Source organism: Cannabis sativa, chromosome 6, assembly GCF_029168945.1.
Source record: "Cannabis sativa cultivar Pink pepper isolate KNU-18-1 chromosome 6, ASM2916894v1, whole genome shotgun sequence".
NCBI lineage: Eukaryota > Viridiplantae > Streptophyta > Magnoliopsida > Rosales > Cannabaceae > Cannabis > Cannabis sativa.
The window spans coordinates 1,086,246-1,218,520 of NC_083606.1; the positions used below are offsets into that span (position 1 = coordinate 1,086,246).

The window sequence follows — 132,275 nt, forward strand, 5'->3', positions numbered from 1 at the left end:
AGAAAAAGTACTTTCACTTAAAATACCATAACTCTCTCAATTCTTATCTATCTTTAATGATCTATATATGGTTTCAAAGCTTATTCAATTTGCCATAAGTTTCATGAAGAAACATTTCGTGAATTCGGAGTTATACTATGTCGAAAAGTTAGTTTCCTTCTGTATCATGTAATTCGTTTCTTGAATCTTGTTCTTCCAAAACTGTTTCGGTAAAATTGTAATATCTCTTTGAATATAATTCCAATTTCAGAGATTTTGGTATCATTGGAAAGGGAATTTAATTTCCTAAAACTTTCATGAAGATGTTATCTTCTAGTTCTGAACCTTTGAATACAAAAAGTTTGTATTTTTGCTAAGTCGTATAATTCGTTACTCCATATTCTTTCTCAGAAATAGTTTCAGTAAAACAATCATAACTCTCTCAATTTTAATCCATTTTTAATGATCTTTATATCGTTGGAAAGATAATGGAATTTCCTATAATTTTTATGAAGACAACTTTTACTGAATTAGTGTAGTTGTTGGTCAAAAATAGTAATCTTTCTGCTGTACTGTAAGAGTACGAATTTTAATATTAGGGCCTTGACCCATGTCTTATTATAGGTAATAGTGACGAGATAACAACTCTTAAGCAGCGGGATTTGAGGTAAGGAAATTAGATAGTTTTGTATGTGTTTATCTGCATAAATTTAAATTCTTTATGTATTGAAATATGACTTGTGATTTGTTATTATGAATATGTATATGGTACTGAGAATGTGTGGTATGGACACAATATGAGTTTGTGAATTGATACATAGATTATGGTTGTATGAATTGTATATGTTGTATGTTGTATTTGTATGTTTTAGGTTGTATGTTGTATGATGTATTTGTATGTTGCATGTTGTATGTTGTATGCTAACGTCTCAGGTAAAGTGGGGGGACCATGGTGGGGTATGATACGGGATAAGGCCGTTGAATGTAGAGATACCCTACCCTGCATTTTACTGAGTCGTTTATGAGATTGTTATGGTGGGTATGATACAGTGATGTTACTGTTGAATATAGAGATACCCTATCCTATAACAATGGTAGGGCTGCATAGGCCCATGTTATTATATGGGCGTATTAGGCCCAGGATATTGTAGGGTCAGGCTAGGCCCAAGTTATGTAAGTAATGGCTATGATATGCCAATGTTGTGATAATGACATTATTATTTATAGTATTGATATGATTATGTTATGAGTATGATATTGGAGTTATGATCTCTGTATATGTGTACGGTGTGAACAAATAGTATAGACTTGTATGATAAAGGTTTCCATATGTACAGTTATTTGGTTATAGTTATAAAAGAGCATGTATGATATTGCTAAAACTTAATAAATACATTAATGGTAAGTGTGATATTATATGGTATTGTTTGATAAGCATTTCCTTACTGAGCTTTTAGCTCACCCCCCTTACTTTCCCCCTACAGGTATTAGACAGGGAAGTATGTATAGTGAGCAGGGTCAGTTCTGGTATGTATACTGTGAGCGGCTACGGGCGGACAAACGATCTTGAACGCCGGTGGTGCCTTAGTTTTATTTTAAGCAGTTGATAATCTAACACAGTGGAAATGCATTATTTAAAATTATTTACTTACTGTATCTTGTTTTACAAATGAAGGATCCTTCTCTTTTGCATTTTGATTTTTTTTAAAATCCACTGTTGTATTTAAATTATTTTTTTTTTATCTTTTCAAATTATGCATGAAAATAGTATTTTTGTAAAATAAGGCAAAATATCGGGGCGTTACAGTTGGTATCAGAGCCGATCGTCCGTTAGCCCGAAGGATACTCACGGTATACATACAGAAGACTGAAAAAGATCCCTCTCACTATTATGTAAGTGTTAGTTTTAATTTTCTTGGTATTGCCATTAATAGTCTTATATGTGATACATATAATTAGAGCCTCATCTTAGGTGGTGCTTAGAGACATCAATAGTACCCTCTATCTCTTATGATTGATTACACTTTTTAGGAAGAAGATGTATAGGTTTATATTTCTTTATTGTCTTGAATTGAACTAGGAAGGACCATGTTCCTTTCTTGAAAATTTAGAATAAATTATATTAGGAGTTCATAAGACTTTATTTGATAAATAGAATATTACTAGTTAAGCTTGACAACATTAAGTTTAGATATGTACATAGAATCTTCTCTTCCAATAATTGAACTCTTTTGTTTCTTTTAAATCAACCTTTCTTGTAAGAGCTCACACATGAAACTAGAAGATCAGTTAGAATCAATGTGAAAGGAACGACCAATAGAGGTGGGGGCTAAGGATGTGTGTTCCGTCGACCCACGTATGGTTGATGTTCCAGAGAACCCAATAATAGTTAAGGCTAACGATCTAATAGAGGTATTGGAAGGACTACGAGCATGACTAAGACAATTTGTTGAAGAGTTTTCACAGGCTCAGCAAAATATCACCAACACTAGTAGTGGAACTTGAAGCACATAATGAAATGTACCAATAGCCAACTAAGTACCGACGCATATATTTTCACCTATCTATGAATGGTTGAAGAAGCGGTCTCTACACCTAGCCATGAATGGAAGCCCAACATATAGGAAGTAGGGATGACTTAGAATAGTAGACGTTATACCAGACTGGGACAGTATAATTTACGAAAACCTACTTATTAAGAAGGATGAAATAATAGATCCTTAAGGAGAAGGTACTATCTTGTTGGATATTCTATAAGTTACACACTCCTAAGTTAGATGGTAAGAAGTATTAGTACTGTTTGCAAAGACATTGGAGATAAGTATGTTATAGAAATGAGTCAGGAGAGGACGATGCCATCATATAGAAAGGAGTGTAGTGTGCTGAATAGAATCCAAAATGAGAAGTTAGAAGGAGACATGATAAAATTACTAGAGGTAATAACTTATGAAGGTATCTTAAACACTAAGAGATAAGCAGAGCATCAACAAATATTAGATTACCGAAGGAAAGTTGTAAACTTTAAACTCAAGGTCATCTACTTGGTGGAGGAGATAATAGAGAAAAATGTGTATGGTTTCGACAGAGACATTTTCAAAGGAGAAAGACAAAAAAGGTCCAGGCACGGCTAACAATTTGGGTACAACATGAATGAGAGACAACTAAGAGGGTGACTACTCGGAATTGATCACAACTACACAACTAAGAGATTGTGGATGCAGCTTTGTGGCGGGTGTACAACAAACAACTATAGAGAGTAGATCGCAAATTCAAAACTTGAGAAAGATGAGGAATTAGCATTCAAGGGTGACATCCCTAGATTCCAAATACTCACTGATACAACAACAATGGTGGAGTATAGCTCAATGAGAAAATGTTAGGAAAGCCTCACTTAGAGACAGGAGAAAAGTGAGACACAATTAGGACCAAAGTAACATATATTGAAGAATGTCATGGCATGTCAAGGACTATACAAGTTTTTGATAAGTGTTGGGATTAGAAAATACACTCATGCAACATAGAGGAATTCAAGGCACAACGTAAGCAAAGGATACTACAATCCAATTACGACTTATATTATGGGCAATAGTATAAGTATGTTGGAGTGTCATCTAATGAGAAACTAAGAGGAAAAACTCACAAAGTCCAGCCCTGCTGAAAAGAGATGGTGTTTCTAGGCCCTATAGTGCCCGAGAAGAAAATGACTATGGATTTGTCAAAAGCTAAAATTGTTAAGAGCAAAAAAAAAAAAAGGAAAAATATTAGATATTTTTCTCAATCTAAAAAGGCAGTAATAGAGATCTTTGGAAGGACTCTCTCAAGCTGACAATAACTAACTTATTGCACACTACTAAGTCTTGTCCAATTGAAAGTGCAAAAGTTAGAAGAAGAAAAAAAAAACAAGATAGGTATTGATAATTTGGTGGCATTTGGATGTAAAATGAGACGCTTGAACGAATTATTGACTTGTGCTTAAAGGTAGTATGGGAAGTAAGAATAAAAAATTCCTGACTAAGGAATTATAAATAGTGAGTCTCTAGTAATAAATTAAATACAAGTAGGGGTATAGGAGGTATAATAGTGATGGACAGAGTAAGGTCTGTTCGGCATAGTTTGCAAATTATATCTATAGTATCCTTACCCTGATAACTTGGCTGATCAATACATTGTGAGATTGGTATGGTTGACTTATTGTTAAAAGTCAACATATAATAAATAGTTAGGCTACGATAAGCTATGGTAGGGTTGAACTTATTTTAAAAGGGTTATTAGTGTGCTTTCTATGTTTTAATACATATATGGTATAGTCTTAAGTAAATAATCAGTATTGGAATGTATGTTTAAGAGATTTAAAAGTTTTAGAAGTACAATTAAGAAGTTGAGATATTTTTTGGTGAATTAAAGAAGGCTACAATATACAGGGCATGAATATGGCTGGAATAATCAATGCTATGATAAGTATGAAATTATGTGATACCTTAGATGGCTAGTATATTAGAAGAAGCAATCATTGAACATAACTATCAGAATCTATCGGCATTACAGATTCAAAGTTCACCACTATAGCAAGATAATACCAAAGTAGATAAAAGTTAGTATAGAAAACTAGCTAATCTCATAATCAAGTCAACTTGATTGAAGGGCGTAATGGAGGACCAAGCACCATAGGAGAGATTAGCAAAGAAAATACAATATAGTGATACAAGAAAGAGACTACAAAAGGAACCGACAGTGGTTACCTAGGAAAATGGGAAGGCGTGACAAGTGCAATGAATACATGGATAAAGGATATCAAGAGGTGAATGTTAGACAAAAAGGTGGTCGAAATGGATCATTAAATATTTATATATAGAAGACCTTTTAAAGAGCTTAAATGTTTATTTCCAAGTGTCATGGAACAAGTGTCTATCGATGAGTGGGTAACACCTATGAAATTGAAAGAATGACATTGTAGCCTTATAGTAGAAAATCAAGTAGAGAAGTAAGATTTTTATAGGTAATAACATTCAACTAAAGAATGGGAATGATTAAAGACAAGTTTGCATAAGGTCTTCTACCCTACTCTTTGTGTTTGTTATTTTGTATTGTATAATGTGTTCTCAAGTGACATGTAAGGATGTTCATTTAGAGAATAATTAGTGTTACTTTAAATGGCATGTAAGGATGCTCATAGAAGAATAAATAGTTTCACTCTTAATGGCATGTAAGGATGGTCATAAGAGAAAGAAAAACTTTTCATATATTACGAGCATGTGATTGCAAAGCTTAGTATTCAAAGCATGTATATGTAAGTTATTATGATGGAGTACATTTTGGTATTTAAGTAATGTATAGAGAAATAATAATACTTAATTAAGTTGTGTATATTTTATGTGTTATGGATTGACTGATAAGACATAGGTTAAATGCATGTTTATTGGGTCCATATATATTGTAGATAAGGAGGTAATGCAGTAAATGGTGAAAGACATAAGACTCAACACCCCGAGTGTTGGGTAGTTAAATTTCGAGGACGAAATTTCTTTTAAGGAGGGTAGAATGTAATATCCAGATTAAAATAGTATTTAATTTTTTTTTCTCTCCTTGGGATATTAATTGTGTGAGGATAATTATCTTATATATTTGTGTTGTTAGTGAGTTGAGATTGTTGCTTAGATTATTGTACCAATTTTCTAGAGAGAGTTAAAGTTATATTAACTACGAAAGTAAAATATTATGGTATTTTTACAAGGTAGGTAATCATTTAATTAAAGCCCACTATGAAAGTTTATTAGGGTTTTATAAATTATTTAGTGAATTTTAATTAATGGTATAAGTGATATCAAATAACATTATTATAGAATTAATGTTAAAAATTCGTAGGTTTGGATAAATTCGCAGGATTAAAAACTGTTTTACTAAAACGATCATATCTGGAGTTCTAGAGCTCGGATTGAGGTGATTTCAGTGGCGTTGGAAAGATAATTCAAAGATCTATCAGTTATGTAGAAATAGATTTATCGTAATTTTAACTTTATTGGGGTCAAAATTAGGTTACAAAGTGACGACCTGTTAAGTTTAGTATAGAAACCCTAAGTTTTAAAATTTAAATTTAAAACTTATATCTAACAAATAAGATTTTTATTTAATTATTCTATTTAGAGTTAAATTAGCATCAGATTATAGGGGTTATTTTATTATTTTCTTTTATAGATTTAATTAGATTATAAAACCTAAATCTATCACATTCTTGATACGTAATATGCAGAGTCTCTAACCCTAAGAAAAATAAAACTCAATCTCAATCTCTTTCTTTCAGCCTGAACACAATTCTTAGAGAAGACACTCATAAAATCCTATATCCTACAAGTTATCCATCTCGCTACCTATCAAAGATTTATAATTTTCCTTCTTGTTTCATTCTCTTCGCCAAACAACACTCATGATTTTCATCAACATAACATTGAGATCATCATCACCATTCTAATAATTTGAGATTTCAAGATCTAGCACTGATTAAGAAGAGTCATCAAGAGGTAAGAGAGTTCTTCCACTTATTGTTGTGAACTTTTAGGTTAAACTATGAAACCTCGTTTTTATTTTTTTTTCTGAAAATTATTGTCTTAGTAAAATAGTCATATCTCTCTCAATATTAATCCGTTTCCAGCGATTTTTGTATCGTTAGAAAGCTTATTCGATGATCTAAAATTTTTATGAAGAAACTATTCACTAGTTCGGTGATATTCTATGTCGAAAATTATTATCTTTCTGATGTTATTGTAAATCGTTTTTTTCATATTCCCAGAAAAAGTACTTTCACTTAAAATACCATAACTCTCTCAATTCTTATCTATCTTTAATGATCTATATATGGTTTCAAAGCTTATTCAATTTGCCATAAGTTTCATGAAGAAACATTTCGTGAATTCGGAGTTATACTATGTCGAAAAGTTAGTTTCCTTCTGTATCATGTAATTCGTTTCTTGAATCTTGTTCTTCCAAAACTGTTTCGGTAAAATTGTAATATCTCTTTGAATATAATTCCAATTTCAGAGATTTTGGTATCATTGGAAAGGGAATTTAATTTCCTAAAACTTTCATGAAGATGTTATCTTCTAGTTCTGAACCTTTGAATACAAAAAGTTTGTATTTTTGCTAAGTCGTATAATTCGTTACTCCATATTCTTTCTCAGAAATAGTTTCAGTAAAACAATCATAACTCTCTCAATTTTAATCCATTTTTAATGATCTTTATATCGTTGGAAAGATAATGGAATTTCCTATAATTTTTATGAAGACAACTTTTACTGAATTAGTGTAGTTGTTGGTCAAAAATAGTAATCTTTCTGCTATACTGTAAGAGTACGAATTTTAATATTAGGGCCTTGACCCATGTCTTATTATAGGTAATAGTGACGAGATAACAACTCTTAAGCAGCGGGATTTGAGGTAAGGAAATTAGATAGTTTTGTATGTGTTTATCTGCATAAATTTAAATTCTTTATGTATTGAAATATGACTTGTGATTTGTTATTATGAATATGTATATGGTACTGAGAATGTGTGGTATGGACACAATATGAGTTTGTGAATTGATACATAGATTATGGTTGTATGAATTGTATATGTTGTATGTTGTATTTGTATGTTTTAGGTTGTATGTTGTATGATGTATTTGTATGTTGCATGTTGTATGTTGTATGCTAACGTCTCAGGTAAAGTGGGGGGACCATGGTGGGGTATGATACGGGATAAGGCCGTTGAATGTAGAGATACCCTACCCTGCATTTTACTGAGTCGTTTATGAGATTGTTATGGTGGGTATGATACAGTGATGTTACTGTTGAATATAGAGATACCCTATCCTATAACAATGGTAGGGCTGCATAGGCCCATGTTATTATATGGGCAGATTAGGCCCAGGATATTGTAGGGTCAGGCTAGGCCCAAGTTATGTAAGTAATGGCTATGATATGCCAATGTTGTGATAATGACATTATTATTTATAGTATTGATATGATTATGTTATGAGTATGATATTGGAGTTATGATCTCTGTATATGTGTACGGTGTGAACAAATAGTATAGACTTGTATGATAAAGGTTTCCATATGTACAGTTATTTGGTTATAGTTATAAAAGAGCATGTATGATATTGCTAAAACTTAATAAATACATTAATGGTAAGTGTGATATTATATGGTATTGTTTGATAAGCATTTCCTTACTGAGCTTTTAGCTCACCCCCCTTACTTTCCCCCTACAGGTATTAGACAGGGAAGTATGTATAGTGAGCGAGTCGGTTACGGTATGTATACTGTGAGCGGCTACGGGCGGACAAACGATCTTGAACGCCGGTGGTGCCTTAGTTTTATTTTAAGCAGTTGATAAATCTAACACAGTGGAAATGCATTATTTAAAATTATTTACTTACTGTATCTTGTTTTACAAATGAAGGATCCTTCTCTTTTGCATTTTGATTTTTTTTAAAATCCACTGTTGTATTTAAATTATTTTTTTTTTATCTTTTCAAATTATGCATGAAAATAGTATTTTTGTAAAATAAGGCAAAATATCGGGGCGTTACAAAATCCTGAAGTACTTCATATGTATCAAGAAGTATAGATATATGATCATTTGATATGGAAATTAAGATCATACAACAAGATGGAACAAATATATGGTCTTGGAATACCATCATTGTCACAAATGAAAATTTATATTATCATTAATGTGTTATGTTCATATCTACTTGAAATGTTATATTTTAGTATGAACAAGATTGTATACACACATGAATGATACAGTTAGTTGGATAAAGATTAATGTTCCACGAACCCCTCATCTATAATTTAAAAGTCCATACATACTCTGGAAGAGTTATAGAAAATATATGATCAAAGATTGTATATGGTGATATTTTAAAAGTGATAACAATAATCTTATGAGATATATTATCACCAATAGAATTATGGATCATATGTGTATGAGGGGGAGACATATTCATGTTGCACGCTTTTTCCCTTAGCTCAGGTTTTGTCCCACTGGGTTTTCCTGGCAAGATTTTTAACGAGGCAACTTGCAAATAATTATGAATATGAAATATGTATTGTACTCTTTTTTCCCTAGCTCAGATTTTGTCCTACTGGGTTTTTCTGGCAAGGTTTTTAAAGAGGCAACTATAAATCATGTTAACATACTTGCATTTTATGAAGCAAGTAGAGAATTTGTGGGAGTGAGATCATTGACATAGCATATTCGGGAAATGTATGGATTGCACTCAATAAAGAAGTATCAACACAAGCAATTCTCTTGAAGATAACACTGCTTGCATCGTTCAACTAAAAGGAGAGTGCATTGAAGGATATAGAATTAGAACACATTTCACCAAATTCTTCTTTATACATTTCAAGAAAATGAATATTGGTGTTCAACAAATTCAATCAAGTGTCAATCTTGCAAACTTATTCACAAAGTTATAACCAACATCAACATTTGAGAAGACGGCAGACAAGATCAAAATTTATCGATTAGAAGATCTCTCTACGAATGCCTAAATGAGGGGGAGTTAGTTTACACTATACTCTTTTTCTTTTGATCAAGTTTTTCAGCAAGATTTTTAATGAGACAGTTATTATGGACATCCAAGGGGGAGTGTTATAAATATTAATAATTATGTGGATGTCCAAATCTTTTATTTATTACCATTAATTGTAATCAACATTCCTCTTTTCTTAGTTTTCATTTTTCTTAGTTTCTTAATATTTGACTTTTGTATTTGTATAAATAGGGGTTCACCCCATTGGAATAAACAACTGAAAAATTCTCATTCACTTTCTCTTTCTCTCTTCATCTTCTTCTTCTTTCTTCTCATCTACTTTATATTATTTTATAACACTTTTAACATTATTAATTATCAAAAAAGTAATCTTGTGTGGCATAACTACCATGTGTACGTTATCAATTTTTCTATTTAAAATTACCAATAATATTTTTTTTAATGGAAAATTATAAATAATAAATTTAGGCTAATTAGAATTTTTGTCCCCTGAATTTTGACATGTACTAAATTATGCCCCCTGAACTTTGAAGACCGTCAAAAATTCTCCCTAAACTATTGAGATTATTGGATTTAAGGACTTTTGTCTAATTTTAGTAAGAAAAGTTTAACAGGATGAAAGTTCAGGGGGCATGATTTTGCACATGTAAAAATTCGAGAGGCATAATTTAGTAGATATCAAAGTTCGAGGTGCATAATTTAGTTCATGGACAATCACCAAATTAGTTAAATTAAATGAAACTGAACAAAAGTCTTTAAATCCAACAATCTCAATAGTTCATGAGGGATTTTTTACTGCCAGAAAAGTTCAGGGACATAATTTAGTACATGTCAAAGTTCAGGGGACAAAAATCATAATTAGCCATAAATTTAACACTAATTATCTCATCATTTGTCATCACAAAATTTTCTCATCCATACAATAAAATTTACAAAGAGTTTAGAATGGTTGGCCTTAAAACATGTGATAAATTGTGATGATTATTGTATATAATTAAATAAAGCACGAAAATGACTGAACATACAAAAATAAAAACATGTGATAAATTACCAAAAAGACAAAAACAAAAACAAAAGGAAAAGGAAAAAATAATGAAGAACTAATAAATGAAGAAAAAGGAAAATTCTTAACTTGATTTTAAAGAAAGAAAAAGAGATACATATAGGAATAAAGGGGTGGACTTTTACTTTGCCAAGTGTCTCTTTTAATTCTTAAAAAAAAAAACCAATATAATTCGTATATGTTATTTAATTAAATTAGAAGAAAAAATTTCTCCTCCGAAAATAACTAATGAGGCCTAAATTATATATTTTATTGGGGTAAGTTGAACAAAGATCTTTTATTAATCAATTAACCAAATTTGCCTCTAATTTTATATTTATTTGAAACATACCTCTTTTTATATGTATTGTACCCAAAATACCCTGACATAAGAGAGTCACATGGAGAGTATCTTGAAGTGACAGGGGCAAAATTGGTACAATGTTTAAAAAAAGAGGTAAAAATGATAGACTTTAAAAAAGAGGGTAAAAATGAAAGAGGACAATATAAAAAGGGTATAGAGTGTAATTTCCTCTATTTTATTCTCAAATTGCAAATAACAATATAATGCGTAAAAATGAATTATATTGTGCCATTTTTTTTAGAAGTGTTACTTTTATAATATTTTTTTTAACTTTTTTTTTTAAATTGACGGTTTGAGTTACTCCGGTATTTTTTATGTGGATTATTATATAAATTTTAGTTGCGATTTAAGTTGCTCTGTTAGTTGCTATGTGAGTTTTTATGTAAATTTTCGTAAAAATATATAAAAAACCGCTTTTAAATGTAAAAAAAAAAAAAAAAAAAAAAAAAAACTCCAATTTATTTTATCTTCAAGATTTTGGTTTTTCGCAACACAAAATTTTGCTTCAACAAACTTTTTGAGATTTTTAATACTTTATTTTGTATACATTATTTTATGTAACATGTTTCATTTCTTTTCTTTTCTTTTCTTTACTTTTTTTTTCTAAAGAAAAATTATAATCTAATAATTATTTGGTTCTTAGAGTAAGCATCTTAAAAGCTTTCATGGTTAGTAACACACTTTTTTAATAGTGAAGTTTTCTTCTTTCATCTTTTTCCAAATGAATATCATTTACATGTTTCAAAAAGAAATAAAATATGCTATATAATGTAGATAATTTTTTTCTCACAATTTGTGTAGAAAGATTGGTCGTTATTAAACTAAAAAAGTAGAGTTCATTCTAACATATATTACAATTAATAATATGTACTTTACAATACATAATAAAAACAAATAAATCATATAATTATATTTCACTACAAAAAAATTTATTTTTACTCACAACAAAATTTGTGACTAAAAGTAAAAAAATTTGTGACTAATTTTAAATCATCATTCTCATGTTCTGACTAAAAGATCCGTGACTAAAGGTATTAATCACAAAAATTACAATTTAGTAGAATAATATTTTTTTGATGTTTTTAGCACCCATATTAAATAATAAATAATAATAATTGTTTGCTACCAATTTTTTTGTAGTAAAAACTTAATAATTACTACTTTTAATATACACTTTTCTTTTTCTTTTAAACTAACATACACATAAGAAAGATTTACAAAATAAAAAGTATAATTATACCCATGCATACCATACAATAATTAAAATATATACAATATTCTTGTTTACAAATAGCAAATATTCCAATTAGAAGAATTTCCAAACCTTAAATTCACACAACAATACAAATTACACAAATATAACCAAGAACAACAAGGTTATGCCCTAAAGCAATCCTTCACATGAACTACTCCACTTCTTTTGACAAGCAAAGGCCAAACACTCTTTCATGAACTCCGATTTTGGAGGAAAATCCTTACATATCTCTAATTGAGACTTTAGCTTTATCATCTCATGTTGTAGCTTTTCCATCCGTTTATTTATCATTGCGGGAATTTCATGTTCAAGTCTTTTTGCTTGAGTACCAAAGAAAGCCGGTACAATTCTACTGAGTAGATAGAAAACTACAAAATCAACTTCGAAGCCGACATCTTTTACTATTTCTATGTTGTAAAACCACTCCGTCATAAGATCTATGGTGATGTCAGCAATTTTGGTGGTGCCCATTTTTTTCAAAATCCGACACAAGATGAAATAGAGGACACTTTTCCCTTCTTTTGATAACATCTTATCACAATTCAAACTAATGTCGCCATGCACACTTAGTAATCTTTTGAAAACCGATGCCACAATATGAGGTATTTTATAACCTTCCACGGTCACAAGCTTTAAACCCAAATCTTCGGCTTTCAATTCTCTTGTTTCTTTAGAAAACCGGGGCACAACAATTGTTTTTACAAAATGATCTAAATTGTATTCTAAAGAAGAAAGTTCCAAAATCCAATTAACATCTTCATCTTCAAGATTAGACTGAATAGTATTGTGACTGTGCTTATGTTTTTCGGGTTGTCCTTTGATTTTCGACCACGAATCATCCCATACATAAAATTTCTTTAAATAATCTTTGTCTGATTGAGGAAGAGCATTCATGATATCAATCAATATTGAGGGAGACTTGGCTTCATCTTCTTCCATTGATGTAGGTGTATCCCATTCCAAAGACCAAAGATCTTCTCCCATAATTCTGAAAAGCTTTCGACCTCCTTTAAATATATTTATAACCTATTTGCATTCATCAAAACAAAAAGTTTGGGTTATTAAAAAAAGATGTATTGTCCAAGCCAAAATAAATAAATAAATGAATTTTTATACTACATATTGAAAATTTTAATTTTTTTTACTGTGGGACAGAATTTTTTTAATAAATGCTGTGTAAATTTTATACTATGTACTGTGTTAAGTTTTTATAGTTATTCCACGGTTATTTTTTAGTTATTTCACTGTTGTTTTAATTATTCTGTCTTGTTGTTTTATGATTGTTTTCTAAAAAGACAGCATTTTTGTAAAATATTTCGTGTGACGGTAAAATTATAAATTTTTGTCTAAAATTCAATATTTTTGTAAAAACTCATAAAAAAATGATTCTATATAACTCTTGTTAAAAAAGTTTTAATTTAAAATAAATTTAACATATTTTTGAAAACCTCTCCTAATGAATTTAAACTAAAAAAATTTAAAAATAATACTATCATCTATTATACATAAGCAAATCTTAAGCATATATTTTCAATAATAAATAAATTAATGTATTTTAATAATAAGAATTATTATCGTACCTCTTGAATAAGACAATGTACATGTGCAGCATATTTACATGATGCACAATAGTACACACGTATTCGTGGATCTCTTTCCATTTCACAGACATCACAATAATAATCTTCTACACCTTCTTCAGTGGTTAAACACTCTAGAAGAAACAGAGAATGAATGTGATACTCATACTTAATTATAAACGGTAGTGGCCCGCACAACAAGTGTGATTTGAAGTTGCATTCCAAACAATAAAATGCATAAGGAGAGGTTTTACAAAATTCTTTAGTGTCAAGTATAGCAGTTGATTGCTTGCAATAAGAATCATAACTACTACACTGATCATCAACAAGAATGTCACCTTCTGAAGCAAAACAAAGAAGGTGTTCATGATATCTATACTTGATAGACCCTTTCGCATCTATTTTAGTTGCAACGCATTTCAAACATAACTGAAAGCTACACTCATTACATTTGAAAATGAAGATTGTTGTGTAGCTTTTGTTACATAAGTTGCATTTATCATTGAGCCAGTTGAAATATTGTACGTGAAGAGTAAGAAGACCATGGTTCAAATGGAAAGGATATTGAATTTTTGTTGGAAATTCTGCACATGACTCGTGAAGGAAATACCAACAAGTTTCGTTGCAAGTATAAACTGGACTACCATCACTAATTAGTGACTGACAACCAAAACAAAAAATAATTTCATCAACAATGTCTAGTGGGATACGAACCAATGGATGTAGATGAGTAGAATGTTGAATAATCGTAGTAGTAGTTTGATCGTCAAGGTCAAGTACTACTTTTTCGATTGTTATGGGGGCTATGATAGCACATTTTACGTCTAAGTGAAAATCACATTGGAAACATGTGAAAGTGGGAGAATTAGTATAGTAACTTTCACATGAGTTGCACTTATAATAATTTTGACCGAAAGACACCATAAGAGTGTGGAAAGGGTGTTTAGGGTGATGAAACAAATATTGCGGCAACTCTGCACACGATTTGTGAACGTAATGTTGGCACAAATCGCAAGCGTAAAATGGAGCTGTGAAATTAGGAAGACAACATATTTTACATCGAAGAGTTTGATTTAGAGATGTAGGATCTTCTTCTTTTAGGATGAAAGGATGCTCATGAGCAAAGTGTTGGAGTTCCATTGATTGATTTTTCTATGCCTTTTTTATCAATTAATATTCCAAGTATACACCTGCCAAAATACATAAGTAAATTAATGAATCAATGAAAAAATATTAAATAATAAACATTCATGTGTAAGTGTGTAATAATTAAAAAAAAATGATTTTGTTTTCTAAGTAGAATCCCTATGTGTGCCTAAATAGCTAGATATAATTCTAATTTCCTTTATGTAATATTATTTGTTATAATTATATAAAAATAAAAATAGCATAACATATTAAGTACAAAAAATACGAAAAAAAAAAGAACCATTATATTGTCAAAATACTTTCAACTAATTAGTTTGCACTCTAATCAAGTTATATGATCATAAAATTATTAATTTCTATAAATGTAAAAAAAAAGAAATTATAAAGACAATACTAGAAGAGAATAATTAGAAAAAGAAATTAATCATGAAAAAACCTTCACTAATATGAGAAATCACTCTGCAAAAGTGTAATAATTAGAGAAAAATATGAGATTTGAGATTTGTTCATAAAATAAAATTGAGAAAATTAATGATGCACAAAATGAGAAGTTATTGGTTTTGATTTATAGGCAATAAGAGAGTAAAAAAAAATTAGTTAAACTTGAAAGCACGAAAAGAATTGAACTTACAATAAAATAAACACAAAAAGAATAAAAGCAAAACTTAGAACAAGAAAATTCTTAACTTGATTTTAAAGACATATTAGAATAAGTTTGTCATAATTAATAATGTTTTTGTCCTCCAAATATCAAATCATGCATTTTAAATTGAGTATTTTTCCGGCTAAACCTTTTAAAATATTATTTTAGTAGTAAAATCCTTCAAATCACATAACTATTAGCAAATTTAAAGTGTTATTTATTTTTCACAGTTAACTGCCAACTTGAATTGCTTATGTGTATACTCTTATAAACGTCGTACATTTATATTGATACACTTAATATTATTATTTAAAAATTATAACATATTTTTTATTTTTAAATTTTATTGCATGGTTTTGCACTCTGCATGCCATTTGATAGTGTAGCGTTGATTCTACAGAATAAGGATCTTGATCGATGCCACGATTTGTAGTTGAACTTTTACCAAAGCTTCTAGTAATCGTTTATTTCTTAGAAACTGGGATAGAGTATAATGATGACTATGTCTGCATTGAGTGTTACTTTTAGGGTGTTTCTGTTGAAATTTTCTCAGTATTGTATCAAGCAACGCTATTCTTTATGTGATGGGTTAAAGCAAGTCTAATTGAACTAAAATGGATGTGAGTTAGGTCTTGATCTATCCATTATTGTGGAAACTCATAAGTGATTTGGAAAGTGACTAATTGTTCTTGTTTTGTAGTGGAAAGGTTACATCAGTCAAATTTGGTGAACTAGACATATTTTTTGATAATTTTGGAATTTTGTTTGATGAGAATAATGGTGACAATACTATTCCTCATGATAATACTATGAGAAAAATAATACTCTAAAGATCTTAAAACTTCTAAATTCCAATAAGAATAAAGGAAAAAAATATCGCTGGAAAAAACCATGAAGATGAAAATTCACCCGTTAACATTAGGATTAGGATGTTGTTATGTTACAAAACATAACTAGATTTATATATTCTCGTCATGTTTAATGGACATTTTTTTTTTCTTTTGCAGCAATATGGTGGTCTTTCATATATTAAATCAAGTATATAAACTACTTAATTAATTAAAATCAATCAATTCTATATAAATACTTTCCAAAAATAAACAAATAAATTTCACCCAAATCAAAATTTCAATAAATCAGATCATTTTCAAATCAAGCAAAGGCCCATAACACTTGGGCAAATTTTAAAAGGGACTTTACATATCTACACTAAGTGGAGTAAATAATTACAAATATACCTAAAATATATTTATTTTTATAAATTATTTTATTAAATTTATAAAATAATCAACTTCTCTTAATTTACTCTAAAATACAAAATGTTTCCTTATATAAAGTTATGCATTAAATTAATAATTAGCAAGTAACATAAGCTACTTATCTTATAGATACCATTATACAAATTAGCAAGTAACATAAACTTATCTTTTATATTATTATTATTATTTATTTATTTTGATACCCATTAATATAAAATTACATATGATACCATTATGTAATAATAACACATTACATATTATAACAAATTATTTTCAATACCAATTAATATTAACTTATATATTATACCAATAAACAATTAAATATATGATACCAAATTATTAATTATGATAGTAAATAGTATAAATTAGGAAAGTATGTGATTACTAAATATCAATATTTTAATACTTATTTTTGATACATTTTTGTTGTATTAAATTATATTAAATGTATCTCAATCAATATATCAAATCGTGCCAAAAAACAAAAAGAATAATTACATAATAAGCTATTTTTTGTAATTTTTTTATATTTATACGTTTAAATAATTTTTTTTTACATAAATTTTACGGTATGCTATAAAAATATATATAAAAAAAAGAAAATAATAAATAATAAAAATCAACAAAAATAATAATAAAATTACAACATAAAAATACACTAATAGATAGTATTTTTCATGTAATAAAATTACAAAAACCATAAAATGTTAGAAATTCTACACAGAACATATTTTTATAATTTTTTGAGGAAATTACACTCTATATCCTTTTTATATTGTCCTCTTTTATTTTTACCTTCTTTTTTAAAATCTATTATTTTTACCTCTTTTTTAAATATTGTACCAATTTTGCCCCTGTCACTTCAAGATACTCTCCATGTGATTCTCTTATGTAAGAGTATTTTGGGTACAATACATATAAAAAGAAGTATGTTTCAAATAAATATAAAATTAGAGGTAAATTTAATTAATTGATGAATAAAAGAGACATTTTTCAACTTACCCCTAATTTTTTTTTTTTTTTTTTTTTGTTTATTATCTCAAAACAAAATGAAGAAAAGATCTATCAATTTAGGCCCATAAAACTTGGGCCAATTTTGAGTCAACCAAGGCCCATAAAAAAGCCCACATACACGTGGCAATGTGCCGCTCTTCAAAATTACATAAACAGACTTTTCAAGCTTCTGGAAAATTCTTAAAAGAATATTCAAATTAATTGTCTAAAAAAAAAAACTTAATAAATTAAACAAATATGTATATATAAAGCAATTTAATTTAAAATTAGTTATAGAAGGATCTAGAAACCCTAACAATCTTCTCTTATATATACTTCGCTTCCTTCACTCCTCGTCTATCTCTCTCTCTTATTGCATAGTTCAGTCTTCGTCTCCATTTTCCAAAACCCTAGATCTAAGCTTTTTCTCACAGAGGTTTAGGTTCAGCTACTATGGGGGATACCGAGACCTTTGCTTTCCAGGCTGAGATCAACCAGCTTCTCAGTTTAATCATCAACACTTTCTACAGCAACAAGGAGATCTTTCTTCGTGAGCTCGTCAGCAATGCTTCCGATGTATGTATTTTCTTTCTCTATTTTATCTGTTTTTGTATGAGCAGATTGTGTATTAGGTTGTTTTGCTGTTGTTGAATATGTTTTTGATGTGTTTGTATATATTAGGATAGTTTGATTATGGAAAATGATGATAATTAGTTTAAGAACTCGGTAAAGGAATTTTTCATACATGCGTGTGTGTATATATAGATTAGGTTAGTTTGATCGTGGATTGGTTGTTTTAGTATTTGTAGGTTAGGAAAATAATGATAATTATGGTTTGAACATGTTAGAGAAGAAAACTTAGTGTCTGAACGGCTTTGAATATATTGAATTTGAATATTATTAGGAAGAAAAAATGAAGATTGATTTTGGATGTGTGTAATTACAGGCTCTTGACAAGATCCGTTTCGAGAGTTTGACTGATAAGAGCAAGCTAGATGGTCAACCAGAGCTCTTTATCCATATCGTGCCTGACAAGACTAACAACACCTTGTCAATCATTGACAGTGGTATTGGAATGACCAAGGCTGGTATGTATTATTACTTTGAATTGTGTTTGGTGAAAAGTACTGTTTGATCTGTAATTGTTGTTTAACTTTGGATTGTGTTTTTTGTGTAGACTTGGTTAACAATCTTGGAACGATCGCAAGATCTGGAACCAAGGAGTTCATGGAGGCATTGGCAGCTGGTGCTGATGTTAGTATGATTGGACAATTCGGTGTTGGGTTTTACTCAGCTTACCTTGTTGCCGAGAAGGTTATTGTGACCACCAAGCACAATGATGATGAACAGTACGTGTGGGAATCACAAGCCGGTGGATCATTCACTGTTACCAGAGATACTTCCGGTGAAGTTCTTGGTAGAGGTACTAAGATCACTCTTCACCTTAAGGAAGATCAGCTTGAGTATTTGGAGGAACGTAGGTTGAAGGATTTGATCAAGAAGCATTCTGAGTTCATCAGTTACCCAATTTCTCTATGGGTAGAGAAAACCACTGAGAAGGAAATCTCTGATGATGAAGATGAGGAGGACAAGAAGGATGAGGAAGGAAAGGTTGAGGATGTTGATGAGGAGAAAGAAAAGGAAGAGAAGAAGAAGAAGAAGATCAAGGAAGTTTCACATGAATGGTCTTTGGTTAACAAGCAAAAGCCAATCTGGATGAGGAAGCCTGAGGAAATTACCAAGGAAGAGTATGCTGCTTTCTACAAGAGTTTGACTAATGATTGGGAGGAGCATCTTTCTGTGAAGCATTTCTCAGTTGAAGGTCAATTGGAATTCAAAGCTGTCCTCTTTGTTCCCAAGAGAGCACCTTTCGATCTTTTTGACACCAGGAAGAAACCCAACAACATCAAGCTATACGTCCGAAGAGTTTTCATCATGGACAACTGTGAGGAGATCATTCCTGAGTATCTCAGCTTCGTTAAGGGTATTGTTGATTCCGAGGATCTTCCTTTGAACATTTCAAGAGAAATGTTGCAACAGAACAAGATCTTGAAGGTTATCCGTAAGAATTTGGTGAAGAAATGTATCGATATGTTCTTCGAGATTGCTGAGAACAAGGAAGACTACAACAAGTTCTACGAGTCATTCTCCAAGAACCTCAAGCTCGGTATCCACGAGGATTCTCAGAACAAGACCAAGCTCGCCGAGTTGTTGAGATACCACTCAACCAAGAGTGGTGATGAGTTGACCAGCCTCAAGGACTACGTGACCAGAATGAAGGAAGGCCAGAGCGACATCTACTACATCACCGGTGAGAGCAAGAAGGCCGTCGAAAACTCCCCATTCCTCGAGAAGTTGAAGAAGAAGGGATACGAAGTTCTTTACATGGTTGACGCCATTGATGAGTACGCAGTTGGTCAGCTCAAGGAATTCGAGGGCAAGAAGCTAGTCTCAGCAACAAAGGAGGGTTTGAAACTCGAAGAGAACGAGGACGAGAAAGCAAAGAAGGAAGAATTGAAGGAGAAATTCGAAGGCTTATGCAAGGTCATCAAGGATGTATTGGGTGACAGAGTTGAAAAGGTTGTTGTCTCCGACCGTGTGGTGGACTCCCCATGCTGTTTAGTTACCGGCGAGTATGGCTGGACCGCCAACATGGAAAGGATCATGAAAGCTCAAGCATTGAGAGACAACAGCATGGCTGGATACATGTCAAGCAAGAAGACAATGGAGATCAACCCCGAAAACCCAATCATGGACGAGCTAAGGAAGAGAGCCGATGTTGACAAGAACGACAAGTCTGTCAAGGACCTTGTGCTCCTCCTCTTCGAGACCTCACTCCTCACTTCCGGGTTCAGTCTCGATGACCCGAACACCTTCGGAAACAGAATCCACAGGATGCTTAAGCTCGGTTTGAGCATCGACGAGGACGCTGTCGAGACCGATGCTGAGATGCCACCACTTGAGGATGCGGAAGCTGATGCTGAGGGCAGCAAGATGGAGGAAGTCGACTAAGCTCTGATTTTAACCTTATGATTTTTAGAGTTTTTATTAAGTTTTTCGTTATTATTAAATATAAGTAGTGTTTTTTTTTTGGTTCTGGAACGTTTTTAATTGCTGCTACCGACTTTGGTGGTGAGTTTTTTATTTTCCAGAGGATTGTTTTGGACAAGTAATATTTTGGCTCTTTTTTTTTTCTTAAAATTTAAAAGCTCTTTTAGATGAATTATCAAATATTTTGATCTATCTGCTTGCTTTTTTTCTTTTGTTTTTGTTTTATTTTTTTTACTAGTGTTACTGAATTTGTTTTGCTCTTTTTTATATGGTTGAGCAAACATTAGTAGTAGAAATTGTGAAATAAAAGTATCTGAAAAAATGCTTATATTTTTAGTAGTAGAATTAATGAAAAATGGTTTTTAATTGGGAAGAAATTAATAAAACAATTACCGCAAAAGAAAAAGAGTACATTAAAAATTAGAAAGAAAATGTTTTATATATATATATTTTAGAAAATTAATGAAAAAAAATTAATTGGGACGAAATCGAATTCAGGAAAAAAGAAAAGCTTTTCTTTTTTAATTATTATAACTGGGAATTTTATCTTAAATATATATATAAAAAAAAGGAAAGAAAAGATATTAAAGAGATTGATTTAAGTAACAAATCGGAAAGTAAAATTGATTTGAGTAACAAATCATCAACTGTTTCAAAAAATAAAGAAAAACAAATCATCAAACAATAAAGGAAAAGAAAAGATTGATTTAAGTAACAAATCATCCAACAATAAAGCATTACGAAATTTCCAAATTTATCAAGAAACAAAGAAAGAATCCCAATAATTGGTATTTGCTACTTTTATTATCATTAACAAAATAAAAGAAAAAATAAAAAGAAACTCAATAACACTAATGAGATTCTCATAACAATTCAAATCCCAAACTAAATAAATTTAATTCTGATGACAACTAGAGTCATATGAACAAATAATTGTTATTTTCTTAAATAAAAAAAAAACACAAGCCAAATAGCGTACAAAGAACAATAAAAAGAAAAATAGTGCAAAAAACAAAAAATATCCCAACTCCTTTACATGAGAGAGCAAAATAGACTGAGTCTTGAAATGTGGAGAACACAGCAACAGAATTCTGAGTGTTCTGAAATTCGGTTTGAATGTTCTTCAAGTATCGTCCACTTGCGAATGGAACACAAAGCTCGGGAATGTAGTGGTGATGTCTCTGCTCGATTCAACACAAAAACACCCGACATAAGAATAACACAAACAAACACACGAAAAAGCAAACCCAACTATACGATCATGATCGAAAATCAAAGCTTACTTGAGGTATTGAAGTGTCATGTTTTTTAAGAGAGATGGGTGTCGAAGAACAAGACTTCTCCACTCTTCCTTGTCAATCCTCCCATCATGTTTTGTATCGGCTTCCTCAAAAGTCTATAACAAACAACTCAGCTATTAGTATGATGTTATTAATCAAATGGTTTCGGTAAGGAGCTACTAAAAACAGAAAGAATGTGGTAGGTTACCTTGTCGATTATACTTTCAATGACATCGTCCGATAAATTCATGCCAGATTCTGCTAGTGTAGCCACTACCATTTGCTTCACCTCTTGCCTTTCGATGAAGCCTTGCTGTTTGAGATCGTACAGCTGAAACGAGACTGTGACAGGAAAACAGAATATGAAAATGTTGCAATTCTCATTCTCATACCGAAAATAACAGACGAAAAATTCTATTGGTTTAAAAGGAAGTACATTCAATCTTGTCATCGATAGGGGCATTGGGGTGAAAGACAGAAAGGGCACGAGCAAACTCTTCGAAACCTAGTATTCCATTGTGTTTTATGTCGAACAAGTCGAATACCTGAAATTTAAGAGAGAATATATATAGCACACAGCTTATGAAAATACTGAAACTGATGTCACATTCAGACAGATATAATAATTACCCGATCAGCGAATAAGCTCTCTTTCTTATTTGTCTTGAACAAAGCCAGTTGAAACTCTTCCTACAACACAGGTGTAAAGCGAACGAGTTAAAGACTACTTAATCTTAATCACTTTTTAAACCACAAAGGAAGATAACAAACCTTGTTAATTAATCCATCATCGATCACAGCACTGCTGATCTTCTTAAAAAGTTCATAAAGCGCTTCAATTTCGCTTACACTGACTGCATTCAATAGAAATAATTTTCCATTGTCAATAGGTAGAAATAGTGCAAATAATTTCCAATGATTCCATACTTTAAACTCTTTCTTTCTACAATCAATAAGCAAAGAATATTCATTGATTACTCCTACTTTATACTCTCTCTCTCTCTCTCTCTCCTTTTACTTTAGATTCTCACTGTGGAAAAAGGCAAACAATTTGCAATGATTCCTACTTTTTTTCAACAAAAAAGAAAAAGAGGCTCCTCACCTAATCCAAACATTATTTAGGTACTTAAAAAAATAGTCAAACCTCAAAACTTGTTGGAGCAAACCACACAAGATTGAACATTTGAGCTACCCTTCTTGGGTTTTAAACGATTCCTACTTTAAATTATGATAATTTGACAATTAGATTGAATTATTCAGCAAAAGCAATATAATATATGAAAATTTTCACTAATCTATTTTGGTTGAGAATTCAGAATCATACACACAGTCTCCCCTGCAAGAACAGCGGGGTCGTCTAACCCTCTCGATTGGTTATACAAGTCGAGATCAAAGCATCGCAATAGGGAAGCAAATAAATGCTTAAACCCATCTATGCACTGCAACATGATATTTTCTCTAAATCAAAACACTCCATATCTGTTCAAGGAAACCGATAAAACATGTGTGAGAAATTCATAAATGTCTTGAATTCGATCGATACTACCTTCAAAGTAATGAAAGAGCACAATGAATGAACAAACCTGTTAACCATTTCCTACTTCTGATATTAAGCTCAACTACAAAAAGATTCTTCGAATTTTCGACCACCAAATATTTTATTTATTTGTCCCTGGAATTAACACAATATGATAAAAGTGTTCAATGTTGAAACAACTTAAACATGTAAATGAGTAAATTTGAGTCCTAAAAGATTGAACTATCATATCATTACTCATAAAATAAGAAATTTTTAGAATCAAATTATTTTCATGTGAAATATCAAGATTGTACTCCTCTATATGAACTAAATTGTTAGAACAATGTTAAAGAAGTAAAAGTTGGAATCAACACAGTGTTCAATGTTGAAAGAACTTAAATATGAAAAAGAGTAAATTTGAGTCCTAAAAAGGTTGAACTATCATTACTCTTATGAAATAAGAATTGTTTTAGAGTCAATTATTTTCAAGTAAAGTATCAATGTTAAAGATATAAACCAAGCATATTATTAGAACAATGTTAAAGAGAGTAAATTTGGGTCCTAAAAGATTGAACTATCTTCATATATATCATATGAACCAACCAGATTGTTATAACAATGTTAAAGAAGAAAATTTTGAAGCTTTGTTACAAGCTACCATGTTAACTAAAAAATTCCACCATTTAAATTTTGAAGCAAAACTTCAAAAGATTCAAACTTCCACATACCCAGAAAGCTTAAATTGCAATTCATAAAGAAAAAATCAGATATTATAAACACAAACAGAAGAACAAAAATCGAAGAAACCTATTTCATACAATTAAAGAAGAAATCCCAAACCTATACACAAGAATTACCCATAACCAAGAATTCACCAATTTTTCAAATCTGAATAAATGGAACAAAACCAGATCCAAGATCCCAATAAAGAAAGCCAAAATCCCATTACGAAAGTACAAAACTTGAAAGCAGACAAACGATCCAATAGTGCAAAAGGAAAATTCCCAGAAAAAGAGTTGAAAAGAAAACCCCCAAAAATGGGTTATCAAAATATTGGAAAGATCATAATGAAAAGAAGAAAAAGGAACTCACTTTTTTGTTTAATGCGTTTGGATTGAGAGAACAAAAAAGCAAGTGAGTAGAGAGAGTTGAGTCGAGTTGGTGGCTTTAACCAAAAATTGGGAAGATGACGAATTTGACAGATTATTCATATATGTATATAACAACTCTATATATTGTGATAGAATTATGGTCTGGAATTTTAAATATATTAAATTAAATAATAATAATGATAACAAATAATATTATTTATTGTTTAGAGATATGAATGAAATACTATTTAAAAATAAAAAAAGAAAAATCACTTCTTATCTTTTTTGTTTCTATATTTTTAATTATTTTTTTTATGAAAGGAGAAGTATTCTTGTTAAATCAAGAACAAAATTACATCACTCAACATTATTAGCAATAAATTTATTATGAGGATATGTTGCTAGCCAAATCGAGTTTTTATTTCACGTTTAATCATATCACTAATGCGTTTAACAATAAACGATCTAAGATGAAAAAAAAAAAGAAATTTTTACTAACACAAATAAAATAGACCACAATCACTTCTTATCTTCTTTGTTTCTATATTTTTAATTATTATTATTATTATTTTTAATGAAAGAAGAAGTATTCTTGTTAAATCAAGAACAAAATTACATCAATCAACATTATTGGCAATAAAGTTATTATTAGAGGACATTTTCCTTTTACTTAGAAAGCCAAATCGGGCTTTTATTTCACGTTTAATCATATCACTAACCAATGAACAATAAACGATCTAAGATCTAAGATTTTAAGAAAAAAAATAAAGATTTTTAGTAACACAAATAAAATAGACCACAATAACAACAATTAACATATGACATCTTAGTTGTCAAATCTAAACTTTGCAATCTAAATACACAATGAGCCGCGTTATAAAACTCACTCATTTATAGATCTTACGCATTAGCGAAACAAAAAAAAGGGTAAAGAAAGAACAAGTGATCATGAATTTCAACAAAATTATTACAAATCGGACAATAAGAAAAAGCAATAGACAGTTGTAACCTTTGGAGTTTATCTCTGGTCAACAACTAAGAGTTTACTATCTATCAAAGCATGAATCTATGCTTCAAAATCGAGAACCTCCATACTCAAGAGTATAATATACTTTCTCAACATCAAGAATAGAGTTACAAAAATTGCTAACATTAAACTTTTTATTTACAACAGCAACAAATATCATGGAATGAGAGATAGTCTATTTGAGCTTGAGGAGTTTTTTCCAATACCAACTCGAGTTCCCTTTAGTCATGTGTTCCCAAAAAATCTTGCCCTTTCAATAGACTCTTTGCACTTGAGTTTAGAAAAAAATATCTCAAATGTATTTACTGACTATTGTTTTATTTCATTCAGATACTTGTTTTGGAAGATAAGACTTTATCCTAGGAAGCACAATGAATCTTATATTTGTTATCTTTGTTACCTCATATTTTCAATTATATTATTGTCTATTATATTTAACAAAAATCCTCAAATTATTCTTGAAAATAATATAGTTCTCTCTCTTTTTTTTTTTTTTGGTTATATATAGTTAAGAAAACATTTAAGTTAAAGTGTCATTTTTGTTCTCTTATTGTATGACATTTCTCAATGTTTTATTGTAATTTTTTAACAAAAATATAAAATTTATTAGGTATTGTTTTGTGTTTGTAAAATAATTTAAAATTGTGATATTCATATTTATAATTTTTTTTTTCAAGATTGAAATTGAATTGTTTTTCTACAATGACCAAATTTTATAAATCTATTAATGAAAGATTGAGATAATTAATTTTGGAATTGACAGAAATATATAAGGAATAAAGTTATGTCCCACATAGAATACTGAGTTTAAAATTCAAATTCAAGTGTACTATTTTTATTTAATAATCATATATTAATTTAATAAAATATATTCAATGTATTAAAGCTAAAGCGTAAACTAATTTATGTAAACATTATATTAAGCACATATTTAGTAATTTATTTATTTTTAATAATATATTTAATTGTGATCATGTATACTTTGATTCATTAATTATTAATATTAATTAACTAATAACTTTAATTAAATAATATTTATTTAATTTCGACTTAAAATCTAAATAATAAATTAATAATTACTAAATATATAACATAATAATTTTTCACAAATAAAGCATCACTCTTGTACAAATAAATTAACAATTTTAGTATTTATAAAAATAATACTTATATTTAAATCGGAATTTTAATTTATACTTTTATAAATGAAAACAGCATAAGAAACAACTTTTATAAAAATAAAAACAATATAATTTCAAAATAAAAATTACAGAACTTCAAAATAAAAACAGTTTCATAAAAATAAAAATAGTATAAAAAAATGTAAAAATAAAAAAAATAATAAAAAATATCATATACATTATAATTCCCCTAAATTAAATTATATAATGGGAGTTGGTAGTGCTAATAAAAAAAAATAATAAGTTTGTTTACACTCCAACTCCAACAACACTAAATAATTTATCTAAAAAAAAAAAAAACAACACTAAATAATTTATTGAGGTTTAAATTTATATTATCTTTCTTAACCTAAACTAAACTTTTTTTAAAAAAAAAATAAAAAATAAATAAACTAAAAAATAATAATATCTATTTATATATATATATATATTTATATATATATTTGATTTCCCCAAATAGAACAGAGCAAATCAACTGAACTGATTTGAAAAACCCTAATTTAGGGCATTCAGAATTCGAATTCAATAACCTTAAGAACGAAGAAGAAGAAGACCTACGAATTCATCAATTCCATCCATGGGGAATAGAAAAGAGCGTCGTCGCGCAGCTATGTCCAACACTGGCCGCAGAGTCAAGCTCGACCTCTTTGCGGAACCCTCTGGTACATATTCTATATCTATATACACACACCTATATTGATTTTATATGATTAAACGTATATGAATGAGAAACCCCTTTGGAAAATTTGAATTGAATCTCTTAAAGATTCAATTTTTAACTAGTTTTTTGATTTACGATTTGATTGGCTGAATAGGGGATTTGGGTGGCTCCAATCATGCACATAATGATGATAATAATGATGATGATGGAGTTGGAGTTGGAGTTGGAGAGGATATAGATAACAAACATGGTGCTGGGTTACCCAATTCACCATCTTCTTCAGGTGGGTTCCGTGTCACTTTGTAGAGTGGGACATATCACATTTGTGCTCTCTCAACATTTATGTTGGTGATGAAAATTTGGAAACTTTTGTAGAATTCTACAATACAATACAATACAAGGACACACATTGTTATGTTGTTTTGCCACAAGAATTTTTGTTTTCTTCAGACTTGTACTACAATACTACTCTAGGTGGCTTTGGCTATGGTCTTGAGCTGAGATCACATACACTGTCAGATCAGATCAGATCAGGTCCGGGCCCTGCCACTGTTGAATTTGTGTCCTTTTTGGCAGCATCAAAGCATTTTGGAGAATTCTGCTGGGAATTTTTTATATCGGTTCGTATGTCTCTTGCTTTCATTTGGTTTTGTTCGTGGCTGACTCGTTGTTTTCGTGTGTCACAGGTTGCTTATGATGTGATGAGTAAATGCTGAAATCATTTTTTATTTCTTAATTTAGAAATACTAGGAAACTTTGGTTGTCATAGTATATGAAACTGTGTCACGAATTTAATCGAATATAACAGTGTGTATGGTATATGTAGTGTCTCATTTGTTAGTGTTTGTTTTGTCTTCAGGTCAGCAACCGGAAAATCCATTGCTCTTACTGGGGCAGTATAGTGATGATGATGATCAGGAGGATGAGAAACTTGATGAGGCTGCTGTGGAAAGTTCCTTGGTTGAAAATAACAATGAGGTAATATAGCGAATTTAACGAATGACTGGCTTAGTTTTCCTGTTGCAGTTGAATATGACTTACCTCATTCTCTCTCTTACTATAAACAGGTTAAGGGATCGAATGGAGAAGGTTGTTTAGATATGGATGCTAACAAACATGAATCTGATAAAACCTCTAGCTCTCTTGATGTTAACCACAACCTCGACGACACAGATAGAAAAGAAAGTGATGATACAGCCTCGACTGCCTTAGGCAAGGGTGATACAGCCTCAACCGCCTTAGGAAAGGATTTGGAAACTGGACAGATCTTTGCCCCTGTAACATCTGATTTACAACCAAGTGGAGATGTGAGTTCTGGTTGGCAGATGGTACTGCATGAGGAAAGTAATCGGTATTATTATTGGAACACAATAACTGGAGAAACCTCATGGGAAATACCGGGAGTATTGGCTCAGGCATCTGAGTTGACCAATAATCATGCATCGGCCATCACTAATGAAAGAACCGAAAATGCTTTTGTTGGTATGCATGACCCCAGCTTGAGTATAGGTCCGACATTTGATGGTGTTTCAGCTGGAACACATATTGAAGGTTCACAATTGGTTGATTGGAGTGTAGCAAAGAATGAGGCTCAGAATGATACAAATTGTGGTAATGATGTCGTAAATGCTTCATCTGTCAATGATACTTTAGGTGAAGGTAGTTCTATGAAAGATGTTTATGACAAGTTGGTATATGGTATGATGGACACTGAAGGTCATGGTTCTGGAATGGACCTTTCTACTTCTCTTATCGAACGCAGTGAGTCTTTGATAGAGAAATTTAAGACAGTTAAAGGGTAAGCTTTGTTCATACTGTGAATGCCCTTTGTTCTTCAATATTGTAATGTTTTTTTCCTTATATATTTTCGTGTTTTCTAATTGGTAAGTATCATTTTCAGGTCTGACAGCAAAATGCAAAGTATTGACTGCATCTCCAGGTGTATTTTGGAAGTTGAGATTAGACTTTCTGATATTAAAGCACTTTCATCTTTTGGTTCTTCTCTGCATGAATTTTGGGTACATTCTGAAAGACGAATTAAACAACTCGAGGATTATATTAGTGGTGAACTTTCCAATATCAGTACGCAAACACAAATTGATAACAAGATTCAAGAAAGCTCTGAAGCTGATATCGGTACTCATACACATCTTGATGACAAGATTGAAGAAAGCTCCGAAGCTGATGTATCTACAATGGTTAACACATCAACAATATCATCTAATGACCGCGATGCTACAAATGCCATTACTTGCGTACATGTAGCTACTACTACTGGTGAACAAGTAAATAATGGGGCAGCCTGTCCTGAGGAATTAAATCCGAAGCAAGGGTCACTTGCTGCAGAAGATGACGACATGGATGTTGACATGGAGGTTGATGATGCTTCTGCAGGCAATACTGCCATTGTCGATGCATCAGTTGTGAAGGAGTCTGCTGTGCAACCAATTCAGCAGACAATTCAGCCTGCAGGGTACACATCTCTAGTCCCAGGCGATGTGTTTAGTGTTCCACCTCCCCCAGATGAAGAGTGGATTCCCCCACCTCCACCAGATAACGAGCAAATTCCTCCACCCCCACCAGACGAGCCACCTCTGCCCATATATCCTTTACCTCCATCATATCCTGAGACAGCACCAACTCCATATGCGGAACAATACAATTTATCTTATCCAAACTCCAATTATGAATATTACGGGCAAGCAGCTACAGAAATCCCGGGCAGTAACTTTTATGGGCAGGCAGTGGCACCAGTCTATTACGATGCTGTTCCTGTTCCAAATACATATTCTGAAACTCCTCAAGTCACAGCTGTTGCTTATTATGATTACGATTCTAGTGTTCCTCCTGCCCCTGGGGTTAGTAGTGTAGAGTCCTCTTTACTTCCCAGGGAGCCTGCTTCGATTGGCTATGGAACTCTCGTTTCTAATCATGTTGGATCTGTGCATTCCTTAGTTGAAGCAAACGGCAATTCATTGCCATCTGCAGATGATAGCAACAGCTCTGCTGTTGTTGGTGAGATTGGTATGGCATCTCTGGAGGTTCCTTCCACTAAAGCTTCCACCGAAGCTCCCATTGTTTCTGCAAAAGAGAGTGATTCGGTACCACCAGTTGAAGCAGTCCCTGCAACTGCTGCTACTTCCACTACCACAACAGCTACTAAGGTTCATGCTAAAGGTAAAGTTTTCAGCATGTTTGAGATTAAATTTATTTTTGTGTTGCTTTCAATAATAATATCAATCTTTTGGGTGTGCATTTATCCAGAAAACTCACTTGCTCACATTTGGTTTTCTTTTTGTCAGTTCCACGTGTTAAAAAGCGGTCAGTTGCTAATGCCCCGTCGTTGAGATTAAATAAGAAAGTTTCCAGTTTGGTCGACAAGGTATTATATGCTACTAATCATATCCTTTCGGTTTCATCTTCACTGCATTTACTAACATAAATTCCTTTTGTCTCATGCCTTATTTAACCAGTGGAAGGCAGCAAAAGAAGAGTTGCGGGAAGATGAGGAACCAGAAAACGCATATGAGATGTTAGAAAAGAAGAGACAAAGGGAAATCGAGGTCTATCTTCATCATTTGTTTTTAAATTAAATTCAGTGTAGTCTTTGTTACTTGTTTCTTATACTTCGGTAAATGCAGGAATGGAAGGCGCAACAGATTGCCAGTGGAGAGGCGAAAGATAATGCTAATTTTCAGCCTCTTGGTGGTGATTGGTAAGAGACTAGTTCCTTCCTTGTGGTAGAGCTTGGACTCTACTCTCATATTGCATATTTTTCTTTTCTTTAATATCTGTATCATGTTATGGAACAGGAGGGAACGAGTGAAGCGAAGAAGAGCTCAACAAGCCAAAGAAGCTGCACGAAAAACCCCCGAGTCAAGTAACGATGAAAACCCCACCAAAGTAGTTGCCAAAGAAGAACCTACAAGAAAAACACCAGAGTCGAGGAATGATGAAATAAAGAAGCCTGTAGTAAGTGAACTCTCGAGGGATGATGATCTTCCATCTGGGTGGCAGGTAGTTTTTTCTCACTTTTCTTGCTTAATGTTAACATTTCGGTGACTTGTTACCTCATACTGATGCATATGCTTTCGGTGTCTTGTTATTGATTGCAGGCGTACTGGGACGAATCGTCGAAACAAATTTATTATGGAAACCTTGTGACTTCAGAAACTACATGGATCAAACCAACGAAATAAGCCATAGTTGAATTTACTATAGCTTAAAATTTTGATTTGTCTTACCATTTTTTCTTTTCCAACCCTTGGTTCGTGTACATGTTTAATTTTATGTCAAGGGGAAGTTCATAGGAAGATCATTTAAACTAAATATTCACCAACATTGAGAAGTAGATTCTATCTTTTTGACCAATGATAAAGTCTCACTTGTTTTCATATATACATATATAGTTTCTACTTGCTAACATAGCATTGTAGTTTCATTCAAGTTATTAATGCATATTAAGTTTTCTTTTAAGAAAATCATGTTCAATAGAAAAATTACTTAAACCAAGGTAATTATTATTGGCGAATTTTCAATTTCTGCCTAATAATTAAAGTAGTAACGTGTGAAATAGTAATATTTGAATTTTATTTTGATATCCTAAAATTTCAAAAATACGAAAGAAGTTTTTTGGAAATGTTTGTGGCAACCTTCAAAAGTTAAAGATTTAGCTTGGCGAGCATTGACTAGATGTTTTCCTTTCCAAACGAATTTTTATTATTTGATTTTTTTGTCAATTTGCGTGTTGTTGGAAAATTGTGGGTGTGGAGGGTTGGAAGGAATTTTAGTTTTGTGTTGGCTTGGTTTGAAGAAGTGGTTAAGAGGGTTGATGGGAGTAGATTATGTCGGGTTTTAATGGTGTTGTGGGCGATTTGGTCGGCCAAGAATGACATGAATTGGAACTAGCGAAGAAGGGGTAAGTTGGAGGTTGTGGAGTTTGCTGATTTTAGTCTTGATCAATGGGTTAAAGCTAAAGGTAGGGGAAATATTTATTTGTTGCGTTTGCTAGCGGTAGGTGATAAAAAAAAGTTTTGGACGAAACCAGTTTCAGGTATCAAGATAAATGTTGATGTGACTCTATTTAAAGAAGAGAAGTTTGGTTTTGGCTTTATTGTTCGGGACATGGCTGGGAAGATGGTGGTGGCTCAAGCTTAGTATAAAGTGGCGAGGGGTGGAACCGGTGTAAGCTGAAGTCGTGACTATTTAAGAGGTTGAGTTGGCTGAAATCGGGCAAATATTCCTCAGCCACGGTAAAAACTGATGGCTTGGTGGTGGAGTCTATTCGAAGCCCTTTGTCAGTGGGCTCTCTGTTTGGGTTGATTATTAAAGATTGCAAGGAGTGACTACGTTTACTTCGTAATATTTCTTTATTTTTTGTTAAGTAATCTGCGAATTGAACTGTGCATTTTGTTATCAGAAACTTTCGTTTGTTAGTTGATCGCCTGATCATATGTTAACGGAGAATTTTGCTGCTTTAAATTTGTTGTGGCATTTAATAAAGATGAATTAATTTCAAAAAAAAAAAAATACAAAAGAAGTCCATATTGTTTAATTACATAGTTAAAATGTGGTTTGTACAACAGAAGCATAATTCCAAAGAAAAAAGACCAAAATTGAACAGAATAGAATTTAACTATTGATAGTTGGAATGAGGTACTAAAAATATAGTAATTATTCTAAGCTTTATATATATAAAGAGAGTTCAAGTCTTTATGATTGAAAATGCATAGAATAATAACTAAACAAGATCGACCCCCCAAAAAATTGCACCAATAAAAAGCCAGAAAGCTATTCACTGGTACAGAAACAATGATGCTGAAGTAGCACTTGAGCTTGAGCTAAAATTATCACAAAAATACTAATAGTTTCTCTTATCTTCTCCTGTCTTCTTGGTATGGTCCCTCACTCTCTTTGTCCTTCAAGAATCCGAGGAAAAGAAGAAAACCGAAGAAGAAGAATCCACCAGACCAGTTGCCTCCACCGCCGCCACCCCCACCTCCACCATCACCATCATCACGTGGTGGAAGTCCAGTCCCACCATCATCGAGATCCGGTAGCTTCTCCTTTGCTGAACATTGCAATGAGCAGTTAAGATTACAATTTGAATCAATCTCAGAATTTTAAGGAAAACAGATGCATGAAGTGTATCCCCAACCAATTAATCATTGTAATTTTTCTACCAAATGGTAAAAGCTAAATGCAGGAAATGAGGAAAGGGTTATTACTTGGCATGTGAGTCATTGTTGGAGCTTGCCTAGTAACCGTCTGAGTTTGCTCTGAAGCACACCGAGCACTCTGTAAAAAGATAAGCAGTTATCGTTGAGACAGTCATGTAATTCACGAGACTGATGATTGAACACGTAAAAGAGATATGAAATGCAAAAGCTTACAGAAGCAGCAGAGCATATGACCGAACTAGACTGCCTTCGAGTAGAAAGCTTGGCTGATTTACTTGTTCCAGGCTGAGCTGGTCCTAACTGAAGACTCTTAGCTTGTAAACATTTTGTTGGCAATGGTTGAAACCGAAAGCAGGCTCTTCCTAAACCAGATTCCATAAGCTTACTTCGTCCCCCACATCCCACTGTTCTCACCATGGTCAAAACACAAACAACTCAGTACAATGATAGTAATCAAACGTAAAATTTACTGAAAACGGCGCAGTTTTAAGCCTAAAATTAAAAGATTGACATTAAGAGATTCGCATATCCTGTAGTTTTTTTATTCAAAAATAATATTATTATGTTTTTCTTTTCTTCTAGAGGTATTTCATCAGGTGATATAAACAAGCTAGCAGAAAAGTTCACAGACCTGGTGGTGGTGATAGAGGAACACTGATAACAGAGCTTGCAGCTGTAGTAAGCATCGACATTTTAACGATGCTGATCGAAATTGGTCTGAAAAAATATAATGCTTGTGTTATGAAAATGACAATATATTTGTATATAGAGAAAATTGAACAATAACATAAAGTTGTTAATGGAGAATCCCAGTTCAAAATGAATAATCACAGCATTGTAAACCATATCCAAAAGCATCAAAATAAGAAAGATTACAGAGCCATTATCAGACATTCAAAAGCTTAAATGAGTTATTTGGAAGAAGATAGTGCTAAGAATACCAGAACAATCTCTTCTTTTCAATTTTGCATTTTTCCAATACACCAAGAACATAATAACAACAGATACATACATAATTATATGATTCTATAAATTACTATACAAATAATGAAATTAGCCATATTTTCTAATTATGCATAGGAGAAGTTTAACTTAGAAGCCTATAAACATAAAGAGATAAGTTCTAACTCAAAGACCTAAGAACTCCTCAATCTCATCACCATTGACTAGAATTTATTAATTTGGAATTTAATTGAACAATTAATAAGCATAGAAGAGCCACCCAATTCTAATGATTACATATAATATCATAATCACATAAAGCTGGAACATTTAAACACAAAACAACTCCAAAAAATAAAATCTCCAAAGAGTGAAGGAAAATATGATATACCAGAAAGAAAAGAAACAAAATAATCCCAACTATAAACAGAAATAACAAAGCTTCATTTTTTTTTTCATAAAAAAAGATAGAGATGAAGATAAATGTAGTGAAAAGCCTAAATTAAATCAAAATTCGAAGATGGGTTTTCCTGATAGAACCAAAATTAATCAAAAAACGTTCCAAAAATCGCAACTTTGTAATATTTTCTCTCTCGTTTTCTCGGAAACCAAACAAAAATTTCAAACCATTAATTTAATTTAGAAAAAAAAAAGAACAGGGTATCATTCTTCTTCTTACCTTAGCTAATGCTTTTTTTTCTGAGAGAACTGAAAACGCAGAGAGCTAAGCCCAAACGCTAACGAGCGAAGAGACTTTCTTCCCTTCTGGTGAGGATGGCAATGGTAAGAGAAGAAGACGGTGATCGTTTTCACAACCCAGAGACACAAAATACGATGCCGTTTTATGCCATCCTTTTCTTATGATTATTTGATTGGGCTTGTAGGCCAGGCCGGCCCATATCTTTAATGGGCTTTCTCAGTCCGAGTATACTAAACTGGTTTATTAATAAGTGATTAAGATGTTAATCTATAAGTTAGTATCAACAAGGTCGTTGTAGTATAGTGGTAAGTATTCCCGCCTGTCACGCGGGTGACCCGGGTTCGATCCCCGGCAACGGCGTAATCTCCTTTTAAATAATTTTTTTATTCTAATTAATTTTTAATAATTTTATTCATATTATTAGCTATAAATTTTAGTGTTTGGGTCACTTTTTTCCTTAATATTAATTAGGAAAAAAAAAAAATCAACGATAATTTTTAATAATTATATATATTAGTTAAAAAATTTGTGTTTGGGTTTGTAAAAATAATGAAAAATTGTGCTTGGTCTAATTAATTTGAGGTTGAATATTGATATTTCTATAACAAATAATATAATTTTTTAAAAAATATCTATTTTTTTCCATATCTAAAAAAAAATTAATCTCAATTTTTTTATGATTATATATGTTGTAATTATTTAAGAGTAAAATTTTAAAAAATTTAAAACGCCGAAAATAAAATTTAAAAAAATTATTGTATATGTGTGACTTTTTTTATTATATACGTGTGTGAAATAGACCGGTTAAATATTGAATTTTTTATTATAAATTATTTTTAATATCTAAAATTTTTATAAAAAATCTTAAATAAGGTATATATAATTATAAATATATATATAACAAAACAAAAAATATATTATACTAATTTGTTGAAAAAGAAGAAAGTTATATTATATATACTAATGCAGACTAATAATTTGATTTTTCCAAATAATTACAATAGACTAATTAGAAAATCCATAGAACAATACATAAATGTTCAATTCTTAAAAGTGTGGCGGTTTTGACTATTTTGATTAATATTAGATTCATATAATTCGAATTACTTCATACTTTTTTCCTTTTTTTTTCTTCTCACTATTAATTAACATTGAGGAAATTATTAATATATAGAAAATTATTAATAGAATAAACCATAAAATGATAAATAATATTCTTTCAAGATTAACTTGTGATGAATACTCTATAATCACAATCATTAATTAATTAAGACCAAGAAATAATTATGAATTTATGAGAATAATAATCACTATAAGAAGAACCATATAATTGTTCTTCACCCCCTAATACTTAACATTCATACATACATAATAATCAATAATAATATATATAAAAATATATATTAATTTAAATTTAATCAAAACATAGTTATTTTTCTCCACATGCATTATATCATGCATGGAAACTCTCTTCTTCTTTTTCTTCTTCTAGTCATCTATAGAGCTCGATTTACGACCCAAATCGGCGAGGTTAGAGCCAACCGAGCCACCGCGCAGCATACCTAAAGAGCGGTGGTGACGACAACGGAATGAGCCGACATGTGTGGTGGGGGAGCAGAGGCAATTTGACCTTGTACTAGAGGATTTAGTGACTGAAGGAGTTCTTGCTCTTGGTGACACCACAAGTATGTGAGTATGTTTTTTGAAATCTTCTAAATTGATTTCTGGTAAGTTTAATTTGTATTTATTTATACTCATTTCCTTGTTATTTGGTGATGATGTTGTTCTTTGCTCCATTTTTGTATCCATATCAAACTACTTCACAAAATAAAACAAAAATATGTCACATTTTATTATAAAAAAAAAAGACTATATAAATCCTCAAGATATAAGTTTTTCACATTCAAATATCAAATTTACAAAAATATAAACACTATATGAAGCATTTTCAAAAGAAAAACGACAATATAATAAATATTTGAACGAAATCTTCGAGTCAGTACTAAATTCTTATAGGAATATTTCTAATTTTTATTCATTATCTGAAATGATTTTATATATTTATACTAACTAAGTAATACTAACAATTTACTAATTAATCTCTATACCTTTTCATGTAATACTTATAAGCATCCATTAAACTCGAGAAATGAAAATATAGATTAGGCTCGAAATATCTACATATTCTTAACTTTAATTAGGTTTATAGATATCATCGAAAATTTTACTTTATTCTTACCCTAATTCTAATAAAGCTTACAAGCATTCATAAGACTAAAAAAAATTATCGTCGAGATTTCTATCTTATTCTGACCCTAATTTTTCGATTTTTAAGAAATCGTTTCTTAATCTTTATTGACACATTTGATAAAGAGCATAACATAAGATATTATAATGGTATTATATATCAATCAATTTAAAATAAATGAAAACAAAAATTCAAAGAAGAGAAATTGTACCTTAATTAATTGACTAAATAGGGTATTATGAAGCTTTAAAGAGTTAAAACAATAGAGATGATGATGATGATGAGATAATGGTGAGGCAAAATCTATTGGTAGTTCAAATTATGTGTGTTTTGGAATAATAAAAGGTTAAGAGAGAAAAAAAATTAAGTTTATTTAGTTTTTCCTAATATTAAGGAATAGATCCAAAAGAAATATACCAACCAATTTTAACCATTTTTTGTTAAACAGTTTCAGATGTTGTGGTTACTATTAATCAACAATTTGTGGCCATTAATTCTCATTTTTTTGACTTGAAAAACTCAGCCTATTTTTGCTCCCACATTTCTTTAATTTTCTATATTAATATTCCTTCATGAGTTTTATAATTTCATATTAATGTAGTCTTTAATTATGTTAATAATAAAGTGAGTAACTTGAAATTTGTTAACAAGTTTATTTACTAATCATTAATACCAATTTTAAATATGGAATTAAAGAGATTCATTTGTGGTTGATTAGGGGACAAGAAAAATGGTAAAAAAAAAAAAACAAATCTTTTGTGAACTTGGGTAAATATGAAAACAAAAACAAAAAGAGAGAAAAGGAATAATAGAACAAATTTCTCATTAGAAATTATTTAATTTTCATCCAAAGAAAACACATGATATTACATTAAAATATCCACCACACTTAGTAGGGTAAGTAAGAAACATTGAAAATGAACTACTAAGAATTCTTATGACTAGTAACCAAAAACAATTACTAAAAGTTACCCTTTTATTAAAAAGAGTGAAAGAAATGCTCTAATGTTCACACAAAGTACAATTTTGTTATCTCTTTACTTCTGCCTTTTGTAGATTTTAGCCAAGAAAGATTTGAGCACAGCTTGAACTTCTTTTTTCGGGTGAGCTTCAATCGATTTATTAAGCTTTTGGTAACTTGTGCTCTCATAATCTGCAAACACACCCTGCAAACAAAACCGAAAAATCGAATTTAGTAAAGGGTTACTCCACAAACTCGAACAAAACATGGATAGAAAAAGAGAATGAATGAATGAACACCTCAAGATCAAGAGCTTTATATAACTCTTTCACTTTTTTAACAGATGCTTCATCTGCTTTGCCATAATGCTCCTGGAAAACACAGAATACAAACATGTAAACAGAAGTAACATACATTCTATTGAGACACATTTTCATATGAAACGATTTGGCTTACAAATAATAGCTTCTTTTGTTCATCGGTAGCTATTTCAAGTGCTTTCACAACCAACCAAGAGCATTTGAAGTCTTCAATATCTGTACCAATCTGATAATCGAAAAGGGCATAAATGAAAACCGAAAAGTTCCCAACTGAATCAAACTTGGCAAAAGAATTTAGCTTTTAACATACCTTGCCAATTACATCTGGGTGGCCAAAACAATCCAAATAGTCATCCTACAATATAATGTCGTTAGTTTTCTTAGTCAATAATAAAAGTTCAGTAACAAATGAGGCCATCAACTCACCTGTACTTGAAAATAGGTTCCCATTTCGATAAGAATGTTCTTGACATCAACATGGTTATCAAGATTTTCACCAGCCATAACCAATGCACAAGCAACCTGTTCATAAATAGTGTTCAAAATAATGGGACATCAAAACAAAGCAGAACTATCAAAAACTCGATTAGAAACAATCTAGGCAATGGTTTTTTTCATACCGGAAGGTAGAATGAGTAGTAAGCAGTCTTGTACTGAACAATTCTATGGTGACTGCAACACAACACAACACAGCATTTTAGCCAACTCGAAATTTCGATTGAATAGTAATTTCAGATCAAAATATTTCACTTACAGTGGAATTGAGTATTTTGAAAGATCTTTCTCTCCTTCAATTGTGGTGATCAAATCAATCATTTGTCCTGAGGCTGTTTGGAATTCAACCTATCGAAAAAGCAAACCGTTACACAAATTACACGAAAATTAAACCATTTTGCTCTAAACTACAATCAATCAAGGAAATCACACCTCATTAAACAAATCAAGAAGATCAACATAGTAACTCTTCCCCTTGAAATGTTTCTTGAGAATTCTTGGAATATGGTTTCGAAGTAAAATGCCATCATTTGCAGCAATCAAACCAACCTAACATAAACACTTAAAACATGTTAAGAATCATTGACTACATAGAAAACAAAAACAAGATAAGAAAAACCACAAAAAAGGTCACACCTTTGGTACTCTAAACCAGCAAGGTTGACCGCGACGTGTAACCGAGTTATCCATGATATCATCAAGAACAAGAAAATATGCTTGAAGCTAACATAGAATTGAATGTAACAACAAAGTGTTAAAAAGGAGTTTAAATCCCAATTGATGAATTGAAAAAATTTACCTCCCAAAAATGAGTTGCATACCCATTCAATACACCAACCAAGAGCAGAAGTTAAGAAAATTTCTTCTTCAGTTAGTTCCTTTCCTCCTTTAAGAATTTGGTAACTATCAATAACTGACAACCCTCTATTAAGTTTACCTACCAAACAAGAACAAAGAAAATCAAAATCAATAAGAAATTTGTTTAAACAAGGTAAAACATTGTAATCATTCTCAAAACAAACCTCCTGGGACATTGTAATCCAACATCTGCAAAAGTCAAAACAACACTTAAAAAATCAGATTCTTGAATTAACAAGATCAGATAAAATCTGAGCATAATCTTATTATAATGACACTCAATCTTAGCAAAATCAAACTAATTTAAAGAAACTAAGTACAACCCACTAAATCATTAAGCTAAAAGTTCAGATCTTTAAATAGACATAAACAAAATCATGAATTAAAAAGGACTAAAAACGAATCTGGTAAAGACTTAACAAAAAAAAAAAAACCCAAATTCCATAAAATGAAAAACAATGGAGAGAGTTAGAGAAATTGGAAGAATACCTGTGAGACCCATTGGCGAGAATCATCGGTAAACTCGAAAGCAGGGTCATTGAGAAGCTCAGATTTCAATTTGGAGTAAACCTCCATGAATTTGGACTTTAAATCACTCATTTTTATTTTTTTGGTTGATGAAGAAGAAGAACAAACACAAACACAACAAAGGTAGGACTAGAATGGGTTTGTACTTGTTTGCCCTGTGATACTGAAAATCTATATATACAATGTGTATATATATATATATATGAAGAGAGAGAGAGAGAAGAGAGAGAGAGAGAGGGAGTACTCTGTTCATAGACCACTGGAGTTTGGAGGCCACTTGTATTGACCAATTAAATAATGTTTAAAATCTTCAATATTAGAACTTCATTTATCATTTTATTACAAATTTGCCATTTCAAACAAATTATATAAATATACATAAATATTTTGTAAAAGTTGTACTCTATTTTATTAAATGATAAATTTAATATTATATTTTCTAAAATAATACAAAATAGCACCTTGAACTGAATGTGTTATGATAAAATTGAGAACATTTTTTGTATCTTTTTATACTATAAATTGTCTTCAAATTAGTTATATTGAAATATATATATATCGAAAATTGAGTTTATTGTACTATTTTAGAAAATATAAGGTCTAATTTATCATTTAACGAAATAAAGTCTATTTAATAATTTTTACAAATACAAGATCCAAAATGGTATTAACCCTATAATATCAATAATTGCTAAGAAAAAATGCAAAAATAATATTATAAAATGGCATAATGTAATTAGTATAATTTAATATCGGTTACGTATATGTTAATTTAATAATATATTAAAAACCGCTAGCCGCTACTTGGAATGCATTTTTTGAGATGGTATTTCACACCCTAAACCTAATAACGCAACACTCCAAATATAGTAATTCTTTTTAAAATAAATAGGTGACATGAGTGACACGTATAATTAATTGCAGTATAAGAGTAAATTTACCAAGTTATTTGAAATTGAAATTATAAGTAATAGGCATATAAATATTAACTCTAAGAATATATATACATATTTTTATAATTTATCATTATACTGCTATTTATGTATTTACTTTTTTTATAAACAAAGACGAAGGTAAAAAAGTATATGTGAAGAGGTCAAAGCATAAAGAAAAAAAAAAATTGAGAGGACATTGGACCTTCATACTCCCTTCATAGCTTTCATCCTGTATAAGTTCTTGCATTACGCCATATTAGCGTTACATTAGAACTACATCACTAAACTATTTAAACAAATGAGGAGAATCTAACTGAAAGAAGGTTATTTATAATAATTTTTATAGTTATGGTGAATTTTTGTAAAAAAAAATTCATAAGGTAAAATTCTACAATAACATTGTTTTTCTTTCTTAAAAAAAATACACATAATATATATTTGTTTAATAATACAACAAGTTTTTACAGCTAATTATATTTATTTTATAGTAATGATATGTGTATTGACCTATATGCACCAAAACATTTTTTCTTTTTCAAAAATTAATACAAACACAATAAAGTGATAGTTTTTATAACTATCTAATTATTTAATAAAATAATTTGAGAATTATTATTTGTGTAAATTGAATTTGCTTGAAAATAAATAAATACATTGGGGATCAAGAATTAGAATTTAGAGTTTATTTCTCTGTTGGAAAAATGTAAATCACTATACATGATCATAATATTGCTGCAATTAATATTAGTAAAAGATTGGTAAAAAATAAAGGAAACTTGAAAAAAAAAAGCTCATGTTAATGTTAATGTAATTATTATTATTAATATTATTTTTAAAGAGCATGGAAGACTAATAATAAAATTAAATGAGTTTCATATGTGAGTTGTCACATCATAATAAACATTTATGTAATGTAAGAACATAATTATAATTGTACTAAAACAACATAATTAAAAAACTTATTTATTTTATTTTAAACATTTGATATTTTTCTTGAATTAATATGAAAAAAGTGTAAGCTTCAAGGGCAAATTACAAAGTTTAGAATAATAATAAATGAATGAAAAATCAAAGGAGTAAGGGTAAAAAGGTAATATACCACCCTTTGTTGTTTCATGTTTGGCAAGTTAACACATTATATAAACCAATCAAAATTTTGTCAAATTTAATAGGCTGCCAATCAATTTTCCCAAGTCAACACTCCAAAATTTACACCCAAAAATTAAATAATTTTCTTTTTTTGATCAAAATAAATAATTTTTTTTTCCACACTACACATAGTCAATAGTATACACCTCCAAGTATTACTTAAAATAAATATATAAATGACACGTGGCAAAAAGCAAAGATTTGATTGGCTCATACAATATGCCGGTCTCAAAGGTTTATTTACCAAATTAAATATAATTTCTTCTTACACTTAACAATGCCATTGACTAAGATTCAAATTGAATTGTTTATGACAAAAAAATAATAATAATAATACTCAAATGGAATTTTCCAAAGTGAAAAATAGAAAATTTAAAATAGAGTATTGAATGAATTGAGGTGGTCCCCACCTAGCTTAGCCATGATTTTCTTAAACTTAATCCTTTAATGTTTCATTGATTGATCTTGATCTTCATCTTCATCTTGATTTTTGTCTGATTTTAAAGGCAAATGTACCATTGATTGGTACTTTTAAATTGGGACCATATCAAAGGGATATGTAGGGTTGTTGTGTTGACATTAATAATATCCCATACTAACTTATCTTGAGAGAAGCTTTTTTGGTTGGTTTTTGGTAGGAGGAAGCATAACATTTATGAAATGGTAAATGAAATTATTATTAGGTGTCAGTGAAAGTCGCTTAATTTTAGTGGGTTATAAGAAAAAAAATTATTTTGAAATTCTTATTTAGAAAAAAAAAATATAATATTTTTTAAAATTAATAAAAAAAAATATGCATTTTTAAAAGATGATATTTTTTTTAGCTCTTGGGCTAAATTGACCCTAAGCATAAACCTAACCTGCCTATACTTAAGATCGGGCCTGTATCGATGGTGTTTAATATTATTTATATGAGATGATCATTTCTTTATTGGGGATAATTACACTACATACTGAAATTTTCAATTTTTTTATTTTTAAACAGTGGGGCGAAATTTTTTTTTAAAAATACTGTGTATAGTGTTAAGTTTTCACTGTTGTTTTACGGTTATTTTTTAGTTGTTCCACTGTTGTTTTTAGCTGTTCTGTTTTGTGTTCCACTGTGTTTTATATAAACACAATATTTTTTTAAAAGATTTCCGTTGTGACGGTATTTTTATAAAAATTAACCCAAATTTTAGTATTTTTGTAAGTTTCCCTTTTATATTACTAAGCATTCCAACTTAAGCCCAACAAATGAGCCCAATTCATTTCAAGCCCATATTTGCAAAGACGAGTTTGTTAATTTGTTTTTGTTAAAGAGCCTATTAGAGAAAATAAAATAGTTTTACTATTTTATCACCTTACTTAATATATAAAATTACTTTAAATTTATTATGTATACATCATTTTTTATTTGAATCCAAGGAAAGGAAATGAAATTCTTTGAGCAAAATTCAGGGTCAATGAGATGACTATTTTTTAGAAAGAAACTATTTATATTTAACTATTTACCATGGTTGGTAATGGTTTTAAATTATTATTATTATTTAAAAACATTAAGATACAATTATATCAAATATTATAAAGATATTTTCATCATTTACAAAAAGATAGCTAGAAGTCTAATCAAGGTTTAAGACAAAAAGAATTAGATAATCATCCATAAAAAGAATTCACTTAGTTAAAAAATTTAATATCATAAATTGGAAAAGCATTCCATAAAAACAAAAGTTAAGAAATGACTAAAATAAACATAAGAATAAAAACAATATAAAAAAAAAAAAGCAAAATATACATTTATATATAGATATTAATTATAGGGTATACTTTGTTCCTTATTAAAAAAACCAATTATATATTATTGTAAGAAAATAAGTTAAACATTACATTTAGCTGTAATAGCTTATTTATTATTTGGTATTATTATATATTTGTTGGCATTTCACCAAAAGTAATACTAAAATACAATTTAGCAATGAACTCACATTATAACCAAATTAGAATATGCACTTTTGAAGAAAAAATAAAATTGAATATGATAAAAAAAAAACAACAAATTTAATTGAAATGTAATGAGAAAATACAACAACACAAAGGGTATAAAGGATTTTTTTTTTTTTTTTTGGCTTGTGTATAAATATAAGTACAACAATAATTGATTCATTCATTACTTACAATGGAAAATACATTACATGACACTCAAAAAAAAAAAAATTGTATTGTAATAAAGGAATATATTTATATGAATATTTATTTTTTCTCTCTCTCTTTTGCTAATATTGCTATATTTATACTCAAAAGAAGAGTATAGTTTTGGTTACTGGTGACCTGATTCTTTGTACAAGCAATTAACTCACTCAAGTAACCAAATTAAGAATAATACAATCTAAATCACACCCAAATAAAAATTTCAAAAAAAAAATTAAAAATTCATTATTTTTTCATATTTTTTTCCCGCCTAATTCTACAATATTTCGAGGACTAAAAAACTATAACAATTGTTGTGAAAGTACTTAAGAAAGTTCGAACAAATCACATGTCTGACCATTTGAATTATCCGAGCATTGCTATCTTTGTAATTCTTGTTTACAAAGAGGGCAACAAGATATGATTTTGAGCCATTGATCAACACATTTGAGATGAAACATGTGAGAGCATGGTAATTGCCTCACTTCTTCCTTGTCTTTATATTTAGCTAAGCAAATACAACATTCCTATTAAGATAATACACAAAAGAACAATAATGAGTTCCAACTGTTTGATAAAAGTTCTCAAAGAAAAATAAATCAACATTTGGAACAAAACACTTACTGGGTCATCATTAATGGAGTCAGAATTATTGTTGTTGTCTAATTCTGGCTCTGATTTGTTGTCTAAAGCTTTGTATTTCCAATTGGGTAGTTGCGAAATTTGGTCTTCGGAAGCTCCTTTGTCGATGGAGCCCATGTTCATGTTGTATCCGAGGAGAGTGCTTATCAATGGTACACAACAACATAAGAGGAGGAACAATAGGAAGGGGAATGAGTAGCTTATGGCATTCCAAGCTAGAAGAGTGATGCATAGGACATGTAGTTTTGGAGCTCGACGGAATGAACTGAATCGAGAATCGAACACCCAAACATTGCCCATTACAAACCATATCGCGAAGAATAGCTCGAGTGATGTCCTGCACTTGTTCATCAAATGTGTTGTCCTGCAATAAGTTGCATATAACAAGCTCAAAACTAGAAAGAAAAGGTAGCCATTTGGATAGTGTTTTCTTTGTTTCACTTCATGTTGTTTACTTAATTTGACTTATTTTATAATAGTTCTAAAACATAATCGAAATGCTTTAATTTGATTAAATTATTCTCTTTAATAAAAAAAATTATAAATAAGTTTTTTTTACTAGTAAAGATTTTCCTGAGGTAGTTAGGAGGAAGACTAAAACATAACCGAAATGTTTTAGTTTGACAAAATTATTCTTATTAATAAAAAATATAAATTAACATTTTTTTTTACGAGTAAAGACTTTCTTTAATAGGCCCTCTCAGCATAGGTGAATTAGACTTGCGTCTAGGGCCCATCAGAGATCCAATAAACCACTAAAGTTCAAGGCCGATCCTATTTTACCGCACAGATAATTCTCGTTCTTTTTAAGTAAACATGTCATTAATACTAAAAACAAAACAATGAGGATCAAATGCAAGAAAACAAGTAAATTTTTGTTTACCTTGATTCTTCAATCCCTCTTTGTTGTTCAACATCAGGAAGGCTAAAAAGATCTCCTTGAGTGAGATGAAGATACCGGTACCGGCCATAGAGAAGAAGAAGATTAAGAAAACATCCAATATCATAGCCAACAACCCACATCCTCATAGGCCAAACTGGTTTTTCTCTCTTTGAAGTAGCAAGAGTAATTGTTGTTAGGCCTATCTGAACAACCAAAGCTATAAACTCAAGCATCATCCAAGTGCTTGAATTGAATGGACTAGACTCAAGATCTGATCTTGCTCCATTTTGGTAATGAAATACTCTTCTCAAGAAACTAAACCACCTTGCTCTTGATACTCTCATAGCCATTCTTATCAACAATGAAGGCGGTGCTCGATTAGCCCTATTTCGGGTAGCTGCTGCTGATGATGCTGATGATGCTGATGATGTTGTTGTCACCGCCATTCGTTCTCCTATGGCGGACATGGATGAAAATGGAAGTGTTGTATTGCCAGAACTACACAAGGAGGTGTCTGATGATGGAGTGAAGTATCTGGTATTCATTACTTGATTTTGAAACTAGTATGACTAATAATCAATCTCAACTCTGTTTTCTATAGGACAAGCTTTAAAAGGGTATGGAAATTTCCATTTGATTCTCTCCAAAAACTCAAACTTTAATCCAAAGGTTCAAACTTTATATCTGCAACTCTGGTTTTTCTCTGTGTTTGACTATACAAGGCTGAAAATTATGAGAATTGAAATAGAAAGCAAAGAATGAATCTTTACCATTTAGAAACTCCAAAGTTTTGAACTTTAAACTCCTCAGACCAAAGGGTTGAAAGATTCTCAAACTTGAAGCTGAAAACAACACTTTTCAGAGCTTGAAATCTCAAAATCTGATCTGGGTATGAGAGAATAAGGGTACTAAGAGAAGAGTTTATATGAGAAAGAAAAATAGGTATGAAGAGTGTGTCAAGAAAGGTAGAGAGAGTTGGGTTGGGTTTGAGATGGTGACCAAGAAAGAAAAGGCTTTTGCTTTAATCTCAAGTGAATTTTTCAGAAGAGAGTTTGGAGGGAAGCCAACAACGGTTGGCCTAACTTCTCTATAGCTCTTTTGTTTATTAAGGAAGCAAAGCTGAAACCCCAACTGCCTTCTTCAACTGCAAATCTCTTTCTCTAATCTAATCTATAATACAAAATTACCAAAATAGCAAAACCTATATATATATATAATATTATTCTTATTGTGAAGACAAATGGCCAAAGACACTAATTTGTTTTCACCTTGGTTTTGATTGGAGTAAGAACAAAGTTAGTTAATTCTTTTGATTCTTTCATTCTTTACCATATTGTGTTATATTAACTGATTTGAATTCTGGCGGGTACAGTGTCTTAAAACAAATTTTATACACAAAATATTTTAATATTTTTTAGAAGTAATCTTAGATACACACTTAAATTACACACATAATGTGTATTAAATACTACACATTTATATTTTTAAATGATATTATATTACTTTTAATTATTAGATTAAGTATGACTTAAGCATATCTCGATCACAGGATCGGTTCTGAGTTGATTTAAGTTATAGGAAAAATAAATTTTTTGGGCCTTTATTATAAAAATAAATAGTCTTTTAAATTCAAAAAATATGTATATTTATAAAAAAGTATTTTTTTTATATAGGCTATATTTAACCCACTTTAACTTATAGGATCGGTCCTACTTAATAATATTATTTTTGAGTGCACATATCATTAATTTTTTAACACATTAAATTTTACCTATGTGTAATATTTGTGTGTATAATTTTAATTGATATTCAAATGATATAAGGTTGGCCACCTAATCCAACTATATGAATATATATTTATATATATTGTGCAATTTTGACCACAATTTATTTTTCAAGTTGTGTTAATGGGGCCATCTTCAATATATCCATTATTAGAGCCAAGTGTTATCTATCCTATGCATGATCATGATGTGTGTATTAAGTTTATATAATATAATTAAAAGTTTGTAATTATGAACACTATTATATGATTTCAAATGTTTTAATATTTATATATAAATTTAATTTGAGTAACATACTTTGTGGGATATTCCAAGCTAGGTCTAGAGAATTATGTAAATACATTAATTAATTAAGTAATTAATTAATAATTAAAGATTGTGTTCAAATTAAGAATGAGAATGGATAAGAAGAACCTTAATGAATTGTGTTTTATCTCTTCAAATGAAAGACAAAAGAAAAGGTTTCTTTCTTATGTGTCAAGGAGATCACATCACATTGAAGTTACATATAGGTAGAGTTTGGTCTAACTAGTTAAGTTTCCTAATTAATATATATGGATAAATATTATTTTAGATTTGATTTTATAAATTTAGTGATTGTTTTTTTATTTTGGTAAATAATTTATTAGATATATTTTACTTTTTGAAAATATATTATTTTTAACCTTATGTTTTATAAATGTTACCGATTAGATTTTTTTATTTTGTTAAATGACAAATTAAATTTTATATTTTTTAAAATGGTACAAAATAATATCTTAGCTCAATTTTTATCATTTTTTAAGATAGTTTATGACAAAAATAGATGCAAAAGAAAATGTAACTAGTTTAGTTATAATACCTCTACGTTAGACTACTATTGCGTATTAATCAGACAAAAATTGACTTTTACAAAATACAGATTCAATTTACCCTCATTTTTTCTCAACAATTAAAATAATTATTTTAGTTTAATTACATTATATAAAAATAAAAAAAAAACAAAAAGTTACAATAATTTATTTTTTGTGGAAATTTATAGCTAATTATGATTTTTATCCTATAAACATTAATATGTATTAAATTATGTCTCATAAACTTTTAAGGTTGTATCCTCTTAATTTATTGGGATTGTTGGATTTAATAATTTTTTTTTTCTAATTATAGTAAGAAAAAGCTATTATGGATGAAAGTTTAGGGGGTTCGAGTTGGTATATGTTAAAATTCGATGGACATGATTTAGTAGATATTGAAGTCTAGGGAGCATGATCTAGTACATGTCAAAGTTGAGAAGATAAAAAATATAATTAATCTAATATTATTATATAAAAAAATACTAAAAGATAAAGTAATATCTAACACTTTTTTCATATTGTTATTATTATTAACTAATCATAAAACATTACCTTTAAATATTATCCTTCTCAATAACAATACTCTATAATAACACATAGTGTCTTGATTATATTGTGAAACTAGAATCTAGATATTTGATGATTAATCTTAACTGATAACACTTGCCACGTGTAAGGGAAATTAAGAGTCACAATAAAAATAGTTTGATTATGTATTTATGGAAAAAGACAAAATAAAATTGATAATACAAACAAAACATGTAAATAAATTAATCTTATTGACTAGAATTTGACTGCCTTTTTAATCTTAACCGACATGTTTTTTCAATAAAAAAAATCTTAACCCACCTATTAACTGAAACGTGTCAACTTGAGATTCATTCTTCTTTTCATGAAAATTTAGTCGACATCATAATTTGTTCACACAAAAAAAATAAATAAATAAAAATAAAAATGGACATCATATCTTAAAATTTTATTAAAACATGTCAACTTGAGATTCATTGTTCTTTTTATGAAAAATTTAGTCGACATCATATTGTTCAAATAATAAAAATAATAATAATCGACATCATATTAACACCTTAAAATTTTACTAAATCACCCCATTAATATATTTTTCTTTTTTACATAAAATATATATATTTTTAATTTTATATCCATTTATTAAAATACTCCATTAGTCCATATTAATTTTTTTTACATTATATATTTTCAAATTTGTATTTATTTATTAATTTTCTTATATATTTTTCATAATCTGAAAAAATAGAAATAATAAAATATATTTTAAAAATTAATAATGAAACAAAAAGACATACATAAAAACTTTTTTTTTTCTAGTATTAAATAAAACTTGTTAAAATAATTATTTTTGTAAAAAACATTTATATGTATATGTAAAACTACAATATATTTTTTTTAATTCTATCAAAAACTTCTTTCTGATAAAAATATCATGCAACAGTGCAATTTCATATAATAAAATATCTTAATAAATGTGATTAAATCTATCAAAAAATATCTTAATGAAATTAACAAACAAAATATTAAAGAAACTTTGTTTAAAATAAATTAAGAAAATTTATTGTACTATATTGTTTTTTTTTTCCTTAATAATGAGATATATCTTTATATATTTAGGGTACAAATATTATTTATTTTTATTAATTATAATAACAAAAAAACCAGAATTTTTTCAAGGAACTATCAATTTCACTTTTAAGAAAAAAAAAATATCAGCTTCTGTAAGATTGAAGATACAATTTGGACTATCTTTATAATCACCACTAAGGATGGTAAAAGTTGTTGCTTTACATTTTTATTAGGAAAGAAAAAGGTATTAGTTGCTAATTTAAGCTACTTATCAACTTATTTGGGTTTGAATATAGTTCTTAATGTGTGTTAATTTCTCATATCTTTACCACAAATTGAATTAGTACCATTTACTTATTGAATAAAAATTAATCTAAACAACTTTTTAGATAAAGTGTCGAGACACAATTTAGTATCCAACATCATCTCAAAGTGTCATACAATTAATTATTTATTGATATAATTAAATATTAAATCTCATAATTTTTAATTTCATAATTATTATAAGAAATTATTAATCATTTGTGAGATATGACTGGTGTTTAATAATAATGCTTTAAAAAATAATCTATTTTGATAAATATTTAATTAATATTGTTTTAATGCATATTGAAATTTATGAAGAATTTTTTTATTGTTCAAGTTTGATGTTCATAAAAAGTAAAATTGTATTTTTGAAGAAAAAAAACTTGAAAACATAGTTTTAAAATTTTAAAATGTATTAAAAAATATAATATATGTACTTTATTGTATTCTCAAGAGAAGAAAGAGACTAGTGTGTGTTGCAAAATCCATATAATTAATTAAAATTTAAATAAATGATTGATTTGCATGGTTCTAATTTAAAGGTAAAGAGTAATTGTGGTAATAATGATATGCTTTCTTTTATGTATATAATTAACTTTAAAATTATATTTGAGTTATATGAGTCTCAAAAATTCAATTAATCAAAAGAAGAAAGATATTATTCTAAAAATGAAGAAAGTGCATAGTAGAATATATATAATCAAGACATCATTATCAACTTTTTATCTCATAACAATTATTTAATAAAAAAACAATTAAAATCATAATCCAAGTTCACTTTTTGCATTTAAGATGTGTTTGGAAAGTTAATGTGTAACTGAAGGTAATTATATAATTTAATATGTTTGTCTAATCATGTAATTATGTTATATTTGTATAATTGAAGGTAATTAAGGGATTCCAATTATACTCTCATGATCCTAATGAAAATCGAATATAATTACACTATGTAATTACTAAAAAAATTTCATTTTAAATATCCAAATAGCTTATTAAGTGTCAATATCATTAAATAGTTTAGGAAGAATATGTATGTATTACTTGTGTATCTGTTTTGACATTTCGAGAAACTTTTACTTCGTTTTTTTTTTCATAATAATTATTTAAGATTATTTGTATTTTTTTTAAAAAAAATCTAAATAGTTTAAAATATCGAAAATAAAATTTAAACAATTACTTACCACATGTATAAAACAAAAAGTCACCCATGTAATAAAATGTTTGAATTTTATTTTCAGCGTTGTAAATTATATGAATTTTTTAACATTTTTACAGATAATTCTAAATAATTAGAATGTATATAATTATAAAAAAAAAAAAAAATCGATTAAAAAACTCTTATGAATGTCGAACTAGATAGAGATTTGTCGAGTTCTATAGACTTTACCAATAATTTATGAGAATAAATGATTTCATTGGTGTCTGTTACGAAATAATATAATATTTTTATTTAGTAACCTACAAATATATTAATTTAAATTAAAAAAATATGTTAAATAATACGTCTCACATATTTTAATTTAATAATTATTATATATATATATATAAAAAAAATAATAACCATTTGCTATTACATGCTATTTTGATCAGTGTGCAATTGTATTCGTATTTTTGTAACTAAGAAGATTTTGTTTGAAAACTAAAATAAATTATTTGCTATATAACATTTGTTTGTTTTCCAAATTTAGCTATTTTAACTTGAATAAGTAAGAAACTAACAAATTATTGTTTTATGAATTTTCCTTGAATGTTTATGGCTGAAGTTGGTAAGAAATAATTTTATTATATAGAGAAATAAGACTATAAAAAGGAATACCTTATGAGTAAGATCATTGTAAAGTTTAAGATAAAACTAAAAGCATATTAATTTGTTTTGCCATATTGAAGGAAAGTGTTGCTTTTGATTTGTATTTTGTTTTCTAAACTTACTAATAATTCATATATGAGTTTATTCAAAAAAAAAAAAAAAAAAACATATTTGTGTTTATCACAAAATTTATGATTTATAATTATAAATTACATTGATAATATTCAATAATTTGAAAAATAAGGTAATAATAATTATGAAAGTTAGATCATGACAAATGGGCTCTTAAAATTAACACACACCTCTAAAGCTAAGTTTGACATGTTTAAGTTAGGATTCTAACTCTGATTTTTATCTTTTATTTTTTATGTTTTCCATTTTATTATATTACAAAAAATGAAAAATAAAAAAGCCATAATTAAATGTCTAGAAGACAAAAATACTAATTATTTAAATTTTCAATGATCATTTTGGTATACATTTTTAGGGATACGATTTTGTCCCATGATTGTACTTTCACAGAATGCATTCCGTAATGTACAGCAGCCGTCAGATGAGGGACTTATTTGATCTGACGGCTGAGATTGATCTAGAGGTAATTGTGGTTAAAAAGTAGAAACGTACCCTGACACTCATTTAATGTACCCCGAGACCCATCTAATGTACTACGAAATACATTCCGTGAAAATACATCACGAGACAAAATCGTGTCCCTACATTTTTATTCTCATATCAATACAAAAAAAATCACAATAATTAAATCAATATGCAATAATAATCAACATAGTAAATAGTAAATTACATATAGGGTTTAAACACAACAATTGAGTACAAGTAACTTCTCTATATGAAATATAAGACCGGCCAAAAGTTTATACACTTACAAAAAAGTAACCAAATCTTTATATGAGTAGCAAGAATGTACAATATTAATAGTTAATTTCCTCTTACAACAACCCACCCAAGCAAAAATAAGATAATACAATAACTTATAACTCATCTAAATATTACAAGAAACAAAAAAGAAAGATACCCTATTAGCAACTCTAGATGCTAATGATATGCTTTTTTTTTTTTTTTATACATTATATAAAGATTTTGATTAATTAATAAACACATACCATCTCATTTATGTAGAGTAGAGAAGAATAGAATCACTTTTCAAGCATAAATTAAAAATAAAAAAGGTGGAAAGAATAATGTGCTTGCAATCCAAATATTGCTGCAAACAAATAATAATAAATTGATACTTTTTTTTGGATGGATATTTATTAGCTTTCTTTTTTCTTAGGTTCTTCAAGAACAAATTCAGCATATAAATCCTTCAGAGCTATCACAACTGTGGTTATCAGAGGCCCCATTATTGCACCCTATAAACATATATATATATACACACATAAAATCAGTATAGAATCTAAAGAAATGATAAAGTGTGTAAAATTTGACATACAATAGCATTTCCAAACAATGTGTTATGAAAAGTTGGCAAGAATAGTACTAGGATTTTTGCATTTTCGGGTACATTCTAAACATTTCAGATCGTTAAAAATTCTTTCTGAATTATTGAGACTTAGACTGTTATTTCGATATGAAGTAATATTTGGAAACTAGAAAACTATAGCAATTACTACTTAGGTAGTAAGGAAGAACTCGGAACTCAAACCTTGTGGAAGCAAATCACATGCCTAATTATTTGAACAACCGAAAGAGATCATAAAGTGTTCTAGCCTTTGGGAAAGAGTGTTTTTGACTATAAGTTTGGTTGAATTAAATTGTTTTCTAAACTAGGCTGCCTAACCCTACAATATTTAAAGACCGAAAAACTAAAGCGATTGCTATATAAACCGAAAGGGGATTCGAATCTTAGACTCTACGAGAGCAAACCGCAACTTGCCACTTTGAGCTACAAAAAACTATCAAAACTAGGCTTCCATGTCCAACCTTACAATATTTCGAGACTAAAAAACTATAACAACCTGTGATTCATTTCGATAAGACAAGTTTAAGGCGAAACATAGAAACTAAAACACGAAAAAGGGATAGAATTTTACCTCTATTGCAGAGGGAAACAATGTCATTCCACCAATGATGCTAAGACCAGTGAGATAAGCACTATGGCCAGGTATGTCCTCTTGAATTTCGGATGCACCATAATCCATAAGGAAAAGGTGAACAATAGACAAGACTATCGCCACGATGTATCTACCTTCGAGCACGAGTTGCAGAGCAGCTGGAATTGTTGCAAACCAAGATGGGAAAATCGGTAACAGAGAGCTAATGATTGCAAGAACTGTTGACATGTACAAGAAATGTATCTTAATTAGTCTAAACAAAAGCCATGTAAGACATCCTTGAACAAATGCAATCTCAGCTGTAGATAGAAGTACACCCGAAACAGCTTGATCAAGAACCTCAACACATCTTTCTCTAGCTGATTTCGATATTGGAAGCATACATATAACTTGCTCAGTCACACCACCTGATTCGGTTGTGATTAGGTAATACAAAACCCAAAAGAACACCATTGACTGAGACAAGAAATTGAAAACCTCAGCAGCTCCAGATATGATCGAATTTCCTATGGAAAACATGAATTTCGCGCTGCTTCCTAGAACCGATGTGCTACTAGCGAGCACACGTTGAGATACATCAGCGCCTTTTACAGCATACCCTTTTGCCTTTTCTACCAAATCCTCTCTAGTGATGATAAATTCTCGAATTATCGCATCCATTTCCGTGTAAATCTGTCCCCATTCTCGGTTACCAATTCGAGTCCTTAAACTCATAAGTTTCTCTGTGTAAGGCGAGGAAGGACTCATCAGAGCGGTTGAAGGCGCTGATGAATTAGTCTGGCGTTTAATAACGAAATGCTTAATCCCAGTAACGAATTCGGTTAAATTATACTGCATTGCTAAAGTATCAATCTGTTCAGAAACAGTCTCATATGCTTTAGTACTATACTTATCAACCATTCCAGGCAAATCATTATCTTCCATCCATTTCTTAACACCAATTCTCTCAGCATAATTACTCTCTTCAACATGTAATTTCAATGAAATAACAGCATCTTTACCTTCAACACCAATCTTATAAGAGAAAAATGTAACACCAAACAAAAACCCCAAAATCATACCAATAATCAAACCAATTCCAACTATTGTTTTCAATTTTCTCAACAACCCTCTTGTGAAAAAAGCACTAATTCTACTACGAGGAAAACTAACACTTCTAAAAGAAGTAACTGTTGACATTGTTGAATCAACTGTTTTAGCACTAAACACAAAACCCAATCCAACAATCCCTAATGACCCAATTCCACCAAAACTCTCATAAGCAATAATGAACACCCAAAAAGACACAAGCCACCTTAAAAGCTTCGAAAAAGCGCCTCTTCGCCTTTTCGGGTGAGCTGATTTGGGTTTTCTCAACAGAATTTGAACAGCAACTTCCCTAACCTCAACAAGGGTACCTACAAAAACCCTAAAAACAGCTACTGGAATTGCTAGAACAGTTTCTGTCAACCCCAAATTCAATGGCTCAATCCAAAATGCTTCTAGGGTTTGTTGAATTCCCCTTAAGGGAATTGAACAGAGTACAGCCCATTGAATGGGTCTGAGATATTCTTCTAGAAGCTTACAAACCGCAAACAGAATGAAGATAGTGAAAGCCAAGCCAGCGTGTGCCATGGCTATGTATAGCGCGAGTCGTACCTGGGGATCACCGGAGAGGGTGGCTCTGCCATCTGGGTCGGTGACTGTTTCCGGTGAGTCTTTACCACGCGCCGTCGAGGGAGGCGCGTGTGATGGTGGTGTTGGTGAGGGTTTTCGAATTGAGGCTGATCTGAACATGTCTTGCCACGCTGGGTTTGATGAATTTGGTTCTGAGTATGGAACAAGTTCCATTTTTTATATACAGAGAAGGATTTTTTTGAGTGTGGGAGTTTTTTCCCAGATGAAAAGGGATTGACTTTATTGGTTTATATTCTGAATGAAGAGAGAGAAAGAAGAACTGATGAGAGTGGAAGAGAGAGAGAGAGGCAGAGCCAGTTGTGTTTTTGGGAATAAAGATTGGATTTTTAAGAACATGTGAAAGTGAAAGTGAAAGCGAAAGTGAAGAATACTGTGTCGGAAATCACTTTCGAGTCCCTTGTGGATTTTCTTTTAGTACCAATCATTCATTCAATAAAAATTGCTCAAAATTACCTTTTTCTTTTTTTCTTCTTTCTCACAAAATAGAAAAGATTGCTTTTTTTTTTAAAAAAAAAAATGGTAAATGGAAATTTTATTAGTAGATCAAAGGTAAGTTTTATTGGAAAATTATAATGTATCCACATAGTGATCTACTCATATCTATTTGGATATTTAAATAATTCTTTAGTTAAATTTTTTTTCATGGTCATGTATATTATAGTTATTTAAAATATTTTGTAAAATTTAAAGAAATTTAGAAAAATTTAACCAGCCGAAAATAGAGTTTAAACAATGTATTTTACGCGTGACTACTTTATTTTATACGCATATAATATAAACTATTTGAACTTTGAATACTACTTTTTAAGAGAATATCTAATTAAGTATGAAACAAGGACTTGTAACATTTTTTAAACACTTTATTGAAAAAGAGAAAAAGAAATTATCCATTGACAATTAGAAAATCACATGGACTTGTGGCTATTGGTTAATGATAAGTTCTATAAGAAAATTAGTTATCCAATTCATCAAATTACAAATTCTCCCTAAGGGTTAAAATAAAAACAAAGTGTTCTCACTATTGCAAGAAAAAGATATAAACAATTCACTTGTAAAAAAAATGTTTAGATTACCTTTACAAAATTCCTTATTAGATCAAATACTATTTTCTTGGCTAGATTAAAAAAATCATAGCTTTGGTCAATTTTTAATACTTTTTTGAAAAAGAGAAAGTATTTGGTGACAACTATGTATTTATGAAGCAAAGCACATGGAGTTGTGATTATTGGCTCATGTAGCAACCAACAAACTTGATCCTACTTCTAAGCCCCCATAGACATTGCCTTTAAAATTTTCAAAAATACTGAAAAAAGTTTGACTTTTTTTTGGCAGGACTTGTCTTGGTTTACTCTAATCCAACTTGATTACATGTTTAATTTTCTCATAATTTGTACCACATTATACATAAACCCACCTAAAACACTAATTAGCTATAGAAATATGTTTATTATATCATAATTCATGATGAACTTGGTTTTAGTTATATAGTACTTCTATTAAAATGTACTAAGATTAATGTAACATTCAATATTCATCAAAATTTAATAGGGAATTTATGATAATTATATTAAAATATCATTGAGTAGAGAGTTTGAATATTGGTTGATTTTCTCAATATCATATAGTTAAATAATAATATTTGATAAAATTAAGTAATAAATAATAATAATGTAATTATGTAATTATATTAATTGCATTGGCTTATTCTCCTACGAAGACAGAAGTAAGCACATAAACGATAAGCCAAAGCCATGAGAAGCAAGACCCAAACTTCTTGGAAGCCACCATTGAGATTCACAGTATCAAATGAAGGAGAGCTTTGTAAAGGTTTGCAACCACTTTTGCTTTCACATTCATACAATTGTTCACCTGAGTATTGTACTTTTAGGAGTAATCTAAATCCATAGTACATGAATGATAAGTACTTTAACCACTGCATAAATATTGGTATGTGCTGCAAACCAACAAAAAAAAAAATTAAGAAAAAACATCACTCCATTATACTAATTAAGGAAAAAAAAAGATAAGAGAGAATTTCGCTAAAGATCAATTCGATCGGTCGTGTAATTCAATGTCGGATCTCATATTTCGCGTGTGTGTTGTAGGTCCTGTGTTCAGGTCCTAGATTATGCATTGTAATATAAATGTTTAAATCAAAAATTTGATTAGTGGTGTAGTTTAATATAAGATCTCATATTTAGAGAAAAAATTTAAGGCATTAGTAGTATTAAGCATTACCATAAGGTAGGACCGACCTTGAATTTTAGTGGGTCTTGGAAAAAACATCTTTTAGGCCCTTATTTTAAAAAAATATGGTAATTTTAAAATTAATAAGAAAACTATGTATTTTTATTAAAAGAAAAAATATCTTTTTTGGCTCCTGGGCTAAATGGGCCTTAGGTGCGGGCCTAGCCCGTCTTAATTTAGAATCAGCCTTGCCGTGAGGTTTCATATTGTTACTGGTGTAAATTCATATCAAATCTCACATATTTTTATTTTAATAAATGTTATGAAAAATTGCTAACTACTCGTAAAACATTATCTTATAATAGTGTTGGACAATGATATAAGCACTACTAATAGCTAATAACAATACTCATAATAAAATATAATATTTTATGTAATGAATTATGATACTCTAAAATAAATATTGTGTTTGTGACTCGAATATGTTTAATATCTATTGGTTTCGATGTCTTGTTAAGATTTATCATGAATAAAGTAACATATGTTCTTATAAATTAATATCGTAATTCTTATAAATATGATACGAAAAATTACCTGCACATAGTAACCTCCGGTAAGAAGAAACAACATTAGTACCAAAGATGCAAACATTCCAGCTCTTTTAATGCTCAAAACAGCAGCTCCAAAGAGTTCTCCAGCTCCCTAATGATTACATGAACAAATTTATATTAACACTAAAATCGATCAAACATAACACAAGCATTCACACTCGAGAAAGATAGCTCAAACATTCAGGCATATATATGATTTTTGCTCGAAAGAACGATTCAAAAGAAGAAGAAAAAATCAATAGTAGAATTTTTGAAACTTACTTGACTTGTGACAACTACCAATAATATTGCAAATAATGTGAGAAAAAAGCAAGGAACTGTTCTTCTGAAACCCGCCATGAAGTAGAGTATGATCATGAAGAATGTAGGGTAACAAACATGAGCTACCATGTCACACAATGTGCTACAAACATAGTACACACTCAATCTATACATGTCTGCTTTCCTTTCTTTCACTAAGTAGATCTTTTCGAATGGAAAGACATAAACTGCACCGAAAATCGATGAAGATGTCCAAAATATGCAAATGTAGAACATTAGACCAACCTAAGAAACAAAAATGTTCGTTATAAAATTATTATATTGTCCTTATATTATTCTTATTTTTCTTTTCTACCAAACATAGCGTAATAAATTTACCCGAATTTATTACCTGATCTCTAAGGTGTGCTTCGGTATCAGTCTTTGACTTCCACCAAAGAAGACCTAACAAAACAGCAACTCCAATGGCTTGAACTAATCTCAACTTATCAAAGTAATCCCTACACCTTTCTCTGAAAGTTCTCTTAGACAAAATTTGAAATTGATCCCACCATGACAATGTCCAATCTTTCTTCACTTGAATGGCTGCATGGAGTTGTTCTGAGACCTTTGTGATTTGATGATTCTCTTGCTTCTCCATTGGCTCCACTTGAGTCTTGTATTTGTGTTGTAAATACTAACACAATAGTAAAAGCAATAACATAATTTTGAAAGCGAGTTTCTTTCAGGTTGAACCATGTAAAAATTCACTTCTTTGAGAAAATAAAAACTCGAAAATAGAAAAAAAGAATTTACATAATAGACAAAAAATTTAAAAAGAAATTATAAAAATACATCAACAATGAAATTTTTTCACTCTTTGAACTTTTTTATTTACAAAAATACATTTTCAGTGAAAATAATGAACTATTTTTTTAGTTGTTTGATAGTTTATTTATAGTTGTATTATAGTTATCGTGGGGTTGATTTCATGTTGTTTTTTAATTGTTTTTTTTTACTTTTTGCTGAACAAAGTATATTCTTGTAATTTTAAAACTTTACAAGAGTATTTTGTAATTAAAAATTTTAGGCCGTAAAATTATAAATAAAACATAAAAGAAAGATTATTTATGAAAATTCCCCCAAAAAAGGATTTCTTCTTTTGCTCTTACTTTGATGACGGCTTTCTCAAACTCTGGTGCGCCTCGGGGAGTTGAGAAATCGGATGGGACACTGATGTCGTTGACTTGACCGGTGGCTAAATCAAGCAAGAACTCTGCAGGGTTCATTGGAATTTCGGGGACAAATCTTAAGGATGAAAAATAATCCATTGATTCTGTAGCTTTTCCATAGTAAACAGGGTAGCCTTCTGATATAAGCAAAAGTTTATCAAACATTTGAAACATTCTACTTGATGGTTGGTGAATTGTTGTAATTATTGTTCTTCCTGCCTGCAATTTATAAATAATTATTTTTAAAATAAAAAAGAAAAATTAACTCCCATAAAAAATTGTAATATTAAGATTAATGCAAAGTTGTTTATAATAAGAATTATGGCATGTTGGGATGAATTAGTAGAGCATTTCTAGAAATTAGGAGCTTGAGTACTTATGCCACAATTTTTTATATTAGGAATTTATGTTGTAAATGTGATAGTCAGAGCCCTGTGATCCGAAGAGGAAAGATCGAGAGTTGTACAATTCTATATCGCCTAGGGAATGTCATGTGTAATGATTCCGAGACTGTGTAGGTATGAGACTACATAATTGAAGAGGGTTTAAATGGATTAATTGGTACTACCTATATCAACAAGATTTTCCTTAATAAATAAAGTTCTTATATTTGTGTTACAAACAGTTGAGCAGAACACAAGTACCTTAGCAAGGCCTCGAAGTATGGCGAGGAGTCTATTCGCAGAGGTGGAATCGAGGCCAGAAGTCGGCTCATCGAGCAACAACAATGAAGGATCCACAAGAATTTCATACCCTATACTAGTTCTCTTCCTTTCTCCACCAGACACTCCTTTCACAAACCCTCCACCTATTCTTGTGTGACGACATCTAATCAAATAAGCCAAAACAAAAATCTTTTCAAAAATACCAAAAAAATTTGATCATTTAGAAAAATACAACTTCCACCTACCTTTCTAGGTTTAGTTCCTTTATAATCATCTCAACTCTTCCATACTTCTCTTGTTGGCTCATATTGCTTGGTAACCGCAAAAACGCCGAGAAAACCAGAGTTTCCTCCACCGTCAGTTGCGGAAACAGCACATCGTCTTGTGTCACAAAACCAATCCTACTCAAAAAAGTAACCGAAATGAAAAGAATGAAACTTTGCAAAAATACCATATATTTTCAAAGATGGTAACTTGTTTTTGTTATACCTTCTCTTAAGAGCTGGGTTATAGGGTATGTCATTGTAAGTTATTTTGCCTTTAACATTTTCAAGTAATCTTCCTCCAATGACTTTCAATAAGGTTGTTTTTCCACTTCCTGATGGGCCCATTAAGGCAAGAATCTCACCAGGCCCAATACTTCCTGTTATGCCTTTCAAAATGTGCTTATAATTATCTTGATCCATGTTGAGTTGTGATGACACTTTTGATACAACTGATTTTACTGGATTAGATGTTGTTGATGATGATGCATGTTTGTTTCTCACCTTGTACTTCACATCTTCAAACTGTATTTTTGTTACAAAAATCATGTTAAGAGGAAAAAAAACCAAAAATTTAGATTGTATAGTTAAAACTTATTACTTATAAATTATTTTAAGATCCCAAACAGGGTCGGCCCAAATATTTTGAGGGTTTTGTGCAAAAATTTATAATTGTGCCTTTTATAAAAAATAATGAAATTAAAAAATAAAAATAATGAAATTTAAATTGTGCCCTTTATTACCAACGTTTTTTTTATTTAAGATACGTTTCCAAACTTTCAATTATGAATTTTTTATTTATGTATATATAATAAAAAAAATAGATTTTTTTTTTTTAATAAAAAAAGTTAAACCTTAAAAAATGAAAACTTTGTGCAATGGTCCAAACTGCTTAATACTTGGACCGATCTTGATCTCAAGTATAGAGATGTGTGACAATTTCATTATTGTAACAAAAATCACATAAGAATAGAATAGAGATCTTTTTATAGTATTCCTAACCATTTTTCATTATATTTTACAAAATATATTACTAAAAAATCTTTTTTTTTATACTTTCAATATATTTGGGAGAGAAAGAAAAGAGTAAAAGAATAAAGAAAGTTAATTAATTTGGGAGAGAAAGAAATGATAATAAATATATTTTAGCATACTCTTAATGTAGAGCAATTAGAGAAGGAAATAAATAAATTAAAAATGTTTTAATGCATTACATTATTTGTTAGAATGAGTTTTGATAGTAGCTTTTAAATCCTTTTGAAAAATAATTTACATCATAATTATTAGACAGTAAAATGGACTAGCTCTGTAATTAGGGGCTACCCAAATTCAGAGCTTAAAATTTTTATATAGTATATTTTTTTGCATTAAAAAAATAATATTTTTGAAATTTTTTTTAAAAAATACTCAATAATACTCACATTTTACTTTAGATAAAACACGCACTTAATAAATTTCTTGGGCCCATTATTACTCCAGGCCGGCCCTGGTTATTTTGTCTTACTAGACTTATTTTTATATTAGTGTGTTACAACATGATACTTATCTCATATCAGTAGTATTAAACAAGAGAAAGAGAATAGAAGAACGAAAGATCAATGAAGGTAATTATTTTACCTTGAGAAAAACGGGAAGAGGGCGGTCTTTAGTGTGGTTAGAAGTATGATCTTCGATATCGATTTCAGAGTACCTACTATTCCTAAGATAAGCTTGAGACATGAACTCAATGCTATGACCAAATCCATTGGTTGCTGCAATTTGCTTAGACATGTCTTCAATCTCATCCTCTCTTCTAATTTCCATTCTTAGCTCAATTAATGAAGCTAATTTAGTTGTTTTTATGGAATTAATCATCCATAAATAAGAACCATAATTAGTTTGGCTTTATTATAATGATGCAGAAGATGGTTTGGTTAGCCACATTCTTCCTATGCAATATCTATAAATTTATTTATAAATAATTATATAATATTTATTTGGCATTATAAGGAAAAAGATTGGTTTTAGTTCTCACACACCCTTGTAATTTTTTCTTTTTAGACATGCCAAGAACATGACTATATTATTCATAATAATTATAATAATTGGATTGAACTTCACTTAAACTTGTTTTTTCTTAATTTTATTTCTAGTTTTAAGGTCTAAATGTAAATTGTAATTAATTAGTATTTTCTCACTTGTGAATAAAAAGAAGATATCTTTATAAAACCTGTCATTTTTTTTTAAAATTTCTTTATTTATTTATTTATTAAAAATTAATGGTTGTTTTTACAATATTATAGTCTGTAAGTATTATCATTTACATTTTTATTGTGTTTTAAAAATTGAATCGTCTTTAATAAAAAAATTAGTAATGAATATAAAATTTGTTCGAAATTTAACATATCATTAATTAGTTTTTTCTCAAAATTTATAAACAAACAATTTCAACAAAAAAAAACATCATTATAGTTGTCGTTTTCATTTGTTTTTAGTGATTATTATCATTTTTTTAAAGAAGTTGTCGTTTTCATCAATTTTTCTATTATTTTTGTTTTTTTTTTTATGAAATGTGTCGTTTTTCCAAATTTTCACTTATTTTTATTAATTTTTTCGATTTCTTTTCTTTTCTAGACAAAAAAAATTATAGTTATTATATTATATAAATTTATGCTTGTAAAAGTTATAATGGTTAATCTATCAGTTTTAAGATTTTCATAGGCATCTGTTTTCTGTCTTTCCATAATTATTGTCGTTTTTATCGTTTTCCTTATTTTCTTGATTTCCTCTACAATACTTGTCGTTTTTATAAATTATTGTCGTTCATCATAATTTGTGTCGTTTCTAAAAATTATTGTCGTTTCTCATAGTTGTGGTTTTGACAATTTATAGTCGTCATTAGAAGTCGTGTCGTTTCCAATAAAACCTGTCTTTTTTTATCATTTTTCTTAATTTCCTGATTTCCTATAAAGTAACTTGTCGTTTTCATAAATTATTGTCGTTTATCAAAATATTGTCGTTTATCTTTATTTGTGTCGTTTATAAAAAATATTGTCGTTTTTCATCAATGCGGTTGACAAATTATGGTCGTTTCCAGCAAAACCTATCGTTTTATAATTTTCTTTGCAAAACCTGTCGTTTTCAAATATTATTGTCGTTTATCATAATTTGTGTCGTTTATTAGAATTATTGTCGTTTTTAGTTTCAACAGATTATGATCTAGAATTTGTGTCGTTTCCAACAAAAACTGTCGTTTTTCCATTATTTTCACATAATTTGTGTCGTTTTATCAAATATTGTCGTTTTTAATAATTTTTGTTGTTTTATCAAACATTGTCGTTTTCCCCTTCTCTGACTCGTTTTCATCGAACACTATAATTTTTTTCACAGTAAACACAAAACGAAGAAGACGAACAAAGGAGAAGAAAAGAAAATTCATTCATCAAAATCCAAAATCTTCTCAATAACAACAACAAGAAGATCAATCTAATCAACAATGGAGGATGAATTTCAGCAATTACTTCTCAAATCCATCATCAATTCTGGGGTACATCTCTCACCCGAAATTTCTTCAATCAAAGACCTCACTCCCTCCGACTTGGTCTCCATCTCAGCTCAGTCTCTCAATATCATCCACCAAACGGCGTCGTTTCCCACCTCGTTTCCTGACTCAGTATCCGATCAGTTCAAGACTTGTACGGAGCTCGCTTTGAGTGTCAGGAATTTGGGTTACCTTAGCGATATTAGCTTTCATCAGGTGCGGTTTGGGTTTTTGATTTTGGCTTTGGAAATATTGGATTTTTATCTGGGCACGTGTTTTCTTGGCTGGAAAATAGGAAATTAGTCAACTTTGTTTGAAAAAAATCTGACTTTATTGAAATTGAAATTATGCTTAGTTGAATACGATATATGTTATATTACATTTTGGCATTTTTGTTATCTGGGTATTCTGTTTGTTTGGCTAGAAAATGGAATGTTAGTTTACTTTTTTAGGGAAAAAAATGATAGCCTTATAGGGGTCTATAGTAGCTATATATGTATTATGTGTATGTGTATATTTTATTCATGTTGTTGTATTGAAAATTATGCTCAGTTGCAGATTATATGTGTTAGGTTTATGATTTATCAACACATTTGTTTTAATTAACTTTGAATTATTGGAATTTGGTCATATGGGCACTTGTTTGTTTGGCAAGAAAATCGGAAATTTAGTATGCTTTCTTAGGAAGATAGAGTTTAAATGAATCATCTTAAAAGAGTTGAAAAAGAGAAGATAGAGTTTAAAATGAATCATCTTAAAAGAGTTGAACCCTCAATGGTAAAGATGTCTGTCACTACAAAATTGGTTAGCTTTTCCAAACTACTATTTAAGTTGATTTAGTTGTGGTTTGGACCATTTGACTCTATTTTTTATAACAGAATTTTATTCTCTTTGACCATTTGGAAGAAGTTATCTCTGTTGTATTACAGAATAGAGCTGAACTTCTAAGTTTTACAACATAAATGTGACTGAATGTGAGTGTGAGTAAATTAAAAAGTCAAGAATAATGACATATTAATTTAGCATAATCATGTTCACAAACAAAAAGTGATACCCTTATAAGGGGCTATTTTTGCTATATTGTGTATGTGTATTCATATTTTTGTATTGGAAATTATGCTCGGTTACAGACTATTTATATGCGTTGCATAGGCAGTTCCTTTATCCATCTGAAGAGGATTCGTGTAAGTTAATCAGATTTCTGGTGGAGAGGCTTTCTGAATCGTCCAAAGTTGGTGGAGGAATTGGTGATACTAACGATTCCATTGAGAGAACTGAAGTGAATACAGACAAGTTTGAAAGCTATTTAGAGGATTATGTAGAGAATTCGGATGACAGTGGAGTGGATGTTGATAATCAGAAAATTACACCTCACTTGAACGAAACAGCAGAATCTCTTAATAAAAAGGCTATAGTTGATCTTGACAGTGTATCGAGCTCCAGTAGTGGAGAATTCAACACAAATGAACTGAATATTGAAAGGAGTGAGGCGATTTCGGGTGAGGAAGCTTTGGATATTGGAAGAGAGGATGTAGCTGGCTCGGTTTCTGGCCAGATCTTAACTTGTTCTAAGGTATGTTTGTGTAGAAATAAGAAAGCTTGGATAGTCAATGTGGATGTTTTAGATTGATGAGTTTTGAATTTATGGTTTAGATTGAAAAAGCACAAAGTGAAGAGCTGGAATTGTTAAAGGCGTCTGCAGATATGGTATTTGATGATAACCAACACTCTGTTGAATTTCACCGAGAGCAACTCGAGGAGAAAATAGAGTCCAAAAGGAATCATCTTAAAGAGTTGAACTCTCAATGGTAAGATTGCTCTGTTAATATGCTTAGCTTTGTCATGATAACATAGTTTTGATCAACACGTAAATGATGTTTTCCAGGGAAGATCTCAAAAAGCCTTTGGAAGAGGAAAAGAGAAGTCTTCAAGATTCTCTTTATGGAAATAACCCCGAAACCAAAGAAAATCTTCAAAAGCTGAGAGGGATTGAACAAGAAATACAGAATGTCTTATCTGAAATTGAAAAGAGGTTAGAAATTCCTGCAATATGAACATATTAATGATGTATGTGCTGAAAGTCCCTTTAATGTAATATTTATTATTATGCCAGGAAGGATGAACTCTCTGAACTTTCCAAAGAACTTGCAAAGCAGCCTAAAGTGGCATCAAGGAAATCGTACATCGATCGGGTAAAGGAAATAACCAAGAACAGCAGGAAACAAGAAAGTGACATAGAGAAAATCTTAAAAGATACAAGGGAGCTTCAATTAGAAAGTAATTCCATCCAAGAGCGTCTTCATAGGACATATGCTATTATCGATGAGATAGTTTTCAGGTAAAACATTTGCATTTGCTTTACCGAAGGTGGAATCAATATCATTTCGTGTTCAACTTAAAAGAGAAGCATGTTTTTTCTATGCAGGGAAGCTAAGAAGGAACCAGTGGGAAGGCAGGCATATAGGCTCCTTACAAGCATCCACGAGAGCTTTGAACAAATATCCGAGAAAATGCTGGCAACTGATAGAATACGAAGAGAGGTGTTGGAACACGAAAAGAAGCTTGCAGCCATGGCATCGCGAAGCTTCAATGTAGACAAACTACAGTCTGATATTGATGATATTAGGAAGGAAAATGAGTACTTAGAGAAATGCATCCAAGACAAAGTGAATGAGTGAGTGGAGTGAATCCCTTGTGTTTTTGTTTGTATACCAACCACATTACATTCTTTCAATTAATCAATGGCCATTGTCTTGTGAAATTAACATTGTGGTTTTACACTCTTGTATCTTTTTCTATACAACTTACAAAGTGGAATAAATAGTGAAAATTCAAAACTTCTTCTCCTTTTGTTAGTGCTTCTCTCTTTAATGTTCAATAATAACTTCTCTTTATATATACAAGAATACACTAAAAAAAAATACAAAAATATGATTACACAGAATTTTAAATATTTTTATAATTTTTACGATTTTATTTACAAAAAATATGTGTATTGATTTATTTTTATGTTGTATTCTTATTAATTTCATAAATACATAAAAATAACAAAAAAGTTACAAAAATACTGTTGCAAATTTTAAATATATTTATGATTTTATTTTCAGAAAATACAATCTTTTGATGTATTTTTGTGTTGTATTCTTGTTAATTTGTTGTTGTTTTAATATTATTTTCATATTACTTTTATGTAGTTTATTATTTTTATACAACATTGTAAAAATGTGAAAAAAAAGAGTTTTATAATGTAAAATATTTACAAAAAAAAATAATATTTTATGTAATTATCCTTTATATATCTTTTTTTTTTTTTTTATGAAAATCAACTTACAATTCTAATTAATATTATATTTTTATGATAATAAATATGTAAATATTTAACATTTAACTGTGTCATGAATAACAAGTTATTGTTAATAAATTTATAAATAATTAAAACAATTGTCTCCTACAATATGGGCATGATGACTTTTCTAGAGATAACCATGTGTTAATACAATTGTGATGAAATGAATGGCAACAAGGCGTGTTGGCAATCTCTTCTTCTTCCAAAAATTCCTCCAAACACACACAACACATCTCATTATTATGATAATCTTTGTTTTTTGATGTATAATATTTCGAGCTTTTGAGTACTTTTTCAGTAGTACTTTCTTGATGTGGCATCATCAACTGTTGGGGTATAAAATCCAACAAAGGTGGATTCTCTAGCGACAATGACGATAAAGGTAAGGTCTCCAGCAACAACGACGACAAAGGTGGGACCTCTAACACTGTAGGCAACTGCGGTGGCGGTATAAACCTGTTTATCACAATGCTTGATCTTTCATAATTTATTAACTCATGTATTGTATTAACTCTCTCCATAAATAAGTTATAAAAGCGACTCGTTAAAAAATATTGATATAGTTTAGATGTGAGATGTGAGATGATTTACTATTATATATATATAAAAAATAAAAATGAGTTCTAATAGGATTAGGAGTAATCAATTTTGAATTTTGAAATATTGATATGATTATTAATTATATTTTGGGATTTTAATTTTAGTTTTTTAAATTCAAATATAACTCATTTAAATTTAATGCATGTTATTCCGTATCTATATAACGATATATCAAATATTATATTATTTTTTTTAAAAAAAGATAACAAATATTTAAGATTAAAAAGATAATTATAATTCTTGGTATATAAGATGAATATACCTTAAGTTAGGATATATTGTTACCAAATACGGCAGCGTTTTGGTCATTTGGACTCCAAATACGGCAGTTGGTGAAGGGTTTTGGAAATTATATATTTTTCAATCTTTTTTAAATATGGATGAGATTAAAAATGACTAATTATAATTTTTAATCACTTTATTAATTTTCTTAATTTATTTTTCTAGTTTATAATAACATATTTAAATACTTCTCTGCCCTTTCTCATTTTTCTTAGTAATTATACTTTTCATATACTACTGTTTATCTATTATTATTTTCTTTATAATTGTAGAGAGAGTTTTTTTTGATTGCATATAACATAAATTTATATTTCATATTATTGTGAAACTCATAAATAATATCTCATTAATTATTTAAATAATATAATCATTGATATTTAAGTTATATTAAATCATATATATTCTTTTATTTTTTTTTGCCTGTATGTATCATTGATTTAACTAAAAATTAATCTAACCTTATATTTTTATAGATATATATATAAATTTTTCTGTGGTGGTAAGTATGTTTGGTGAAAGAAATATAATTTTTTTTTTAGAGTCTTTTTCATTTTTACACTTTAAAATAATTTTTTTTTACGGAATAAAAAAAACAATATATGAGGTAATTCTTTTTTTTTTTTTTATTAATTAATGGAAAAACATCACAAATCTTTATCAAACAAACCTTAATAATTAAATGCTTATTGTGTTGAATTATAATTTTTATCATTATTATTTAAATATTTTAAATTTAAATTTCAAGTCAATTATATATTCAATTTTCAATATCAATCTAATTTAAGGTTTTTCAAAAATAAATTAATCTTATATAGTTTTATAAAATAATAAAAAAAAATTAACATAATAATTAATAATTAGAATCACTGAAATTGCAATGTATATATCTACAATCAGTGCAAGACACTCTTTAAACTAAAATAGCTCATTGTCTAACCAAAAAACATACTTATCAAACTATAGACTGCTATAATCTCAACGCGAATCATATGAGACGAAATTGCTCTAAAAAATTTAAATAATAAAATTATAACATTTTAAACAACACACCCAACATATTGAAATACACCTTCTCATTATTAATAATTATTGCAAAAACTAATAAATCTAAAAAAAATAAATATATAAAATATCGCAACACCAAATCAAAAAATAAAACATTAAAATGTTAATCTTCAAAATAAAAATTAATATGCAAAAACATTTAAAGTTACACACAACCTATATCATTAGTCCAACATTTAAAAAAAAATCTTAGGAATAGTAACCCATTTCTTAAGTTTAAGATAATATACCCTCTTCTCTTTCACTCCTTTTGGCTCTGTCCATTGGAATGGAATCTCAGAGCTTACTTTTTCAGGTGAAATCACCATCTTCTTTAAGGTATCAATCTTCCCTTCCCTTCTTTCTAGTAATGTCAATTTTTGCTGTTTTAGAACTCAGTTTCTTTAAATATATAAATAAATATATATATATCAAAATCATGGTGTTTATTGGCTCTCTGTTAAGGTACAAGCCAAAATAAAAGGAGCCATTTTTATTGTTTTATAGTCAATCTTCAGAAGTTTTGTGCCCACAAATCTGTGATGAAATAGTTTAGAAATGTACATTGACAGTGTTCACTCTTGGGTTAACTTCATTTTTGGTTCATTCTGTTGATTTTATAACAAGTTTACTTTAATAGTTCATTTTAGGTTTACCGATTTGCTTAATTCTACACTGGCAATGTTCAATTTTGGGTTTCTATGCTAAATTTTCTTTTGTGAATGCTTTCTCTGGTTCCAATTTTGTTGAAAAGTCATGTTCTTTGGAGTAATTGACTTGAAACTGAGCTACCCTTTTTGGGCATTAGAAAAAAGAAAAAGAAGCTTTATTTGAAATTGGGCACCTTCAATATTTGAGCAATTTCACCACAAGCCTGAAGCCTCATTGTTTGAGGTTCTATTTGGTGTCTTTAACTCTTCTTTGTAAATAGGAAGAACATATAATTTCGGTAGGAAGCTATTTTGTAACATTTTCCATTTGAGTAAAGTGTGTCTATTGATTTTGTATTTATAAAACTTGTGCAATAACCAGCTGCTGTATTAAAAATGAGCAACCCAAGAAGGTTAGAGAAGAGAACTTGCGAAATAGATTTCGGTCACTAACAGCGAAAAGGATGATGCCAAGGAGGCTGCTTTTGCAGTTTATGGGGTTCAGCCCTCTCATAGCCATAGCACAACCCGATTTTGCAGCAACAGGACCAATGCTTGAAATGAAGGAACCCGAAGTCATTCGGTATGTGTTTGTTTGGTTGATTGGTGTTCTTTCCTTAAAAATTAAAACTTTAGTCTAAATTGTTTGGTTGGTTGGTGTCTTTTGTTTCGATACTATTTTCAAGTTCTCATTTGGGATCTTTTGTTTCGGTATTTGAAGTGTCCAGGACCTTAAAGCTTCCCAATGGTGTGAGGTTTCAAGGTACTGCATTCATTCATAACATTCTATAATATATTTGCTCATACAAAAATGGTGTGATTGCGTTATTATGTTTGTTTAAGTGTGAATTAAACACAAAATAGGGAGTGGATTTTATCTCGTGAGGGTACGCATTACGTGATTTCCATAATCATTGGATCATAATTGACTTGATCTAACCATTGTTAGTTATTGGAAGCTAAAGTACATTAAACAAAGCTTATAGTACATAACCGAAATGCATTCCATTTTTTATTAAAATAGGAACAAAATCCATTCCCTATATATGTTTATGTATATACATATGTATATAAATAGATAGAGAACTCTTGTATAAAGAAACATGTTTATAGATAGGCAATTGGAAACAAACCAATATATAATTGCCTTACTATGTTTGGAGAGATTTGAGCAATTCCTCTTGGGAACTAACACAATTCATCTAATCTTAATTATAACATACAGTTGAGGAACATTATGAGCTTTTTTTTAGTCAACAAATGATATTTGATACCTTTTGGATATGAGTGTTTTAGCTCTTATTTCGAAAAATTTCACTTTGTTTAGAGATACTTGAAGGGGAAGGACCGAAAGCCAGTGAAGGTAATCGAGTTGAAATAAATTATGTTTGTAGACGATCGAACGGTTACTTTGTTCATAGGTAAATTTTCATACAATTATTTATTCTTAGTTACATATTCCTTAATTTTTTCTTAACCTTAATTTCTCTGAACTTGTGATATTGGACTTGAAATCCATGTAGCACTGTGGATCAATTCAGTGGAGAAAGTTCACCTGTTATTCTTCCTTTAGATGAGAATGAGGTGAACTATAGTTTCTACTATTTTACTCTCTTTTTGCAAAGTGACATTAAAAATAGTGTCACTTTTATTATATTTATAGATGTATCTATCTGTTTACATGTCAAAAATTTAATCTTTGATGACAGATTATAAAGGGTTTGAAGGATGTGATTGTTGGGATGAGGGTTGGAGGTAGATTGAATTAATTGTTTTCTTTGGCTAATTACATGATTTAAGCCTTTAATGACTTATTTTGATTTTGAATCATATTTTTTTAAGGCAAAGTTTCATACTTTGTTTGGATTTGTTTTTTCATTCTTAGGAAAGAGAAGAGCATTGATACCTCCTTCAGTTGGATACATAAATGAAAACTTACAGCCAATACCTCAAGAGGTATTTTTGATTTTTATTTTTACAGAAGATTTCTTGCAAATTTTCAAAATACTTGAGATAATTTAGGATGTTGAAATTTAAACAAAATTACAATATAAATGGAGCGAGCTGACCCTCGTTACCACCCCTTTAGGAGCGGCCACTCGTGAGGCTTTTACCTCTCGAGTTGGCCTAGGCCAAGCCAATTAGGGGCATTGGGCCAAAATTTATAATTGGGCAATTTTTAATAAATTTTTTTGTATTTTTTATTAAATTATTGTAAAATTACAAGATATAGCATTATTAAAAACTAAATTGTGGGCTTGCCTTCTTTTAAGGGGTTTTCGGGTCAGGATGGGGGCTTGGACATGGGTCCAACCTGCCCCACCCTTGGGCCGGTCCTGCCCGTGAGGCAAATATCCATATGAGAAATATAAATTGTCATAACATTATCATATATCTAAATGAACAACACAAGGGCAACAATTTGGTCTTCATAGGTTGACTTTAGCTTAGATCCCAAATTTGTGTTTCAAGTTTCCACCTAACAATTTTGCAACACTCCATAAATTGAGGTCTCATTAGTAAAGAGAAAATTACATCCTTGTTGCCTTGTTTGTCTATCGAGTTTTTCGAACTCGGATTTCATATAATTCGTATATCTTTACTTGTAGTTCGGTCCTCGACGCAGCCTCATGTCTCACATGAATGAGCCTTTGATCTTTGAAGTGCAGCTGTTGAAACTACTTTGAGTTTGTGCATTATTTCATCTTTGTTATCATGAAAAAACCTTCTCTATATATGTTGGTGTCTTTATTCACTATATAGTAAACAATTTCTTGAAACATTTATTTGATTCATATGAAAGTGATATGTAATTATGTTCTTATGTATAAAAGTTATATTTTGCAAATTTTCTAACTTTATCCCTTAATTATTTGATTTTCAACAACAGTATGTGAACTATAATTGAAATGAAATAGCTCAATAAATATTTAAATAAATTAGTATGATCTTTTATCGTATTAGCAAAAAACAAAAAAAAATATTTTATCTTTTTATTCTTTTATCAACAATAAAATAATAATTTTATAAAAAAACAAAAATACTTTGAATTTTCTGTTTTATCTATATACACGATTTTTTTTAAACAAATATCTATATACACGATTAAGATAACAAAAGTAGGTTTTTTTTTTTTTTTTTTTTTTTTTTTTTAATTTGAGTGAAGTTCTCATCTTATAATAAGGGATATTTAGAGGTAAAATCTAACATTTGTAATTGTTACATATAATTTTATTTTAAAAAAATGACGGCAAAAGTATTTTAACTTAAAATTTTGTAAGCTGGTGCTAACTCGATCAGAAATATTATTAGACAATATATCAAATAAAAAAAAACTTACAATTAAAATTTGTTTATTTTTAATAAAAAATAGGATAATAATTAATTAATTCATGTCCAATAATAATATTAAAAAAGTACAATTGTAACAAAATTTTAAAATAAAGCCAATATTTATTTTTATTAAGTTCATCTTTATAACAATACAAATATTAAAAAGATTTTTGGGAAATTTACATGGTATACTAACTTTTGTCATTTTTTTACAAAAATAATGTCAGGCGGTATTTTTTACTTTTTTACTGTGTTTTTTTATAAGTTTCATACTGCAGTATACTGTGTTAAGTTTTCACTGATGTTCTATTGGTGTTTTACTAGTGTTCTACTGTTGTTTTGAGTTGTTCTGCTTTGTGTTTTATTGGTGTTTTATAAAAACGCAGTATTTTTGAAAAAATTTCCGTGTGATAGTATTTTTGTAAAAGTTAACCTAAATTCCAGTATTTTTATAAATTTTCCAGATTTTTTCACAAATATCCCTTCTAATAATAATAATAATACTTAATTTTAATTTTTGAATTCAAACATAAATTAATTATTTAATCCATATTTTAAAATTTAACCGTTTATAATCAAATTAAGCTAGATATTATCTTTTTTTTACATATATAAAGCCACAATTATAAACGAATTATGTTTTTGAGTAACACAAATTTCATTATTTAGTATAAATAAATGTATGTGTTACATTTACACTAAACTATAACTCAAATCTTTTTTAGTCGATGTAAAATCCTAACGTATCTCAGTTACCCTTATAATCTCATTCCCCAAAGTTACATAATTACTTGTATAATCTTGTTTTTTTTTCTCCTTTAGAAATTTCTACTCCAATGTCAATGGCCACCACTATCCTCATTCCAGGTCTCCCAAACGAATTGGCATTGGACATTCTAGCTCGAATACCGAGACAATACCATGCAATCCTCTCATCTGTATCAAAATCCATCAGATCTGTCATCTCATCTTCGCAGTTGTTCGCCATAAGATCTCAACTCAACTTCACCGAAAACTTGCTATATTTCAAGGTTCGTTTCGCCTTTATTGACACGAATGAGTGGTTCGCTATTTACAAAAACCTCGATCGTCTTCAATTTGCTCGAATCCAGGCGAACCCGTCTAAGTTGACGGGTTCTGCCTATGCTGCTATGGGCCCCAACATCTATGCCATTGGTGGCCGCGTGAATGAGCACCTTTGCTCTTCTGACGTATGGATATTGGATTGTCGTTCCCACACGTGGCATCGGGGCCCAAGCATGCGTATACCGCGCTCTGAAGCTAGCATAGCTATAGTGAGGAACAAGATTTATGTGATTGGAGGTATGAAAAACGAAACATTGGTTGAAGTGTATAACACATTGATTGAACAGTGGGAAATTATTTTAAGCCCTTATGACGACGACAGTCGCAAAAGGTCGTTAAAAGTTTTAGACACTGTGGACGATAGATTTATCGTCATTTGGGACATGTTGAGTTGTCAAGTGCACCGGTTGGATACCGAGACTAAAAAGTGGGAGAAGTCAAAAAATTTGGTAGCGTATCATCGAACAAAAAATGATTGTGTAGTGGATGGGGTGTCTTATGACAACGGGGGTAATGCGTATCAGGAAATTTGTTTTTACGACAGTAAAAAAAAGACGTGGAAACCGATTAAAGGTGTATTGGAAAGAAAGAATATTATGTTTTCTAAATTGGTGAATTTGAATGAGAGGTTGGTTGTGATGTGGGCAGAGATTGTAAGAGAAAAATATGTCGAGTTATGGTGTTCAGAAATCGATATCACAAAAAATAGAGACGGGAATTTGTTGGGTAGGGAGGTTCGTAAATTTCCTTTGCATCCACAAAAGGCTTCACATTTGACCTTAAGAAGCTTGTATGAACAAAGATCATATGGATTTTGTTTCAATATACAAACTTTTTCAGTTACTTTGTGAAAAGTGAAGACTATTACAACAACAATATATATGTGTTTACTCATTTTGTTTAGTTTTTATATTAATAATGATAATGGGATTTAATTGATTAGTTCATAGATAACTTTTTGTTTTGGAGCTTATTTTAGTGTTTAGTAGAAGACGCATAATTTGAATTTGGAGGTTGAAATTTGATTTTCTATATTGATTTTTGTTCTTCTTATGGTTGATTAATAAAAATATTAAAAACATAATATTTAAATAATATAGAGATATAATAGATAAGTTGAGAGATAGTATGGTAAACAAAGAGTGATCTATAATTGAGCTCAATTAATTGATAACTTTTATAAAATTTAAAATAGTATTAACCCTGAAATAGCTCAATAAATACTTAAATAAAAATAAATAAATAAGTATGATTTACTTGTTAAAATTTCATGAAAATATAAATCTAAAAGATGACTAAGAAGCTACATACTATAATTTTTTTATAATAAAAAAAGATTAAAATTAAAAGTAGTCATTTTTTTTTTTAAATTTGATTTTTTTAATAAAAAAAAAGTTAAATTTTGAATTTAAGATCATATTCTTATAATAACTAATCATAAGAAATAATAAATATATAAATAAGATTAAAAATAAGTTCTTTCAAAAAAAAAGATTAAAAATAAGTGTAATGCCATAACAAAATAAATGGGAATTACTAATATGAGTTTTAAAAATTCCTTAAGAAAATATTTTATTTTTTGAAAAAAAAAAAACCGAAATATTCTATAGGAATTTTGTCATGTATGTGATATTGGTGTTAGTCTTTTTGTTTTCTGAAAAATTGAGATATTTTTTTGTTTATTTGTTATAAATAATAAAAAAGAAAGAAATTAAAAGAAAATATCTATCTCATAAGATATATTTTTTTTATAGCTTTTTCCATATATTATAGATTACCTTTTCCAAATGAGTTATATTTCTTTTTCAAATAATAATATTAAGCTTGAATTTAAAAAATTAAAATTAAATGATAAAATATCAAGTGTATTTTTTAAACGACCTAGCTATACAATTATATGAATAATTATTATATTTATTTATTTGGAAATTCAAAATTAAAATTGAACATTATTAATCATTCCTAATTCTATTACAAGTCACTTTTATTTTTTTATATAAATAATAGTAAATCATACCTCATATTCACATTGTAATTAAATTTATAGAGAGAATTAATAATAAAATGACGAGGTTCTTCATGCCACATGAGTTGCTAAATAATAGAAGAAGAAGCACTATGATCCATAGGCTTTCATTGTCACCGCCGCCGCCTCTACAGCCGGAGACTCAACCTTCTTCGCTACTACTGCCGCCAGAGACCTTATCTTTGTCAGCGTTTTTGCCACATCAGTTGATAGTGCCACGTAAAAAAAGTACTCAAAAAGTACTTAAAAGTTTGAAATATTATAAATCAGAAAACAAAGATTATGGTAGTAATGAAGTGTGTAGTGTGTGCTTGGAGGAATTTTTAGAAAAAGAAGAAGTTGCTAATACACCTTGCTTCCACTCATTTCATCACAATTGTATTAACAAATGGTTATCACTCAAAAAATCATCATGCCCATATTGTAGGAGACAATTGTTTTAATTATTTATAAATTTATTAGTTACTTTTTAATAACAAGATGTTATTTATGGGTTAAATATTTAAATATGAACATATTTATTATTATTACAAAAATATAAAATTCATTAAATTTTAAGTAATATTTATATAATATATTTTTATGCAAAAAATATATTTTGTTTAAATTTTATTTTATTTTTTAAAGTAAAAAAAAAGCATTTGTGGTACAACTATAAATATATATTTATTATTAAAGAAGTTACAAATTAATTAAACTTTAAATAAATATGTATATGAAATTAATATGATATATTTTTATGCTGAATATATTTTATTTAAATTTAATTTTGTCTTTGTTTGATTTTTTTAATTAAATTTTTATTAACAACAATCAGAGTAAAAGATGAAAAATTCTTAATCCAAGTTAATAGACCATCTACCCTAATTCATTGCTAGTTCATGAGCATGGATATGATGTAGGAATGCTTTAATCTTAAATTAGAAAGTAAACTAGCAAAAATATCTAATAAAAAACCTAGCTCATTACAAAAGAAAAAGCGTTTAGAAAAAACAAGAACCAAAACTAAACAATTGTACTCCACAAAATAAAGATAAAAATGTGTGAGACCAATCCAAAACTACCAATAATGCTAATAATTTTGCTTGAATGACTTTAATGTAACAACTTTAATGAATTACTGCAATCTAGAACTATCAACAATTTCATTGTATCCACTTGAATGATTTTGAATTAAAAAACATACAATACCAAAACATGAAAAAAAAAAAAAAAAGAATATGCTGATACGTGAACACCGTCAGTTAAAAGAAAATTATAATTAATTCAAGGGAAATTTATTATTATTATTAGGAAAATCACTCTATATACTATTTTTTTTTAATATTTTTTTCTTTCTATTTTTACAATTTTTTTTTTGTTTTTTTGTTTTTGTTTTTGTTTTTTTATTTTTTTGTTTATTTTTAAGATTTAAGTTGTTCCGTTAGTTGCGATCTGGGCTGCTGTATGGGCTGCGATGTGGATTGCAGTTTGAATTGGGTTGTGATTTAGGTTGTTCCGTTAGTTCCGCCGTAAGTTGCACTGTTCTGTAAAAATAAAAAAAAATACTTTGAAATGTATGAATGAAAAACCTCTTATTATTAATTGGAAATTTTACAAAAATATTTTTTTTTTGTTATTTTTACTGCCACAATCTTTTTTTTTAATATTTTTATTGTACCAAGTTTTTAAAAATACTGTGTAAAAGTTTCAAAATTACAAAACTACTATATTTTTATAAAATAAAAAATAAAAAAAACTCAGAACAACTTAACAAACAACATAAAAATAGCTATAAAACAACAAAAAGATAACTACAAATCATAAAAAAAAAAAAATAACAAAACATACCTAATTGCAATGTGCAAAATAATATCAACTCCTCAATATGTTTTTGTATTAATTTTTTTACTTAGTTTTGACAACTTGATTTATCTTTTTGTACTACTACATTATTTTCTCTATGAATTTGTTATTACAACTTCATAATTTAATCGATTTTATTTTTTGAGTTATTAAAATGATAATTTATTTTTTAAAACTTAAATAAATAATTAAGAAAATAAAATCTCATAATTTTAAAATAGAATATATAATATAATGGATAATAATAACTTCAACATGAAGAGAATAGTTGCAATCTTCAAGGCCTTCGAATTGCTCGTGGTGCTCCTATGGTCTCTCATTTATTCTTCGCAAATGACAGCCTTGTCATTTGTCAAGCAAATAAAAAATCAGCCATGGCAATCAAGCGCTCTTTGAACTACTACTGCCGTGCATCAGGCCAATGCCTGAATGCAGAGAAGTCGGTCCTCTCATTCTCTCCTAATACATTACCAGCCATTCAATCCAACTTGCAGAAAATTTTACAAATGGCCATTCAGCCTTGTCATGAAAGATACTTGGGTCTACCTTCTTATTCAGCCAGAAGGTTTTACTTGGTGAAATCAAGGAAAAGCTATAGAATCTCCTCTCAGCTTGGCAAGAACAATTATTTTCCATTGGTGGCAAGGAAGTGTTACTCAAGGCAGTTGCTCAATCTATACCAACCTATGCCATGAGTTGTTTTTGAAAAACCTTGTTTTTGCAAATGTCAGTTGTATATAAGAAAATATAAAAACTGTAAGCGTTAGCAGCAGCAGAAAGCAATTCTGCTACAGCAAAACTGAACAGGCAGAATATAAAATATTTGCAGAAAAATAAATAACTTGACACAAGAGATTTATACGTGGTATCAGTGTTCTCACGAACACTCCTAGTCCACGGGGCCACGCCCAGAGAATGAAATCAATTAATAAAGTATCAAAATTACAAATACAATTGACTTAAACAAGTTTAGACTCCCTCTAAAGTATTGTCGCAATCCTTTGTAATCCACTTTATGAATCTGACTTCTTGAAACACCTTCAAGCCCGAACTCCCTTCGTCTTTGAAGTGTGAGTGCTTACTTCCTCCCGAAGTAAGGCTTCAACAAGTCTTCTCCCGAAGACCAAGTGCTTACTTCCTCCCGAAGTAAGGCTTTATCAAGTCTTCTCCCGAAGACCAATCTCTTGTTCAGTCAAGTAGTTCTTCACAACCTCTAGGATAGAGTAAGAACAGAAATAGAACAACTAGAACCTAGATGAACAACTAGGCTCTCACAAAACAAAGAAAGACTCTCTTCTCTCAAAAGATAAATGTAGAAAATGAATAATGGAAGAGGTAATTCGAATGGTTGCTCTCTAGGCTCTATTTATAGAACATAGAAACCAAAGAGGCAACCACAAGTTCGAATTAGCAGCTGTACAAAAACTTTCCTAAGAAAACACGATCTGCTACAACAGATTCGGATGCTGACGCAACAGATCTGACCAGAAACGGGAAACTTACTAAAATCGGGTCCGATCTTCTATCAATGCTTGATTCCTGCCAAAAACAGATTAGATATTCTGATTGTATCAAGATACAATCGAAATTAATAAGGAAAAGGCAATAATCAAAGTTTCCCTAAAAAAAACAACTTTCCAAAAGAGAATTCCTTCTCTTTTGAGAAGTTTTCAACAAAGGAAAGTTCAGCTGAAAGTGCAACTTTCCAAACAAGGAAAAGGGCAACTACAATCCGAATTAATAAGGCAAGAAATCAAATATGAATGCACAACAATCTTACCATAAGAGGAAAAATTATTTTGTCAACTAACTTGCCAAAAAAAAGACTTTACAGTTTTCGGCTTTCAAAATCTCCTATTAACCAAATAGAGACCATGTGTAACAAATTCTGGTGGGGTTCCAACTCATCGTCTTCAGGCATAAATTGGAAAACTTGGAAAGCCCTTACGCATTCGAAAGTTGAAGGAGGGATGGGATTTAAAAGCTTTGTACATTTCAATCAAGCCCTTTTGGCTAAGCAAGCATGGTTACTCCTCTCCAATCCGAATTCTCTGCTCAGCCGAATGCTTAAACCCAGATATTTCAGACATTCTTCCTTCTTAGATGCTGGTTTGGGTTCTTACCCTTCCCTAACATGGAGAGGAATAGTCTGGGGCAAAGAATTGCTATCAAAGGGCCTCCGATGGAAAGTTGGTAATGGTGAAAGCATATTTTGTTCCTCTGGGCCGTGGCTTCCTGGTCTCACATCTTTCAAACCATTGCAATTTAAAGGTCAAGACATGTGTTTAATGCCCAAAATGTGACTTCCACTAGCGGTGGTTGTAGTATAGATCGGGCGGTCGATTCCACAGGGAGGTGATTATGGACAAAAGCGTTAGTAGAAAAATAAAAATAAAAGGTTAATAATAAGTGATAATAGTAACAAATGATTTTGTGATTTTTGTTTTGGTAATAAATATTAAAGGAAAAGCAAATAAAGGTGTAATCAATAATAAAAGAGAGAAAGGCTTCAAGAATCATCCATATGCTTGTTTAGTTATTTTGTACCTTTGATTCACTAAGTTGACACAAATGATGTAACATTAAAGTTCATTATATTTTGAGTATACAAGTTCTTAAAAATAAAAGAAATAATTTAATCTTACGTAGAACCTAGAAATGACATTATACATCAAGCAATAATGTAATAAAAGATTAAATATAAAACTAAACATCAATATTATTTTTACTAAATAGTAACACATAGAAAGAGCATGACTAATCCTATATATCTTTAGTAAAAATAATGACAAAGAGATAGAGATGGAGATGGAGGTGATAATGAAGGAAATGAACATTAATATTACTTTTATTAATTTTTAGACACATAGGGAGAGCATGATGTCAGGATATTTTGGGATTGTTTCCTAATCTTTAGGGATTCATCCTTGCTCCATTTTAGGAGTCAATCTTGGGATATTATCTTGGTGATCTTTAGGATATTATCTTTAGGAATCATTTTGTGTTAATGTTGGGATATTATGTTTTTGTATATATATATGAAATGAATAATAAAGAAGGGACACGATAAACACCAAAAGCTTTCTACATGGTATCTGTCGCCAAGGTTACCTACCATAGCCATGGCAGAAAATGATCAGCCACCACCTTCTTCAAAAATCGAACCAACTTCACCATTCTACCTTGGAGCGCAAGATCGACCGGGAGATTTTATTACTCCTACTCGTCTTCGTGGAGACAACTATGATGACTGGGCCGGAGACATCCAAACGGCTCTTGAAGCACGCCGTAAATTTGTGTTCTTAGATGGAACTATCCCTGCCCCTTTTCCTCCTTGCACGCAGTCCGATTGGACTACGATCCATGCTATGTTAGTCTCTTGGATTATGAACACCATTGATCCAGAGATTAAAAGCACCCTCTCAAAATATCGCGATGCGAAACGCTTGTGGGATACGTTGAAGTCCCGCTTTGCATTGGTGAATGGTCCACGTATACAACAATTAAAAACTTCCATAGCCAAATGTCAACAAACAAAGTTGATGACTGTTGCCACTTACTTTGGCAAACTGACATCTTTATGGGAGGAATTGTATCAACATGAACCTTTGATTTATTGTAATTGTTGTACTGCCTGTACTGCAGGAAATGAGCATGAGAAACGTCGTAATAATAATATGCTCCATGAGTTTCTTATGGGCTTATATTCTGAGTATTATGGTCAGCTTCGTACTAATATTTTGTCACAGGATCCTTTGCCCACTCTTGATAGAGCTTACCAATTGATGATTCAAGAGGAAAGGGTTCGACTTGTCGAAACTATACCCGATAAACAACCTGATGTTGTTGGTTTTGCAGTTCGCACATCGTCTGCCAAAGGCCGTGGTTCAGGTCGTGTAGAGAAGCAAGACAAATCACATCTTTCATGTGCCCACTGTCAGAAATCAGGCCATGAGATTGCCTCTTGCTTCGAACTAATCGGGTACCCTGAATGGTGGCCTAATCAAGCAAAGGTGGAGGGTGGAAATTCTGGTCGAAGCAAGCCGTTACAGTCAGGGGAGCGGGGTCGAGGGTCTGTTCGTGCCAATGCTACTACTACCTCATCTTCAAGCTCGATTGGTTATGCCGCTGCTACACCGCCTGCTCCTACCTCCCAGTTGTTCTCTCCTGAGCAATGGAAAGTTCTTGCTGGCCTACTTGGTAACACTACAATTCCTGATGAAAGATTGAATGGTACGTTTGATAACCAATTGTGGATTATTGACACGGGTGCTACTCGTCATGTTACTTGTAACGCTTCGTGGTTATTTGATACTCATGATGTTGACCATTGTCCTGTGGGCCTTCCAAATGGTGAATCTGTTGCTGCCACCAAAGAGGGTTCTGTTCGTTTATCGAATAAAATCACTCTTACTAATGTGCTTTTCGTTCCTCAATTAAAATTTTGTAATTTAATTTCGGTTTCACAGTTAAATGATCATATGGGTTGTATTATTCACTTTAACTCATATATGTGTGCTATACAGGACCAATGGAGGCAGCAGATTGGAACGGGTGTTAGGCGGGATGGACTATACTACTTTGGGGATCAAGAATCTGTGCAACAAGTTTCTGTGGCTGAATCTTCTTCAACTTTGGATTTGTGGCATAAACGTATGGGTCATCCATCTGAAAAGGTTGTCAAGTTGCTTCCTCCGGTTGGTAATTGCAAAAGTCGTTTAAATAAAGCTTGTGAGATTTGTTTTCGTGCCAAGCATTCTAGAGATAGTTTTCCTCTGAGTGAAACAAAGACATTTCGAATTTTTGAAAAAATTCATTGTGACTTATGGGGGCCATATAAGCATCATTCTTCTTGTGGTGCCCGCTATTTTTTGACTTTGGTGGATGATTTTTCACGTGCTATCTGGGTCTATTTGCTTATTGATAAAACTGAAGTCACTCGAATGTTTATGTCCTTTATTGCTATGGTTGAACGACAATTTTCTCAAAATATTAAGATTGTTCAAAGTGATAATGGCACGGAATTTAATTGTTTAAGAGATTATTTTCATGCATCTGGTATATTATTTCAAACCTCTTGTGTGGGTACTCCTCAACAAAATGGGCGAGTTGAACGGAAGCACAAACACATTCTTAATGTAGCTAGGGCTTTGCTATTCCAGGCTAAATTACCAACTTATTTTTGGGGGGAAAGCATTTTAGCTGCAACACATTTGATTAATCGAACACCGTCTTCTGTCTTACATAATAAAACTCCTTACGAGATTCTATTTGCCACACAACCATCTTATAATGCCATTCGTACTTTTGGTTGCTTATGCTATGCACATAATCAAAAGACAAAAGGAGATAAATTTGCTAGTAGAAGTCGAAAATGTGTGTTCGTCGGATACCCTTTTGGTAAAAAGGGTTGGAGGCTCTTTGATCTTGATACAAAGGAGTTTTTCGTTTCTCGTGATGTGAAATTTGTTGAGGATGTTTTTCCGTTTTATGATACGGATTTTGTTAATACGGTGCCAGAAAATATTCTTCAATCAAACCTCGAAGTAGATCCAGATTTTGATATAACACTTGAATATTCAACTTTGCCCACACCAAATGAACCCACCACGTCTTTCTCAACCCATCCTCAAACACATGAGCCCATTTCACCACTACCTCAGCTCGAGCCCACATTTTCCCCTCAACCCAATCTCTCCAATCAACCCCAGTCCATTTATTCCGAGGCCCAATCTGGCCAGCCCACCTCTTCCTCTACATTGGACCCGTCCACTGGGCCTCCTGCTACTTCAATTCAACAAGATGCGTTGGGTCGTGGAATGAGGGAAAAGTTCCCCTCCGTGTTGCTCCGGGATTATGTCACTCATACAATTTCTACTAATAGTCCACCCCCCCACACTTCGTCTCCATCGGCTTCCTCAGGTACTCCCTATCCTATAGCACACTATATAAACTGTGATAATTTTTCTGTGAATTACCGAAATTTTCTTTCAGCTATTACTTCTGGCAAAGAACCTCGTTCCTTTAAAGAAGCCATGCAGGATCCCGAATGGAGAAAATCTATGAAAAAGGAGATCGACGCTCTTGAAAAGAATGGTACATGGACCATGGAGTACCTCCCACCAGGCAAAAGAGCTTTAGGCAGTCAATGGGTATACAAAATCAAATATCACTCTAACGGTCGTATTGAGCGCCTAAAATCTAGGCTGGTTGTGTTTGGCAATCATCAAACAGAAGGTATTGATTATGCTGAGACATTTGCTCCTGTAGCAAAAATGGTTACCGTTCGGGCTTTTCTTCTTTATTCTTTTCTAAAAATTGGGAACTTCATCAAATGGATGTTCACAATGCCTTTTTACATGGAGATCTTGAGGAAGAAGTCTACATGCGGCTTCCTCCTGGTTTTGAATCTTCTAGTCCTAATATGGTGTGCCGCCTGCGCAAATCTTTATATGGTCTCAAACAGGCACCACGGTGCTGGTTTGCCAAACTTGTGTCTTCTTTGAAAGGCTATGGATTTTTACAGTCTTACTCAGATTATTCCCTATTTACCTATACTAGTGGTAATGTTCAAATGAATGTTCTGGTTTATGTAGATGATCTTATCATTTCTGGGAATGATTCCGCTGCATTGAGAATTTTTAAAGCATATCTTAGCAATTGTTTTCACATGAAGGATTTGGGACCTCTCAAATATTTTTTGGGCATTGAAGTGGCCCGCAGTTCTTCGGGGTTGTTTCTTTGTCAACGAAAGTATACTCTTGACATCATCTCTGAAACAGGGCTACTAGGGGCAAAACCAGCTGCTTTTCCCATTGAACAGAATCATAAACTTTCTCTTGCAAACGGTGAACTGTATCCTGATCATGCGGCTTATCGACGACTAGTGGGTCGTCTTATCTACTTAACCGTCACTCGTCCTGATCTATCTTACTCAGTTCATATTCTCTCACAGTTTATGCAGGAACCTCGTGTGGATCATTGGGAGGCGGCCTTAAGGGTGGTTCGTTATTTAAAAGGAACACCTGGTCAAGGTATTCTTTTAACTGCTAATAGTGAGTTGTCATTACAGGGTTGGTGTGACTCAGACTGGGCCGCTTGTCCAATTACTCGTAAATCACTAACAGGTTGGCTTGTGTTTCTTGGCAACTCTCCTATCTCTTGGAAGACCAAGAAACAAAACACTGTGTCTCGTTCGTCAGCAGAGGCAGAATATAGATCTATGGCAGCTGTTACTTGTGAACTAAAATGGTTAAAAGGGCTATTGTTAAGCTTGGGTGTCCATCATCCCAAGGCGATAAAACTTTTCTGTGATAGTCAATCTGCTCTTCACATTGCTAAGAATCCTGTGTTTCATGAGCGTACCAAACATATCGAAATTGATTGTCATTTTGTGCGTGATGCCATTACCGAAGGTCTTCTTGATCCTTCTTATGTTCCTACAACGACTCAATTGGCTGACATCTTTACTAAGGCACTTGGAAAAGCTCAGTTCGATGCTTTACTTAGCAAGTTGGGCATCTTCGAACCTTATGCTCCAACTTGAGGGGGGGTGTCAGGATATTTTGGGATTGTTTCCTAATCTTTAGGGATTCATCCTTGCTCCATTTTAGGAGTCAATCTTGGGATATTATCTTGGTGATCTTTAGGATATTATCTTTAGGAATCATTTTGTGTTAATGTTGGGATATTATGTTTTTGTATATATATATGAAATGAATAATAAAGAAGGGACACGATAAACACCAAAAGCTTTCTACACTAATCCTATATATGATCATTTAACAAAAAGTAAATAAAAATGAACATAAAAGATAGAAATGAGCAATACTACCATTACTATAATCACTAAATAAAAATATATAGAAAGAGCATGACTAAGTCTATATATATATATTTGGTATATAATAGCATAGATAATATAGATGGAAGAAGAACATAAAAATAAAAGTGGAATATGAACTTGCATTACTCAAATAAATAGTACATGTGAATCAAAGATACAAAATAACCTCACTTTGCATATGGAATCATCCCTAACCTTCCAAGGAAGATTAGACCATTATACTAATCATTCTCATAAAATTTCTAAAGAGAAAAGATGAGAAGAAAAGTTGAGAGAATTTTTTCTACACTAAAAATTACACACCAAACTACTAAAATGAGCTCATATTTATAGAGCCATAAAAGGACTAAAAATAAATAAATAAAAATTTGGGATTATAAAATAAATATTAATATTAAATTTGACATTTCAAATCAAAAATAAAATTAATATTATTTTTGTTATCATTGTGATTTTGTCTTCTACTATTTGGATGGAGATCGAGTGTGGAAGAGTAAAATAGGGTTGATGATGACCTAGAATTATCATCATTGCATCACATGCTTTGGAAGAGATAAAATTGATGATGAGCTTGATGGGCTAGGCTTGAACTTTTTGGGTTGGGTTGCTTTGGACTTCAACAAAAATGTCATTTTTTTCTTCATTTCTTTTCAACTTTGCTCATTCCTCTTTCTTTCAACAAAAATACACTTTAATTCCTACAAGAAAGACATAAATTGAATCAAAATCAAATATTTTCATTTATAAAATATATTACAATAATTTCATAAAAATATCAATTAAAACTCAATTTATTTTATCATTTAAAATAAATAAAAGTGTATTTTTAACCATTAATCAACATGTCAACGAGAGTATCTGATATCATTTTAGATTGTCGACAGTGGGATCATGATATGCTCAATAGACTATTTCTTCCTTCGGATGTTGCTAAAATCCAAAGCATTCCTTTAACCTTATTCGCTCACCACTTGGCACCATGAACCAAACTGGTATTTACACTGTTAAATCCGGTTATCTACTGCAAGCGGCAGCCAAGCTCAGCAATGGTGGAAAAAATTTTGGGGGCTGAAAATTCCTTCGAAAATTTGTATCTTCTTGTGGAGAGCCATTCATGACTTTCTCCCTGTGTCTGACATTCTTCACACTCGTCATATTGCGGTCTCCGGCCGATGTTCTCTATGTAATAGAGCAAATGAAACAATTTTTCATGCTCTTTTTATTGCAAACGTGCAAAAAAGGTATGGGATTGTTCAGACTTTAATTTGCAAGCTATTATCTCTCAGCATATGAACATCAAGGAATTAGTTTTATATGTCTCCTCTGAATGGTCATCCCTAAAACTTGAACAATTTGCAATAATACTTTGGAGTATTTGAACTGAAAGAAATAAAGAAAGACATGGTTCCAAAACAAAGCCCCATGATGTCCTTCTATATTTTGCTCTCTCCTACATAGAAGAATACCATGCTGCCAACATCAAGAAGACTGCTGGTTTTTCTACACCAGTAGCAGCACAACATGCGGCTGTGTCACGGAATATGGATTGGATGAACCCTCCTTCGGGTCGCCTGAAATTGAACACAGATTCAACGATTGACACAATGAATAATCTTTCTGGTTTTGGAGCAGTCCTCAGGAATTGTTCAAGCCAAATTATAGCTGCCATGGCTATCCCCTTTCAAGGATGTTTCTCACCAGAAATTACAGAAGCTTTAGCTCTTATGCATAGTCTTCAATGGATCAAGGAGTACATTACATCGAGACAGATTCACTAACTGTAGTTAAAGGTTTACATTCATCTCGGGAGCTTGTTATTGATTTTCATTGTTTGTTGCAAAGCATTTCTCTTTTCGTTTCCAGTTTCCCTGGAGCCTAAATCTCTCATGTGTACAGATCTGCTAATAATGCTGTGCACCTGCTTGCGCGGTTTGGTCTTTCAGTGGAATCTAAATGTTTATGGATGGAGGAAATGCCTCCTCCCCTAATGCCTATTGTATTTTGAACTTGTTGTTTTTAATATAATAGCTTTTCCTCAAAAAAAAAAAAAAAAAAAACTTAGCTTAAACAATGGGAAATTTGATTTTCTATACTTAGAAAATCAAAAAATTTGATTTCTAAACCAATAATTTAAACCCTAAAAAAACTATACCTTTTTTTTTCAAAACCCCAAAAATACCCCCAAACTCTCACAGCATCTCTCTTTCTCTCTCTATCTCGGCCGGTCCCAAGAATCCCACACCCCAGGTCCGATGGTCGGACCATGGGGTCCGATGGGGTCCGACCAATCGGACCCATCGGACCTCTCTCTTCCCCTCTCTCTCTCAAATCGCAGGAAAAAAAAAATTAAAAGACGGTCGGACCTTGGGGTCCGATGGGTCCGATTGGTCGGACCCATCGGACCCCAAGGTCCGACCATCAGACCTCTTTCTTCCTCTCTCTCTCAAATCGCAGAAAAAAAAAATAAAAAAAAATTTAAAAGACGGTCGGACCTTGGGGTCCGATGGGTCCGATTGGTCGGACCCATCGGACCCCAAGGTCCGACCATCGACCTCCGTCTTCTTCCCTCTCTCAAATCGCGGGAAAAAAAGTTTCAGAGACGGTCGGACGGGTTGGGGTCGGACTGGGGTTGCTCTTTCGGGTTGGGGTTGGGGTCGGAGGGGTTGGGGTCGTGGTCGACGGGGGTGAGGGTGGTGATCGGCGTTGGGGTTGACGTGGGTGGGTGAGGGTGGTTCGGGTGAGGGTGGGCGGTTGGGGTGAGATAGAGGGAGAGAGAGATGATGCAGAGAGAGAGAGAGAATATTGTGAGGGGGGTATTTTTGGGGTTTTGAAAAAAAAGGAATAGTTTTTTTAGGTTTTAAATTTTTGGTTTAGGGAAATTTTTTTTTTGATTTTCTAAGTATAGAAAATCAAATTTCCCAAAATATATATATAAGTATATATAAGCCTGATATAGCTTGCAGCAGTGCATATACAACACGCCAATTCAAACGGACCATCGGACCCCAATTCAAACGGACCATCGGACCATCGTACCAGAGCATCGGACCCATCGGGCCGATTTCAATTTGAACAAACCATGACCATCGGACCCCCTATCGGTCCGACCATCGGACCCATCGGGCCCATTTGTATTTGAAACAAACAGAGACCATCGGACCCCTATCGGTCCGAGCATCGGACCCATCGGGTCTTTCTCTTCCCCAAGCAAAATTATACCCATTTCTTAGATCCGACAAAAATTTCCTTAAATCTAACAAAATCTTAAGTTTTACAAACACAATCACAAACAAACTCAATGTTTAACACTTTCTCACCAAAAAAAAATTAAAAATTAAAACATATCTTGGCCTTGGACATTGCGGGTTCGGTTGGGTGTGGGTCTCCGTCGGCGTCTCGCACGGAGTGGGCTGCTTTGGGTTCAGTTGGCTCTCCGTCGGCGTCTCGGTCGGAGGTGGCGTTCGCCGTTCAGTTCGTGTGATGGTTGGTTTTGGGTGGAAGGTTGGTGGATCGGCTGTGTTTGTGTTTATTGGTGGGTTTGATTTGAGAGAGAAAGGAAGAAGAGAGAGAGATGGTTGAGAATAATGAGAGGGGTATTTTGGGATTTAGGTAAAAGTAGTCCTATTTTTTCAATAGTCATAAGTATTAGTTTAGATAAATAATTTGGATATAAAAGATGGATAAAAACTCAAATTTCCCTATATTTTATCACCTATAAATATATATACATATATATGAATATTACTACATTCCATTGTCCATTTCAAAATTATTGCTTTTTTTTTGGAGTAAATATATATCAGTGGTCTCTTACGTATAAGAACAACTCCTTATAATATATTCAGTTTCTTTTTTTTTTTTTTTTTTTTTTTTTTTTCAGTTTGAGGAAAACAAAGAGACACTGGTTCGATGGTCGGACCACATGGTCCGATGGGGTCCGATTGGAAGAAAAATTGTCAACAAGTGCAAGGGCGTTCCTTTAGCTGTAAAATCAATGGCTGGTCTTTTACGATCGATGCGAACTTGTGAAGATTGGAGACATGTACTACAAAGTGATGCGTGGAAAAGACATGACTGTCGCGACATCGGAATTGTTCCAGCTTTGTGGTTGAGCTATAGATTTCTACCTCCTTATTTGAAGCCTTGTTTGTCTTATCTATCAATATTTCCCAAAGATTACGAATTTCGTGATGTTGATAGAAAACAACTAATTTTGATATGGATGGCGGAAGGTCTTTTACAGCCTCAAGAAGGAAGAACAATTCAAAATGTTGGAGAAGACTACTTGAATGCTTTAATATCGAGATCATTTTTTCAAAGAAACACAAGAAATGATTCTTTTTCTATGCACGATCTTATTCATGATCTTGTTGTGTATGTATCTGGTCAGAGTTTTTTATTGTATGATCGCTACACAAAAGACTTGCACGAGCTAAGTAGCAAGACTCATCATCTATGTTACTATTATTTATTCAATACAAAAGAAATTGACTTTACTAAAGTGAAGAATTTGCGCAGCCTGATTTCATTACCATTTAGTTCAATTTCACCTTCATGTCTTGAAACATTTGTGCAAGAAGTTGTGTTAAGGAATGGAGGACTAAGAGTTCTTTCTTTTGTTGGAGAGCATATTGATTCGATTAGAAATTTAAAGCATTTGAGGTACTTGGATGCATCGAGTAGAGAAGTGAAAGAGTTACCTGCTTCTATTTGTGGGTTGCACAATTTGGAAACACTGTTGTTGAGTGAGTGCAGAATGCTCACCCAGTTGCCTGATTCGATTGGAAATTTAAAATATCTCAGGTACTTAGATGTATCTTACACAAAAGTCAAAGAGTTACCTGATTCTGTGTGTCTCCTGTATAATCTGGAAACACTCTTGTTGGAATCTTGCAATGAACTCACTTTGTTGCCTACCAAAATATGTGAGCTAATCAACCTTCGCCATCTTAACATCAAATGGTCGTCAGTAGAAGAGATGCCGCCGAGGATATGCAACATGAAAAATCTTCAAAAGTTAAGTGATTTTGTTTTGTGTGAAAATGATGGGTACAAGATCAAAGAGTTGGGTAGGTTGGATAATCTCCATGGACGCTTGTGTATTTCAGGGCTTGAGCATGTTAGAGAAGTGAGTGATGTTTTAGAAGTCAACTTAAATCACAAAGAGTATCTCACAGAGCTTAGATTGGAATGGAAATGGTATTGTGAAACAAATGATTCTATTAGGGACAGAGAAATACTTACTGCACTCCAACCACATCCAAATTTGAAGAGCCTCGAGATAGTCTGTTATGAAGGTACGAAATTGCCGGAGTGGGTAGTAGATCCATTGTACTCTAATTTGGAAGTAGTTTTTCTAAGCGGTCAAAATTGTTGTTTGTCTTTACTATCATTTCAGCGCCTGCGTTCATTGAAAAAGCTTGATATTGTGGGCAAAATCCATGTATCTAATGAATTTTGTAATAATTCTTCGCATGATTCATTTCCAGTTTTAGAAGAGATACATCTCGAAAGGATAACTGCATTAGATTGGTCGTCTATCAATACAAATTATCAAAATGGTGACATTTTCCCCTGTTTGAAGAGCTTTGCTTTACATTCCTGTAGGAGTGTAAAGGTGGCATTACCTATGGGTAATTTTCCATCTTTGGAAGTGCTCTATGTTATCAGTTGTGATGAATTGGTGACTGTATTTCCATCCAGTAGTACTGATATTGATGTTGCATATCCCTCCCTTAAAAGTTTGAAAATAAAGGAGTGTTCAAGGTTGGAGTTAGTTTCAGAAATGGGATTACTGCCCGTTTCTTTAGAAAGTCTACATATTGAATCCTGCAATACGGTGATAGGAAGTCGTATGCAATGGAATTTGCAGAGACTCTCAAAGTTGACTGAATTAACACTTGGCGATTATGGAGGAGTGGTGGATTCATTTCCCGAGGAAGGGCTGCTCCCACCTAGTTTGACAATTCTTTACATAATGAACTTTGATAAGCTTACAGCTCTAAACGCCAATGGTTTTCACCACCTCACCTCACTTCAACAGTTGCTGCTTTTTAGGTTGGAAAAGTTAGAGTGCTTGCCAATAGGACTTCCCCAGACTCTTACTACTTTGTGGATAGAAGATTGTCGTCTGTTAATTCCAAGGTGCAAGAGAGAAACAGGAGAAGATTGGCCCAACATTCAACACATACATTACATATACATAGATGATAAGGTAAGTTTTCAAAAGTGGTAATTGAAAGTCTTTATTCTTTTTAGTTGTACTTAGTTTCCCCTAAGATTTTCTCTCATGTTCCTTTGTCTTTTTTTCTTTAAAAAAAATACAAATTTATTATCCAAGACGTAGGAATGAATATAACTCATAACTTTTGAATCTCTTTTATTAACCAGCTAAATTTTCTTTGTACCCTACGAATTGTACTTATTACAAATTTTGTATTTCAATTTATATCACCTAACATACATATATAATATCAAATATAACGTGGCACAACATTTCTTTTTAATTTTCCTTTTTCTCTTGTCTTCAGTGATAGTTCGTTGGATGAGGTGAGGACTGAGGAGCCGTTGGTGTCATTTAGCACGGACTTGTGTGACTTTTGATGGTGGTGGTGTTGATGTCTTTGGCCTAGTGTCGCGCTGCTCCTTCGGTTACTATCTTGTTTTCTGATACTGCTGTATGTTTGTTGAGAGTTGGAATGTAATTACCATAAAGACTGCATATCGATTTCGTTTTTCTGATTGCCCAATCCTCTTTTGATGTTGGTGTCTGTCTTTGAGTTATCTGTTCTGTATTTCAAGTGTAAAAGTTGAATACTATTTGTAGTTTTTTTTTTTGGTTTCTGGTTTGTTTGTGGATTTCCTTTGTTTTTGTTATGTGGGATTTGTTACAAGTGAAGTTATTGAATAAATTCGGGAAGAGGTCAGAGTTGAAGAATAGGATTAGTTATGTCTGTTATGATCAGTTTTTCTGTTACAGTTGTTAGTTTGCTTTCTGTTATTTCTTAACTAATTCTGTAACTAATTCCTTTACTGTTTTCAGTTGTATATATATGTACATACTCAGTAATGTTTCAATTCAATGAGAAGGACTCTTCTCCATTCAAGTCATCTTTGTTTTCTTCTCATTTCTCTCTGTTCTTTACTTTCAAACACTCTCACATGGTATCAGAGCTTCTCTCGTTTTAATGGCGACTGCTACCTCTGCCGATTCTACTCTTCGTTCAAACGGATCCAACTCTTCATCAAGATCTTCATCTCTTTCGTTCAATCACACACTGTCCATCAAACTTGACGAAAATAATTTCCTTCCATGGCGACACCAGATCTATGCTGCGATCAAAGGCCACAGACTAATCAAATTTCTCGATCCAAAGGCAGCTCCACCTAAATTCGTGACAGCAGCAGATGAAGCTGGAAATCGAGTCTCTGAGGAGTTTCTTGAATGGGACATCCAAGACAGTCTTCTTGTATCATGGCTTCTCTCCTCAATGACAAAAAAGATACTTACTCGTATGGTGGGATGCAATAGTGCGGCTCAGATCTGGACTACTCTTGAGGAGTATTACTCAGCTCAAAATCGAGCCAAGGTTAGTCAATTCAGAACTCAGCTTCGTCGAATCAAACTCACTGGTAATCTGAATGACTACTTGCTCAAAATCAAACACGTTGTTGATTCTCTTGCATCCATAGGCCATGTTCTTTCTCCTCAAGATCACATCGAAGCCATTTTTAATGGTCTTACACGAGACTACTCTGTTTTTGTAACATCCTTATCCACTCGGAAAGATGATTATTCTGTTGCTGAGGTTGAGTCTCTACTCATGGCTCAAGAGGTTCGAAATGAGACGACTGAGTCTGATCTTGATGTCTCAAAACCAGAAGTGAATCTGGCAACTCAACCAAATTTGCCTAGACCATCTGTTACTCGAGGAGGCCATCAAAATTTTTCCCCAATTCAATTTGGATCTTTCACAGGCGGCCGTGGTTCTTTTCGTGGCAATTTTCCTCCCTACAACACCACCTTCCATCCCTATCCTCATTACAACACAAGCCCTCATCAATATGGTAATTCCTATACTCCATCATATCCTTCCTTTACTAACAATCCTCGTGGCTCTCGGGGCAGTTTTCGTGGTGGTTTTTCAGGAGTTGGAAGAGGGTCCTCTACTCCTAAGGTTCAATGCCAACTATGTCACAAACAAGGCCACACAGTAAAGCAATGTTTCTACCGATTCGATAAATCATTCACTGGCCCTGAATCTTTTCAATCCTTTAGTGGATCGGCTGCTATGGCAGAGATGCAAGCCTTGGTTGCTACACCTGAATCTGTTACTGACCAAAGCTGGTACCCGGACTCAGGTGCTACCAACCATCTCACACCAGATTTGCACAATCTTGTGGCTCCCCAAGACTTTCCTGGTTTAGATCAAATCCAAATGGGTAATGGCTCAGGTTTGAATATACTTCACACTGGTCACAACTCCTTTATTTCACCTTTTACCTCTCAATCTCTTAAATTGAATAACTTACTTCATGTACCCGATATTACTAAAAACTTAATGAGTGTATCTCAATTTGCTAAAGACAATTCTGTCTATTTTGAGTTTCACCCTCATTTTTGTTTTGTGAAAGATCAGGATACTATGAAGACTTTATTGGTTGGGAAGGTTGACAAAGGACTCTATAAGTTTGATCAATCTCTTCAATCCATGTCTCAATCCAGTGATCACTCCTCAAATGCAGCACCTTTGTCTTCACCAAAAGCTGTTTTCCAATCTCAACTCAATGCCTCTACTGTACCTTTTTCCAACTTTAATCTTTGGCACAATCGTTTAGGCCATCCATCAAAGCAAATTGTACAATCTGTTATGGCCAAATGTAATATCACCCCTATCAATAAAAATACTTTTGATTTGTGTACAGCTTGTTGTCTTGGAAAGCATCACAAATTACCATATCCTAATTCTGACACTGTGTATACTGCTCCATTACAGCTTCTACACACTGACCTATGGGGTCCTGCCCCTATGGTCTCTTCTAATGGATATCGATATTACATTAGTTTTGTTGATGCCTATTCTAGGTACACTTGGCTCTATCTTCTTAGAACCAAGGATGAGGCTCTCCCCACTTTTATCAAATTTAAAACACAGATTGAGTTACAACTCAATCACAAAATCAAAGCCATTCAATCGGATTGGGGAGGAGAGTTTAGAGCTTTCACTTCCTTAGTGGAATCTTGTGGTATCATTCATAGAGTCTCTTGTTTTCACTCCCATGAACAAAATGGGGTTGTGGAAAGAAAGCATAGACATATAGTAGAGTCTGGTTTGACTCTATTAGCTCATGCCTCTATGCCACTCAAATATTGGGATGAGGCATATCGAACCTCTGTCTATCTTATCAATAGAATGCCCACCAAAGTGCTCAATAATTTCACTCCTCATGAAACCTTATTTCTTACCAAACCTGATTACTCAGCACTTAAAACCTTTGGGTGTCTATGTTTCCCCAACCTAAGACCCTATAACAAAAATAAAATGCATTATAGGTCCACTCCTTGCATTTTCTTAGGTTATAGTCTCACACAAAAAGGTTATAAGTGTCTAGCCAAGGATGGTCGAATCTATATGTCTAGGGATGTTTTATTCAATGAAACAACATTTCCATATCAAAAACCTGCTGCTGTCCCACAAAATCCCTCTCTGTCTGCAGTGTCTACACCTGTAGCTCCACCAATATCATCCTCACCACCTGTCCTATCCTCACACATACATCCCCCTGACTCATCTCCTCATTCACCAAACCATTCTCTATCCTCTTTTCCATCCACCAACATCCCAGTTCCCACATCCGCACCATCAGAATCCTCTCCTAACTCCCTTGTTCAGTCTCAACCTGAACCCTTACAGGTCTCACAAACCAGAGCCAACATACCTGATCACCATGTCCCTGTTGTGAACCAGCATCCTATGCAAACTAGAGCCAAAGCTGGGATTCGAAAACCCAAAGTTCTCACTGCCTCCTTTGTTCCTGCCACAGTAAAAACTGCTCTCCAAGATCCCAAGTGGAACAAGGCAATGAACACAGAATACTATGCCCTCAAAAAGAACAATACCTGGATTCTAGTAAGATTACCTCCAGGCAGCCAATGCATAGGCTGCAAATGGGTTTTTCGAGTCAAGGAAAATGAAGATGGCAGCCAAACTCAATACAAAGCAAGACTTGTGGCTAAAGGGTTTCATCAACAAAGTGGATTTGACTTTAATGAAACCTTTAGTCCTGTTGTGAAGCCTGAAACAATTCGAGTTCTCCTCACTGTGGCTGTCACTAAAGGGTGGACACTTAAACAACTTGATTTCAACAATGCTTTTCTCAATGGTGATTTGGAAGAAGAAGTTTACATGTGTCAACCTCCAGGTTTCATTGATTCTGACCATCCAGAGTTTGTATGTAAACTTCAAAAAGCTTTATATGGCTTAAAACAAGCTCCAAGAGCTTGGTTTGCCAAGTTGTCATCTGCTCTACTTAGTTTGGGATTCACTCATGCAAAATCTGACACCTCTCTCTTTATCAGAAATCAGTCCCAACATACAACATATCTTCTTGTCTATGTTGATGACATTATTGTCATTGGAAGTCATGCTACAGAGGTATCTACTCTTATCTCTAATCTCAGCTCTCTATTTGCCCTAAAGGATCTTGGAAACCTTCATTATTTTCTTGGTGTTCAGATTACAAAGACAGATCATGGTCTGCATTTATGCCAAACTAAGTACATCCAAGATCTATTAAACAGAACCAAAATGCAGGGAGCTAAGTCTAGCAATACACCTATGACTAGTGGCCTTAAACTCTCTCATTTTGGAAGTGATCATGTTCTTGATTCCACTCTATACCGATCAGTTGTAGGAGCCTTGCAGTATGCCACAATTACCAGGCCCGATATTGCTTTTTCAGTAAATAAAGTCTCTCAATTCATGCAAAATCCCTTGGAGTCCCACTGGATAGCAGTTAAAAGAATTCTACGATATCTGGCTGGTACTTTAGATTATGGTCTTCACCTACAACGATCTACCAACTACGACATCACTGCCTTCTGTGATGCGGATTGGGCATCCGATCCTGATGACCGGCGCTCTACCACGGGTTACTGTGTTCTCTTTGGCAACAATCTTGTTGCTTGGAAATCTAAAAAGCAACAGACAATATCACGGTCCTCTACAGAGGCAGAATTTCGTAGCTTAGCTGCTGTTGTAACAGAAATAACATGGCTTCAGTCCCTTCTCACTGAACTTCGCATCTCTTTGTCTACACCTCCTACTGTGTGGTGTGACAACTTGAGCACAGTCATGTTAGCGGCCAATCCTATTCTTCATGCGCGCACCAAGCATATCGAAATAGATCTCTATTTCGTAAGAGACAAAGTCATGCAACAACAACTTCAAGTTAATCATGTCCCTGCTCAGGATCAACTTGCAGATTCACTCACCAAGGCCATCTCTAGCAATCGGTTTCCCTTTCTTCGAGACAAACTTAGTGTGGTTTCTCAATCCACACTCAGTTTGAGGGGGGCTGTTGAAGAATAGGATTAGTTATGTCTGTTATGATCAGTTTTTCTGTTACAGTTGTTAGTTTGCTTTCTGTTATTTCTTAACTAATTCTGTAACTAATTCCTTTACTGTTTTCAGTTGTATATATATGTACATACTCAGTAATGTTTCAATTCAATGAGAAGGACTCTTCTCCATTCAAGTCATCTTTGTTTTCTTCTCATTTCTCTCTGTTCTTTACTTTCAAACACTCTCACACTCATGGACATGTGATCATCTTCTCTTCTTCTTTGACTGTACTTGAGTTGTTCTTAATTATAATATGATCTTCTTCTATACTTGGTAGTCTACTTACTCTGCTCACTTACAAATTTTAGTTTAGAGTAATGTTTTGAGTAATCTGTTATGTTTTGAGTGATCTATTATGTACATCTGCTTAACTTGTTCTAAGGTATGTTTGTGTAGAATTAAGAAAGCTTAAAAAGGCAATGTGGATGTTTTAGACTGACTAAGCTATGCTATCTTCGATGAGATGGTTGTTGAGGTAAAACATGTGCATTTGGTTTAGTGAAGGTGGAATCGATGTCGTTTCGTGTTCAACTGAATGAGAAGCATGTTTTTCTATGCAGAATTTGATGAAACCAGAGACAAACTAGAGTCTGATGTTGATGCAAATTGCAATTCATCCTCAACTGAATTCCTTGTGTTTTGTTTGTATAATCATGTTCACAAACAATATATCTTATTAGTAAATAGGGTAGTATTATTGTTGTTGTTGTGACTGAGAAATCTTTAATTATGATATGATTTCATTTGTTGTTTGTACCTTAAAACTTACAACTTACATATATTAATTAACTATATAGAATATTAGAAATTTAATTCTTAAAATATGAAGCATAACCTGTCATCTTATATCATCAACTAATAATAGGATACAAATAAAATTAGTTACTAATATTAGAAATTTATTCCAACTACACTTTAAAACTTATCTTATATATAACACTGTTTATAGTGTCTCACTAATATTAGTCTGACAATATAGACTACACCAAATACTTTTTCTATATATACATATATTATTTGTGTTTATTTATAATTTAATAAAATAATATAATAATAAAATAATAATAGCTTAAAAGACATTAGACTTGTGCGTGTTTATACACTACAAAAAAATTTACTTTTAGTCACAACAAAATTTGTGACTAAAAGTAAAAAAATTGTGATTAATCATAAATTACCATTCTTATATTGTGACTAGAAAACCCGTAAATAAAAGTATTAGTCACAAAAATTACAATTTTTTTGTGTCTAAATGTGTTTCTAGTTACAATACTTGTTGTGACTAAAATTAAATTAGCGTGAGAGAGGAAATATTGAGAGGTAGATAAAGAGGTACAAAGAAAAGAGAGAGATTGGGTTTGAGTTTTGTAAGAAGAATCTTCTGTAGATGAAGAAGATTCTTGAAGAAGATTCTTGGGTGTTAAGTGTGAGAGTTGAAACATTTTGTGAAAACTCTTCAGAGAATCTCGTCTCGACTGTATTGTACCTATTCTTGCTCAATCAATAAAGAATGATTACGATGGTGTTTCAGAACTAGAGTAGAGTCATAGATCACATCGATTTATCGAACTTGGACCAGTATATATCTTGGTGTTGATTTCTTTATTTTTGCATTTATTGTTTTCTGGTTTTAATACTCTGTTTGCCCTTGTTTTTCTGTCGATTATTTTTCTTGGATTGATAATCTTGTCATTGCTAATAGTGTGATTGCCTAGAGTGTCATTGATAAAATTCTGTAAATTTAGTCATAATTTTCCCACACGGTCTCTTACTCAAAATTGTTATGTTAGTTGCTCGATGTTTATAAGTAATCTGTTCTGAATTTAGTGTGTGAAACTTGTATTTGAAGTGTAAAAGTTGTATGTTATTTGGAGTTTTTGCTAATTTTTTATTTTTGGTTTGTGTATGAATTTCCCTTACTTAAATTAGAATGAATCATCACACACCTAACTTTATTCATGATTTTCATATTTATTCTTTCAGTAACTCCATTTTGATGGGGAGTGATCCTAACAATTCTATATGAGAACTAATAAGAAAATTATACCTAAACGCTAAAATTAGTACAACCAAACTTTTTTTTTTTAGAAAAAAGAATATTTTGATTAAAGAACTATAATAAATTATTTTGTACTAAAAATATATTTAATTATTTATTATATTTTAAAAAAATGAAATTATTTCTTTTAAACAATGTTGTTAAGGGTTCCATTTAGGCATGGAACTATGCATTCAAAATTATATTATCTTTATAGAATATTGGAAATTTAATCCTTAAAATATAAACTTAAAGCATATAACCTGTCATCTTATATCATCAACTAATATGGAATACAAATAAAATGAGTTACTACGGACCCAGAAATTTTTCTTTGTGAGGGCTTTTTATTATTAAAAAATATTTATACATATATTATAATCATTTTTACTAGATTTATTTAATTTTGTGGGGACTTTTATACTATTTTAGTCTATAATTATCAAATTAAAAAAAATAATTTAATTTTTTAAAAGTCAATATTTTTGTTAATGGGAGCTATAGCCCTCACATTAAAACAATTGGGTAATATATACTACTTAATTTATATAAGCTTTATTATTACTTAGTGTTGTACTCATTTGATATGAAAACAACCTTACACTGAAGACACTAGTGTAACTTTTCTTGGCAACTTCTTGGAACTATCATGAAGACACTAGTGTAACTTTTCTTGGCAACTTCTTGGAACTATCATGAAGACACTAGTGTAACTTTTCTTGGCAACTTCTTGGAACTTTCATTAATTACTATCCAAAACAAAAAGAAAAAGTCACAAAGAAAAGTCATACCATATGAACACAGAACAAAAGGAATTCATGGTAATAATAGCTTAGCTTTTTGTATAATTGGCAAAGATATTAGACATGTGCCTACCTATAAATTTGATAGGTTTCTAAACTATTTAAATTGAATTACTTATAAAAAAAGATGTTGAAAAAAAGTACACAATAATAAAAATTAGAGCATTTTTATTAGGCACAACGGTGTCAAATATTTTTTATAGGCGGTGCACTATGGTTGATTAGTAATATTCTTTAAAAGTTATTTTTTTAAGTTATGTGAAATCTAACATTTAATTATACTAATAACAGTATAACACCAGTAAGATTGTTACGCACCAATAATGCTTTTTAGTATTTCTTTAAAAATTAATGGTTCAAACTGACGGGCTAAAAGTTTTTGTAATTGTAATTGTAATTTTAAGTAGTTTTACTGCCCAAAAAAAATTACTAGCTCCCTAGTTACATACATGACAATTTAAATAGTTGTAGGGAAAATATGGATCTTTCTTATAATTATATTTAGCCTTAAAGAAATTTTACATCATTATTATTTGATTGATGAGTTACTAATCAACCAAAATAAGGAATTGAAGAGGAGTGTTAATTACAATTTTATATTATAATATATGTCAGAGTGTTATTTTTTTGAAAAAAATTCACAGTAATATTTGTTATAGTTAAAACATTAACCTTGTAAGTTTTTATTTTTATTTTTTATTTTTTTAATAGTTTATAGTATCGAAAACAAATTTGAAGTTTTTGAAAGCGTGTAGTAGACTGAAATATCAAGATCTCTGTTGTCAATATTATAAATTATTTAAAAATTTTAAAAATATTACAAATTTAATATTGTAACTATAAAATATATCACCACTCAAACATGTATATTTTTTGACGTAAAGATTAAGAAAAATGGAAATAAGAGAATAACGGTATATATTAATTGAGTATTGCTATTTAGCACTTTATGGGTATCCAACACCATACTGATATGACACATCGTAAATGGTTAACGATTTTTTATATTTTTTATTAAATCAATTTGTGTGAAATTCAATATTAAAATGTATTAATAACAATATGCAATTTCTTGTGGTATTTAACACCTTACCTCATAACATTTTTCATATTAATTTGATATGAGCGCCAGTGCCCCACCATAGACGAAAGACACAACTGAAACATTTCCTCGCAACTTCTTGGAACTATTATAGTCTTCCATCTTTTTTAGTCCTAACACAGTAACTTCGGTTAAGGAGCAAATCACTTCTATTCTTGGAATGGCCGAAGCAACTGCTGGTTCTTTCTATCTGGGGCTTCCAAATATTATTGGGAGGAAAAAAACGGTGATTCTTGGCTTTCTCAAAAACAAAATTGTTAACCGAATCAACAGTTGGGATGGTAAATTTCTTTGGGAAAGAAATTTTGCTTAAGACTGTCATCCAATCTCTCCCAACGTATGCCATGAGTGTTTTCCTTATTCCTTTGGGTATTTGCCAAGACATTGAGAAAATTATGGCAAGCTTTTGGTGGAAAACAAAGAGTTCAAATGGACAAGGTATCATCTGGATGTCTTGGGATCGTATGGCCGCACCTAAAGACTCTGGGGGTATGGGTTTTCGACATCTCCATGACTTTAATCTTGCTATGTTAGCCAAGCAAGGCTGGAGACTTCTCTACTCTCCTTCTTCTCTTGCTAGTCAGGTGTACAAAGCTAAATACTACCCTCGTACTGATTTCCTAAATGCTGAATTGGGTAATAATCCTAGCTTTGTCTGGCGTAGCATTTGGAGTGCACAGCATCTGGTTCGGCTAGGAGCTAGAATCACTATTGGTACTGGTCTTTCAACACATATCCTCAAGCAACCTTGGCTTCCTGACTCTGTCAACCCCTATGTCTCTACTACAGGACCGGGTCTCGATGGGTATATGGTAAGCTCTCTCTTTGATGTCTCAACTCGAAGCTGGGATGTCTCTCTTGTCCAGGATATGTTTAACACACGGGATGCAGCTCTCATCCTTGGAATTCCTCTTAGCTCTACAGCTACTGAAGATTGTTGGTCTTGGACTGGGGATAGAACAGGCAGCTACACAGTCAAGTCTGCCTATGCTATGTTGCAACCTCAGAAGACTTCTCGGTCTGGGGAAAACAATTCGGGATTCTGGCACAAACTTTGGCACCTTAAAATACCGCCAAAAGTGACAAATTTCATGTGGAGAAAGCTCGATGCTCTTCCTACATGCCTCCAACTGGTTACTAAGTGTGTAAGTATCTCTCCCACTTGCCCTGTTTGTCAACTACATGCCGAAACACCTTCTCATGTTCTTCTCAACTGCCCGCTTGCTCTAAGCTGCTGGCACAAGGTTGATTTGATTCCTTTAGCTGATTCGCAAGGTACTATTGGTCATTGGCTTTATAGTGTGTTTGCTAATTATGATGATGATGTTATTTGTCGTGTGGTTATGATCTGTTGGGCTCTTTGGAAAGCAAGAAACACCTTAGTTTGGGACAAAAAAGCTTCTTCTGCTACTCAAATTCTCTCTTCGGCTTGGGTTACTCTTGATCATTGGCGTAAAGCTCAAGACAAAACATGTTTATTATCATCCTCTCTTTTGCATGATGGTAGTAACATTGAGCAATGGATTCCACCTGCTTCTAATACGATCAAGATCAATGTCGATGGCGCTATATTTGAGAAGGAAAATGCCTATGGGTTTGGAGTGGTTGCACGTGATTCAACCGGCCAAATAATTGATTTTATTGCTAAATATTACCATGGGGATTACAAGGCGGAGGTAGTTAAGGCTTTAGGGGTTAAGGAGGCCCTTAGTTGGATCAAGAATAAAGGGTGGAATACAATGGAGGTGGAAACTGACAGCTTACTCACTGTTCAAGCAATTTTTAGTACACAACAAATGTCTTCGGTATTTGGTTTGGTTACTAAGGATTGTAAAATTTTACTGTCTTCTTCACCAAATACTAGTTTACGTTTTGTTAAACGATCAGCAAATCGAGTGGCACATTTTGTGGCTAGACGCTCTCGATTTTACTCTGATCGTAGCATTCTTGAGAATAATGTTCTAGCTGATCTTCAAGCTATTTTGTAATTAGAATGCTCATTTCAATGAAGTTGATATTTCATTTTCAAAAATTATGGTTGTTGTGGCCATTAATTATTCAAGACAAAGAAAAGTAATATCATATGAATAAGAGTTGCCATTGACAAGAGTAGTATTTAGTAATTTTGATAAGTGATACTCTATTTAGTATTTAGTTATACCAGTTAAGTATAACATTGAGAAGGGTCAATGTCTTTTAGCATTTGTTTGTGAGTTATGAAGAGAACAGAATAGGGGTGTATATCAAACCGCATAAACCACCCATACTGCACCTCACCGCATACAAAATACAATTTAAAATTCTTCACGGTGCGGTTACGGTTTGTAGTTTTTTCAAACCACGCGGTGTGGTACAATTTGCGATTTGGAACTTAATAATTGTAGTTCAAACCGTATTGCACTATATACTACAAAATTGTCAATTTTTACAATATGATTTTTTTTTTTGCATATAAGAATAAATATATGTAATATATGTATACATTACATTATTATTTTTAGAGACAATTTAATATAATAATTTAATGATAATGAGATATGTTATTAAAATTTTAATAATTTTTTTTATATTGTTAAAACTTTATAGATTGATTATTTAAATTTTTATTATAATGTTTAATAATGATAGTAGTGTAAATCGCTCAAATTACACTGCACCACACTACATTTTTACGATATAATTTTTGCAGTATTAAGATGTCGCGGTGCGGTTGCAGTTCGAGAAGTTAAAAAAATTACATATGCAGTTTGGTTAAAAAAAAAAAAAAAGTTAAAACCTGCACCTGCACCACCCATGGTCATATTCAAAAGAAAAAGAAAAAGCCAAGTGGAGTCATGAACGTGTTGTACCCCATAAGGTAGATGATGTTTAGTCACATCATATGAACGTGCTAATATTTCCATTGAATTATTGGATCACTTTTCCCACCATACAAAACCATGCCACTTGTTTTCACACACTCCCAATACTCCATTTTGTGCTCACATTCTCTACCAATACACTGCTTCTTTCTCTCTCTTTCTCTCAAGATCCTAATTGAAAACCATGGCTGCTGCATTGGTGGGAGGAGCTGTTCTCTCTAGTTTCCTCAATGTCTTCTTTGAGAGGCTTGTTCATAAGGACGTTCTTCAGTTGTTGAAAGGGGACAAACTCATTGAAACACTGCTCAGACAGTTGAATACTAAGTTGTTATCGGCTACTGCACTGCTGAATGATGCCGAGGAGAAACAACTTGGAGACACCAACGTGAGGAATTGGCTCGATCAACTTAAACAAGTGGTGTATGAAGCAGATCGCGTCACGGACAAGATCAATACTCAAGCTCGGCGACTCAAGTTGAAGAAGGATGAACTCAAAAGCACAACAATAAAAAAGTACTTCAGCTTTAATTTCAATAATCCATTTAAAGTAAGTGTTGTGAAATCTGAAATAGAAGAGATCCTTAATAGTCTAAAGGATCTTTTGGAACAATCAGACCACCTTGGTTTGAAAGAAGTTGACCAGAAATTCACAACATTACATACACCTCATGCTCCTTTGCTAGATGATTCACAGGTTTATGGAAGAGAGGGTGATAAAGAGGCTATTCTTAAGTTATTGTTGTGTGATGATGATGCTACTAGCCCAAACATCTCAGTTGTTCCTATAGTTGGGATGGGTGGAATTGGTAAAACTACTCTTGCTCAGAGCGTATATGACAATACCGAAGTCGAGAAACACTTTGCTTTGAAAGTGTGGGTAACTATATCTGATGACTTTGATGTTCGTAAAATAAGTAACAGTATTTTCTACAAGATCACTGGCAAAAATAATGAAACAGGTGAGCTACATCAACTTCTGAAAGACTTGAAGGACGCTTTGGCTGGTAAGAAATTTTTTTTTGTCTTCGATGATGTGTGGAATGAGAAATACGACTTGTGGTATCTTTTGAAAAGCTCTTTTCAATCTGGTGCAAAAGGAAGCAAGGTTATTGTGACCACACGTAATGAAGATATCGCATTGAAGATGAAGACGGGAAATGTTCAAACTTATGAGCTTAAAACCATGTCTGATGATGGATGTTGGCAGTTATTTGAAGAGCATGCCTTTGATAATGTTGACCGTAACGAGAGGGTATTGTTGGGGCAGTTGCAAGAGATTGGAAGAAAAATTGTCAACAAGTGCAAGGGCGTTCCTTTAGCTATAAAATCAATGGCTGGTCTTTTACGATCGATGCGAACTTGTGAAGATTGGAGACATGTACTACAAAGTGATGTGTGGAAAAGACATGACTGTCGCGACATTGGAATTGTTCCAGCTTTGTGGTTGAGCTATAGATTTCTACCTCCTTATTTGAAGCCTTGTTTGTCTTATCTATCAATATTTCCCAAAGATTACGAATTTCGTGATGTTGATAGAAAAAAACTAATTTTGATATGGATGGCGGAAGGTCTTTTACAACCTCAAGAAGGAAGAACAATTGAAGATGTTGGAGAAGACTACTTGAATGCTTTAATAGCGAGATCATTTTTTCAAAGAAACACGAGAAATGATTCTTTTGTAATGCACGATCTTATTCATGATCTTGCTGTGTATGTATCTGGTCAGAGTTTTTTATCGTATGATAGCTACAAAAAAGACTTGCACAAGCTAAGTAGCAAGACTCATCATCTATCTTACGGTTATTTCTTCAATACAAAAGAAATTGACTTTACTAAAGTGAAGAATTTGCGCAGCCTGATTTCATTACCATTAAGGTCAATTCCTTCTTCATCTCTTGAAACAGTTGTGCAAGAAGTTGTGTTAAGGAATGGAGGACTAAGAGTTCTTTCTTTTGTTGGAGAGCATATTGATTTGATTACAAATTTAAAGCATTTGAGGTACTTGGATGCATCGGACAATGATGTCAAAGAGTTACCTGCTTCTATTTGTGGGTTGCATAATTTGGAAACACTGTTGTTGAGTAAGTGCTATAAGCTCACCCAGTTGCCTGATTCGATTGGAAATCTAAAGCATTTGAGGTACTTGGATGCATCGGGCAGTAAAGTCAAAGAGTTACCTGCTTCTATTTGTGAGTTGCATAATTTGGAAACACTATTGTTGAGTGGGTGTAGAATGCTCACCCAGTTGCCTGATTCGATTGGAAATTTAAAATATCTCAGGTACTTAGATGTATCTTACACAAAAGTCAAAGAGTTACCTGATTCTGTGTGTCTGCTGTATAATTTGGAAACACTCTTGTTGGAATATTGCCAACAACTCACTTTGTTGCCTACCAAAATATGTGAGCTAATCAACCTTCGCCATCTTAAAATCAAATGGTCGTCACTAAAAGAGATGCCGCCGAGGATTTCCAACATGAAAAATCTTCAAGAGTTAAGTGATTTTGTTCTGTGTGAGAATGATGGGTACAGGATCAAAGAGTTGGGTAAGTTGGATAATCTCCAACTCCATGGACGCTTGCGTATTTCAGGGCTTCAGCATGTTAGAGAAGTGAGTGATGTTTTGGAAGTCTTAAAGAACAAAGAGTATCTCACAGAGCTTACATTGGAATGGGATGGTAAAACAAATGATTCTATTAGGGACAGAGAAATACTTACTGCACTCCAACCACATCCAAATTTGAAGAGCCTCGAGATAGTCGGTTATGAAGGTATGAAATTGCCGGAGTGGGTTGTAGATCCAGTGTACTCTAATTTGGAAGTAGTTTCTCTACAAGGTCAAAATTGTTGTTTGTCTTTACTGTCATTTCAGCACCTGAGTTCACTGAAAGAGCTTGATATTGACCTTATGGCAATCGATATAACTAATGAATTTTGTAATAATTGTTCGCATAATTCATTTCCAGTTTTAGAAGAGATGCGTCTCAGAAGGATAACTGCATTAGATTGGTCGTCTATCAATACAAATTATCAAAATGGTGACATTTTCCCCTGTTTGAAGATATTTATTTTACATTCCTGTAGTAGTCTAAATGTGGCATTACCTATGGGTAATTTTCCATCTTTGGATATGATCGAGATTGGTGATTGTGATGAATTGGTGACTGTATTTCCATCCACTAGTACTGATATTGATGTTGCATATCCCTCCCTTAGAAGCTTGCTGATACTGAATTGTTCGAGGTTGGAGTCAGTTTCCGAAATGGGATTACTGCCCGCTTCTTTGGAAAGACTACATATTGATTCCTGCAATACGGTGATAGGAAGTCGTATGCAATGGAATTTGCAGAGATTCTCAAAGTTGACTGAATTAACACTTTTCAATTATGGAGGAGTGGTGGATTCATTTCCTGAGGAAGGGCTGCTCCCATCTAGTTTGACATTTCTTTGCATCAAGAACTTTGATAAGCTTACAGCTCTAAACACCAATGGTTTTCACCACCTCACCTCACTTCAAGAGCTGAGTCTTTGGAAGTTGGAAAAGTTAGAGTGCTTGCCAATAGGACTTCCCCAGACTCTTACTACTTTGTGTATAGTAGATTCTCCTCTGTTAATTCCAAGGTGCAAGAGAGAAACAGGAGAAGATTGGCCCAACATTCAACACATACGTTACATAATCATAGATGATCAGGTAAGTTTTCCAAAGTGGTAATTGAAAGTCTTTATTCTTTTTAGTTGTACTTAGTTTCCCCTAAGATTTTCTCTCATGTTCCTTTGTCTCTTTTCCTTTACAAAAAATATTTTCATTGAAAAGATACTCTGCAATGAAACTATAGAATTTGTATAATGTGATATAATGTTTGTTTTTATTTTTCCTTTCTCTCTTGCAGTTACTTAAATGAGGTGAGGACTGAGGAGCCGTTGGTGTCATTTCGGACGGATTTGTGTGACTTTTGATGCTGCTGGTGTTGATGTCTTTGGCCTAGTGTTGCGCTGCTCCTTCAGTTACTATCTTGTTTTCTGATACATTCGATCTTTTACTCAAAATCGTTGTGCTAGCTCCTTCGGTTACTATATGTTTGTTGACAAGTTGGAATGTAATTACCATATCGATTTCATTTTTCTGGTTGCCCAATCCTCTTTTGATGTTGGTGTCTGTCTTTGAGTAATCTATTTTGTATTTGTAGTTTTCTTTTTCTGTTTCTGGTTTGTGTGTGGATTTCCTTTGTTTTTGTTGTGTAGGGTATTCTTCCGCCACAAGTGAAGTTATTCAATAAATTCGGGAAGAGATCACTCATAGACATGCGATCCTCTTCTCTTCTTATTTTACTATATAGCAGTTTTTGAGGTCTAAGCTAATAATACTATGATCTTCTTCTATATCTGTACTCACTCAAATCACTCTGCTCAGTTTCAACTTTTCAATACTTGTGCTTAGTCATTTCCTTATTTATGTTCAATGCTGTTATAATTACAAATTTCATTCATAAATGAATCAGATAAATACATACATTCATTAATGATCATATAACTTGGTACAAAATGAGATAAATACAGGTGCTGTGGCATTAGATAAGTTGATACGCTAATGTTCTAGTTCAGATTCTTTCTAAGGTAAAAATCGTCTGTTGGCTGCTATGTGCGCAATTTTGAGGACCTGTCATGGTTTTTCTCCGCCGCAAGTGAGGTTTTTCAATACACTTGATCGGGCTCAGTTTAAGACAAGTAACCTCTATCTTTTAAACTTAGAACATAGGCACTTCGTTGATATCAAAGACAAAGTTACAAGGTTTCCAAACTCTTCCAGACAGTTTGGTTTGAAATCTCTCCATAAAGTATTCTACTTTCTTTTACACATAAGTTCTCACTCATCTAGTAAGATAGGACTAATTAACGTATTGCTATTCAGCACTAGTAATGCTCAATATCTTTTATAGGTAACACTATGATTGTTTAGCGATATTTTTTAGAATCTATTTTTTAAGTTATATAACACCCGATACTTAATTACACCAACCGCGGTATGACACCAAGAATGGTGCTAGACACCATAATACTTTTTAGCATTTCTCCTTTTTATATAGACTCAGCCACTAATTAATAAGCAATAAGTCCCGTAATGTTATAGCTTATAGGCCTCAGTGCATTCATTCAGCATTCGTTCAGATTATGTACTTATTATATGCAGTTTTCTTTTAAACATGTAATAATAGTCTTTCTATAAGAAGTTTAATTTTTTGTAGTAATAATATTTAAGTTATATTTTTAGAACTCTGTAACTATTTGACCGTAATGTTAAGTCATTATCCACATGTCATTTTCTTTTTAGTATATTTAAACTATTTTTTTTTTTTTTGAAATAAAAATTGATGACTTGGACCAATTAGGGATTGTCACGCAGTAATTTATTTAATACGTAACATCCAAGTACTACAGAGTTTCAGAATTATAACTTTAAGTATTATTACTGCTAAAAATTAAACTTAGACATTTATTTGTAACTGAGAGTTAAAACTTAAATATTTATGTCGTTAATTACTCTATTTATTTTCGTATTTTTTAATTTTTTTTATATTTTTGCCGATTTGTAATTTTTTAGAAAAATATATTGTCACAATATTATTTTTATATTGTTACAATATTATACTATATTTCCACAGGCATAGGAGGGCTAGGCCCGTGCCTAGGACCCACAATTTTTGGGAGCCCAAAATAAAAAATAAAAAAAAAATTCATTAGGCTTTTGTTAAAGTAAAATTAAATGTATTGTAAATAATAAATATTCATAGCTTAGTTGATTGAGATGAATGTCATATTATACAATGTCATTGTTTTTGAATCTCATAACACTTTTTTTTTAATATTTTATATATATATATATGTATGTATAAATCTAAGAGCCCTAAATTTTAATTTGCCTTAGGCCCATATATTATCACGGCCGATCCTGCCGCACGGTAAAAACAACATATAAACAAAAATCTTTTTTAGAATGACCTAAAACCTAAAAAAAATCTGGAAAAATATAAAAATATATATGTTGTAAAAACGCAAATATTTTGTAATTTTTGTATATTTCTGAAATAATCTAAAAAATTTGCGTAACACATGCACCTAGGGTTGGACACGGGCTGCCCACAATGGCCCAATCAACCCAACCCGGCCCACCTACCTGAGAGTGATACTTTCCCTTCTCCTAACCCTAACCCTAACCCTATCACAAACATTCAACACAAAATCTCCTTTCTCCACCATTTCCAGTGGCAGCCCCATATTTGAGGTGAGATTCACTAACTTCAGTCTTCATTCCTATTACTTGACACTATTTCTTTATTTCTTTTTCTTTGATTTACTCATAACTTTCCTATTTTATTTTTTGATTCTTTGCTGAAAAAAATTGGTAATTAATACTCTTTTGGTTTATAATAATGATTTTGGGGCTGTTCATGTATGACATATGAATATATATATATATATATATAATCTTCTTTCCATTTATATATATTATATGTATTCTCTAGATTTACAGATATCATATGTATTATTGCTTCTTTCAATTATAATTCAACACAATATGCTTTCAATTATTTTTTCTAATTATTTTCTTTGCTTTACTGCCATATTTTAAGTGCTATGTGCCCAATTATTAGGAAAAATTAAGTTTTTATGCTTAATTTTTTTTATCTAATTAGAAAAATATCTCATTTTTATGCTTGATTTCAGTTCAGGAGATATGAATCAGATTTTTGTGTTGGAATGATTGAAAAAGTGAGAGATTTTCATTGTTTGGTAAGTGTGAGATGCCAATTTGGAAGGCTTTGAAAAGTGGCTTAAATGAAGACTAAATACTACCACCCATCCATTTTATTGCTAAAGGAAGACCTTTAGTTCTCTTCCAATTTCATGAAATTAGTCAAAGCTTACCTTGTTAATTGTATGTTTTTCGAATAATTGCTAACATCCATTATCATATATTGTTTTTAAGCTTATAAATTTGAATATCTCGTCTTTATCTTCAATGTGATATTTACGTGTTGTTACAATAATCTTGCTTCAAAAGAACTCTATTGAAAAGAGCTCTTCAAAAAATCTCGTCATTCGTATTTTTCATTCCACACATCATCCAGAACAAAAGGAAACCCAGCCAAGCAAAGTGTCCCTTGGAAGTATGGGTGATTGTATCCGACAATTTTGTTGTTATTAAGATAACAAAAATTATTTTGGAAAAGTTGTTGGAAAAAGAAACAAAGAAATTTCTTTTCGTTCTCGATGATTTGTGGAAGGAAAAATATGAGCGGGTTTTTTTTTGAAAATTTCTTTTTAATCTGATGCAAAAGAAAGTAAGATAATTGTGACAATCACATTGAAGATTAAGACAAATGTTCAAACTTATGAGTTTAAAATCATGTCTTATGATGGATGTTGGCTTCCATTTGAAGAACATACTTTCGATAATGTAAATTTTGATAAGTTTCTTGAAATTGTTAAGAAGTGCAAGGTTTCCTTTAGCTGTAAAACCGATGGCTGGTCTTTTACGAAACTTGCCGAGACATGTACTACAAAGTGATGTATGGGAGTTACCAAACTGTTGCGATATTGTTGTAGCTTTGTGGTTGAGCTATCGATTTCTTCCCCCTTATTTGAAGCCTTGTTTTTCTTATCTATCAAACATGTCCCAAAAATTACGAATTTGGTGATGTTGATAGAAAAAGATTAATTTAATATGGATGGCAGGTCATTTGCAGCCTCAAATATGTATGTTATTCATATTGTTGTATTGAAAATTATGCTGAGTTAGAGACTATTATATGTGTTGCATAGGCAGTTCCTTTAAATTGATCAATTTCTGGTGGAAGAATTGGTGATATTTAACAATTTCATTGAGAAAACTGAAGTGAATACAGATTAGTTTGAAAGCTGAAGAAGCTTTGGATATGGGAAGAGGGGATGGAGCTCGCTCGGCTTCTGATCAGATCTTAACTTCTTCTAAGGTAATCTTTGTGTTGAATTAAGAAAGCTCGGAAACTCAATGTGGATGTTTTAGACTGATGAGTTTTGAATATATATGGTTTAGATTGAAAACGCACAAAGTGAAGAGAATGTTTCCACAGCGGAGGTGAGTGCAAAGTCGTTAGAGCATCATGAAGATGAGTTGGAATTGTGAAAGGCGGCTGCACTGCAGATATGGGATTTTACCGAGAACAACTCGAGGAGAAAATAGAGTCTTAAAGGAATCATCTTAAAGAGTTGAACTCTAAACTCTCAATGGTACTAACTCTTTTATATATGATAGTCTTAACATGTTTCTAATCCAATAAATTTGGTTATTTTTAACTTGAGATCTTTGTAGGTCTCTTTATTCTTATCAAATTTAGCAATTTTAACATTTTAGGCTATACATCAAGACTGCATATTGATTTCGTTTTTTATTGGGCCAATATTCCTCTTTTGATGTTGATGTTTATGAATAATCTATTTCATATATACAAGTAGTAATTATGTATGAATTATTATTATAGGGTGTTTGAAAATAATTGTGTAATTATTAAGGTAGTACACAGCATGTTAATAACAATTTAATTACATCAATTTTCAATTATTTAGGCTTTTTAATTATTTCCATGTAATTATGTAGTCAAATAAATATACAAAATTGTGTAGTTACATTCAATTGCACTCAATTTCAACCTGCCCTTAATGATTGGCAAATGAGTAGTAATTACATAAAAAATTAACATTGATTATCCAAAAATAGTAGTACTGCTCTAAATTACACTATTTTAATTACTTTTCAACTTTCCAAACACACCCTGAAAGTATACTTAGCAATACAATGAGCGAGAAAGTTTACATTTCTATGCTCGAAACAAAAAACAACTGTACGACAAAGAGCATCAATGTTTACAAGAATATTGTCCAGTTCATTACAGTTGTTTTTTTAATGATAAATTATTTAATATTTCATTAAAATGCAAAAAAAAAAAAAAATTATTGTTTTTTAATCTCCTACAATCATCTATTTCCATTTGGGAAATTTGATTTTCTATACTTACATATATTTAATATTTTATTTCTAAACTAATACATATCATCATTGAAAATATATGACCACTTTATCTAAAATCCAAAAATACCCCTCTCAAATTTTCCATACTTTTTTTTAGTGCAAAAACATAAAAAAAAAAAAAAAAAAAAAAAAAAAAATTGGTAGTCCGATGGGGTCCGATGGTAGTCCGATGGTGGTCCGATGGTCACCTGATGCTACTTTTGTATGCACAAAAACATAAAAAAAAAATTGGTAGTAGATTTGGTCCGATGGTAGTCCGATGGGTGGTCCGATGGGTCCGATGGGTGGCCCGATGGGTGGTCCGATGGTGGCCCGATGGGGTGGCCCGATGGATGGTCCGATGGGTAGCCCGATGGGTGGTCCGATGGTGTAAATGGGGTGATGTAAATAGGGGTATTTTAAGGATATCATAAAAATTGTCATATTTTACAAATATTAGTTATTATTTGTTTAGAAAAAAAATTTTAACCAAATGTAAGCATAAAAAATCAAATTTCCCTTCCATTTTTATTTACATACAATTTAATCAATATACATTTAGGTCATTATATATGTACTCAACTCATACAAAAAAATGAAACAATTAATCATTACAATATATATCTAGATTTACACAAATATATATATATATATATCCATTATTAAAAGAAAAATAAAAGTGTGTATGTGAATAAGAATTATTTTTCTTTGTCTTCCATCATAAAATAAATAAAATGCACCAATTCAATATATTATTAGAAAAGATTTTAACAAGTTTAGAAATGAGATGTTTGTGTTTTTTATTAATATTTCTAGAGAATTAATATATATATTACAATTTTTTAAAATATATATAATTAACTACCAATTAGATTAGATGAGTTATTTTTTGAGGTCAAACAACATCCAATCAATTCAATTTGCGCAAGCGCGAATATTCGCATTTTGGACCTGACTCCAACCTAAACCTTGGAACCCAAATAGACCTTGGCCCCGACCCCAAACTCGACTCGGCCCCGATCTCGGCTTCAGATCCGAATCCAATTTAAATAAAATCAACAAATGAAAATGAAAATAAAATTTACAGAACACACTTTTATTTTTTTAAAAAAATAAAAAATAAAAAACAAAAGTGGTTATAGGACACATTTTTGTTTTTAAAATCAAAATTTTACTTTTATTTTTGTGATTAAAAAATTTAAAAACAAAAGTGTTACCAACATAATTTGAGTGGAAAGGATGTGTTTTGTAAAAACAGTCTATATAAAACGATTATGAATTATATTGTGCGACCATAAACGACCATTATATTTTTACTTTGCAACCATGACAGTAGCAAAGAATAAATTAAGTGAAGTTATTTTATAGATTTTAGTATTTCACATTGTTAGTTTGACAAATTTCACCTTTGAATCTGATCTTATCACCTGCTCTTCAATCCTATATGAGAGTAGGGAAATCATGTTAGCTTAGGACCTCATTTAGTGTGAACCAAATTAAACTCTCTTCTTCTTTTACTTATCTTTAGTTAATGCTCTTAATTTACAAGCTATAAATTCTTACACATATCTAATATGACACTGGCTAGTGGCCATATTTAATTTGGTGATGACACAAATATTCTAAGTAATGTTTTTGTAGAATTAATTAAAAAACTTGGATAGTCAATGAGGATGAATTAGAGTGATGATTTTTTGTGGTGTTGGTAGAGTGTTTTATATAAATATTAAATATAAATGACCCTCATAAAGGTAGCTGACTTTACAATAATCATATGCATGTTTGAATTAGTATAATATATGTAATTATTTTGTTTGAATCAGTCCTTTCTATACTCAAAGTCAGAAGTTTATCTCTTCAAATTAACATGTCATAACCACTTGTTTGGCAACATCTTGGCTAGTACTCTCTCTCTCTCTCTCTCTCTCTCTCTCTCTCTCTCTCTCTCTCTCTCTCTCTCTCTCTCTCTCTCTCTCTCTCTCTCTCTCTCTCTCTCTCTCTCTCTCTCTCTCAAGATCAAAAACCATGGCTGACTTAATGGTTAGTGGTGCTCTGCTCTCTGGTTTCATCAATGTCCTCTTTGATAGGGTTGCTTCTAATAAAGATGTCCTTCAATTATTTCTTGGCGACAAGCTCAATCAAAAGCTGCTCATAGAGTTGAAGACTGTGTTGTTGTCGGCTGATGCGCTGCTAAATGATGCCGAGGAGAAACAACTTGGAGACAACAACGTGAGGAATTGGCTTGATGAGCTTAAACAAGTATTGTACGAAGCAGATCACGTGATGGACAAGATCGGTACTGAAGCTCTTCGACTCAAGATAGAGAAAGATGAACTCGAAAGCATTGCAAGTAAGTCCTTAAACATTCTCAAAAAGTTTTATAATCCGTTTGAAAAGGCTGTGAAATCTGAAATAGAGAGGATCTTTCATAGATTGAAAGATCTTTTAGCTCAAACAAAACACCTTGGTTTAAAAAAAGTTGATCAGAAAACAACAATAGATAGACCACATGCCCCTTTGTTAGATGATTCACAAGTTTATGGAAGAGAGGATGATAAAGAGGCTATTCTTAAGTTATTGTTTTGTGATGATGAAGATGTTGACCATAGGATCTCAGTTATTCCCATAGTTGGGATAGGTGGAATTGGCAAAACTACTCTTGCTCAGAACGTATATTACGATAACACTGTCCAAGAACACTTTTCTTTGAAAGTATGGGTGACTGTATCGGATGACTTTGATGTTCTTAAAATAGCCAAACTTATTTTGGAGAAGATCGTTGGAAAAAGATGTGAAACGAACGAGCTACATCAAATTCAGAAAGACTTGAAGGATGCTTTGGCTGGGAAGAAATTTCTTTTTGTTCATGATGATGTATGGAATGAGAATTACGAGTTGTGGGATCTTTTGAAAAGCTCTTTTCAATCTGGTGCACGAGGAAGCAAGATTATTGTCACCACACGTAATGAAAATGTCGCAATGAAAATGAAGACAAGAGATGTTCAAACTTACAAGCTTAAAATCATGACTTATGGTGAATGTTGGAAGTTGTTTGCAGAGCATGCCTTTGATCATGTAGACACTAATGAGGTGGTATTGTATGAGTTGCAAGAAATTGGAAGACAAATTGTTAAGAAGTGTAAGGGCCTTCCTTTAGCTGTGAAATCGATGGCTGGACTTTTACGATCTATGTCCACTGTTGACGAGTGGAGACATGTACTGCAAAGTAATGTGTGGGAGTTGCCCAATTCTCACAACATTGAAATTTTTCGAGCCTTGTGGTTAAGCTACCGATTTCTGCCTCCTTATTTGAAGCCATGCTTTTCCTATCGTTCGATATTTCCCAAAGATTACGAATTTCGTGATGTTGATAAGGAAAAACTAATTTTAATATGGATGGCAGAAGGTCTTTTACAGCCACAAAACGGAAAAAGAATTGAGGTTGTTGGAGAAGGCTACTTCAATGCTTTGATTTCAAGATCCTTTCTTCAAAGATCTAGACGAAATCGATCTGTTCTCTTGATGCACGATCTTATGCATGATCTAGCATTGTACATATCTGGTAAGAATTGCATTGATTCTGATAGTTTTAAAGACTTTTACAAGCCTAATAGCAGGACTCGCCATCTATCTTACATGAAAGACATAAAAGACAACATAAAATTTGAAAACTTCTCTAGAGTGGAGTATTTGCGTAGCTTGTTGGCTTTACCATTGTCAGCTGTATACACATTCTCCAAAACAAGATTAACACATGACATTGTTCTCAGAGATGGAGGATGCTTAAGAGCTCTTTCTTTGTCAGAATCTTCTATCAAAGAGTTGCCTAATTCAATTGGAAATTTAAAACATCTTAGATATTTGGATGTAAGTCACACATCAATCAAAGAATTACCTACTTCAATTTGTGCATTGTACAATTTGGAAAATTTGTTGTTGAACAATTGCTCTGAACTCACACAATTACCTATCACCCTTTCTAAGTTGATACACTTGCGCCATCTTATGATTGGAGGAACTTCATTAAAAGAGATGCCACCGAGAATTTGCAATATGGTAAATCTTCAGACATTGAGCGATTTTGTTTTGTGCGAAAGTGATGGATCTAGGATCCAAGAGTTGGGTAAGCTGGAGAATCTGCGCGGAAGCTTGCATATTTCTGGACTTGAATATGTCAAGGAAGTGAGTGATGCTTTGGAAGCCAAGTTGAAGAACAAGAAACATCTGAGTGAGCTTATTTTAAGTTGGAATGGTGAAGCAGATGATTCAATAAAGGAAAGAGAAGTACTTAATGCACTCCAACCACACGAAAATTTGAAGAAACTTGAAATACGCGGGTATAAAGGCACAAACTTACCAGGTTGGATAACACATCCATCGTACTCTAATTTGAAAAAAGTTTATCTGCAATGCAAAAATTGTTGCTTGTCGTTGTTATCATTTCAACCACTGATTTCACTAAGATATCTTCATATTTCCTGTTTGGAAATTCGTAGCATTTTTCTGAATAAGCCATTTCCACTCTTGGAAAGATTGGAGCTTGTTGGAATAACTACATTGGATTGGTCATTTACCAATACATATGACCAAAAGTGTGAGATTTTTCCTTGTTTGAAGAAATTATTCTTACAAACTTGTGGGAATTTAAATGTGGCATTGCCCAGGGGTAATTTTCCTTCTTTGGAAGAGATCCACATTTTAGATTGTGATGAATTGGTGACTATATTTCCATCAAGTAGTACTCTTGTTGACATTGCATATCCCTCCCTTGAAAAGTTAAGCATACATCGTTGTTCAAGATTGGAGTCATTTTCAAAAATGGGATTATTGCCCTTTACTACAAAATTTCTAATTATCTCATCATGCAATATGCTCATAGAGAATCGCATGAAATGGAATTTACAAAGACTTCCATTGTTAAATCGGTTAGATCTTGGAACTTATGTAGGAGCAGTGGATTCATTTCCAGAAGAATGGTTACTCCCACACAGTTTGACTCATCTTCTTATCGGTAGATTTGATAAGCTTACAGCTCTAAATGGCAAGGGTTTTCACCACCTTACCTCACTTCAACGATTGTGTCTGAATAGCTTGACAAACCTACAGTGCTTGCCAGAAGAAGGACTGCCCAAGAATCTTGTTGCTATGACCATTAGATATTGTCCGCTGTTAGTTCCTCGGTGCAAGGAAGGAACAGGAGAAGATTGGCCCAACATCCAACACATACCGAACATACACATAGAAACAGAATAGCAGGTAATCACTACAAAAAATCTTACTTTTAGTCACAATAAAATTTGTCACATTATAGAATTGGTATAATGTAAGACTATTTCTTTTTAATTTTCCTTTCTCTCTTGTCTTTAGAGAGTTCGTTGAATGAGGTGAGGAGGACTGAGGAACCGTTGGTGTCATTTCCGACTTGTGTGACTTTTGATGCTGCTGGTGTTGATGAGTCTTCTGTTTTGCATTTCAAGTGTAAAAGTTGTGTGTGGATTTTGTTTGTTTTGTTGTGTGGGATTTGTTACCACTGTATTCTTCCGCCACAAGTAAAGTTATTCAATAAATTCGGTAAGAGGTCACTCATGCACATGTGATCTTCTTCTCTTCTTAAAAATATGAAGAAATGTTGTTTAATAATATTGGTGAAAGTGTACTGAATTTGAGTGTGCCTCTATACTTCAGTAGTTGTTTTTCATAATGTATAGCAGTATAGCATAGTATTTGAGGTTTTATACTATGGTGATGATCTTCTTCTGTTAAATTACTCTGCTCACTTACAACTTTTAATGAAAGTGAGTAATTTGTTATGGTACATCTGTTTTGATTAACTTTTAAATTCTTGGCATCTATGTGTTTGTTTGCTTAGAAAAGTTGGTAATTTAATTAGTGTAATTTCTTAGAAAATTATGTGTTTGTTTGCTTAGAAAAGTTGGTAATTTAATTAGTGTAATTTCTTAGAAAATTATGTGTTTGTTTGCTTAGAAAAGTTGGGCCCATTATTACTTAGGACCAACCCTATCTGTACTAATATAAAATATAAGAGCTCGTTTCATACATCGTAGTATTATGCATTGAATTGTATTGTGTAGTAATGTGTAAGGTTGAATTTTATTGTATTATATAGTAATGTGTTAGGTTGAATTTTATTGTATTATATAGTGATGTATAATACAATATTATATTTACTTCTATTAATAGGTTGTGTAAAATTATATTATTTTTACTATAAATCTGATTCTGATTGCAACTTGGACTTGGTCCTGGCCCCAACCTTGGATTCGGACCTAGACCAAGGACTCCGACCCAAACCCCAATGCCCACCCGGACCCTGGCCATTAACCCCGACCCACAATCATGGAATCCAGACTTGGCCCCCAATCCCGAACCCAACCCAAAATTCCAAACACACCCTTAATAATCAATTTTCAAATAGCAGTAGCTTTAAAATCTAAAGCATACTTAGCAATACAACTTTACAACTCATAATCTTTATTCTCTACAATAAAATAAGTGAGGAATAATCTCTTTAGTCTCTTACATTAATTGATGACTCCTTAATTAGCTAGGAAACATTTCTAGGCAAATTCTTGGACCAAATCATCATTGATTGAGGCCATTATTCAAAAAGAAAAAGAGATGTTTTTCAAAAGTAAAGTTATGAACAATTCAGTGAATTTTCCACCTTATATTTTTAGAGTAAATTTTAAAAATTAAATTAAGTGAGTAAATTTTAAAATTAAGTTAAATTTTTTAGGTAGTATATATATAATGCTCATAAATTTTAAAAATTTTGAGATAGAAATATAATGTTCATAAAATTTATTATGCTAGCATTATTTTATTCTAGCATTAATTTGTCCCCTAAGTTGTCAAGTATTATTTTATTCCCTAAGTTTATCACCATCTACCAAATATTAACTATTATAATGATTAACTATTAGAAAAAAAAAATATAACTAGTCTTAATTATCATATAAATTATTATTAAGTTTTATTTTTAGAAAATAAAAAATCAACTTAGGGTATCACTTTATATTATTTTCAAAAATACACGATTTGAATTTACATTTAACAAAATAAAGAGTTTAATAATCGATAATTTTTTACAAAACACTGGATCTAAAATGATATTTATCATGTATTATAACTTGTACTATTCTTGAAAACATATAATAATTTTGTACACATATTTATGTAAAAGAAAAAAAAAACTAACACCCTAAAATATTATCAAAATAAGTTAAGTATTTTTTTTTTGGCTTATGCCGATTTTTAATATTTAAAGAAAATTGTGTATGCATAAAATAATAAAAAGGATTAAAAAGTGCATGAAAACTATATAAATAAAAAAAAGAAAATCATTTCATATACTATTTTTTTACCTTTTTTATTTTAATTTTTACAGTTTGAGTTGTTTCAGTAGTTGATAAGTAAATTTGGGTTACGATGTGGATTGCTATGTGGATTTCCATAAAAATGAAGAAAAAAAAAAATAAATTTACAAAAATACTGAAATTTGGGTTAACTTTTACAAAAATACTGTCACACGAATTTTTTTTCAAAAATACTGTGTTTTTATAAAACACCAGTAAAACACAAAACAACTCAAAACAACAGTAGAACACTAGTAAAACACCAGAAGAATACCAGTGAAAACTTGACACAGTATACTGCAGTATGAAACTTATAAAAAAACACAGTAAAAAAGTAAAAAATACCGCCTGACAGTATTTTTGTAAAAAAATAGCAAAAGTTAGTATACCATGTAAATTTCTCAAAAAAAAAATGAATTTTTTCATTTATACTTTTATAATTGACGTTTTATTCATTTATAAAAATGAAAATAACATAACATTAAAATAAAAACATCATAACTTCAAAATAGAAACAACATAACTTCAAAATAAAAACAACATAATCTCAAAATGAATACATCATAACTTCAAAATGGAAACAACTTTTATAAAAATAAAAATAAAAAATCTAAAAAAATAACATAAAAATGAAAAAAAAAATGGAAAATGCAGTGATTTAAAATGTAAAAATAAAAAAATAAAAAACCCCAAAATAATAAATAAATAAATAAATTGTAAGTGTCATGTTTTGTGTGGCAAATTAGATATTGCTTTTGTTCAGTATTTGTTGTCTCTAACATCTGTTCTGCAGTTAGTTGCATCTGTTTTTCACTAATATCATTTTAGTGCCATGTCAGCTTTCTGCTAGTTTGTTAGAGTGTGCCAGCTGTACTTTGCTGGTTGGTTAGTTAGTCTGGTTTATTATCTTCAGTATATAAATTCGACCAAAACCGTTGTTCTAACTAACTCTCTTCTGTTAGAATCTTCTTCTTGATTCTTGCTCTGCTAGGGCAACATATCTTCTGTTTTTGTTCTTGTTTGTGCAGATTGAAGTTCGAGAGATCTTCCTGAGGTTGAAGATGAAGTTCAAATCTGCTTGATCTGAAGGGAGTTCAGATTCTTTGCTGAAGGTTGTTCAGCTGTGTGTCTTGTGTTTGAGATCTAAATGTGTTTAGATCTCAAAGCTTGAGGTTGTTCAAGCATTAGGTAACTTTGTATAAAAGTCAATTTAGATTACTTTGTTTGATTTGATGAATCAGAACTGGATATTGTAATTGAATTGATTGTTTAGTGAAAGTTACTGTACCCGGTTCAAGGGAACCCAAGCACTACTCGGTTGGAATGCGTTTCCAATGCAGAGGAAGCTTGTAAATTCTGTGTTCATTGTTTTTAATTTCTAATTCATAACATAGAATTAATCTGCTAAGAATCATCAATATGAACTGGTAGAAATTAGGACTTTCAATTGGTATCAGAGCTTACTTTTTCAAGTAAAGAAATTGCGATCTTGGATTTGTCCTATTGTCTGCACATCTTTAAGTTTCTCTGTCAATCTTTATCCGGTAATTTTCTGGAAAACTAACCCACCACGAGTCTCATCTCGTTGTGCAACAAAGTTCTTTGCTGAGTGTGTGCAGATCTACCTGAAATGGAAATGTTCAGAGAAGGAGGATCAACTTCCGTACCCCCATGCCGGAAGGTTCTAACTATCCCTATTGGAAGACAAAGATGAGAGCTTTCTTAAAGGCCGTGGATGAACGAGTCCGGATGGCGCTTAGAAGGTTGGTCACCTCCTACCATTGCGATGAAGAAGGGGACAAGATCAAAAAATCCAGTGAATGGACTACTGACGAAATGGAACGAGCTAATTTCAATTCCAAAGCTCTTCATGTCCTCTTCAATGCTGTCTCGACTAATCAACTGAAAGTTATTTCGAACTGTGAAGTTGCCAAAGATGCGTGGGAAAAGCTGAAAATCAAGAATGAGGGAACTGATGCTGTTAAAAAGGCTCGACTTCGATCTCTAGCAAAATCCTTTGAGAATCTGTCAATGGAGGAAGATGAATCCGTCTCGGAATTTCATGCTAAGCTGTGTGACATTTCCAATGAATCCTATGCTCTTGGCAAAACTTACTCCAACAAGAAATTGGTGAGAAAGCTACTAGGTGTTCTTCCAAAAAGATTCATGTCCAAAGTAACGTCTATTGAAGAAAGCAGAGATATTGAAGCACTTGATCTAGACGAATTGATTGGGTCACTCCAAAATTATGAGTTAACTCTTGAGAGATGGGAGAAAGGGAAGAAAACCAAGAGTTCTGAGAAGGAGAAGATCGAAATGGGAGTTGCTTTCATCCATAAGGAAGAAAACTCTAAGGAAGTTGATTTGTCTGAATCTTTTACAGATGCGAATCTGGCCCTCCTGGCAAAGAATTATGCCCGATTCTTAAAAAAGAACTTCAAGAAATCTAATTCTGGTAATAAGGAAAATTCTACTGGAAAGAACTTCCCTGGTCCTAACCGACAATCCCAACAACCAGAAAAGAAAGGAAAAGGGATTCAGTGTCACGAATGCTCAGGTTTTGGTCACATACAGGCAGAATGTGCAAATACACTTAAGAAAAAGAAGGCCTTGGCTGTCACATGGAGTGATAGTGAAGAAGAAGAGGCTAGTGATGAATCGAAGGATGATAAGTCTGTAATGGCATTTATGGTCAGGGAATCTGTCCCTGAAGAAGTTGAGGGAGATGACTCATTGTCTGAGTCTGAATCAACAGCTGATGAGAAAAATAAGGCTTATGAGGAAATGTTTGCCCAATGGGGCTATATGGCTAAGAGAGTGAAGGAACTACAAGATCTGAACAAAGCTCTTGATGATAGTAAATGTGAACTAGAAGATAAGCTCAAGAAGATGACATTGGAGTTGTGTTCCAAAGACAGTGAGATATACAAATTGACTTCTGAACTTGTGAGAGCAAAGCAGTCCCTTTCTCATGTTCCCTCGGGCACTGCTGCACTGAATCAAGCTCTCCAAAATCAGAAGCCGTATGGAGACAGAACATCTATTGGATACAAACTGTTATACAATCAAGGGAATGATTTGACTATTGAAGATAACTCAGCTTCATCCTCTGGTGATAAAATAAAGTTTGTATCTGCCTCTACTACCATCAAGGATGATCAACCAGAGAAAAAACCTGATGAATCTAAGCCCAACTCTGTCAAAAGAGGTCCTATGAGTGAAAAATCAAGAGACAAACAGGTTGATCGATTTGTTCCAACGTGTCACTTCTGCAATAAAAGAGGACACATCAGGCCAAGATGTTACAAACTCCGAACTTACTTGACAAATCTTATCAATAGGAAATCTGGCCACGGTAATTTCTCTTTTGCCCCACAACACGGAACTAAGAAGAAGAGGAAATCCAAACGTGAAAATCTGGCTCTTGTTGCTCATACCTCCCTGTCAGCTATGAAAGATAACTGCTGGTACTTTGATAGTGGATGCTCACGACACATGACAGGTTCCTGCAATGATCTTAAGAACTTTCATTCATCCAAAGAAGGTTTTGTCACCTTTGGTGATGGAAATAAAGGGGAGATTATGGGGCAGGGTGATCTAGATCTCTTGGATGTCTTCTCTCTGACAGGCGTGCTATTCGTGAAAGGACTGAAAGCAAACTTAATTAGCATCAGTCAACTATGTGATGCTAACTATGATGTGAACTTCACCAAGACACAATGCTTAGTCTCATCTGATGGGAAAACAGTTCTCACAGGGAACAGAACGGCTGATCACTGCTATGTTCTGACCAATCAAGTAAAATGCCACAGAGTGTTCTTGGATAAGCCTGATTTATGGCACTACAGACTGGGGCACCTAAACTACAGAGACTTAAAGAAGATTGTCTCCATCAAAGCTGTCCGTGGGATTCCTGAATTCAGATTGGGAAGAGATAGGGTGTGTGGTCCATGCCAACAAGGTAAAAAAATTAAGTCCTCTCATCCTCCTATAAATGCCCTCCTTACTTCCAAAGTACTGGAATTAGTTCATGTTGATCTAATGGGTCCAATGCAAACTGCAAGCATTGCGGGGAAACGGTATGTGATGGTGTGTGTAGATGACTTCTCAAGATACACTTGGGTGAACTTCCTCAAAGAAAAATCTGATACCTTTGGAGCCTTCTCCTCTCTGTGTCTGCAGCTGCAAAATGAAAAGGGTGTCACCATTGGAAAGGTTTATCGGGTCAGAAGCGATCATGGGAAGGAATTTGAAAACGACATATTTGCTCAATTCTGTAATAAAATGGGTATTAGCCATGAGTTCTCTGCACCTAAGACTCCACAGCAGAATGGGATTGTAGAACGCAAAAATAGAACTCTTCAGGAGATGGCTCGGGTCATGCTGTGTGCAAAGGGTGTGGCTATCCGGTTTTGGGCCGAAGCTGTGAATACTGCATGTTATATATGTAATCGAGTTCATCTGCGAACTGGTGCATCTCAAACTCCATACGAACTGTGGAAAGGCAAGACTCCTAATCTGAGCCATGTACATATATTTGGGTGTACCTGTTACATACTCAATGATCGTGATCATCTTGGAAAATTTGATGCTCGGAGTGATGAAGGAATTTTCCTTGGATACTCGACTAACAGCCGTGCGTATAGGGTGTACAACAAACGAACTTTTACAGTCATGGAGTCAATGAATGTAAAGTTTGACGACTTGGAGGTGTCAGACAATGGGGTTGGATCTGGAGAGGACGATTCCCATGACCCATGTATCCCATCACTCCCTCTGGTTACACTTAATCAAGAAACACCAGAGATAACACCATCTGACAGCCAACCAGTCTCATCTGCAAATGATGGTACCTCATCTGTTGATTCTATGGGAGATGACGCCATCTCAAAGACTCACCCCATCAAAGAAGGATGCAATGTCCTCACCTCACTCTCGATTATATAAGAAGGGTCCCCCGTCTTGGATTCAAAAAGCTCATCCTCCCACAATTGTCATTGGGGACCCAAATGCAACTATGGTCACTCGTCGCAAGGTGCTAAATGTTATTGCATTTGCTTGCTATGTGTCTCTGGTAGAACCTCAAAATGTAACTGAGGCTCTCCTGGATGAATTCTGGAACAATGCAATGCAGGATGAAATGGGGCAGTTCAAAAGAAACCGAGTGTGGATCCTAGTTCCTAAACCTGATGGTGTAAACATTATAGGAACCAAATGGCTCTTCAAGAACAAATCTGATGAGTTCGGGACAGTGGTTCGAAATAAGGCCAGGTTAGTTGCTCAAGGCTACAATCAAGTGGAAGGGGTTGATTTTGAAGAAACTTTTGCACCCGTGGCTAGACTTGAGTCTATTCGGTTACTGTTAGCTGTGGCATGCTTCTTGAAATTCAAACTTCACCAAATGGATGTCAAAAGTGCCTTTCTCAATGGAGTCCTACAGGAGGAGGTCTATGTGAAACAGCCCAAAGGATTTGAAGACCCGAAGTTCCCAGAGCATGTCTATAAACTCAAGAAAGCTCTATATGGGCTTAAACAAGCTCCTAGAGCATGGTATGACAGGTTAACCTCCTTCCTTCTTGCAAATGGGTTTGCCAGAGGTACTGCTGATAACACTCTTTTTATTAAGCTCTTGCAACCAGGTATTTTTGTAGCTCAAATTTATGTTGATGACATCATTTTTGGGTCTACTTGTGAAAAGGAAGTTGTCAAATTTGTTGATCTCATGACTAGTGAATTTGAAATGAGTCTTATAGGGGATCTGAGTTTCTTTTTAGGTCTACAGATTAAGCAAACTGATCAAGGTATTTTTATCTCACAGTCCAAATATGTTAGAAAAATGCTTGAGAAGTTTGGCTTAGATCACACTAAACATGCCCCTACCCCTTTAAGTACTACTACCAAACTTAGCCGAGATGAGTCTGGTGAGTCTGTTGATCCCACCCTATATAGAGGAATGATAGGTAGTCTTCTATATTTGACAGCCAGTAGACCTGACATTTGCTTTAGTGTAGGCTTGTGTGCTCGTTATCAAGCTAATCCCAAACGATCTCATCATCTGCTGTTAAGCGTATCTTTAAATACCTATCTGGAACTTCAGAGTTTGGCTTGTGGTACTCCAGAGATACCAACATGTCCATTGTTGGTTACAGTGACTCCGATTGGGCTGGGAGCTTAGATGATAGGAAAAGTACGTCGGGAGGGTGTTTTTACTTGGGAAATAACCTTGTATCATGGTTAAGCAAAAAACAAAACTCCATTTCCCTCTCCACTGCAGAAGCTGAGTATATCGCAGCTGGAAGCTGTTGTACTCAACTGATCTGGCTTAATAAAATGGTTACTGATTATGGGTTTCCACAGAACTCATTGGTCCTATATTGTGATAGTACAAGTGCCATTAACATTTCTAAAAACCCAGTTCAGCACTCACGTACAAAACATATAGACATACGTTATCATTTCATTCGACATATGGTTGAATCTAAATTGTTGACTATTACTCATGTGTCCACAGGTGCTCAACTTGCTGATTTATTCACCAAGGCTCTGGATGCTCACACCTTTGCTCATCTTCGCAACTCCATTGGAGTTTGCACTATCTGATCTTGTGGAAGTTGCATCTTACATGAGTCAACAACCTCTGGCTATGGTAAGTTGGTCAATATTCTAAGTCTAGGGAGTTCACATGGTGTTTGGATTATTAATTGGCTGTGTCTAGGGAAGAATCATTCACTACCCCAGTTGCAAAGGCTACCTTTCTTGGATGAAATGGGAAGAGCTATCCTTGTACCTTTGAGTGCCTAGGAAAGTTTGCTCCTTTTCGAGTCACTCTCAGAGAAAAATTTAAAGGATGACGGCTACATCTCCCTGAAAGAGTGAAAGCCTCAACTGGTTGGCAAAACCCAGAGTGTGTGTGTCTATCAATCATGAGAAAAAGGGACAGAAATTTTTTAAAAAAAATAAACAAAAAACTGGGGCAAGTCCACTCTCTTTTCTTTTGAGTGTCTTGTTTGAGATGAGTGAAGTGCCTTGATCAACTTCTTGGTGCTTCACATGAGGTCACTTCACACACAAATGGTAGTTGGGTGATTCATCCTTGCTCATATGTCAATTGTTATCCTCTCATACATATGATATTGATCCCTGTTGTTCTCAAATCTTATTGACTAACTTACCTGTGCTCTAAGTGCTGTTGTCCTGTGTAGGTGTTCTTTTCACAGATTGTCTTTCAAAGCATGGGTGTTTGTTTCTGAAGAGCTATATTTTTTTAAAAAATTGAGTGTCTGTTTTCACATGTGGTAATTTTCACAATTTTTTTTCTCTACGTCGTTTTTTTTGGTACGTATTGCCTATCTCGAGTTGGGCTGTTCTTTTTTTTCTTTTGTTAATGGGCTTGGGCTTCATTCTATATAATGATCAGGGCAGTTTGGTCTTTTTCCATAAATGGTAATAAATATCTGTTTTTACCATCATTTGCTTTCACCAAACTTGTCAACTCAAACTATTCATCTTCTTAAGCTCAGTTCAACTTCTCTGTGGAGTTTACTGTTTCTGGGGTGTCTTGGCTGTGCAACAATGGGCAAAAAGGCAGGGCGTCTCGTGAAAACGTCTGCGTTAACTGGCGATGGCTCGTCGTCTCTCTCACCACCGGTACAACCACACTCGTCTCCCACTAGGTCAGAATCGCCTCCATGCACACCAATCCCAGGTAAGCCTTCTTCCTCTGTAAGTCTTTCGAGAAGGTTTACTAGGTCAATGTCCATTCCCTTTGCCTCGACTAAGGCTCCCCCCTCCTCCACCACTTCCCCCATGCCTCCCACTGAGTCTGACTCGTCTCCGCCCCCTTTGCCAAAGTCTCACTCAAAAAGGAAACATGTTTCCTCCGATGCAACTCCTTCGTCAGTGCCTAAGAAATCCAAAATTCCTGAACCTAGTGTGTCTGAGCAAAATCTGTCCAATGCACCATTTTACTCTAATGATAAACTGCTTAGATTTCAAGAAAATGTATGTCGTCGCCCATTGTGGCCTGAATACCGTGTTAAGCTCAAGCATTTTTCTAGAATTAAGGAGTTAATTGAGTCTCGTGGGTGGTCATTGTCTGTTACTCATCTCCAACCCCCAAATGAAAATCTGGTGAGAGAGTTTTATGCCAACCTTGATGAAAGCATTCTAAATAGGAAGAGTCAGTTCCTTTATCTAGCTTATATTAGAGGGAATAGGTTTCGGTTTGCTCCTTCCACCATTAGTTGTGTACTGAAAATCAAAACCATCACCCATCCCACATTTAATGATGAATATAAACCAGAGTTTAAGGTTGTAGGAGCTGAGATTACTGGCAATCCTAATTTTGTATGGAATGGGAAGGAGTTACCTGTCACGGTTCTCTCCGAGTTTTACAGGATCCTTCATAAAATAGCCATGTCTAACTGGTGGGCCAATTCTCACATTTCCACAATCAACTACAATACAGCTAGATTTCTGTATGCCTTAGGTACTGGGGTCAGCATTGATCTTCCAACACTCATGTATGATCGGATTATGAGTTCTGCCTCTGCCAAAAGTATCAAACATACCCTACCTTATCCCAGCTTGATCAACAGAGTGGTTAAAAGAGGTTCTCCAGTTGTTTATGAGCAAGACAAACTTCTTCCGGTTCCATCCATTGGTAAATCCTTTACTCCTGTGCATAGCAAACCACTTCCACTATCAGTCATGGATGTGTCTGCTGTTGGGGCTTCACTAATGGAAGATTCACCTGCTGCAACAACTGTCCCTTCCTCTTCACGAGATGGGGCTGCTTCCACTAATTGGCATTCTCAGTTGCTCGCCACAGTCACTGATCTGGCCACCTCCTATGCTCGTGACCAACTCAGGCAACGTCGCTTTGAAAAATCGGTCATTGATGTTCTCACTGCTATGGCCAATGTACTCAAGGAATCTGAAGCTTCTCCAGCTGTTCATACTCAGGGGACTGTGTCTAGCTCTTCTGCAGATGAATCTGACCAGCATCAGCCTGCTCCTGGTCTCTCTCCATCTACTGCCGCCATAGACCCATCTGCTGGACAAAGTCAGCCACAAATGTCTGCAGCCACTCCCGTCCCTTTCTCTGCTGTTGTTCATGGTGCTCAGGGTGTCTCTTCATCAGCTGGCATTGACAAAGAGATTGATTCCTGGTTTCAACAAGGCGAGGATATTGGGACTGGTATTCAGGGGGAGTCGTCACACACTGCCGTAGTCCAGGGGGAGCCCTCAAATGTGGCGGTACTGCTCGTGGGGAGCCTTCCAATGTGGCTCCGGTCTCTGCTCCAGATGGTGGTGACTCAAGGATTCTTGGTGCTCCTCTGGTCTCATATTCCAGCAGTGATTGATTATGATCATCGAGGGGGAGTTATTTTACCTTTTGATATAAACTTTGTTCTTACCTTTTGATATAAACATTGTACACAGTTTTTTTTGGGGTGTATGTTAATATTGTGGATACTGACTGTGGTTTAATATTGCGTATGTCTAAACTGTTGATGATTTCAATATGGTTTGTCGTTGATCATAATTTGCCAAGGGGGAGATTGTAAGTGTCATGTTTTGTGTGGCAAATTAGATATTGCTTTTGTTCAGTATTTGTTGTCTCTAACATCTGTTCTGCAGTTAGTTGCATCTGTTTTTCACTAATATCATTTTAGTGCCATGTCAGCTTTCTGCTAGTTTGTTAGAGTGTGCCAGCTGTACTTTGCTGGTTGGTTAGTTAGTCTGGTTTATTATCTTCAGTATATAAATTCGACCAAAACCGTTGTTCTAACTAACTCTCTTCTGTTAGAATCTTCTTCTTGATTCTTGCTCTGCTAGGGCAACATATCTTCTGTTTTTGTTCTTGTTTGTGCAGATTGAAGTTCGAGAGATCTTCCTGAGGTTGAAGATGAAGTTCAAATCTGCTTGATCTGAAGGGAGTTCAGATTCTT

The 132,275-nt window shown here is 32.1% G+C and overlaps 17 protein-coding genes and 1 non-coding gene across 25 annotated transcripts; 11 read left to right on the forward strand and 7 right to left on the reverse strand.

Moving 5' to 3' along the window:
- Positions 1-12,152: 12,152 nt before the first annotated feature.
- LOC115724691 (uncharacterized) lies at positions 12,153-15,640 on the reverse strand. Of its 2 annotated transcripts, XM_030654030.2 has the most exons (3): positions 15,344-15,640; positions 13,759-14,948; positions 12,153-13,204 (listed from the first exon to the last, which is right to left on the reverse strand). In XM_030654030.2, exons 2-3 carry the CDS (start codon positions 14,896-14,898, stop codon positions 12,308-12,310), a joined length of 2,037 nt encoding a protein of 678 aa, XP_030509890.2. In that variant the 5' UTR covers positions 14,899-14,948; positions 15,344-15,640; the 3' UTR covers positions 12,153-12,307. The 2 variants fall into 2 exon arrangements, with proteins under 2 accessions (XP_030509890.2, XP_030509891.2); XM_030654031.2 differs by having other exon boundaries at positions 12,159-13,204; positions 13,759-15,640.
- Positions 15,641-18,007: 2,367 nt separating this feature from the next.
- Positions 18,008-21,045, forward strand: LOC115724627 (heat shock cognate protein 80). The gene is made up of 3 exons (XM_030653957.2): positions 18,008-18,378; positions 18,749-18,890; positions 18,980-21,045. Exons 1-3 carry the CDS (start codon positions 18,256-18,258, stop codon positions 20,812-20,814), a joined length of 2,100 nt encoding a protein of 699 aa, XP_030509817.1. The 5' UTR covers positions 18,008-18,255; the 3' UTR covers positions 20,815-21,045.
- Positions 21,046-21,725: 680 nt separating this feature from the next.
- LOC115724628 (calcineurin B-like protein 3) lies at positions 21,726-24,932 on the reverse strand. 2 transcript variants are annotated; one of them, XM_030653958.2, is made up of 9 exons: positions 24,745-24,932; positions 23,717-23,805; positions 23,458-23,612; positions 22,905-22,987; positions 22,764-22,823; positions 22,570-22,678; positions 22,342-22,475; positions 22,137-22,249; positions 21,726-22,034 (listed from the first exon to the last, which is right to left on the reverse strand). In XM_030653958.2, the coding sequence occupies exons 3-9, from the start codon at positions 23,579-23,581 to the stop codon at positions 21,977-21,979; spliced, it is 681 nt and encodes a 226-aa protein (XP_030509818.1). In that variant the 5' UTR covers positions 23,582-23,612; positions 23,717-23,805; positions 24,745-24,932; the 3' UTR covers positions 21,726-21,976. The 2 variants fall into 2 exon arrangements, with proteins under 2 accessions (XP_030509818.1, XP_060972777.1); XM_061116794.1 differs by lacking the exon at positions 24,745-24,932 and adding an exon at positions 24,493-24,713.
- A 2,470-nt stretch (positions 24,933-27,402) lies between these two features.
- Positions 27,403-32,035, forward strand: LOC115725049 (uncharacterized). 2 transcript variants are annotated; one of them, XM_030654461.2, is made up of 10 exons: positions 27,403-27,613; positions 27,767-27,895; positions 28,472-28,590; positions 28,680-29,410; positions 29,513-30,789; positions 30,915-30,994; positions 31,086-31,175; positions 31,254-31,327; positions 31,425-31,629; positions 31,728-32,035. In XM_030654461.2, exons 1-10 carry the CDS (start codon positions 27,529-27,531, stop codon positions 31,809-31,811), a joined length of 2,874 nt encoding a protein of 957 aa, XP_030510321.2. In that variant the 5' UTR covers positions 27,403-27,528; the 3' UTR covers positions 31,812-32,035. The 2 variants fall into 2 exon arrangements, with proteins under 2 accessions (XP_030510321.2, XP_030510322.2); XM_030654462.2 differs by lacking the exon at positions 27,403-27,613 and having other exon boundaries at positions 27,776-28,232.
- Positions 32,036-33,227: 1,192 nt separating this feature from the next.
- LOC115724442 (protein YELLOW LEAF 1, choloroplastic) lies at positions 33,228-35,594 on the reverse strand. The gene is made up of 5 exons (XM_030653729.2): positions 35,413-35,594; positions 34,423-34,508; positions 34,005-34,195; positions 33,840-33,909; positions 33,228-33,682 (listed from the first exon to the last, which is right to left on the reverse strand). The coding sequence occupies exons 2-5, from the start codon at positions 34,481-34,483 to the stop codon at positions 33,486-33,488; spliced, it is 519 nt and encodes a 172-aa protein (XP_030509589.1). The 5' UTR covers positions 34,484-34,508; positions 35,413-35,594; the 3' UTR covers positions 33,228-33,485.
- A 127-nt stretch (positions 35,595-35,721) lies between these two features.
- On the forward strand, positions 35,722-35,793 carry TRNAD-GUC (transfer RNA aspartic acid (anticodon GUC)). The gene has a single exon. It is a non-coding gene; the product is annotated as a tRNA-Asp (tRNA).
- Positions 35,794-38,487: 2,694 nt separating this feature from the next.
- Positions 38,488-41,198, reverse strand: LOC115725517 (farnesyl pyrophosphate synthase). The gene is made up of 12 exons (XM_030655069.2): positions 40,805-41,198; positions 40,480-40,504; positions 40,279-40,394; positions 40,094-40,180; positions 39,890-40,006; positions 39,717-39,805; positions 39,583-39,634; positions 39,389-39,484; positions 39,273-39,317; positions 39,099-39,188; positions 38,942-39,013; positions 38,488-38,847 (listed from the first exon to the last, which is right to left on the reverse strand). Exons 1-12 carry the CDS (start codon positions 40,913-40,915, stop codon positions 38,719-38,721), a joined length of 1,029 nt encoding a protein of 342 aa, XP_030510929.2. The 5' UTR covers positions 40,916-41,198; the 3' UTR covers positions 38,488-38,718.
- Positions 41,199-45,053: 3,855 nt separating this feature from the next.
- Positions 45,054-47,918, reverse strand: LOC115725612 (E3 ubiquitin-protein ligase At4g11680). The gene is made up of 3 exons (XM_030655196.2): positions 46,622-47,918; positions 45,721-46,102; positions 45,054-45,623 (listed from the first exon to the last, which is right to left on the reverse strand). Exons 1-3 carry the CDS (start codon positions 47,164-47,166, stop codon positions 45,477-45,479), a joined length of 1,074 nt encoding a protein of 357 aa, XP_030511056.2. The 5' UTR covers positions 47,167-47,918; the 3' UTR covers positions 45,054-45,476.
- Positions 47,919-53,818: 5,900 nt separating this feature from the next.
- LOC115725144 (uncharacterized) lies at positions 53,819-57,118 on the reverse strand. The gene is made up of 2 exons (XM_030654572.2): positions 54,999-57,118; positions 53,819-54,317 (listed from the first exon to the last, which is right to left on the reverse strand). The coding sequence occupies exons 1-2, from the start codon at positions 56,847-56,849 to the stop codon at positions 54,219-54,221; spliced, it is 1,950 nt and encodes a 649-aa protein (XP_030510432.2). The 5' UTR covers positions 56,850-57,118; the 3' UTR covers positions 53,819-54,218.
- Positions 57,119-58,239: 1,121 nt separating this feature from the next.
- LOC115724967 (ABC transporter G family member 26) lies at positions 58,240-63,749 on the reverse strand. Its single transcript, XM_030654354.2, has 9 exons — positions 63,512-63,749; positions 62,121-62,419; positions 61,877-62,032; positions 61,611-61,794; positions 60,907-61,185; positions 60,147-60,431; positions 59,756-60,040; positions 59,478-59,585; positions 58,240-58,650 (listed from the first exon to the last, which is right to left on the reverse strand). The coding sequence occupies exons 1-9, from the start codon at positions 63,746-63,748 to the stop codon at positions 58,384-58,386; spliced, it is 2,100 nt and encodes a 699-aa protein (XP_030510214.2). The 5' UTR covers position 63,749; the 3' UTR covers positions 58,240-58,383.
- A 302-nt stretch (positions 63,750-64,051) lies between these two features.
- LOC115695817 (uncharacterized) lies at positions 64,052-68,256 on the forward strand. Its single transcript, XM_030622898.2, has 6 exons — positions 64,052-65,630; positions 66,571-66,987; positions 67,068-67,222; positions 67,300-67,446; positions 67,528-67,752; positions 67,840-68,256. The coding sequence occupies exons 1-6, from the start codon at positions 65,370-65,372 to the stop codon at positions 68,090-68,092; spliced, it is 1,458 nt and encodes a 485-aa protein (XP_030478758.2). The 5' UTR covers positions 64,052-65,369; the 3' UTR covers positions 68,093-68,256.
- Positions 68,257-70,867: 2,611 nt separating this feature from the next.
- Positions 70,868-74,184, forward strand: LOC115724618 (peptidyl-prolyl cis-trans isomerase FKBP16-1, chloroplastic). 3 transcript variants are annotated; one of them, XM_030653942.2, is made up of 8 exons: positions 70,868-71,025; positions 71,719-71,919; positions 72,023-72,099; positions 72,664-72,757; positions 72,860-72,920; positions 73,046-73,091; positions 73,222-73,292; positions 73,946-74,184. In XM_030653942.2, exons 1-8 carry the CDS (start codon positions 70,976-70,978, stop codon positions 74,021-74,023), a joined length of 678 nt encoding a protein of 225 aa, XP_030509802.2. In that variant the 5' UTR covers positions 70,868-70,975; the 3' UTR covers positions 74,024-74,184. The 3 variants fall into 3 exon arrangements, with proteins under 3 accessions (XP_030509802.2, XP_030509803.2, XP_060972779.1); XM_030653943.2 differs by having other exon boundaries at positions 72,065-72,099; XM_061116796.1 differs by lacking the exon at positions 72,664-72,757 and having other exon boundaries at positions 72,058-72,099.
- Positions 74,185-74,871: 687 nt separating this feature from the next.
- LOC115725178 (F-box/kelch-repeat protein At4g39590-like) lies at positions 74,872-76,908 on the forward strand. The gene has a single exon (XM_030654610.2). The coding sequence runs from the start codon at positions 75,506-75,508 to the stop codon at positions 76,604-76,606; it is 1,101 nt and encodes a 366-aa protein (XP_030510470.2). The 5' UTR covers positions 74,872-75,505; the 3' UTR covers positions 76,607-76,908.
- A 4,592-nt stretch (positions 76,909-81,500) lies between these two features.
- On the forward strand, positions 81,501-81,929 carry LOC133038967 (uncharacterized mitochondrial protein AtMg00310-like). The gene has a single exon (XM_061117695.1). The coding sequence runs from the start codon at positions 81,501-81,503 to the stop codon at positions 81,927-81,929; it is 429 nt and encodes a 142-aa protein (XP_060973678.1).
- Positions 81,930-88,586: 6,657 nt separating this feature from the next.
- On the forward strand, positions 88,587-94,075 carry LOC133038968 (putative disease resistance RPP13-like protein 1). Its single transcript, XM_061117696.1, has 5 exons — positions 88,587-88,713; positions 88,931-89,222; positions 89,369-89,468; positions 91,353-93,616; positions 94,003-94,075. Exons 1-5 carry the CDS (start codon positions 88,587-88,589, stop codon positions 94,073-94,075), a joined length of 2,856 nt encoding a protein of 951 aa, XP_060973679.1.
- Positions 93,580-99,530, forward strand: LOC115725566 (retrovirus-related Pol polyprotein from transposon RE1). The gene is made up of 2 exons (XM_061116797.1): positions 93,580-93,686; positions 94,003-99,530. Exon 2 carries the CDS (start codon positions 94,660-94,662, stop codon positions 99,061-99,063), a length of 4,404 nt encoding a protein of 1,467 aa, XP_060972780.1. The 5' UTR covers positions 93,580-93,686; positions 94,003-94,659; the 3' UTR covers positions 99,064-99,530.
- Positions 99,531-105,919: 6,389 nt separating this feature from the next.
- On the forward strand, positions 105,920-110,224 carry LOC115725179 (putative disease resistance protein At3g14460). Its single transcript, XM_061116798.1, has 2 exons — positions 105,920-109,591; positions 109,791-110,224. The coding sequence occupies exons 1-2, from the start codon at positions 106,085-106,087 to the stop codon at positions 109,800-109,802; spliced, it is 3,519 nt and encodes a 1,172-aa protein (XP_060972781.1). The 5' UTR covers positions 105,920-106,084; the 3' UTR covers positions 109,803-110,224.
- A 1,794-nt stretch (positions 110,225-112,018) lies between these two features.
- LOC115725046 (putative disease resistance RPP13-like protein 1) lies at positions 112,019-120,785 on the forward strand. 3 transcript variants are annotated; one of them, XM_061116800.1, is made up of 6 exons: positions 112,029-112,180; positions 112,624-113,655; positions 113,805-113,891; positions 113,975-114,192; positions 114,241-120,202; positions 120,314-120,785. In XM_061116800.1, the coding sequence occupies exon 5, from the start codon at positions 116,972-116,974 to the stop codon at positions 120,197-120,199; it is 3,228 nt and encodes a 1,075-aa protein (XP_060972783.1). In that variant the 5' UTR covers positions 112,029-112,180; positions 112,624-113,655; positions 113,805-113,891; positions 113,975-114,192; positions 114,241-116,971; the 3' UTR covers positions 120,200-120,202; positions 120,314-120,785. The 3 variants fall into 3 exon arrangements, with proteins under 3 accessions (XP_060972784.1, XP_060972783.1, XP_060972782.1); XM_061116801.1 differs by lacking the exon at positions 112,624-113,655 and having other exon boundaries at positions 112,019-112,180; XM_061116799.1 differs by having other exon boundaries at positions 112,624-113,891; positions 113,975-120,202.
- The last annotated feature ends 11,490 nt before the right edge of the window (positions 120,786-132,275 follow it).

Coding starts and splice junctions, on each gene's coding strand:
- LOC115724691 (XM_030654030.2), bottom strand. CDS start 14,898: ATGGAACTCCAACACTTTGCTCATGAGCATCCTTTCATCCTAAAAGAA. Junction 13,205..13,758: donor TACATTGTCTTATTCAAGAG/GTACGATAATAA, acceptor GAATGCAAATAG/GTTATAAATATATTTAAAGG.
- LOC115724627 (XM_030653957.2), top strand. CDS start 18,256: ATGGGGGATACCGAGACCTTTGCTTTCCAGGCTGAGATCAACCAGCTT. Junction 18,379..18,748: donor TCGTCAGCAATGCTTCCGAT/GTATGTATTTTC, acceptor GTGTAATTACAG/GCTCTTGACAAGATCCGTTT. Junction 18,891..18,979: donor TATTGGAATGACCAAGGCTG/GTATGTATTATT, acceptor TTTTTTGTGTAG/ACTTGGTTAACAATCTTGGA.
- LOC115724628 (XM_030653958.2), bottom strand. CDS start 23,581: ATGTTGCAGTGCATAGATGGGTTTAAGCATTTATTTGCTTCCCTATTG. Junction 22,824..22,904: donor ATGATGGATTAATTAACAAG/GTTTGTTATCTT, acceptor CCTGTGTTGTAG/GAAGAGTTTCAACTGGCTTT. Junction 22,250..22,341: donor TTGAAAGTATAATCGACAAG/GTAACCTACCAC, acceptor TGTTTGTTATAG/ACTTTTGAGGAAGCCGATAC.
- LOC115725049 (XM_030654461.2), top strand. CDS start 27,529: ATGGGGAATAGAAAAGAGCGTCGTCGCGCAGCTATGTCCAACACTGGC. Junction 29,411..29,512: donor AAATTTAAGACAGTTAAAGG/GTAAGCTTTGTT, acceptor TATCATTTTCAG/GTCTGACAGCAAAATGCAAA. Junction 30,995..31,085: donor TTTCCAGTTTGGTCGACAAG/GTATTATATGCT, acceptor TTATTTAACCAG/TGGAAGGCAGCAAAAGAAGA.
- LOC115724442 (XM_030653729.2), bottom strand. CDS start 34,483: ATGTCGATGCTTACTACAGCTGCAAGCTCTGTTATCAGTGTTCCTCTA. Junction 34,196..34,422: donor TCCTCTATCACCACCACCAG/GTCTGTGAACTT, acceptor TGGTGAGAACAG/TGGGATGTGGGGGACGAAGT. Junction 33,910..34,004: donor TCATATGCTCTGCTGCTTCT/GTAAGCTTTTGC, acceptor ATCTTTTTACAG/AGTGCTCGGTGTGCTTCAGA.
- LOC115725517 (XM_030655069.2), bottom strand. CDS start 40,915: ATGAGTGATTTAAAGTCCAAATTCATGGAGGTTTACTCCAAATTGAAA. Junction 39,635..39,716: donor TCAAAATACTCAATTCCACT/GTAAGTGAAATA, acceptor GTTGTGTTGCAG/TCACCATAGAATTGTTCAGT. Junction 39,014..39,098: donor AACAAAAGAAGCTATTATTT/GTAAGCCAAATC, acceptor TGTGTTTTCCAG/GAGCATTATGGCAAAGCAGA.
- LOC115725612 (XM_030655196.2), bottom strand. CDS start 47,166: ATGAATACCAGATACTTCACTCCATCATCAGACACCTCCTTGTGTAGT. Junction 46,103..46,621: donor AGAGGGATTGAAGAATCAAG/GTAAACAAAAAT, acceptor AACTTATTGCAG/GACAACACATTTGATGAACA. Junction 45,624..45,720: donor ACTCCATTAATGATGACCCA/GTAAGTGTTTTG, acceptor TTATCTTAATAG/GAATGTTGTATTTGCTTAGC.
- LOC115725144 (XM_030654572.2), bottom strand. CDS start 56,849: ATGGAACTTGTTCCATACTCAGAACCAAATTCATCAAACCCAGCGTGG. Junction 54,318..54,998: donor TGTTTCCCTCTGCAATAGAG/GTAAAATTCTAT, acceptor ATATGTTTATAG/GGTGCAATAATGGGGCCTCT.
- LOC115724967 (XM_030654354.2), bottom strand. CDS start 63,748: ATGATTAATTCCATAAAAACAACTAAATTAGCTTCATTAATTGAGCTA. Junction 60,041..60,146: donor AAGCACACCTTAGAGATCAG/GTAATAAATTCG, acceptor TTTGTTTCTTAG/GTTGGTCTAATGTTCTACAT. Junction 58,651..59,477: donor CCGGAGGTTACTATGTGCAG/GTAATTTTTCGT, acceptor GTTGGTTTGCAG/CACATACCAATATTTATGCA.
- LOC115695817 (XM_030622898.2), top strand. CDS start 65,370: ATGGAGGATGAATTTCAGCAATTACTTCTCAAATCCATCATCAATTCT. Junction 66,988..67,067: donor AGATCTTAACTTGTTCTAAG/GTATGTTTGTGT, acceptor TTTATGGTTTAG/ATTGAAAAAGCACAAAGTGA. Junction 67,447..67,527: donor TTATCTGAAATTGAAAAGAG/GTTAGAAATTCC, acceptor TTATTATGCCAG/GAAGGATGAACTCTCTGAAC.
- LOC115724618 (XM_030653942.2), top strand. CDS start 70,976: ATGGAATCTCAGAGCTTACTTTTTCAGGTGAAATCACCATCTTCTTTA. Junction 72,100..72,663: donor CAATGGTGTGAGGTTTCAAG/GTACTGCATTCA, acceptor CACTTTGTTTAG/AGATACTTGAAGGGGAAGGA. Junction 73,092..73,221: donor TGTTGGGATGAGGGTTGGAG/GTAGATTGAATT, acceptor TTTCATTCTTAG/GAAAGAGAAGAGCATTGATA.
- LOC115725178 (XM_030654610.2), top strand. CDS start 75,506: ATGTCAATGGCCACCACTATCCTCATTCCAGGTCTCCCAAACGAATTG.
- LOC133038967 (XM_061117695.1), top strand. CDS start 81,501: ATGTGTAACAAATTCTGGTGGGGTTCCAACTCATCGTCTTCAGGCATA.
- LOC133038968 (XM_061117696.1), top strand. CDS start 88,587: ATGACTTTCTCCCTGTGTCTGACATTCTTCACACTCGTCATATTGCGG. Junction 88,714..88,930: donor ATTGCAAACGTGCAAAAAAG/GTATGGGATTGT, acceptor TCTCCTACATAG/AAGAATACCATGCTGCCAAC. Junction 89,469..91,352: donor CTCCTCCCCTAATGCCTATT/GTATTTTGAACT, acceptor TTTTTTTTTCAG/TTTGAGGAAAACAAAGAGAC.
- LOC115725566 (XM_061116797.1), top strand. CDS start 94,660: ATGGCGACTGCTACCTCTGCCGATTCTACTCTTCGTTCAAACGGATCC.
- LOC115725179 (XM_061116798.1), top strand. CDS start 106,085: ATGGCTGCTGCATTGGTGGGAGGAGCTGTTCTCTCTAGTTTCCTCAAT.
- LOC115725046 (XM_061116801.1), top strand. CDS start 116,972: ATGGCTGACTTAATGGTTAGTGGTGCTCTGCTCTCTGGTTTCATCAAT.